Raw genomic sequence first — 138,455 nt, forward strand, 5'->3', positions numbered from 1 at the left:
GGAGATTGAAAACATTGGACATGGCCACATGGCTGGTAAGTAGGAGAGCTGGAATTCTATCTGGCTTTGAAGTCTCTATTCTTTTAAATAAAGAGTACTGTGTAATGAGGGGTGCCTGGGTGGCTCAGTCAGTTAAGCATCCAACTTTGGCTCAGGTCATGATCTCACAGTTTGTGAGTTTGAGCCCTGCATCAGGCTCAGTGCTGGCAGTTCAGAGCCTGGACATTGCTTTGGATTCTGTGTTTCCCTCTCTCTCTCTGCCCCTCCCCCCAACCTCTCTCTCTTTCCCTCTCTCTCTCTCTCTCAAAAACAAATAAAATATGGGGCGCCTGGGTGGCTCAGTCGGTTAAACGTCTGACTTTGGCTCAGGTCATGATCTCTCGGTTTGTGGGTTTGAGCCCCCCCCATTGGTTTGTGTGCTGACAGCTCAGAGCCTGGAGCCTGCTTCGGCTTCTGTGTCTCCCTCTCTCTCTGTTCCTCCCCTGCTCGCTCTCTCTCTCTCTCTCTCTCTCTCTCAAAAATAAATATTTTTTAAAAATTTTTAAATAAATATATAAAATATTTAATAAAATAAAATAAGCAATAAATAAATAAATAAATAAATAAATAAATAAATAAATAAATAAAATTGTGTATTGAAAAGAACAGAATTATAGAACTGGAAGGATCCCAGAGTATCTTGGAAATACAATTGTCATAACCATATATGTTACACCTTATGATAGTGACTACCATTTATCAAATGCTTACTAGCACCGGGCATTGGGTCAAATGCTTGACCTGCATTATCTTTACTGCTAGGTGAGATACACAATGGTAACTCTATTTTGCAGATAAGAAAACACGCCCAGAGGAGTTAAGTAATTGCAGAGGGTCACATACAGCTACATAAGTGATGGAGATGGCTCCAAACTCAAGTCTACTTGACTCCAAAATGTGTTCTCTTAACCACTAAGGTAATAGAAATAATAATAATAATAATAATAATAATAATAATATATAATATGTAATTAAATATCATTATAATTATATAATAATTGATTATAATATATAATTATATAGCATTATATAATTATATATTATAATTATAATTATATATTGTAATTGATTATAATTATATGATAATAATAATATTATATACTGCTCTAAGTGCTTTAAATCTTACAACTTATAGGTATTATTACTATTCCCATTTTACAGGTGAAGAAAATCTTGCCTTTTGTAGTATTAAGCTCACATCACAGATACCACAAGTGTTCAACACAACATATGTGGATGTTAAGATCTAGAAAATGTTTTTTGTGTGTGTGTTTGTTTTTTTTTAATGTTTATTTATTTTTGAGAGAGAGAGAGAACGTGAGAAGGGGAAGGCAGTGAGAGCAGCTGTCAGCACAGAGCCTGATGTGGGGCTCAAACTCATGAACCACGAGATCGTGACCTGGGCCAATAGCAAGAGCCAGTTGCTCAACCAACTGAGCCACCCAGGTGCCCCAAAAATGTTTTATTTCATAATATCATGAGTTTTTTTCATTGTCCATCTAATGCATTAAGGTGTTGGGGGAAAGGATGTGAAAAGATGCTGTCTGTAAGTGAAACAAGCATAGTCAGGAGAGGGATCATACAGAGGGAGGAAAGTCCTCTGGCATGAGGAATCCTGTCTGGTTACCCTTCCGGCCTGTCTTTTGCATCCCTTTCTATTTGGTTCTTTCTAGCAGGCTGGCTAACGGGTTCTATCAGGTATTGTGGAGCAGAGGTTAAGTACTCTGGCTTCAGCATTAAGAAGACCTGGATATCTGCCAATATTAGTTGCATGAGCTTGGATAAATTACTTAACTTTTCAGTTTCCTCATCTGGAAAGTGGATTGCTATGGTACCTGATTTAATAGAGTTGTGAATTTTTATCTATCTATCTATCGATCGATCGGTCGATCTATCTATACTTAGGCTTCACACCCAGCATGGAGCCCAACTTGAGGCTTGAACTCATAACCCTGAGATCAAGACCTGAGCTGAGATAGAATCGAACACTTAACCAACTGAGCCACGGTGCCCTAAGTCATGAGTTTTAAATGAAACAATCTGTATGAAGTACCAAGGATACTGGTGGGCATCATCAGGGCATCTTCATGTTACTTAACATCTAAACTCTTGGGGTGCTGGGAGCAGGTAGAAGCGTTCCTGCGGATGGTTTCATAGGACAGTCCTGAGGAACGGAGGAAGAGTGAAAGCAACCCTGGCGTCTGGCAGTGGGTCCTGAGAGCAACCATGAGTCAGCCCCAGGTGCCGAGGGACCAGCAGTGTTCTCAGCACTGCTGGGCGTGGGCTATGGTCACTTGGCCATGGTCCTCTTCAGTCATGCTGTCTGAATGTCCTTCTTATAAATCTGGTCTGGTGGTTTTTTTTTTCCCTTTCAGAAAAACAGCCTCCACCATATGATGTCATGGTCCAGCCTGGATCTGGGAAGGAAGGGAGGAGGAGGTTGTATGTATGTAGTTGGGTAAAGCAGCATCTTCTTATTTCTGGAGGGGTCTATCTGGCCCTGGAAGAAACTCTCTATCCTTTTCTCCTCTTTTCAAACTCATTTTCAAGACCCAGTAAGAAATCAATATTCAGATGTAGATTGAGAGGGAGGTGATACATCACAATGGTTAAGACATGAAGCTTAGCATCAAGCAGTCCCAGGTTTAAATCCTGACTGTCAGTTGCTACCTTTGAGGCCTTGGGCACATCATTCCTGTTTCCCCATTTTACCCACAAACAAGATAATTCTAATGTTACGGTGGTAAGGTTTTAAGACATATTTGCAAATCTCAGCACATGTGTCAGAGAACACACTATGCATCACATAGTAATTGTTCAATAAATGGTAGCTACATTAAGAACCAACATTGAATGAGGAATATGGCCTAATCATTTTCTCTGCTTCTTCTAACTTGAGAGCCAAAGTTTTCTCCAATAACCATTCTTCCCTCTGTGGGATGGCCATACTCACACTGAGTGTTCCATCATTCTGGAGATGAGGAGATGGGGAGAGATGGAGCTGTGTCCCTACATCTTTGTCTTCCCTCCCTTAGCTAGCTGGCTCCCCAGCTGCAGCTCTTCTGGTTCTCTCTGCTACCTCCCTGCCCTCTAAAGAAATCTGTTTCCTCTCTCCAGCTTGGAAGGATCAGCCCCTCCCAGCCAGGACTTCTGGCTCCCCTGACCCTGACTCTCCCCCACATCCTCTCCTGAGCTCTGGTCTTTATTTTGCAGACAGCTGGAGAAGAGGCCAGCATATGTGAATGTCTCTACATGGTAGAGATGCTGATTCCAGGATGCTCTGCATGCAATTTCATTGTGTAGGAGGCCCCCAGTGCTTTTTACTCCACAGTATGTTGTTCTGGATTTGGGTGTAGGGGGAAGGGTGAAGATTAAAAATGGCACTTCTTTTAAGGATCAACTCACCTCTCTTCTTGTTTCAGGCAGGATGTCCCTTCCCCTGTAACAAGAAGGGGAATTTACCTGGCAGTAGGATCCCTATCAAGGAAAAGTCAGTCTAGGTTGGGGCCATAAATCTCAGGTTAATGTCCAGCTGGACCAGAACTAGATCCCTCTCTTCCTAAGCAGTAGGAGTGGGTGTGGAATATGGACAGAGGACTAAGGAAGTGTGTAGGAAACAAAGACCAGACTCCACTGGATATGAGACAAAAAGACTACAGATAATATTATACTACAGTTAAAAGAGGCACATCTGTATGTGCTATTGTGAAAAGAAGCCCAAAACATGTTATTAAAGTAAAAAAAAAAGTCATCAAACAACAGAGATATTATATCCCATTTATGTTTTTTTTTAAGTCCAAAATATATAGGGAAGTGAGAAAGGAATAAAGGTATAGTTTTCTGTGTTTAAATATTTTGCAATGAGTATATACTTGTGTATTACCTGCAATTAGAAAGTATATTTTTGGGGTGCCAGGGTGGCTTAGTGAAGTGTAAGATTTTGGCTCAGGTACTAACAGCTCAGAGCCTGGAGCCTGCTTCAGATTCTGTGTCTTCCTTTCTGTGTACCCCTTCCCTGCTCACACTCTGTCTCTCTCTCTGTCTCTCTCAAAACAAATAAACATTAAAAAAAATTAAGTATATTTTTATAGCAGAAAGTATGTTTTTAAGGCAGCAGTAGGGTTTAAAAGGGAAGGGAAGAGGGCGTCCATGGGTGGAATACAGGATTTGCATAAAAGAACTAGCTTCTGTCCTTAATGAAGCCCTTCTCTGTCCCCTCCTTGCAGAACATGGGACTGTCTTCTATGGCAAAGCGAAGTCTCTGGTCCTCTTTCAGCCCCATAGTACCCCAATACCAGACCCCCAGTTACCAGGATGCCCTCAGGAGTCAATGAAACAGCCAAATGTCCAACTGGTAAGGAAAAGTAGGAAGAGGAAAATCAGGAGGAGGGAAAATTCCCAGATTCTCCAATGGGAAGGTTAGACTCCCAAATTCAGGAATGACTACATCAAACTTCCCTTTGGAGGTCTCCATGTCACGCTCCAGGCTAAAGATAACATTTTCTACTGAGTCACCTATATTTTCCCTTTTGATTCTAAGGTCATTTTATATATGAAAATGTTGACCTCCAGAGATATGAAATGACCTGCCCAAGATTACACAGCAACACAGAAGCAGAACTTGCCTTTAGAATCCCAACCAATGCTCGTTTGTGTTTGTTTGTTTGTTTGTTTTTATCAAACGATACTATACTGCCCTATTTAAAACCCAGCATTTATTTCTGTCAACTTTAATCTTGATCCCCAACCCCATTCCTAATTCACGGTGGGCTCAGGTGTTTCTGGCCCCAGCCCAGTGGAAATGGTTTGTTTTGTTTTCTGTCCCTCCATGCTTTCCCTTCCCATCTTATCACCCAGAAATCTCCCTCTTGACCATGTTTCCTTCTTGAAAAGGGCAGTCATGGGTGGGAGGAAACGAATGGATTCGGTCCCTGGCCTGATGTGGCTCTGAGGCTGTCTGGCTCTTTCCTGCACATCGCAGAAGATGACAATCACCAGGAGGGCTTTGGGGTTCCTGCCAACTGGGCCACCTCCTTTCTTCTTTGGGATGCCTTATCAAGGCAACCTCTTGACCCTAGTGATGGAGGAGGACAACAGGCTTTTAGTGGCCATAATTCAAGAGCCTAAGACCCTGAGATGAAGATTTGAAGAGAGATCATGAAAGATAATTTATGGTGGGCAGAAATCAGTAAACTGGGACAAGAGCAGCAGCTGAGTCCAGGGGTCAGTGTCTGGGAGTAATTTAGGAAAGTTCAGTGCTGACAGCTGTGTCTGGAGTTGAACGCCAGGGCCAAACCAGCTCCTGGGCTGCTCGGCTGCTTCAGGCTAATGACGCTCTGGCTCAGGACACAGAGACAGCTGTGGTATGGCAGAAGTCAGGGCCCCTGGGGCCCCAGGCCCAGCCTGGCTGCTTCGTAGCAGTGTAACCTTAGGCAAGTCCTTAGGAAAGAAGGAAAGGAAACGTCCACGGAGTGAGTCCAATGCCCTTTCACATACATTGTCCTCAGTACAGTTTATCCAGGAAGATGATGTATGTCCTTATCTTACAGGAGAGTAAGCGGAGATCATCAAGGTAACCGAGTTCATTCTGGGCTATCTGGCTAGGGAGTGGGAAGACAGAAATACCAGTCAGAGCTTCTGAACTCAAGTTCTGGGCTCTTTTCCCTGAGCTTTCGCTTTTTTCCCTGTAAAACAGGGACAATAATGTACCCACCTTGTGAATGAAGTCACCCATAGTGGTTTTAAATAAACCCTTCCCTTTTCACAACCTTGGTCTTGAAGAGTAGTGGCCACTTTCTTCCTAGGAATGGAGTAATCTTTTACTTTTGCCCCTCCCCCCCCATCCGGTTTATGGCACCTTTTTCCTAGGAATGAAATAATCTTACTTTTGCCCTTCCCCCCAATCAGATGTGTGGATCGAGGCCCCAGGAGGTGCCTCCGAAGGGAGGGTATTTGGATTTTGGTTTCCCCTCTGCCCGGATCCCCAGGCCTTCTCCTGACTCTGGAGGGCTGGCTCCCTCATCTCCTCCTCCCCAGTTTTGGCGGGTGAGTTGACATCAGTGGGTGTTCCCGGGGAAGGGGAACTCTGAGCCCAGCTCCAGGAGCCCCTTCCCCCACGGCCCAAGACAGCCCCAACCTCCTTCCTTAGATACTGCGGCGTGGAGAGGCCCTCTGAACTCCCAGCCCCTTTCTTCTGCAGGTCCGCGATAGCAACACGCTAACCCCCTTCCTCAGCCCCCGCATCGAAAGAGAAGGGGACGACTAGGGTCCCGGGAGCGGATGCTCAGAGACCCGGGAGAGTCCTTGGGCGCCACGCGGCTCAGCCCAGGAAATGCGTCCCGGTTCTGGGGTTACGAGGGGAGCTGTCCAGCCCCGCAGGGTGAACTAGAAGAAAGAGTGGGCCAACGCCGACCCGCCGGAGGGAGCGGCGGGCGCCGGGGCGGGGTGGGGCATCGACTCCCCCTCCGGCCCGCGGGCCCCGGGCGTCGCCCCCGCCCCCACGTGGCCGCAGCCGTCCCAGCCCCTGCGAGGAAGCGGCGCGGCTTCCTGGGGCTTGGGCCGGGGATATAGGCGCCCCCGCCCGGGCCCGGCTCAGCGCCACCGCCCCTCCTCGCCTGCTAGCCGCGCGATGGCCTCGCTCCGGGCAGAGCGCGCCGCCGGCGGCCCGCGGTTCTCTACGACCCTCGCGGGGCGACCGGCAGCGCTCCGCCTCCTCCTCCTGCTGGGCGGTGAGCGCTGCGCCCCGGGGCTCGGGCGGGAGGCGCGGGAGGCCCGGAGGGGAGGGGGGGCTGGACCGCCGAGGCCGAAACGGGCCCCGGGGTGAGGGCGGAACAGCGCTGTCCTCCGACAGTCCCCGGCTCCACCTCGGTGAAGGCGCAGCGCGAACTGCTTCCCACTTGGAGGAACGTGGGGTGCCGGGGGCCCGGCGGAGAGGTCTTGGGAGGTCTGGGGCTGGCCTGGAGGAAGAAGGTTTGGGGTCTGGATGTGAGTGGGAGGGAGCTGGTATCAGCCCTCTCTTCCAGTCACTGAAGCACCCCCTGGGAGCCTGGATTATTCTTCTTTCTCTTCTGCGAGTAGCTCTGACTTCCAAGGGTCTCAGACCCCTCCTCCAGGCTCCACCGCCTAGATCCCCGCCATCCTCCTTCCCTCCCCCATTTCTGCTCACAGCTGTCCTGAAGCCCCAGGAGTCCCTGGCTCAGCTTCTTCCCACTGAAGGCAGCTTGAAGTCAGAAGGTGTGTACCGCGCGACTCTGGGAAGGTGGCCGAGGGCAACGAGGAGAGCTAGGTCAGTGGGGAGGGTCCCTTTCCCACAAGGCAGGCCCCAACCCCAAATGAAATCGCACTAAACTCCCTTCCGTTCTCTCCTGGGGTTCCTTGTAGTCTTTCTCCCTCTCAGCCCACAACCCACCCTCCCCGCCCCCCCCCCCCCCCCCCCCCCCCAGCTCTGAGCTGGCTCACCTCAGGTGGGTTAGAAGACCCCAGAAAAAAACGTATATGGATGTTCCCGTCAGGCTAGGAAGTGCTGAGCACATGGAAGGCATTAACATTTTTCTGAGCTGAGACTGTCTCCTTGGGAAACTTTCTGAGGCTGTTCCTGGTGGCTGCCATGTCTGAAGACAGGAACAGTGGAAGTACCTGGACCTGAGGGCTTGGAGGGAGGGCCAGGGGTGTGGTCAGTGTGCAGCATCTGTGCCCACAGAGAACAAGATGGAGGACTATAAGGCGAATGCCCGGTTTTGCTGGCAATCTTATAAGGAGCAGATGGACTCTATCCCCAAGGACTGGTGCGACTGGACCATGATTAGCAGGTAGGGGCAGTGCTAGGGCAGCTTGGACCAGGGGTGGGGCCTGCTCCTTGTGTGTGGGCCTTGAGTGTGGGGTATTCCTCTCTCTGGGCCCAACCCCATATTCACTCTAGTCTTCCCTTGCTTCCAGGCCCTATAGCGACCTGCAATATTGCTTGGAGCATTTTGCAGAAGCATTTGGCCTGGGTTTCCCCAATCCCTTGGCAGAAGAGATCATCTTTGAGACTCACCAGATCCACTTTGCCAACTGCTCCTTGATGCAGCCCACCTTATCAGACCCTCCAGAGGATGTGCTTCTGGCCATGATCATAGCCCCCATCTGCCTCATCCCCTTCCTTGTCACCCTTGTGGTGTGGAGGAGTAAAGACAGCGAGGCCCAGGCCTAGGGTGGTGGTATCAGCTATTAGCAGTCATCTTACTCCTTTCCCCTGCCACCACCAGGTCTCTCTCTTCCCCTCCCTGCCTCCTTCTCTCACTTTCACCCCCACCACAGACACTTGAATTGCTGGAAATGGAAGCCCAGTGGTGGCACAAGTTTTGTAATCTTCAAAATAAAACTTTTTTTTTTTTTTTTTTTTTGGTACTATCCCCTCCCCATCCCAGAGTCTCTACCATTTCCCACAGCTCTGGGCAGCAGAGCTGGAAAATCTGGATACGAGCACTGTTTTGTTCACTTGCCTGCTCCTCACTATTCCTCTCCCCCCACTTGAAAGCCACCCCCTACACTGCTTCCTCCCAGGGCTGGGCCTTTCCTGTCCTTATCCAAAACCAACACCAGGAAACCTGCAGGAAGAGACTCCCTTCCGGCTTGGATGGCAGCTGGGAGGTGTGGGGGAAGGGGCAAGGGTGGAATCTCTGCTGTGACTCCTGTGAGAAGGAAGGGGGACTGCCTAGGGGCTCTGAATTTTCCTCTTTTTCATGCCTCAGTTTACTCCCAGGCCTAGGAATAGAAAACCTTGATATACCAAAAAGAGTTCATTCCTAAAGAGCTCAGGATTGAAGGGAAAGGCAGTGGGACTTATTCTACTAACTCCACCACAGAACTCCCTGTCCAGGTCCCCCTGGCCCTCATCCTACATTGTCCTGGACCCTGGGGGTGTGGCCTACAGCCTGTTAGCACAACTGCCCCCTGGTGTCCACTGGAGCTAATAGCCAGAAGATGGATATGACCTGGAAGAAGCTCAAAGCTGAGGAGACTGGACCCTGGAATCAAACATCTGTCATCCTCATAGCAACCATTATTCTTAGCAAACCCTTCTATCAGCTTCCTAGCCATACTGATACTCCTCTAAGACACCTTCCCACTTTCTAGGGACATACCTAGCCTCTGAACTCACCATTTCTGTATATGAATACTCTTACATGTTCCCTGGACAGTGAGGCCCAGTTTTCCCAGAGGACCTTCATCTTCAGTTCTTCCAGATCATCAAAAATACTAGAGACAAGGACAGCTGGATGGCTCAGTCAATTAAGTGTCTGACTTTGGCTCAGGTCATGATGTCATGGTTTGTGGGCTCGAGCCCCACATCAGGCTGTGTGCTGACAGCTCAGACAGAGCCTGGAGCCTGCTTTGGAGTGTGTGTCCTCTCTCTGCCCCTGCCCTGCTTGTGCTCTGTTTGTCTCTCTCTCCCCAAAACAAATAAACATTAAAAAAATACTAGAGAACAACTTTGTTCTCCATAAAGACACCTGTTTATTTTCTGTGGCACGTGGAGCCTTGTCAGGGACTTTCCTTCCCTCCTTGCTGAAATATTTGCCTCCTGAGTACATGCATATCCATTCCTTGGGACACTGCCTGTCTATTCCACAGATAGATATCTGTATGCTTCCTAGAATGTATCTACTCATCCTCTGAGATAGACTTCTCTCAGGGCATATCTGTCTCTCTAGGGGCATACCTGTTCCCTAGGACATTTTGGGTTTTCACCTGAGATAAGTCTCTGCTCTGTTCCCATGAATGCATTGGTCTTCCCCAGGGATATATCTATCCTCCTTTTGGCCCATATTTGCCTTCATGTGTTTTACTAATGTACATCAAGGGCATACTGGTATAAAATACTGTGTATGGTATATTGTGTTGGAAAGATAAGTTAGGACTTGGTTTCTGCTCTCAATGACTTTCCATCTAGTACGGGAGCTGACATGTGTACCAATCAACAAAAGCAATGGAGTGTGTGATTAGAGTCATGAAAGGGATACAAACCAAATGTTATCTAAGTGCAAAAAAAGGAGGGGTCACACCTAGCTGAGGTGTGATCACAGGAGGGTGATTGCAGAGTTTGTACACGACTAGGCCTTAGGATGGAGTGCATTTCCCCTAGGGAAGAGAATAGGAAAACAGGTGAATTAGCAAAATATTGTGATAATCCAGGCTTGAGAAAAAGAGGACATGGGTCAAAGGAGTGATGAATGGGAAATAGAAAATAAAAAGTAGAAGAAATGATTAAAAACAGGGGAGGGACTTTGGATATGAAGGAGATGAAAGAGAGGAGAGGTTAGAGCTGATTGAGGCTTTGCATCTGAGTTACTAGGACAATGATGGAAGTAATGGTATAAAATGGCCATTAGGGAGAGAAGCTGGCATGAAGAAAGGGATTTACAATATGAGCTAAAATGGAACAAGCTTTATGTCCCACAGAGAGTTAGAAATGGGAGGGGTGTTGGTGGTGGAAAGAGATTGGAGCTGGAAATACAGATTTAGGAATCTTTTGCACAGAAATGTCAAGTGAAACCATGAGAAGGATGAAAGTTCTCAAGACAGAAGATGTATTGAAAAGAAAGCTAAAAGGGGCACCTGGGTGGCTCAGTCGGTTAAGCTTCCAACTTTGGCTCAGGCTATGAGCTCGAGGTCCATGAGTTCAGGGCCCCATGAGTTCAGGCCTCTATGCTGACAGCCTCAGAGCCTAGAGCCTGCTTCAGATTCTGTGTCTCCCTCTCTCTCTGCCCTCCCTCACTCACACTTTGTCTCTCTCTCTGTCTCAAAAATGAATATAAACATTAAAAAAAGAAAGAAAAGAAAGCTGAGAGGGCACCTGGGTGGCTCAGTCGGTTGAATGTAGCTCAGGTCATGATCTCATGGCTCATGAGTTTTGAGCTCCAAGTTGGGCTCTGCACTGACAGTGCAGAGCCTGCTTGGGATTCTCTCTCTCCATCTCTGTACCTCCCCTGCTCGCATGGTTCTCTCTCTCTCAAAATAAATAAAAGAAAAAAAGAAAAGGAAAGGAAAGAAAGCTGAGGTTAGGTTCTTAGGAAATGTGCACATTTATTTTATTTTTTTAATGTTTATATTTGAGAGAGAGAGAGAGAGAGAGGGCGAGTGCAAGTGGGGGAGGGGCAGAGAGAGAGAGGGACACAGAATCAGAAGCGGGCTCCAGGCCCTGAGCCGTCAGCACAGAGCCTGACACAGGGCTCAAACCTACAAACCGCAAGATCATGACCTGAGCCAAAGTTGGATGCTTAGCTAACTGAGCCACCCAGGTGCCCCATGGAAAATTACACATTTAAAGAATGAGGGGGAAATGAGACAGAAAGATCAGAGAGACAGTAGCAGAACAAGGATAAAGCAGTGCCATGGAAGCAAAGGAGATAGTGCCTTTTGAAAGAACATTGTCAACAGAATGGTCCATCCATTCATACAACAAATATTTGCTGGGTACTACTGTGGATCAGGAACTGTGCACAATGAAGGGTGAACTTGGGTGGGGAAAGGTTAAAGATCGGATAGGAAATTGAGAGGGTGACAGAGTCAAGGAAACTGTACATATTTTCAAGTAGGGATGGTCTATGCATATTTGTCAACTAGGGGAGAGGAGCCAGAGGAAAGGAAAAGAGGGTAGATGACACCCAGAGAAGTCCTGGAGGCACTGGAAAGAGAGGCAAGAAGATATGCCAAAGGTTTGGCCTTGTAAAGGAAGAGTGACACTTCTTCCTTTGAATCCAAAATGAAGGGGTACAAGTGGAGAGAAATTCTTGTGGGATGCATTAAGTGTGGTGACAAAGAGGGACAAAAGGGAAAGATTAAGAAGTTCACACGTTCGGTGCCTCAAGTTCACAAAATAGAGAAAGGCATTCTGCAGAAAGGAGGAAGACGGAGACAGGTGGAACGACTTGACGACTGGAAAAAATGTGAAGAGTTACCTGGAGGGATGTGACAGGGAGTCAATAAAAGTGTTGGGCTGCACCGAGAGCCCCGCAGTGAGGTTAGTCAGGGAATCTGGGGGTTCAGCCAGCATGTTCAGACAGAATTGGGTAGTTTAGGCTGGGTAAGGAGTCAATACGACCACAATGGGTCCGGAGTCTTGAGACTAGGAAGGTGAGGATGTGAGAGACAGATGGCTGTGGTCCAAAACGGCAGCAGTGAATCATGGAAGCTGACCCATTTTCAGCAATAAAAGCTACAAATATGCTCCCATGGGTGCTGCAGGAGACCAGGGAATGGTGGAGCGAAGGACACAGTAATTGAGGAGGCTGGGAATTGTGAGTGAGGTTAAATGCAACTAACACGTGTTAACATAAAAGAAGCCTTAGCGGAGTGATAACAAACTATCAAGCTATGCCGCTTTGGGGGAAGTCACTGCCCATTTCTAGAGCTGGAATGAGACTTCTCTGGGCTCTAAACGGTACGGATTTTTAGGTTCATAGCAAGAGACTGGCAGAGAAGCAAGATACCTTCCGTTGGGCGGGCCCTTCTCGGGAAGGCCTCCGGAACCTTTTCTGCTGTGCTTTTGCCCGGACGTGCAGAAGCGGAGGCCGGAAGTCCCTCTGCCCGGAGGTTCCGGGTTTCCTGGGCTACTACGATGGCGATGAGTTTCGAGTGGCCGTGGCAGTATCGCTTCCCGCCCTTCTTTACGTGAGGCTCAGACCCCGAGAAGCCCCGCTGTGCCTCCCTCCCCTGCCCCGGACCCCGGGCTCAGCCTGATGCTTCAAATGGGGAGGGGGAGAAAGGACCCGGTCGCCACCACCCCTTAGTCCCTCACTTGTCCCCCAGACGCGCCTGCGTCTGTGCGGCCTCTCGCCCTCTCACGCCCTCTAATTCTGCGCCCACCCCCTTCACCCGGCAGGTTGCAGCCGAATGTGGACACTCGGCAGAAGAGCTGGCCGCCTGGTGCTCGCTGGTCCCTGTCCTTCTGCCGCCTGCACAAACAGTCCAGCATGACGGTGATGGAAGCTCAGGAGAGCCCGCTTCTTCAACAACGTGAAGCTACAGCGTATCCCCCTCAGGCTCTTCCACAGCCCACACACACGCACTTCTGCACTTGCACACATGCCCAGACTTCCACACCCCTTCACCCCAGTAGGCAGGTTCCCCACCCAGACTGACTTGGAAGAAGCCACATGTGTAGCTGACTTCCATTTTAGCCCCAACCCCCAATGCAAATTGCAGCATCAGACCCTCCAGTCCTAGGTAGTGATGAATACCAGGTGTCATTCCGGGGCTTAGAATCTCTGACCCAAAGCCAAGTCCCCGGTTTTCCAACCTGAGCCCTTTGACTCTGAATCTCCTGTCCCTCTCTGAGTGAAGCTCAAACTCTGGTATTACCTTAAGTAATTTTCTCCACCCACTCTCCTCCCAGGAAGTAAGGGTCATTTGTTTTTGCTTCCCTGATTCATAGCTAAAATATCTGTGGAGAAAGTCTGAAGGAAGAAGAGGAGACAGATGGTGACAAAAGGGAGTGCCTTTCATTTCTAAAGCTCTTCCTTTTTTTTTTTTTTTTTTAATGTTTATTTATTTTTGAGAGTGAGAGGGCACAAGTGGGATAGGGACAGAGAGAGAAAGAGAGACAGAATCCAAAGCAGGCTCCAGGCTCTGAGCTGTCAGCACAGAACCTAACTCGGGGCTTGAACTCAGGAACTGTGAGATCATGACCTGAGTTGAAGTCCCACCCTTAACCGACTGAGCCACCCAGGTGCCCCCATAAAGCTCTTCCTTTTAATTGAACTAGTATCTCTTTACCTTCCTCCCCCCTTCATCCAGGAAGTGCCAACTTACAGCCTTTTGGGGAATTGCACATATATGTGTGTGGGAGGGAGAGGAAGGGGACAGGTGGTTCTTCGCATGAGACTGGCCTCAAGAGTTTTTATCCCACCTAATTCATTCCATCAATGCTGTTCCCTTAACTTTAAACCAGGGAAGCTTCCTGTGGAATCAATCCAGGTTGTATTAGAGGAACTGAGGAAGAAAGGTGGGTTCAGGTCCTCAGATTTCCTTATTTTTCCTCCTCGTTGGGTTTTCCTGAGGGCAGCTTGGCACAAGTCTTTGCGCTTTTTTTTTTTTATTATTTTATTTCTTTTAACTTTTATTTATTAAGTAATCTCTGTACCCAACATGGGGCTCGAACTCACAACCCCTGAGATCAAGAGTCCCAAGCTCTACCAACTGAGCCAGCCACGTTTCTCTGAGATTTTAGTTTTAAGTAATCTCTCTCACCCAGCATGGGGCTCGAACCCACAACCTCAAGATCAGAGTCACCCACTCCACTGACTGAGCCAGCCAGGTGCCCCATGAGTCTTTGCTTTTAACAACTTTCTTTTTCTCTCCCCTGGCTTGGAGCCCATAGTGTTCTATATAGAAGATAGTTCAATTCCCTGGGTCCTTTTCCCTATTGGTATTCATTACTGAAATCTCTCCATCTGTGTTCTGAGACCTGGAGAAAGGTGGAAGGAGAATTGGTGCCTTGCAGATAATAATAGTAAAACAATTCTTGGATTTCACTTCCTGAAAGCTGAATCTCTTCCACTCTTTATACATTGGTTTTGCCTTTTGTCCCTTCTTAGCGTAAGATACTTTCATAAGTATCTTTTTTGTAGGAAACCTGGAGTGGTTGGATAAGAACAAATCTAGCTTCCTGATCATGTGGCGAAGGCCAGAAGAATGGGGGAAACTCATCTATCAGTGGGTGAGACTGTTCTGCCACAGTGACCCATGGCAAAGGAGAATTATATCTGTGTTCAGCAGATACCTGGTGTTCCTAGGTCTGGACTGAGCAAAGTGGGAAGGGAAAGAAAGAGGAAGTATAGGTCTTCCAGGCAAACCTCTTTCAATGACTCAATTTCCTAGGCTGCATAGAACTTCCCTACCTTTGTAGGAGGCCAGAGGCTACGTGAGGCCATGTTTGGAGAATGCAGTGCTGGGAACCATGAGTACTATTGTTGGCTGGCGTCTCTGGCCACAGAAGATAAATGGGGAAAGGAAGGGCAAAAAAAAAAAAACAAAAAAAAAAACCCTGGGGCCCCTCCCCCACTAGGCGCTTTGGGGCTGTCCACAATATGAATGAGACATTCTGAACCAGTATGGGTGTGGGGACAAACTGTCTTCCCCAAATTCCTAGCCACCACCAGCCCTAAACTTTCCCAAGGGAGAGAAGAGGGGAAGAAGCATCAACAACCTAAATATAACAAACACATGCCACCTATTCCTGAACAGGAAAACAAAATGAGAGGTCACTCCTCAGACATGTGAAGGCCTGTGGTTTAGTGGTTCCGTATATGTGTGTACACATATAAATATAGCACCTGTAGGGGTTGTGGTTTTTAGGCCACTCCTGCCGAGGTGACAGTGAGCCCTGGTTTGGGAACAGGTATCATTCGTGGGTCAGATAGGTGGAGTCAGTGAGCTCACCTTCCAGGAGATCCCTGGTCCTTATTCAGTCACTGTTTTCTGTGTCTATAGGTTTCCAGGAGTGGCCAGAACAACTCCGTGTTCACTCTCTATGAGCTGACCAATGGGGAAGACACAGAGGATGAGGGTAATGCTTCTCCCTTTCCCTCCAGTTTTGTCATCTGAATCCTCCAGTCCTTGTTCAGCTGACATTCAGACTTCCCATCCCTGCCTTTGAATTCCAAATACTACATGATAGAAGGGCTCTTAACCCATGTCCAAGGTTTCCCTAAGCCACCTGAATTTACATGCAAAATACCCCCAAATTTTGTCAGTGGGATATGTGCATTTTTCTAGGGATAGAGTCCATATTAAAAGATTGTCAAGGGCATCTGTGATCCATGAAAAGTTAAGAATTCCTGGTGTAGATAATGAATGAGGAACCGGCGCAGAAGATTAAGCCTGAAATCTCATTCTTTGCTGACGCTGGCTTTCTTTCACCCTTTATACTTACAGAGGGCTCAAGATTTGTGGGTGTCAGCTGAAGGGATTGGGCCAACACCACCATCCCCACCCCTAGGCCTTTTAAATACTTTAGTTTCTAGCCAGGTGAGGATTTATATACTGTTTGATTTTTACATAGTGTAAATATACTCTTAGCTTTTTTATCTCTGACTTCATATTCTGATCCCAGGATCACCAAAAGTTCCAATCTCAGCTGGGGAGGAAAGGGCAGCTCCCCTTTCTGCCAGGCCCTGGCTGCCGTAACAGAGTTTACAGCTCTTGGCTGTTCCCCCCTGCCCTACAGGCCTCTGCTTGCTACTCCCACCATTGCCCCATGACTTCAGTGCCGCAACCATGCCCAGCCCACCACTCATGCTGGGCAAAACTGGAGGCTTCCTCAGAAAGCAAGCTCCCTGACTCAAGCCGTAGGCCTCCGCAGGGAGTGAGGTGTGCGAGCCTGTTAGGGCTTGCCACCTGCTTCTCACATCTCCCTGCAATATCTTGCCATATCTCCAGATATTCAGCTGGCCCTTGGCTCCCAGCCTCATTCCTTTTAACTAGGAAAGGGCAGATATCTGTGCTGGCCCTTAACAGTCTCCTGGTCAGAGGTATGGCTATACTTTGTGTTAGGACAGGTGCTCCTAATGGGTACAGGTGTGCAAACTAGGGTCAGTGTCCAGTGTCAAGGACCTTGACGTTCCTAGGTTTAATTGTCCCCCACTTTGTGGCCCAAAAGTAGATGGTGTCACTCTCATACATCAGATACTAATGGCACATGGGTGGGGGATACACATGAGGGTTGAGTCCAACAGAAGAACCCAGAAGGGGAAAATAAGTGTGAACTCACATTTTGTGCAGACTCTGGCTTTCTCTCACCCCTTACTCTTAAGGCGTACCCAGGAAGGATTGGTGGCAGCGGCAGCAGTATAGGTGGTACATGTCTACCCTGGCCTCAAGGGGTCCCAGCTTCCAGCTAGACTTCTCCTCAGGGGCCTTGAGCCCCCAGAAGCCAAGTGTCCCTGACTACCCATCTCTCCCTTCCAGAGTTCCATGGGCTGGATGAAGCAACCCTACTCCGGGCTCTGCAGGCCCTACAGCAGGAGCACAAGGCTGAGATCATCACTGTCAGCGATGGCCGAGGCGTCAAGTTCTTCTAGCAGAGACCTGTCTCCTTTTACTTCTTACCTCCCACCCTTCCAGGGCTTTCAAAAGGAGACAGACCCAGTGACCCCACAGACTGGATCTGTGACTCCACCAGACTCAAAAGGGCTCCAGTCCAGGGATGGGTTTCCCACTTACCCCACGTTTCTGTCCCTGGGGAAGGGCGAGGCTGAGGCGCCTGGGAGAAAAGATGTGCTTCTCCTTGCCCTACCTCCTCTCCCATCCTAGACTGTCCCTGAGCCAGGGTCTGTAAACCTATAACTCCACATGTGTTCACACACGTAAGTACATACACACGCCTGCACAAGCTTCTGTCTCTTCCCCTTCCCACCCCCTTAGCTGCTATTGCCTCCCCTCTCAGGCTGGTGCTGGATCCTTCTTAGGGGATGGGAGAAGCCCTGGCTGCAGGCAGCCTTCCAGGCAACATGAAGATAGGAGGCCCAGGAAGGGGCCTGGCAGTGAGAGGCCAGGCCCGACACTGATTTTATGATATTAAAAAGCTCATCCCCACTGCCTCCTGTTGGAAGTTACTACTGGAATGGGCATAGGGAGGGCTGTGAAGTGTTGCCCCCTGAGTGAATCCCAGCCTAGGAGAGAGTAGAGGAGGCCTATGGCCTTTGTAAATGAAAAGGTGCCCCCGTGCTGGCAGGCTCCAGGGGGCCTGTGGTTTTACATCTGCTGGGTGGGCTGTGTGGGGGAGTGCTGATGGAACACAGCTTAGGGACAGACTGCTTTCTGAATTGGAGTAACTTCATGGCTTCCCCTTCTCCCCCATGAAAGTCCTGAACTGCTCTGAAGCCCCTCCCTCCATCCCACTGGTCCGGGGTGGGGTAGTTGAGGCCAAGGGGAGCTGAAGGGGTGTAACCGGATATGGACTTTGGTTATTGGGAACTTGGGCAAACAGAAGGAGGAGGAAGGAGAGCCCACAGAGCAAAAACAGCTACTGTGGCCAGGGCTAGGCTGCGGCCAAGGTAGGAAGGCGGAGGGGATGGGTGACCGGGTCCTTGGCTTGGGGGAGGGACTTGTCCTGGGGTGCACACACCCATCCCTGTGCAGCCCAGAGGGTCAGCGGCTTGGGAGAAAACCAGACCTTTCCATTGACCTCTGATTGTCGGCCTGGGGCTACTCCGGACGAACAGGAGGGGGTGCGCTACCTTATCGGGGGCGTGCAGGCGGGTGGTAACCTTCCCTTAACCACCCCTCTCTCCCCCCACGATTCTAGGGCCGGAGGTGCCGCCGTCACGTTTCCTCTCCCAACCCCAGCATCGTGCCTCCCCAGCTACCCCGCCCCCCGACAGTTTTGCTCACTCTTAGTTGCTGGAGGACAGCACGGCCGCCTCGCACCCCGGTCGACTTCGGAATGAGCCTCCGGGCGGTGTAACCGGGAGGCGAGGGAGAGGAGTGCCTGCGGCCGTGGGCGGGGCTGCCGGGTGAGGGGCTGCGCACCCGATTCCGCGCGGCTGGCCGCTCCGAGGGGGCCGCCCTGGGGGATTAAGCGGGGGCCGGGGGCGGGGCTGCAGGACGGTCGAGCCGGACTGGGGCCCCCTGTAGTCATCCCGAGCGCTGCGCACCCAGCAGTCCGCCTGTCAGACCGCCCTCCTCTCCAGCCGCCCGGCTTGCTGCCCTGCGGCGCCGGCCCTTCCTCATGCTGGCACCCCCGGCCTCCGAGACTGCGGTCCCCATGTCCCAGGCGGAGGCCGACCTGGCCCTGCGGCCCCCGCCGCCTCTCGCTGCCGCGGGGCCGCCCCGCCTCGGGCCCCTCCTCGCCGGCGCGCCGCTTCTCCGGGAAGGCTGAGACCCGGTCCGCGCTCTTCCCGTCTCAGCCGCCGCAGCTCAGTCGACTTGGGGCTGCTGAGCTCTTGGTCCCGGCCAGCCTCACCCGCTCCGGAGCCCCCTGAGCCTCCGGACTCCGCTGAACCCGACCCCGCGAAAAGCCCACCGCCTAGCTGCCCAGAACCCCCCGAGGGCACGTGGACCGGGGGAGCCTCCGCGAAGGCTGCAGACTCAGCGCGTCCAGAGCTAGCAGTCTCGGCAGGAGGCCCGGGGTCCCGGGAACCGCCGAGGGTCCCCGAAGCCGCGGCTCGGGAGCGGCAGAGGGAGCAGGAGGAAAAGGAAGACACGGAGACCCAGGCAGTGGCAACGTCCCCGGACGGCCGATACCTCAAGTTTGACATCGAGATCGGACGTGGCTCGTTCAAGACGGTGTATCGAGGGCTGGACACCGACACCACGGTGGAGGTGGCCTGGTGTGAGCTGCAGGTGCGGCCGGGCACCCCCTCTGTGGCACCTGGGATGGGACCCTTTGGAGGTCTGGGGATGAGAAACCTAGGGGACAGCAGCAAGGGAGAGAACTATTTTTCCAGTCAAATGTCTGGACACTCCTGCCCCACCTTGCTCTGATGATTAATGGATCTGACTGATTCTGGGCTGCAGAAGGAAAAACTGAGGCAGGGGGTACATGGAAGCTCCCCTATGGGTTGTGGACATTTTAATTTTGAAGTCTCTGTACTCAACCCTGAGAGGTGGAAGATAGGATGCTAAATCGGGGAGGGAGCCAGTTTGGATCTGAGGGGGACCAATTTCCCTCAGTAGTAACAATCTCTTCCTTTCCCGTTCCCCTTAGTACTGAGACACTCAGTGTGACCCTGGTCCTCCTCCTTCACCCTGGATCTTTGCAGATTAGGAGGCTGGGATGATGGAAGCTAGAAGCTGGGGCAGGGTCCTCTCCATTTCCAAAAGATTTAGAGTGGTGGTAGCAGGATGGGGCCCCCCCAGGCCCCTTCTGGAACAGTCAGACTTCTAGACTTCTCCACAACTGGGGGAGGGGGAGACAGACAGCTCCAGCCCTGGCCTGAATCCAGTCCTTCCTCCTCATCCCACTGTCTACCTGGGCTCTCCCTTCCCAGACCCAAAGGCACTGAACCCAATGGGCTTTAGGGGGATGTTGGTGTGAAGGATTTCTTCTCATGGAGGGAAGAACCCAGTTAAATCTGGGCCAGCAGCAGCTTTGGGCAGAGCCTGGGTAAGGGTCCTCCCCTCCAGCCCTGGCACTGGGCTCGCCCCTTGCGCCTGCCAGTGGCGCGCCCTAGGCTGTAGGCCAGGCAAGGAGAGGCAGCCAAACCAATGGGGTGGGGGGGCGGGTGGCGAGGGATACGAGAGGGGGGCGGGACGGCCAGGGGCAGGGGGCGGTCTCCTGGTCCTGGATCTTTCTCTCTCTCTCTGTAACTCCCTCTGCAGCCCTCCGGCCTCCTGTCTGGATCTAGCAGTTCCCAGTTTCTGGGGCCAACCCCGTTGAGGGCCCCAATTCTCTGCCCGCTTGTCAGCCTGCTGCCCGCCTGCTGCCTGCCCGCTGCCAGCCCCTGGGGCGTCCCCTCCCGCCCCACGGCTGGCCAGGGAGGCCACAAAGGCGCTATTGAGCTCAGGGCTCCTGGACGGGGCTGCATAAAGGCCCTTGTGTCCAGCGGGGGGTCCAGGGGCGGCCCCAGGCCCAGGATGGGCGTGTCCTTGCAGCAGCCGGAGGGGGCGGACCGAGAATTCGGGGTATACAGCTCCTTGGGCGAGCGATGACCTAGCCCCCTTCCTCGTTTCTGGGGGGGGGGGTCCTGGGCCTGATGTGATCTTGACTCCCACCCATCCCCTACCCCCACAGACTCGGAAACTCTCTCGAACGGAGCGGCAGCGATTCTCTGAGGAAGTGGAGATGCTCAAGGGGCTGCAACATCCCAACATCGTCCGCTTCTACGATTCGTGGAAGTCGGTGCTGAAGGGCCAGGTTTGCATCGTACTGGTCACCGAACTCATGACCTCCGGCACGCTCAAGACGTGAGCTCTGCGCCTGGTGATAGTGTTGGTTGGTGGGTGAACTGGTGGTGGGAGGTCCCCACTCCTTCTGGAACTTCTCCCAGACTCCCCAAACTCCAGAGTTAGGTCCAAAATCAGGCTCTCACCCACCCCTACTGCATCCCTGCCTTGGTGAGTGGCAGTGTCTACCCAGCACTCCAGCTGAAACTTGGGCGTCTCCCCAGATGCCTCCTTTGTCTCCGCTCTGTACATCCACCTTCTCCACCAGTCTGTCTCCAAGGCCCTTCTTAAAATGCCCCACTCTGCTTTCCCTGTTCCATGCGCTGCCACCTCAGTGGTCTGGAGCCCTGCAGCAGCCCCCTAAAGGGCCTTCCCCCACTCTGCCCTCACCTTTCGGAGTAGTCCTGTCTTCCCGCAGTCTGGTCACCCTCTCTCCATTCCTTAAAACCCCTTAAAGGTTTCCCACCACCCTCAGGAAAAAGTCCACACTCCCTAACCTACTCACAAAGTCCTTAGGATTTAGCCTCCTCTTGAGCCTAAATTCTACAAAAACTGAATTCCCAGCACCTCCTCCCACCCTGCCCTATCACCGCCTGCGTGCCTTGGAGCACAGTGTCCTCTCGGCCTGGAAAGTCTCCATCCCTTCCCCTTTTCACCCTTGAACCCCTACTCATCCTTCAAGATGCAACATAAAAGTTATTTCCTTTCCGAAGCCCTCCCCCACGCCCAAGGCAGTTAGTCATCCCTTCCGGCACCCCCACAGCCCCTTGGCGCAGCCTTATCTGTGAATTGGTCTACTACCACACCGCCGACTCAGTTTCTCTGTGGGGCGCACCGCGGACTGAGCTAGAATAATGCTGGGAGAAAATGTGTACCTGGCGGTGCCGGTGGAACTAGGGTAACTTCCCAGTGGGGGTCTCCTCCCCCCCCCCCCCCCCCCCCGCCGTGTCTCCGCCCCGACCCTGGCTCTGCGCTCCTCCCCCAGATACCTGAGGCGGTTCCGTGAGATGAAGCCCAGAGTTCTTCAGCGCTGGAGCCGCCAGATCCTTCGGGGGCTTCATTTCCTACACACCCGGGTACCCCCCATTCTGCACCGGGATCTCAAGTGCGACAACGTCTTTATCACTGGCCCTTCAGGGTCGGTCAAGATCGGGGACCTGGGCCTGGCCACGCTCAAGCGCGCCTCCTTTGCCAAGAGCGTGATAGGTGCGTTCCTCCAGGAGGTCCTCGCTATTCCTACCTCCCCCGCGTTAGAAGAGACCCTGGGGGCCCACTCTCCCCAGCAGTGTCCTTGGAGTTGCACGGAGTTACAAGAGCATGGGGAAAGTGGGGAGACTTATGGCATCCTCTCTGCCCCGCACCCCTCCCACACACACGGTGGGGGTGGGGAAGGGTCCGTTACTAGCACTCCAGAACTTGTGAGGTTGCTTTCCCTCCCCGTCCTCCCCCCTCCCTCCCACCTAGCCTGTGGTACGCCCAAGAGGAAAGAGGAAGCCAGAGGGAGGCTCTGCAGCCTAATGCCTGCTGTGGATCCTACAGGGACCCCGGAGTTCATGGCCCCGGAGATGTACGAGGAAAAGTACGATGAGGCGGTGGACGTGTACGCGTTTGGCATGTGCATGCTGGAGATGGCTACCTCAGAGTACCCTTACTCCGAGTGCCAGAATGCCGCACAAATCTACCGCAAAGTCACTTCGGTGAGAGGGGACGGGGAGGGGAGACAATTCCAGATCTCCTCCCATTTTCCGACCCTTACCAGCCAGCGTCAATGCCCTTTCCCTTAAAGAAAGCAGGCTAGACGCAAAGATGCTCTGGTAAACACTGAAGGATATTGGATGCACACATGCCCTATCCCCTTACTAGCTGTTTAGAATAATGATGTGTGTAGCACTCTCTAGAGTTTGCAAACGATTTCACATCTGATCTTTCACCCGCAGCGTGAGCAGGGCGTCTCGTCCTGCCCTGCGCTTTACAAATGGGAAAACTGGCACACTGGGAGACTTGTTCAAGGTCATACTGTCAATACTTGGGCTGGGATTTGAAATCAAACCGTCCAGTAGCTGTCGCGGTGCCTTTGCGATTGCATGCTCTGCTGCCCTAGACAGGGTGAGGGGCAAGCAGAGAGCTGGGGCGCAGAGGCCTGGAGGCCTCATGCGCCCCCTTTCCTCTAGGGCACAAAGCCGAACAGCTTCTATAAGGTGAAGATGCCTGAGGTGAAGGAGATCATTGAAGGCTGCATCCGCACAGATAAGAACGAGAGGTGGGGTGGAGGGGGCAGGATGGGGGTGGGTTCAGGGGCCGGGGCAGGGGTGGGGGGACGGCGGCAAGGCTCGTCTGGCTCACCGCAGCACTCCCCCCAGGTTCACCATCCAGGACCTCCTGGCTCACGCCTTCTTCCGCGAGGAGCGCGGCGTGCACGTGGAGCTGGCGGAGGAGGACGACGGCGAGAAGCCCGGCCTCAAGCTCTGGCTGCGCATGGAGGACGCGCGGCGCGGGGGGCGCCCGCGGGACAACCAGGCCATAGAGTTCCTGTTCCAACTGGGCCGGGACGCGGCAGAGGAGGTGGCGCAGGAGATGGTGAGCAGAGGACAGACTGCCCTGCGGCTGGGCTTGTGCGCAGCCGGTCAGTGCCATGCGGGTGGGGCGCCAGGGTGGTGGGAGGGGCACCCAACCTGCCCCTCTCAGAGCGTCTGGTAAGTGTCCCCCTGGCCGGCGCGCCTAAACACACGCACGCCCCAAGTGCGGCTCACTGCACATTTCCTTTTCCAGAGCAAGCCCTGGGTCCTCCAGCCTGCCTTGCTCTGCTTCCTGCTGCTCTGATTTCCCTGGAATGCTCTTCTCTCCAATTTATTTATTTTTCTCTTTTCCACCCCCCGCCTTGGTCTTTTTTTTTCCCTCCCCTCTTTCTTCCTCCGTGCTCAGAACCAGGAATTTCAGGAAACCTGTCCCCTCTAGGGTCAAAATTAAATGCTTCGTTCCAATTCAACAGGTCCTCCATTACAGGACCCACCACCATTGGTCCTGTTTTATACCAGGATACACTCCTGTCTCTCTCCTCCACTGGACTATAAATTCCTTGAGGGCAGAGACTGTGTTCTATTGATTTTTCTATCTCTGACAGTGCTCGGCACATGGTTGGAGCTCATTAATAATCCCACATTTGTACATGGCTTAGAGCACTTTCACATGCATTCGATTGTTGTTACCAACCCTGCCGGGAGTGATTTTATCCTGATGTATTGATGAGGAAATGGAAGGTTCAGAGAGGTTGAATATCTTGTCCAAGGTCCTGAGCAAGTAAGTGGCAGAGCTGGATTTAAACTCAGGCTGTTCAGATCTTAAGTCAGATCACCCTGCCCCACCTCCCTTACATGTGCTGCAAAGTTTGAGATGAATAAGGAGTTGATGAACAGAAGCTGCCAGCGCAGGAGAGGCATGCATGGGAGAGAGAAGATGCAGGACTGTTTAGGAAGGCCTGAGAAGGGGAGAGAGTATGAGGTTCTTGATAGAAGAATGGCAGTTGAAAGTGTGGGGATCCTCTGTGGTAGGTCTGGATAGGGAACCTGAGAATGTGTTTTTAAATGTAGCAGAACAGGTGTCCTTAGCACAGCTCAAACCTGACCTAGGATCAAATCTTGATCCATTATGTACAGGGATTCTTTTCTTTTCTTTTTTTTTTTTTAATGTTTATTTATGTATTTATTTTTGAGAGAGAGAGGAAGAGAGAATGCATGTATGTTGGCACACAAGCTGGGGAGGGGCAGAGAGCGAGGGAGAGAAAGAATCCCAAGCAGGTTCCATACTGTCAGCGCAGAGCCTGACAAGGGGGCTTGAACTCATGAATCATGAGATCATTACCTGAGCTGAAATCAAGAGTCAGATGCTTAACTGACTGAGCCACCTAGGTGCCCCCCACTTTTTATTTGAGAGAGAGAGGGAACAGAAGGAAAGGGGCAAAGAGAGAGGAGGAGAGAGAGAATCTTCAGCACGTTAGGCTTGATCCCATGACCCTGAGATCATGACCTGAACTGAAATCAAGAGTCAGCTGCTCAACCAGCTGAGCCCACCCAGGTGCCCCAAACGGGGGATTCTTGATGATGACACACTATTGATACCTTTAGTTGGGAGACTGTCCTGCGTATTGTAGGATGTTGAGAAGAATTCCTGGCTTCCACTCACTAGATGCCAGTAACACTGAGGTGTGACAACTACAGGTGTCTCCTCCAAATATTGCCAAACGTTCCCCCTTACCCCTGAGAGCAGTTGATCTACTAGATAACCATGAACTAGTCACGGCTTTACTTATTTCTTTTTTTTTTTAATTTTTTTTCAACGTTTATTTATTTTTGGGACAGAGAGAGACAGAGCATGAACGGGGGAGGGGCAGAGAGAGGGAGACACAGAATCGGAAACAGGCTCCAGGCTCTGAGCCATCAGCCCAGAGCCCGACGCGGGGCTCGAACTCACGGAGCGCGAGATCGTGACCTGGCTGAAGTCGGACGCTTAACCGACTGCGCCACCCAGGCACCCCAGGCTTTACTTATTTCTAAAACAGGGCTAAGCCCACTTCAGAAGGTTGTTGGGAGGATTTAACGATGATAATGTAAAGAGTTGCCAGTTAATGGACACAGTGCATGATCAATAAATATTAGTGTCCTTTCTCCAGGAGAACTATACCGAGGCCTCAAGAAGGTGTCCTGATGGGTCTTTGAGTGGAGTCCTCACCTCAAACCGTGCTCCTCGCCCTCTTAACTCCAGGTGGCCCTGGGTCTAGTCTGTGAAGCTGACTACCAGCCAGTGGCCCGCGCAGTACGTGAACGAGTTGCTGCCATCCAGCGGAAGCGTGAGAAGCTGCGCAAAGCTAGGGAGTTGGAAGCCCTCCCCCCTGCACCAGGACCCCCACCAGCAGCTGTCCCCAAGACTCCTGGTCCCCCCAGTGTCTTCCCCCCTGAGCCTGAGGAGCCAGAGGCAGACCAGCACCAGTCTTTCCTCTTCCGCCATGCCAGCTACTCATCTACCACCTGTAAGCCACCCCTGACCTTGGGATATGGGATGTGACCTAGGTCCCAGAACCCTTGGCCTCTGCCCCCGCCCCACCCAGAAGTCCAATCCAGCAGCACTGTCACTTACCCTGCCTTCCACAACTAGCCACGAAGCTCCTTCTGGGAAAGAACTCCCACAGCTCCAGGCCCCTTCTTGCTCAGGCAGCCCCCCCCCCCCTGCTCTGCCACCCTTTATTTCCCCTTTTTTGATCCCCTCCCTCCCCCACCAGCGGATTGCGAGACTGATGGCTACCTCAGCTCCTCCGGCTTCCTGGATGCCTCAGACCCTGCCTTTCAGCCCCCTGGGGGGGTGCCATCCAGCCCCGCTGAGTCCCATCTCTGCCTGCCCTCGGTGAGAGGGGGTCACGTGGGGGGCTCCCAGACATTCCAAGCCTGTGACCTATCTTTCTCCTTGTAAAACCCAACCCCATGACCTAGCCCCATGTCCCTGGAAATCCACCACTCTGTCCTCATCTTCCTTAATTCCCTCTGCCTAGTACCCCCAGCATCCTTGACACCATCTCCCTGAACCCCTACAATTGTCTTCCTCTGACCTCGTGAACCTATTTCCCATTTCAGGCTTTTGCCCTGTCCATTCCACGTTCTGGCCCTGGCAGTGACTTTTCCCCAGGAGACAGGTAGGTTCTGGTAGGGGTTGGGGGGCAAGGGTGAGACATATGGCGGGTCCCAGTGTCCATTCTGACACTCCTACCTCCTTTTTCTTTTCTAGCTATGCCTCAGATGCAGCATCAGGTCTTAGTGATGTGGGTGAAGGGATGGGACGCATGAGGAGACCCCCAGGGAGAAATCTCCGGCGTAGACCCCGATCCCGGCTTCGGGTCACTAGTGTAAGGAAGGGGCATAGGAGATGGGGAGTAACCTATGGGACCGGGAGGGAACTGTCAGGGGCGGGTGAGGGAGGTCAGCCAAAAAAGGGGAGAACAGTGTGTGACTGGTACCATAGAGGCAGCCAGTCTGGTTTCTAATCTCAGACTTTGGGGGCAGAGTCTGCTTCTGTCCAGTTCCAATCTGGCCACTGTCACTTGGTTGGAGTGGGGTGGGGGCACGTGATGAGGACAGAGGGCTTGACCTCCTCTCCTCTGCTGACTTTGAATCTGAAGGTCTCAGACCAGAATGACAGAGTGGTTGAGTGCCAGCTACAGACGCACAACAGCAAGATGGTGACCTTCCGATTTGATCTGGATGGCGACAGCCCGGAAGAGATTGCGGCTGCCATGGTGAGGGGGGAGGGAGAGGAGGACAGAGTCTTTGGGTCTAGGATAAAAGTCTCCCTCCGGATGTCCCCTGGTACTGAACTATCCCTTCCTCCCACCCAACAGCAAGGGTTTTTAAAGCATGATGACACTGAAGACATCTGCTCTTGTTTTGAGGGCAATTTTTATTTATTCAGTGAGGTTTGGATCCTCAGCTAGAGCAATTTCAGACTAACATAGGGTACACACAGATGCTGTGGTGAGGTACACGCTAGACACATGATACTGTGGCCATGAGTAAAGGGTGGTCTGGGGGCAACAGGGAGAAGAAGTAGAACTTATTCAAAGTCATGACAGATGGTTAAGAACAGCAGTGAAGACTGAAAAGGGCAGGTCTAGAGGAAGTACAGCATCAGGACAGGCATGGAAGCAGGGAGTGATTTGGAATATGGGGTGGGGGAGGGGGGCTTCATGAGGAGACCACTGTCACTAGAACTAAGAGTTCCTCTAGGAGACTTGTGGAAGCGAGGTTGGGCATGTGGAGTAGGCTCAGATTATAGACAGTCTTAAGAGTTAGATGGAGTGTAACATGGTGAGAATAGGCTTTAAGAAGACCATTCTGCCATGGGAAGTGGGAGAGGGTCGGGGGTAGGGAATCCAGTTGGCAGATGGATACACGAAGCCACAAATGGTCCAAGGAGAAGATGGATTATGGGGGAAGAAAAGAAGAAAAGGGGAGCATCTGAGGGTTGTTTCAGGAAAATAAGTTACTCTGTAATCCAGTTTTTTATTCTATTTTTTTAAGTTTATTTATTTATTTATTTTGAGAGAGAGAACGAGCATGAGTAGGGGAAGGGCAGCGAGAGAAGGAGAGAGAATCCCTTGAGGGCTCTGCACTGTCAGCACAGAACCCAATGCGGGGCTCGATCCCACGAACGTGAGATCATGACCTGAGCTGAGATCAAGAGTTGGACGCTTAACTGACTGAGCCACCCTGGCACCCTTCCAGACATTTATTGATGTAATACAATACAAATAATAGATGCTCAGGAAACATTTGCTGAGTTGAAATGATAGGGAGTTAGGGAGAGAGGATATCATGGGCAACTTGGAGCGTGGAGAAGCTAGTGGGAGTAGACCGTTAAAGGAGAGAGGAAGTTGGAAAATGAAAGTAGATGTTCTTAGGGGTCATGATGAGCTTGAATGACAGAGAGGCAGGCAAGATCCTCCCTGGGAGCACAACATGGTCAGGCAGGCCTGGAGGCAGAAGTGGATCGAGGAGTTGTCAGCATGGAAGGGAGAGTGAAGGGAGACGAGCTTGAGAAGCCAGAGGCAGAGAGGGTCTGAGAGTGGGTCTCGGTGGATACCCTGATTTCTGGGATGGGTGAAATAGGTCATCAAAGGACACAGAGATGGAGCCTGAGAGGTAGGAGGAGCCCCAGAAAATGTTAGGGAAAACTGAGGGAAAAGAGAGTTTCAAGGAGGTGATGTGGGGTAAAGCCTGAGGCGAGCCCACACTGACTTTTGTCAGGAGAAGGTCTTTGTGCGAAACCAGCTTCCCTGGAGTGGGGGAAATGGATGCCAGCCTCTGTGGTGAAGGAGTGAGGGGAATGCGAGAAGCATCAGGCTTCGGGAACTCTCTTTAAAGCTTCCCCTCCATCATGTCACTCACCTTGTATCCAGGACAAAGACAAAATATCACTCGGCACACCGGCTTATCATCTTCCATCAAGCCACTTGACCCTTCAAGAATCTTTCCTCCGGCCACACTGGTGTCTGAATGGTCCCCTGACGAGGCTGGCTGCCTTTCCGCTTCTGCCTCCATCTCCTCAGGGGTCTCTTGCCTTGAAAGGCTTCTCCACTAGGCTTTCAAGCACACTCAGATCCCACACAGCCAAAGGGACTCCTCCCCCTGACCACAGGGGTCACCCTCCACGAGTCTATAGCAGACTTGGGTCTGCTCTTCCTGCTGTTTGTCCCTACATTTTTTTTTAAGCTTATTTATTTTGAGCAAGAGAGAGAGAGAGAGAGAGAGAAAATCCCAAGCAGGCTCCATGCTGCCAGCACAGAATCCAATGCAGGGCTTGAACTCATGAAACCCTGAGTTCATGACCTGAGTCAAAACCAAGAGTTGGATGCTTAACTGACTGAGCCACCCAGGTGCCCCCTTGCCCCTACATTGTTAATGGCTGCCTGTGGCTACAGAGTAAGGTCCCAATTCTGGAGCATGCCCTTTTTTTTTTTTTTTTTTTTTTTTAAGTTCTTTTCTTTTAATGTTTATTCTTGAGAGAGAGACAGAGACAGAGCATGAGTGGGGGAGGGGCAGAGCCAAAGAGGGACACAGAATCTGAAGCAGGCTCCAGGCTCTGATGTGTCAGCACAGAGCCTGACACAGGGCTTGAACTCACGAACTGGGAGATGATGACCTGAGCCGAAGTCGGATGCTTAACCGACTGAGCCACCCAGGCACCCCTGGAGCATGGCCTTTAAAACTCCCAGCACTCCCAGCTCTGCTCTGGTCTTGACTGTTTTGTGAATGTGCTATGTCCTCTCATACCTCACAGCTGTTAATTCATGCCATTCTCTCTGCCCTTCTCTTCCCGACGAACAGCATGGAGCAGAGGAAAGGGTGGGCTTTCACTTAAGACCCGAGTTCAAATTTCAGCTCTGTGATTTACTGATTTGGTGAATTGGGGCAAATTTCTCAAGCTCTCTGAACCTCAGTTGCTCATCAGTAAAATGATAGTACTCATTTGGCAAAGGTGTTCTGATATGATATGTAATTTATGAGAAGTGAGATCACATATGAGATACGAAATTATACGAGAAGTGTCTGTACATGGTAGGTCCTCGATGAAGGGTTGCTTCGAGGCTCAGCTCTGTGTGGCCATCCCAGCTTCCCTTATTCCCCCTGAGTGGCATGACCTGCTCTCTCTTTGGAATGGCATTTTAAAAAAATTGTGGCAGAAAACACATACCATAAAATTTACCATGTTAACCATTTTTAAGTATACAGTTCAGTGGGGTCAAGTATATTCACTTTGTCGTGAAACAGATCTCCAGAACTTCTTCATCTTGCAAATCTGAAACTGTACCCATTAGACACCTCTCCCTTTCTGCTGGTATTGCATTTGATCTGTACCTTGACCACAGTGCCTTTCCTACCACGGACTGACTTGCAGTAAATCGAGTTGTGTAGATATGTGTCTCTTCTACTAGATCTTGGACTTCTTCGGGACTAGGACTTTGTTACATGCTTTTCTGCATTCCTCACCTAGAACAATGTGCCCGTACCCACAACAATGCCTGGCACATATATGTGCTCCAGTGTTTGTGAAATTGAATGTTACATTTACCGTTTATTGCCTTATTTTCACTTAGTGTGTGTGTGTGTGTGTGTGTGTGTGTGTGTGTGAGAGAGAGAGTAAGCCTGCATGGTTTATGAGCCCTATGAGAGCAGGAGTTATGTCCAAAAGCATATGATGCAACCATGGGAAGAACTCAGGCTCTGGCTTTAGACAAGTCTGGGGGCAAATCCTGTGATGTTAGGCAGACTGAACTTAACCTTTTTGAGCATTGGTTATCTTAACTCTAAAATGGGGTTGTTGGGGCACCTGGCTGGCTCAGTCAGTAGAGCATGCAACTCTTGATCTTGGGGTTGTGAGTTCGAGCCCCATGTTGGGTGTAGAGGTTACTTAAAATTAAATCTTTTTTTAAAAATCAATAAAATAAAATGGGGTTGTTAACACAGACCCGAGAGAGCTGTTGTTGGTGTTAGATGAGCTCAGACATGTAAAGCATCTGGGCCATGATGCATCCTAGGGATGTTAGCTCCTGTCCTCTAAGGTGTATTTCTCCTCGCACCACATGGTGCCTGGCATACAGTAGATACTTACTGAATACTTATTTTAGGTGGGTGGTTGGCAGAGCAGTGGGGTAAAGGGTTGGTTTTTAAAAACTTTTTTTTAATGTTTATTTATTTTTGAGACAGAGAAATACAGAGCCTGAACGGGGGAGGGTCAGAGAGAGGGAGACACAGAATCTGAAGCAGGCTCCAAGCTGTGAGCACAGAGCCAGATGCAGGGCTCGAACTCACAGACTGTGAGATCATGACCTGAGCTGAAGTCTGATGCTTAACTGACTGAGCCACCCAGGCGCCCCGAAGGGTTGGTTTTTAAAGATCAGTGCAGGGGAGAGAGATGAGTGAGATAACAGCCCTCTGTCCCCTTCCTGCTGACCCTTGCCAGGTGTATAATGAGTTCATTCTGCCCTCGGAGCGAGCCGGATTCCTGAGCCGCATTCGGGAGATCATCCAGCGAGTGGAGACCCTGTTGAAGAGAGATACTGGCCCTGTGGAGGCTGCTGAGGACCCCCTGGGCCCCCAGGTCAGACCTCTTAGATCATCTTCGGGGGGGGGGGGCAGACTCTCTGCTCCAGACTTCATGACTCTCTGCCAACACCAGCCCCCGTGACTCTAACTCCTTCATCTGTGTGACCCTAACACAATGGTTCTTACCCCATTTGAGTATCTGATGAAAGCCATGGGCCCCTGTTCTAGAAAAATGTGTTCAATGCATACTTTTCTTTTTAACTCATTATTCTGGTAGAATTTCAGACTTACAGAGAGAAGTTGCAAGAATTGTACAAAGAACTCCTACTCTTTGCCCAGATTTGCCAACTATGACTGTTTTGTCATGTTAGCTTTATCATTCTCTTCTTCTCTCCCGTCTCTGTATGTATGTGCACATATTATTTTTTTCTGAACCATTTGGGAGTGAATTGCAGATATCATACCCCTCTACCTGTAAATATTTTAGCACATGCACTTTTGAGTCCCTTGAAACTCCTCTTTAGGCTCCTAGAAGTTCATGGGCCCTAGATTAAGCCCTGCCTGAACGGCCATCTAAGACTCAGCTCTTCCCCACTGTGACCATGGGCCCCTTCCTCTCCCTCAGGTGGAGCCAGCACCATTGCCTGCCCTCTCTGACCCCCTCCCAGACCCATCCCGTGGTATGTACTGCGTTCTGTCCCTACTCATCACAGCCTTTGCAGCTGCTCCTGGGAAGGGCTTAGGGATTGGGGGACAGGGAACTCAGCACACCTTTCTCGCCAGCAGAGCTCCAGAGCAGCACCTCCCTGGAGCAGAGTTGCTGGGCAGCCTTCTCCACCTCGCCGTCTTCTCCTGGAACCCCCTTGTCTCCTGGAAACCTGTTTTCCCCCGGAACTCCTGTCTCCCCAAGTCCCATTTTCCCCATCACTTCTCCCCCATGTTGCCCCAGTCCTGTCCCATTCTCCCAAGTCTCTTCAAATCTCTCTCCACAGACCCTCGGCTCCCCACTGGCATTCTCCCCCAGTGCTGCCCAGCTCCCTGGCCCTCCCTCTCAGTCTCCGCCGAGTTGCCTTCTCCCTTCTCCACCTGCCTTCTCTCCCAGTTGTTCTCAGGTCACCATTACTCCTCCTTCCTTTCCCCACTGCCCCTCTGCTTCCTCCCTTCCCTCCACCACAGCAGCCCCTCTCCTCTCTCTGGCTAGTGCCTTCTCACTGGCTGTGATGACCGTGGCCCAGTCCCTGCTGTCTCCCTCACCTGGGCTCCTGTCCCAGGCTCCTCCAGCCACTCCTGCTCCCCTCCCTAGCTTGCCCCTGCCCCCTCCCCCTGCTCCTTGTGGCCAGGATAGGCCTTCACCCCCAACAGCTGAGACCGAGAGTGAGGTGAGTAGGAAACCAAGAGGGATGGTTAGGGGAGCTCCACTCTGGATCATTTCCCTTCTCATGGACCCACACTTTGCAGGTCCCACCGAATCCTGCTCGGCCACTCCTGGGCGAAGCCAGACTAGCGCCCATCTCTGAAGGTGAGGCCTCTGACCACTGACCTTCCCCTGCCACCTTCCACTTCATACCCTGCCAATTTCTCTCCCTTCTTTCATGACTCTTTCCTTCTCTCTCGACAGAGGGAAAGCCACAGCTTGTGGGGCGTTTCCAAGTGACTTCATCCAAGGAACCAGCTGAGCCTCTACCCCTGCAACCAACATTCCCAACTGTCTCCAGTTCCCTGAAGCCTCCAACCCCTCAGCTGACCTCGGAGAGCTCAGACACAGAGGATAGTGCTGGAGGCGGGCCAGAGGCCAGGGAGGCTCTAGCCGAAAGTGACCGTGCAGCTGAAGGCCTAGTGGCTGGAGCTGAGGAGGAAGGGGACGATGGGAAGGAAACCCGAGGTGGGGGCAGCCCCCCACCCCAGAGCCATCCCAGCCCAGTGTGGATGAACTACTCCTACAGCAGCCTGTGTCTGAGCAGTGAGGAGTCAGAGAGCAGCGGGGAGGATGAGGAATTCTGGGCTCAGCTTCAGAGTCTTCGGCAGAAGTGAGTCTGGGGAGGAAGGATAAGAGGTGGACTTGGGAGAGCAAAGCATGTGGCTAGCCCTCATGGTCCGGGTGCTTCCTCAGGCACTTGTCGGAGGTGGAGGCACTACAGACACTACAGAAAAAGGAAATTGAGGACTTGTACAGCCGGCTTGGGAAGCAGCCCCCGCCGGGTATCGTGGCCCCAGCTGCTATGCTGTCCAGCCGCCAGCGCCGCCTCTCCAAGGGCAGTTTCCCCACCTCCCGCCGCAACAGCCTGCAACGCTCTGAGCCCCCGGGCCCTGGTGAGACCGCAGTAGCCAGGCTCCCTTCTTTCCCAGGTCCCCTTCCCTACTGATCTGGCTTTCTTCCAGGCCCTGGGGGTCTGCCCCTTGGTTTGGGGGCATTAGCCCCCCTCTCCCCGTGGCCCCTTCCTTCACTCAGTGCTCTCCCTCCCCATCCTGCACCCAGGCATCATGCGAAGGAACTCCCTGAGTGGCAGCAGCACCGGCTCCCAGGAGCAGCGGGCAAGCAAGGGGGTGACATTCGCCGGGGATGTTGGCAGGATGGTGAGGGCGGGCCCAAGGGAGGGCGAGCCCAGGGAATGGTAACTGGCTGCAGCTTCACCCTTCTCCCATCCTGAAGGTTTCGTCAGTGTTTTTTCTTTTCCCTCCAGTGAATTCAGAACAGAAGCCATGTGTCTCTCCCATACCAGGGCCCATGATGGAGTTCGTGCTCTCAGAATCTGCTGACCAACACAGCTCCGCAAGAAGACCCCAGTACTGAGGAAGTAGAAGGCCAAAGGGGCATGGAGAGTGCTGCTCCATTAGAGGGAAGAGCCAAACACAGGGAATGATTTACTGTGTAGAAGGTGTCAATTCTGCAGCCTACCATCCTCATTCCTCCACCTCCCCAGCCAAAGGTCAACCACTAAGCAATTCCACTCAAGCCCTAATGCTTCTAGAGAGCACACTCCCAGCTGAACAAGTGTAGGGCGTGTACTCACATAGAATTGGCAACAATTAAAATGGCGAAAACTAGGAATCTGTGATTCTGACTCTGTTGTGTCTTAAGAACTGGGAGTAAAGGCTTGTGGGGTAAGGCAGGGGAAAATTTAGAAGGGACTCTCCTCACAATGGGAGCAAGGCTAGAAGCTGCCCCGCTTTCTGGCTTCCTGCCAGCAGTTCATGAGGAAACTGCAAGATCAACCAATGATGCACTTGACCAAGCTAAGATCTCATCTAGACCCCACCTTAGGCCTACAAAGCAAGGTCCAAGTGGAAATTAAAAGAATTTTAATTCCCTCATCTTTCATCTACACCTCTCAGAATGGGTAAAGGCAGGAAAGTTGGGAGTAGGGGTGTATTGTTTTTAAGGGTAGAGGACAAAAGAGTGACCTTCCCTCCCTGGAGACATAGTTTGGTCTCACACAGCCCAGTGACCTACCATGATCTCTCCCTTAAATCAGATGGAAACATCTCATGGAAAAAAGTAATTCTAGTTAAACATTTACAGCTCCCTGGGGCAATGCCACTGCTGCAGCTACTGCTTGTGGAGCTTTCCAGCATGGTCATGCCATCCCTCAGCCTCAACACACTCATCTTGGCTCCAAGAGAGGTGACTCAGTTTATTATTCTCAACCTAACCCCATCTTTTCCACTTTAGGTTCCAACACCACACAGAGCTGCCACCCCACCCCTATAACAGCTAAGCCCCTGGGAGGTGGAGAAGGTAAACCACAAAGTTAGAAAGACCGAGAAAAGCCAAGGTCAAGGTTGTACAACTCTCAAATAAGGAAACATACTATAAGAAGGGCTCAGCGACTGGACACAGTGAGCATGAAGTGGCCAATATTCCCTTGACCAGGCCAAACGCAATAAATCCCTGGCTTCTTGGGCTCATTCATCGTCCAAGGTTGAGGCCAGCAATGCTGTGTGCAGGCTTTGATTTCCACAGGGTCATGGGGCATCATCCACCATGTGAAGGGGCTCCAGCAGGTTGGAGATGCATAGTGCCCATCTGGTTCAGGGTCCCGATGCCCTCTCCATGGCTCGGGCTCGGGCAGCTTTGGCCTCGTCCTCCAGCTCATCTAGGAAACGCTCCTGGGACACGGAGTAGAAGGTGTAACCATCTGGGGAAGTGGGTTCAGGAAACCACTTGGAGTATGCACATTGCCTTTTCCTAGCCTTGTTCCACCACCCTTGTTATTCTCTCACCCTCCCAAATCAGTGATTGGATCTTCTGCCCTCTGCTTTTCTGAGCCTTGATTATTCCGTTATTATTGACAAAGCATATTAAAAGAGCATCTTACAGTGACAAAGTAAGGTACATTAAACGCTTGGCTCAGCATCAGGAATGGCCAAGACTTTCACGGCTCTGGCTGTTTTTACCACCCCCACACTACCTAGTACTCGCCACTGTTCCCGTCTCTGCCCCCATATGCCGTCTCCTGAGCCTACAGTTTGAACGGATACAAATAGCTAACACCAGGGCCCCGATGCCCAGGCCGGTCACGATGTTCCGGGTCCGCCGCTGTGGTAGAGTCTTCTGCCACTGGGCGAGCTGCACCTGCCGCATGAACTGCAGCTGCGCGGGAGTCAGCTTCTCTCGAGTTGGGTCGATGCGCTGAGCCACTGGGGCCTTTCCACTCTTAGCATCGAGAGAATCACCAGCTCCTGGCGCCGCCATGTTGCCGCTCCGCCCTTCGTAGGCCCCAAGGCGCGGGGCTTGCTGGGAATAGCCGTCCTTGGCCGCAGCAGCGGACTCTGGGAATTGTAGTCCGCGTTTTCTTTCGCGAGGGGAGGGCGGCTCTTGGCCTTAGGGGAAGGGGGTGGGGGGGGGGGTGGCAAACCAGCCGGGCTTTCTGATTGGCTGAGGGGTCCGTGGCCGTTAGGGCGAGAAAGGGCTGTAGAAGGCTCGAGGCAGTGGGGGAAACTGGGTTTTCCTCAGACTTGAGGTGAAGACAAGCACACAGAAGGGGACGAGGAGTCCCACACAGAGTGTGGCGGAAGACTGGGGTGAAGCTAAGGGGGTCGGTTTATGGATCCCGTGAGCCGTCCGGGTGCCCCCAAAGCCTTCTGAAAATGCAGGAACCTGTGAGGTCAAGATTGGCCTCCCTCAGTGACTTTCAATTTGGAGCTGTTGCCACAGAGACGATCGAAGACGCTCTGCTTCACCTGGCGCAGCAGAACGAGCGAGCCGTGCAGGGGGCTGCCGGCCGGATGGGCAGCTTCAGGGAGACCCGGATCGTGGGTGTGGACCCAGGGCCCGGGAGATGGTTTTGTGGGAGACTGGGGCACCTGTCTGGGAGGCACCCCAGCCTGGAGGTTCTGTTTGCCTTCTTCATTCAAATAAGTGTCGTTAGTAACCACTATATGCGAGGTACAGGGGATACAGTGATGAACAAGATAACACCAGCACCCTACCCTTGATTTCAACCCATGTAGAGTGCTTCTCCACACCGCTTGGCACAGAAGGACAAAATAGAGATTCAGCCCCTGCTTTCAAACCATGCCTAATCTTTAGAGGATATTAGAACAAATCTGTAAATGACCAGGTACAGGTACTGTTAGTTAAGTGACATAGCAGATAAAAGAAGCTTTCTGGGGATGGAAAGGAGCGATAGTGTGAGGTGAGGTTAGGAAGATTTAAGAGTGTTCTCCAGGCATGGTAGACCTCAAAGCAGGATGAGGTTTTGGTTGATGAAGGTGGAGGAGGGGGGCAGCATTTCTACCAAAAGGGGCTAACCTGAGTAAAGCCATGGAAACAGGGAAGCTTAGGGTGAGTGGGGGTACAGTGGTTAAGTCCAGGTTGTCCAGAGCAGGTGGAAGAGGAGTTGAAATTAAGACCAGAAAAGTAGTTTGGAGACATTCCATACGGGACTTTGAATGCCAAGGGCCGGGGTGGGGGACTGTTTATACTTGGCTTAGTAGGAAAACAAGAAGGCATTGAAGGTTTTCAAATAGGGGAGTGATATGACTGTAACCTTCCCCCTAGAAAAAATTATTTTGGCTGCGATATATAGAATGGAGTGGAGTAGGGAGGGATAGGGGAGAGGTAGACCAGTAGGAATCTTCTGTCACTAGTTTAGGCAATAGGGCAGAGGGAATGACAGGGGAGGATGGATTAAAAACATTTCAGAGACAAAATCTTGGGTTCTGCCGTGGGTGAATTTAAGAGGTGGAGAAGGCAAAGAAGACCATGCCAAAGGGTTGAGTCTAAGAGAATGGGAATATAGTGGTGCCATTAAGAGAAATACATACATCTAGTAAAAAAATAATAAAACAGGGCATGACTTTTGTTTGTGAAAGAGAACAGCTTTGGTTTCAGATCCACTGGGTTTCAGGTGCTTGTAGAACCTCTAAAGGAAGGTTTCTAGTAAGATATTTAAAAAAAAAGTCAGAAGAGAGGTCAGAACTAAAGATAACGGTTTTGGAGTTATCTCCATAGTGATACTGTTGAAACTGGTAGAGAATGAGTCTGAGAGGGAGAAAAGAGAAGCAGGTCAAAGACATTTCCTCCCTTGGGAAACATTTTGTGTTCAGGCAACTGGAGTAGGGAGAAGAGTCATGAAGGAAATTCTTAAAAATAGGGAGATAGGAACAGAACCAAGGCACCTCTGGAAGCCAAGAGGAGAGTTTCAAGAAGGATGATGGTCAGCAATTTCAGCTGCCTCAGGGATATGAACGACGGGATTGAAAGTTGCAAAAAGGTGATGATGTTTAACAGTTTGGACCTGTTTTCTGGCCTTTGAGACCATCATTTCGGCAAGTTGATAAAAGTAGAAGCCAAACCACAGAACGTCAGGGAATTCACGAGGAAGTGGAAGCAGCAGGTTTGAGCAAAGGCTCTCAAGAAAGTTACAGTGATGCAAAACTAGCTTAAGAGGATAGAAGGGGAGGGTCTTTCAGGTAAATGATGTATGTTTTTAAGTGCTGGAGGGAGAGCCAGCAGGAAGGGAAAGCGTAACCATCACCTATTGCATCTAACCCTAGCTCAGCTTGCTTGGCAAATTAAACTAGAAAATAGAAACAACTGCCCAGATAATTCAGTCCCAAACCAAACCCAAACAACTACACACACACACACACACACACACACACACACCCCGAAGAAGTAAGGCCTAACCTCCAGCAAACAAAAGGACTAATAACACACAGTTACGTGTGCAAGGGTATTTTCTTAATTGCTTAAACTAATTATCTTCTGCATTGAGCACTGCTAGCAGGGCTTTAGTTTCTATAACACCCAGGTTTGTACATATGTGTAACATGTGTTGGGCAGACTGTTCAACTGTCTTGCGCCAGCTTAACTTTTATGTGCCTAAGAAAGGCAAATTTTCTCTGAAGACACATGGTCATTTGACTATGCATAATTCTTTGCTAACCGGTGCTAAAAGTCCCAAGTTCTGTGGGAGTTTTCTTTGTTGAGAACTAACATTTACCCTTGTTTCCACCCTCTAATGATAATGCAAACTAAATAGAATTCTATCTGGGGCTGTTCTTTCAAAGAGAAACAGAGGCGGCCTAAGATTTTGCCAAGGTATCTTGCCCTTCCCATCTTCCCAATGCCCTCGCCCCCCTCACAAAGTGGGCTGTGGTCCCTGACGTAGGGGATATTTCTTCAAAACAAGCCACTCCCCAGTAACAAACTTGCTCCTGCGGACAGGCTCAGCCACTGCAGATTTACCCAACAAACGGGTGGTGGAGAGATGGTGTCCAGCTGTAAGGTGAATCCTGTTTGTAAAGCAATGGGAGTTCTCCAGAGGGTGGTTACTAAACAAACACTGTTACGAAGAGTATTGAAGCTCCAGGAGGGACTTTTCTGTTCCTGTCAACATTCCACTGAAAACAGAATATAGGGGTTAGGGTTTTTATCCATCCAAGACTCTCTCTTGAAGCTGGAGGTTCCCAGCATGGTGTAGAGGCCAACTGGACCAGCTGGTATGTTTGTGTGTAGCTGGCCAAGCCTTTTATCAGCTGAGACCCACAGGAAGGCTCAAGGGTCACCAAGGGGGCTCTGTCCGCTTGGATCTGCCTGTTGGCAGGAAAGGGAACTAAGCTCAGCTTGTGTTGTTCCAGTCTCCCCCTTCTCAGCCCCTGACCCTCTTCCCTCGGCCCCCTCGTGGCTTTTACACACTGCCAGGAGTTCACGGAGTGGTTTTGGTTGCACCTTGTGAATTAGGCTCTTCTTTTCTGTTTTGGCAGAGTTTGTTTTTCTCCTGTCTGAACAATGGTGTCTGGAGAAATCCGTGAGCTACCAGGCTGTAGAAATCCTAGAAAGGTAAAGCCCTGAGCATAGGTCTTTGTGAGTGGTACCTCTCAGAATAGCTAATGTCTCCAAGTCTTAAAAAAGTACAGTTGTCCCTTACCATGAGGCCTGGTTTTACACCCTCTGTTACTTACAAATGCACATGTCTCACCAAGGGACTGATATCGGAGAGGAGGAGATATAGCATAGTTCGATAGCACAAACTCCCTTTAGTTTGAGTGAGTGCGGATGGTTTACTCTCCCCTGCCCTTCCTTACAGGTTTATGGTTAAGCAGGCAGAGAATATCTGTAGGCAAGCCACGACCCAGCTGAGAGAGAAGACGGAGACTCAGAATTGGAAAGCTCTGAAAGAACAGCTTTTCAACAAGTTCATCCTGCGTCTTGTGTCATGTGTTCAACTGGCGAGCAAACTTTCCTTCCACTACAAAGTAAGGAACTGGGGTCTCTCATGGACACCTGAATGTTAGGAGAAACCAGCTCGTCCAAAGGTGACTGTGAGAAACCTGCTCCTAAGCTAGGTGTTACTACTCCTGTGGAAATTCCAGAGTGTGATTATGCTTCCTAGGCATACCTCCTACACATGCGCACACACACACACACACACACACACAGTCACACAGAGGCAGTTATTAAATAGCCTGAAGTTCTGTTCCCAAAGTATAATTGCTGGACAGATGCCACCATTCATACAGGTCACCTTTCCTCCCCTTGGACTCAAGGACAGTTTACATAAGGTGCCTGAATTACCAACAGACCTATCAGTATTAAAGACAAATGGTCACATTTATAGGGGATAAAATGTTTCCATACCCCTACCCAATGCCTGTATAGTAAAATACCATTCACTCAACAAATGTTCACTGTCTTCTATGGTCAGATGCTGCACTAGGTGCCATGGGTACAACATTAAACATATGCCTGCGATCTCAAGGAATTTATTATCCAATGAGAGAAGACATGCAGGCAAATAATGTGGGAGAGTGCTCTGATTAGTGTAAATACAGATGGCTATGAATGTACACCCACAGCCTTGGAGAGTCAAGGAAGTATATTTAGAGACCATGACTTTTTGAAGGGGGTATGGGCAGGAGATGGGAAGGTCCTTAAAAAAGATGGAGAGGAGTTAAGGAAAGTGGGGAGGGAGGAGGGGGAGGAAAGGGAGATCCAGACATAGGAAACAGCATGCATACAGGCCTGGAGAGCTGGACGGGCTCAGAAACTGCAAGTAATCCTATATGACGGCGTGGGGGCGTAAGGCGCAATTACTAAGAGAGAAGACGCGATGAAGGCATGGGCTGGATTGTGAAAAGCTTTGTATACTGTGCCAAGATGTATGACCTTTATTCTGACACCCTTCTCTCCCTCTCACTGTTTTGTTTTTCTTTGCTCAGATTATCAGCAATGTTACAGTCCTGAATTTCCTCCAGTCTCTGGGGTATGTGCACACTAAGGAGGAACTGCTGGAGTCAGAGCTTGATGTTTTGAAGTCCCTGAACTTCCAAATCAATCTGCCTACTCCCCTGGCATATGTAGAGATGCTTCTGGAGGTTTTAGGTACTTTATTACGTGTGTCAGAGAATATGGGTTGGAGTCGTCCATAGAAGGCAACAAGAATGTGCCCAGAGGTCTGGAAGCCGTGGAAAGAACCTGCCAATGAGAAACAGCAGGAAGTCGGGGGTGGGGGGGAGCAGGAAGACTGTGTCCCCAAGTGTCCCCTCTGGTACTTGTCAGGGAAGGAAACTCAGGTCTCAGCACCTGGCTTCTATTTGGACTCACTAGGCACTCTTGCTGTAGGATCAAAGAGGTGATTTTCTAGAGAGGTATGAGATAAGATGGGAACAAACAAATATACTCTTATCTGTATGTATACTGTAGATGGAGATTTCTCTACCTCTCCCTTTATCCTTTTTTTCTTTAACGTTTATTTTTGAGAGAGAGAAAGAGAGGGGGGGGGAGGGGCAGAGAGAGAGGGAGACACAGAATCTGAAGCAGGCTCCAGGCTCTGAGCTGTCAGCATAGAGCCTGACATGGGGCTCAAATGCGTGAACCGCAAGATCATGACCTGAACCAAAGTTGGATGCTTGATGGACTGAGTCACCAGGCACCCCTCCCTTTATCCTTTAAAATTGACCTCCTGGGGCACCTTGGTTTAGGCTCAGGTTATGATCTCATGGTTTGTGAGATCAAGCCCCATGTCAGGCTCTACACTGGCAGCACGGTGCCTTCTTGGGATTCTCTCTCTCTGCCCCTCCCCTGCTCGAACGCACACACTCTCTCTCAAAATAAACATTTTAAAATTGACCTCCAAAAAAATAAAAATAAAATAAAATTGACCTCCCAACTAAAGAGATTTCCTACAGAACTCATTATCATTAGCTCAAGAGCTTTATGTCACATGACAACGGTGATTACGGTCAGAGAAGATGCACTTAATGTTCTTTACCATGCCCACACTCCATCTAGGATACAATGGCTGTTTGGTCCCAGCCACACAGCTGCATGCAACCTGCCTGACCCTGCTCGACCTTGTGTATCTCCTGCACGAACCCGTATATGAGAGCCTGCTCAGGGCTTCAATTGAAAACTCCATACCCAGTCAGCTGCAAGGGTAAGGGAACTCCTTTAGGGTAGGCCTCTTCCAGAAATAGCGAGTTAGGAACATACCTCGAGAACATACCATGGGAATGGAATTTCCCCAGTAAGGCATCCAGGCCACAGATAACCTGCACAGGTTACCTGTTTTTAATTAACTTCCAGTATTGCTTGGATGCAGATGACTAAGCCCAATCAGCAAAACTCTGAAGTATTTCGTTTTAAATTTAAATGACTTCAGGTAATTAACATACTTTCTTTCTTAGTTCTTCCTTTATGGCTGCTTAAATTTGAGATTACTGGACGGCCCTTATAGTCACAGGGCTGCAACTTGGACAAAAGTGTTTGATTACTGTAAAGTCAGACTGGTAAAAAGACTCACAGTTACATTTGTTAGGAAGACCGATGGGACAACAAAAGGCCCATAAATGAGTCAGAAGGCTCAGGTTTTAATCCCAGTTGGGCTGGGGAGGGGGTCAATTAGCTATTATTTGGCCATTTCCTTCCATATCTCAAAAAGTCCAAGATGATCAACATAAACAACTCTTAGTTGAAGTTCCATGACCCTCGGGTTTGGAAGATCAAATTTCATTCTAGCTCCAAAATTAATATGGTTTTAATCACTCAGGGAAAAGTTTGCTTCAGTGAAGGAAGACTTCATGCTGTTGGGAGTAGGAATCATTGCGGCAAGTGCTTTCATCCAAAACCATGAGTGCTGGAGCCAGGTACGCACCACTGAGCAGGACCAGCACGGTCAGAATTCACTTAATAGAAAGCATTCTCCCATCAGTTAAAGGAAAAGAAAAGACAACTTCTAAATAAGTCAAGACCCAGGATTAGGATGAATAAGCAGGATTTGGGAGAGGAAATGCTAGAGTAGGTCTGAAAAGCGCTCTCCAGTTTTTCCCTTATGGAGCTGGAAATGGAGGTCCGTGTTCAGCTCGTTCATTTCCCTTTCTGACAATATCCACTATCATGTTCAAGTCCAATAAGTATATCGTCCCAAATAGAAGACAATGTCAAGGCCCAAGTGTCCCATTTATATTTCACAGACCTTATCTCCAGCACAATGAGATGTCTAGCAGAAACTTTCCAGGCTAACACTATCAGGGTAAAGGTATCCATCCTAATGTAATTTGGCCATTGGCAAACACTGGGATCTGGATTTAATCATCTCGGTAAACTCAGAGAAATGAAAAAATTTACATCTGGCTTGAGAGAACAGCATGAGCGATGTGTCTGTGCACTAAAACACGTGGAGATTATTTAGTAATAAAAAAAATCCGTCTATTTCTGAAGGTTGTGGAGCATTTGCAGAGCATCACTGGCATTGCCCTGGAAAGCATCGCTGAGTTCTCTTACGCAATCCTGACTCACAGCGTGGGCGCCAACACTCCAGGGCGACAGCCTGTCCCCCCCCACCTGGAGGCCAGAGCTCTGCGGGCTGCCACTTCCTCCAACACGTGAGGCGGGCTCCACCTGCCAAGTATTCAACAGCCTTCACCACTGCGCTTATCCCTCCTTTTGTTTACTCTTCAACTCAGGGTACAAAAGTTCCAAGTATCTTTTGGACTATGTTTTGTGTTCCAACTTCATGTGCACTTTTCTGCATCGGACAAAGAGTTAAAGTTGACAAGCATGTCCTTTTTGTTGTATCAGACTGAAAATGTCAAGGAGCTGGGAGGAGATAGAACATTAGTGAAGTTGGTTCGTTTTTGTTTAACAAGGTATTTATAGCTTTTCCTTAACTGTTCATTTCACTGAAAGAGAACATAGGATGTGGAAATTAGTGTTAACCAAGGGCTTGAAAACCGAGACTGTTTGGGTGACCTTGACTGAGCATCAAGGAGGCAGCCTTTATTTCCCCTTAAAGTTGTTTAACATCTCTGTTCTGTCATTGACATGTACACAAATAGGGCTTCCTCCACAGCTGTCTATTGCCATTAGTCTTTTTTAAAACTAACACCAATCCATCTCTAAACATGTTTCAACAGAGCTTTCACATACCTGCACTTGAACTCAATACTCCCAGGATACAAAGTGCTCTATTTTAGTCAACAAAAAAACCAGCAGTGCACTTCTGGGCAGTTATCAGACTGCAGTAAATCTTTTATTACAAATAATTAAATCTCTCCATAATGTCTCAAACAATATCAAACACCATTTCATATCTCTAACAGAGAGCAGAATAGGCATTCAGCACTGGAAGCAAGTGAGGACAAGTGTTAAATTTCAAGCTTCTGATCACATCATCTGGTGACCAAAGCTTATGTGTCATTTTCTCACGTTATCCAGCTGTACGTCTCACACATCTCGTCGTCTCAGTGGAGACAAAAGTTTCTATTTCATATTGTAAGTGCAGGAAGTTGAGAGAGATAAAACCCAGTGAAAACACATTGATCTCAATTCAACTCAGTTAACAAAACAAAAACAAAAACAAAAACAATTTTAAATTAGTTGTTTTGAGGGGAGAGAGGGAAAGGAAGGTTTGGGGTTAAGAGTCAAACCTATGACAAAGGCTGATAGCTGTACATGACACATTGTAGCCCTGGAAACTGTCACATGATATCCTGAAATAAAGTGGCTTTTGTAGATTTTTTCTGTTTTGGTATTGTAAACATGTGCTGTTAATAGTACCCGAATTTAATTTAAAACATTTTTTTTTTTTTTTTTTTGCAAACAAAACAAAATTTAAAGCCTTTAAGGCAAACATCTCCCTAAGAAAAAAAGTCATTTGTTATAAAACTGTGAGGATACCCAAGCAAGACCCCACTTAAGATTCGTCAGCATGAACTTGAGAGCTTTTGTCCACTGTTCCTCGGAGTTAAACTGGGTTTTGATGGAATAGGAGCCGCCACTGCCTCCCGTGTCTTCAATCTTGCCTTTCTCCACATCCATCCTGCAGATGCACACAGCAGAGCTCATTAGTAACTGAGATCCGAGTTAAGTCAGTTCAGGCAAACGGGCAGGGACTTGATCATGGGACCATTCACGTCATTTTATCTATTAAAGAACTCTTGGCGAGGAATGGTAGTGTATTTTGGATTTGCTTAAAAGCCAAACATCAAGAAGGCTGTCACAAGAGCCTCATTGTCATTGCAGAGTACAGGGACAGGACACACACCCAAACAAATGAGAAGCCTGGAGCAGAGGGTAAGTGAGGGTTACAGTACCCCTGACTGTTTTCCTAGGCATCCCTGAACTCATGGGGAGAGAAGGGAGGCAGGAGAAAAGAAATGCTTTGTTTTGGGGTGACAGAAGCAGCTCAGCCTTGTTCTCTTGAACTAAGGTCTGCATCTATCACCGGGCTCCTACAACATTTGACCAAAGGAAGCATTCCTATGTATTTCCAAGGGCTTAAGAGGAAAGCTTCCTGAAATTAGAGAGCCAGCTTGAGCTCTGTGCTAAGAAAATCCCCCAGAGCACCGAAGAGAATATGTGACCAGATGGTCATATTCTGTCCTGCCTATAATGTTGAATCACTCTTTGCCCATCAGTGTCATGATTTTGCTTTCCTACCACTTAGACTATGTTTTGCCTCCATTCTTACTGTCCCTTTGGTTATGCTCTATTTGGTCCTACTCTAGGTTCATGGAGCATTAGGGAATACTGACCTGTAAGGAAGACAAAAACGTGTCTCGCCTTTCTCAACCTCTTCTTTGAACTGCTGCACACAGTCCAGGAAAGCCACCATGGCATGGTCAAACTTGTTGTCCCAGAAAAACCGCAACCCCCCGGAACAATATAATGGCAGCTCCTGCCCAAGAAGAGAGAACTGGCTGAGGGTGTGGCACCAAGACAGGCTACCAGAGAGTGTTCCCAAGACTCTCCATTTCTCAAGTCCTGTTTGTCTGTATTTCACTGGAAGCAGTAATCCTGGGCAAATGCAATGCCCAGGAACTGTTTTATCACCAGAGATGTATTAAATACCTCACAGTGACTCCCTTCCTAGCCTACCATACACATCCCCCTCTGATCTGCCCTTAGCCCTTTTCGACAGACTGTAAAAACCTACTTTTTGTCTGTAGGCCCCAAAGAGCTAATCCTGAACTAGACAAGGCATTGAACAAGACATAGGATCATGAGACACCTCCACCTAAGGAACAAACTAAGAAATGCTATTATCAAAAGCAAAGCATTTTGTCAGGAGGTACCAGGATTCTGCATCCCACTGAAGATGGGGCTTCCCAGAGTACCTTAGATTTGTCTGTCAGAGACTCCAGATATGAATGGTTTCCGTAGGGAACAAGTCGATACCTAAAATGGAGACGCATACAGAGGTGGATACAGGGCTCCTCCTGAAGTGATTATTGAAATGTTATGACCCAGTGATTTTCATGCTTCATCCTATCCAAGGACTACTTTTACTATTTCCACCTCTGTCTCTCATCTCCCCATAGACTCCCATGTTTAAAAGATTCTGTTTACTGAACTACATTTATTACATTAATTGTCTGGGGGTCTTTCACAGGTAAATGTAGGTTTTGGTTTAGGCTGAAAAAAAAAAAAAACCAAAAGCTAAAAACAGCCTGAGGAACCCCCAAGGTTCTGGAGACGATGGGTTGGGGACCACAGCTACGGTCATGCAGCTCAAGGACTGCTTGATGAGTGGAAAGCGACTTTTCTGGGAGTCTCTACCAGAAGCCGACCAGAAGCCGACGGGAGTCTCCACAGGCAGAAAACTCTCGGTGTGTTGTGAACAAGGGTTCTTGCCGCAGCAGAGGAGAGTACCAGGCTGGAAATACAAATTACATCAAAGACATGCCACACCCGGGGGGCGTCTGGGTGGCTCAGTCGGTTGGGCGTCCGACTTCGGCTCAGGTCACGATCTCGCGGACCGTGAGTTCGAGCCCCATGTCAGGCTCTGTGCTGACAGCTCAGAGCCTGGAGCCTGCTTCAGATTCTGTGTCTCCCTCTCTCTCTCTGTCCCTCCCCCACTCATGCTCTATTTCTGTCTCTCAAAAATAAAAATAAACGTTTAAAAAAAAAAACCAAAGACATGCCACACCCCAAGAAAGGGGTGCACTTCTTACCTCTGGAATTTCAGACCCATCTTATTGGCCAGGGCATGGAGTAGCAGCACTGTTTGGCCCCACGCAGCATTGATCTCATTCCACTCCACAGGAACACTGGGCAGGCGACCCAGTCGGAAGTTATTGATTGTGCCAAACTGTCCACTGTGCCTAAGGCAGGAGGGCAGGAGAAAATACAGGGAGAACTCAACACTCGGCAACTTTGAGACTTCCTGTTTGCACCTAAACGCTGGTATAGATCTCCCTCATCTCCAGATTCATGGTAAGCTTTATCTGGCACTTTATTTTTTCTTAGGTAAGCTCTACACCCAACGTGGGACTTGAACTCACAACCGTGAGATCAGGAGTCATATGCTCTACTGACGGAACCAGCCAGGCGCCCCTCTACTAGGCACTTTATTTATTTTAATTTTTTTTTTTAACATTAATTTATTTTTGAGAGACAGAGAGAGACAGAGCATGAGCAGGGGAGGGGCAGAGAGAGAGGGAGACACAGAATCTGAAGCAGGCTCCAAGCTGTCAGCACAGAGCCTGATATGCGGGGCTCGAACTCACAAACCGCAAGTTCATGACCTGAGCCGGTCGGACACTTAACCGACTGCGCCACCCAGGCGCCCCTCTACTTGGCACTTTAAATACACATCTGGGGCGCATGAGTTGGCTCAGTCGGTTAAGCATCCAACTCTTCATTTTGGCTCAGGTCATGATCTCCCAGTTTGTGAGTTCAAGCCCTGCACTATCAGTGCAGGGCCTGTGTGGGATTCTCTTTCTCTCTGCCCCTCCCCTACTCGCACTCTCTCTCCCAAAATAAATGAACTCAACATGTTAAACAAATACAAACATAGATAGGTAGGTAAGTAAATAAATAAATATATGTCCAAATGTGAGCTGTCATCTTTACCCCTGGTGCTCAGATGCCAAAGTAGAAACAGGGGCATCACCCTTGAATGCTCTCTCCCTGCTCCCTCCCCTCAAAAACCACCAAGCTCTCGGGGTGCCTGGGTGGCTCAGTGGGTTGGGCGTCCAACTTCGGCTCAGGTCATGATCTCGCGGTCCGTAAGTTCGAGCCCTGTGTCGGGCTCTGTGCTGACAGCTCCGAGCCTGGAGCCTGTTTCAGATTCTGTGTCTCCCTCTCTCTCTGACCTTCCCCCATTCATGCTCTGTCTCTGTCTCAAAAATGAATAAACATTAGGGGCGCCTGGGTGGCGCAGTCGGTTAAGCGTCCGACTTCAGCCAGGTCACGATCTCGCGGTCCGTGAGTTCGAGCCCCGCGTCAGGCTCTGGGCTGATGGCTCAGAGCCTGGAGCCTGTTTCCGATTCTGTGTCTCCCTCTCTCTCTCTGCCCCTCCCCCGTTCATGCTCTATCTCTCTCTGTCCCAAAAATAAATAAACGTTGAAAAAAAAATTTAAAAAAAAAAATGAATAAACATTAAAAAAAAATTAAAAAAAAAAAAAAAACCCACCAAGCTCTCTTGATTGGACTTCCTAAATCTCTTCCATTTGTCCATTTTTTCCCAAACTCCAGGCCACTGCTCTATCTTTTCCTGCATAGAGTCCTACTGACAAGTCTCCTTACCAGAGGCACTGTCCTCTCCCCGCCCCGCCCCCATCATCTCCCACATTGCAGGTGAAACTATCATTTACAAATGCAAAAGTAATTATGTCACTTCCCTGCCTAAAATGCTTCAGTGGTTTCCAGTGCCTTTTGGATGAAGTCCAAATCCCTTAATGAGGCCTACAAGGTCCTTGGGGGAACTGGTCACTCTCCAGTTTCATATCCTGTCACTCTCCCCTTCACACTCCATCTCCAGTCACAATAAGCTCCTTTCAGTTCTTCGGATGCCCCACTCCCACGTTCCTCCGTGTCTTTGCACATGATGTTCCTCTGCCAGGAACAAGCCCCCTCCCTCTGCAAACTTCCACTTCATGCCTCAGCTTAAGCATCAACCTCCCCTGGGGAAAACTCTGCATGCGGCCTTCCCAAATTGGGCAAAGTGTCTTTAGGTGGCCCCAGAGCACCCGAGGGTTACAGCTATCATACCGCATAACAACAGTCTGTCACGTATCCGTCTCTTCCACGAGGCTGTAAGCAACCAGAAGGCAGAACGCATGTTGTTTGCTGTTGCCCTTCTGGCACTTAGCATAGTGCCTACCACGTGGAGATACTCAACAGATACTAGTTAAATGGATGAAACGTCGAATAAATACATCAATGACCCTAGGGGTTAAGAAATCAGCACCAGGCAGATGACAAAGTTTTCACGGGGCTGGAGGGCTCAGATCTTTCCCTTTCCTTGGGAGACTGAATGTCACCAAGCTCTAGAATTCCAACCCCCTGAGATGTCTATCCCATCACAAGGAATGAAAGCAACCTGGATGGGGAGACGACGCACAGCCCTATTTCATGGAGGCGGGCACCCCGGCTTGGCGGTCACCAGCAAAGGCGCAGGCGTGCAGTGCTTTCCGGGCACTCCTCACCCTCCAACCCGCATTACCAGATGTGGAAGGTTGCATTAAAGACGTTGGTTTTCTTCAGCTTGTCCAGCTGCATCTGGGCGTAACGCATCTGGTTTTCCACACTCTTCAGCTCATCGTCCAGCTCCAGCTGCTGTCGCTTAAATTCACTGTATTCCCTCTGATACCTGTGAGCAGCAAGGTGGCCATTGAAGGCTGTAGGTTCAGGGCTAGAATTTCTCTCTCACCACCCCCCAGAACGATGTATTCTAGTGGTTATGGTTAGACCTAGTTACAGCATCCTTTCCATTTGGCACAGATCCCATTCAAAGGAACATACAGATCCTAGCTGTTTTGCCTGCGAGGGACAGAAATGTCTCAAATTCCAGCTGCCCACGTGCAAAAGATAGAGGCAAACAGGACTCTTCCTAAACCAGGACCAAATGCCTCTTGTATTTCTAATTTTTTTCCAGAAGTGGGGTCAGGGCGTTAAGAGTGGCTTCTTCCAGGAACTGACCACAGGTGAACTTCCAAAACTTCGCTTCTGTGCACTTACTGTCCTTCTGTATAGTTGGCATACACCATTTCCGATGTAACTTGTTCACTCCTTTGAAAACATTAACTTTTTTCTCTGTCCATCACTCCCCCAACTTTAGTTAATGTGGATACTGTGTCTCCTCCACTACACAGGGGGTTCTCTCAGGTCAAGATCACCAGTGACATTTCCGGGCTGGGAAAGAACGAATGTAGGCCAACACGTCCATCTTTCCAGAGGAGGATGCCAGCTTCGGTGGCTGACTTACCCAAACGAGCTCAGCTCCCCCCAGGGCAGCAGTGCAACTTAGAACCCTTCTTTCTCTGCTCTCTATTCAACCAACATGCTTTTTTCACTTAATCATGCTGACCCTTCACACATAACCCTCCCAACAGACCTTGAGAAGCAGGGCCCGCAAACAGTATGTGGGATCTGGAGCAGACATGCTACCAAACGACAGGCGACTGCAGCTGACAAACTGCTCAGACACATTCAGTCAGAAGCCGCTGCTTCTCCTGGAGCCTCGTGGGAAGGGAGACAGAGGAACAGGGTGACCACTCACTGAGCTTCCTCCTGATCCAGTCTCTCGGCCTCAGCCTGGACCTTCTCGAGATTTTCTGCCACTATCTTGCGGTTCTTTTCCACGTCTTCCAGCTCCTGGATCAGCCTCTCCTCCTCTAACGCCAGCTCCTTCAGCTCCATCTGTAGCTGTCCACTGTCATCCTCGTTCATTTGCTCTAAGATCTCTAAACAGCGTCTGCCAAAGACACGGGCAGAATACACTCACCGCGGGGAACCTGTCATTCTGTTTACCTGAGCGGAGCACGGCGCCTGGGTAAGAGCCAAGCAGTCTCCGAGCAGTGACAGCTGCACGGTCCAGATCTCCGTTTCCGGGCACTGGCTCTAGAGGCACTCACTTGTAGTTCTGACACTCGTTTTCAGTGACGTTGAGCTGAGTGTCCAGCTGGTCTAAAAGGGTATCTGTGCATTCCTCACACAGTGGGTGATCCACATCTGTCTGGCCTGACATGATGTCAAAAAGGTCCCCAGTGACCTGGAAGCGTGGGGTGTGGGAGAGTCAGGGGAGGGCCTGCCCCAGGCTACCTGCCCGGCCACCCCCTCTCCCGGCCAGGCCCGCCGCCTGATGCTGCTACAGTGCTGACTTGCCTTCAGTCTTCGGCTGAGGTTCTCCATGGTGCCGCCATCAGATGCCTCCCCGATCAGAGTGAAGCTGTTGGCACTTTCTGTGGACATCATCCTGCAGACAGCCCCCCGCCCACGGGCCACATGAGGGAGCAGAGAGGCCTCCTCCACTCCACCTACTGCAGTGGCAGTGGCAGAGACTCTCAAGCACTGGCTGAGGGGCCTCAAGGCGCATACCCACTCCTAGCCCGACTGACCTCCCAAGGGTACCTCTCTCCCAAGGGAAGGCCATGCTGGTCTTCCACAGGGGCACTCAGCACGAAGGTTGGCCTGGATGGACTAAGGAGGGAGAGGGGGCATCAAAAACTGACATGTGTGTGTGTCTATAGTAGAAAAGGAAGGAGAATCAGGAAAGACCATTTTTAAATATCATACCCCTCACCAGCAGCCTTCACATGCATCAACGATTAAGAACTTGAACATCTAACAACATCTGCTATTTTAAAACTTTTCAAGAGCCCCTCTCTCTTATTAGTCATTCACTCCCTCAACTTTTCTCGATTCTTCGTCATGAGAGCTACCGTCCCTTCCCACTGTGTGAATGGCTACAGGAAAAAATCAATACTGGAAGGTGACGGGCCAGGTATAAGAGAATACGTCCTTTCTGGAAGAGCCAAAAGGCTAGATGAGGATTTATTTCCATCACCTGGCTCCAGGTCTCAATTCTGGGTTCCATTAAAATTCTACTGGCCTTTGGCAAGGAACAGGGGGCTGAGGAGTAGTAGGCACCTGGCTGGGGGGATGAATCTGCGAGAGACACCATCCTGGCGAGTTTCAATAAATGGCTCCTGGGAAGGAAATAAGAGGGCATTAGAATTCTGGCAGCTTACAGGGGGAGTCTATTTCCCAAAGAGCCTCAGAACCATTTGGCTTTACCTTTGATTGATAACCACAGGGCCTGATAAACCAGAGATGTAAGAAATGGGTATGATCTAGCCAATCCTTGGTATATGTGCACTAAGAAAGGACCCCTCGGGGCGCCTGGGTGGCGCAGTCGGTTAAGCGTCCGACTTCAGCCAGGTCACGATCTCGCGGTCCGTGAGTTCGAGCCCCGCGTCAGGTTCTGGGCTGATGGCTCGGAGCCTGGAGCCTGTTTCCGATTCTGTGTCTCCCTCTCTCTCTGCCCCTCCCCCGTTCATGCTCTGTCTCTCTCTGTCCCAAAAATAAATAAACGTTGAAAAAAAAAATTAAAAAAAAAAATAATAAAAAAAAAGAAAGGACCCCTCATACAGACAAACCCCAAGTCCCATGTGATTTTTTGTGGCAAACCATGTGATATCTATGTGATAGTAGTTATTGTGTGGTTAAATCTGCATTTTCTTTTTTTTTTTTTTTTAATTTTTTTTTTTTCCACGTTTATTCATTTTTGGGACAGAGAGAGACAGAGCATGAACGGGGGAGGGGCAGAGAGAGAGGGAGACACAGAATCGGAAACAGGCTCCAGGCTCTGAGCCATCAGCCCAGAGCCCGACGCGGGGCTCGAACTCACGGACCGTGAGATCGTGACCTGGCTGAAGTCGGACGCTTAACCGACTGCGCCACCCAGGCGCCCCAAATCTGCATTTTCTCAATACTGACCAGTCAGGGGTAGGGGAGAGAAGGCCCTAAATCATGGCACAAGGAAAAAGGCAGATCAGACTGCAATGAAGTTTGCCATGGCATACGACAAGGTAGATGATTTATATGTTTTTGATACTTTGACATAATTGATATGTCATCAAACTCTTATGACATCTACCTTCAGCAAAGAAAATTATTACTAACGTTACCGCAGCTTAAAAATGACATGGTTCTCTGATACTGACAATCCCTTCTGGCTAGCGTAATCATACTCTAGTCCAAACTGAGACACTTTTGAGAATGGGGAGCAGTAGATATTAATAATTAGCTAGGACAATAGACATAAACCAGGCATGCCCTGGGATGACCTGGACACATAGGTCATCTCACCTCCTACCTCTAATGGCTTGTAATTCTGCTTCAAATAAAAAACCCCTCCCCACATTTTTAAACTGATGCCTCAGTCAGTAATCCTGTAACCTCAGGTGTACTTCTGTACCTCCCCAACGACCCACAGTGGCCTGATCATGTAGAATGTCTCTTGTTAACCAGAGTTTCCAAAAGTCTGGGCACTCTAGAAGCACCAAGTACCCTGCAGAAACCCAGTTTGCATTCCAGTGTTTCATACTTCTCCTGAGTTAGCCTCTTCCTCTTGGGTCTCTCCTGGTTTCACCTGGGCTGTGGCAAGTAATGGAGCTAAGGACAAGGAAAATATTGAGTTAGAGTCTTAACAAAGCCAGACTGTGTATGAAAATACGGGAAATAATAAAAACAAATTCTCATCACCACTCCCACCTCCACCTTTTTAATTTTTAAAATTTATTTAAAAAATTTTTTTAATGTTTATTATTTATTTTTGATAGAGAGAGAGAGAGAGAGAGAGAGAGAGAGAGAAACAGAGACACAGCACAAGTGGGGGTGGAAGGGTTGGGGAGAGAGGAAGACACAGAATCCAAGTAGGCTCCAAGCTCTGAGCTGTCAGCAAAGAACCCGATGAGGGGCTCGAACCCAGGAACCGTGAGATCATGACTTGAGCTGAAGTAGGACGCTTAACTGACTGAGGCACCCATGCGCTGCCTTCCACCTTGTCCTTAACGTTTATTTTTGAGAGACAGACAGAGTGTGAGTGGGGGAGGGGCAGAGAGGGAGCACAGAATCTGAAGCAGGTTCCAGGCTCTGAGCTCAGCACAAACTGCGAGAGCACGATCTGAGACAAAGTCAGAAGCTTAACTGACTGAGCCACCCAGGCGACCCACCACCCTTTTCTTAAAGTACCATTTGCACATAGATGAAATCTCTTATCTTCTTCCCCTTGCCCCCATTAAAATCAGACTAAGGAACTGTTAAACTTTTTCCACTATATGGTGTCATGATTGTGTTTTGAATTTTTTTTAATGTTTATTTATTTTTGAGAGAGAGAGACAGTGTGTGTGTGTGAGAGAGGGGAAGGGGCAGAGAGAGAGGGAGACACGGAATCCAAAGCAGGCTCCAGGCTCCGAGCTGTCAGCACAGAGCCCGATGAGGGGCTTGAACCCACAAACCGTGAGATCATGACCTGAGCCAAAGTCCTATGCTTAACCGACTGAGCCACCCAGGAGCCTCTAATGGCTGTGTTTTTAAAAAGACACCTTATTGAGGCGCCTGGGTGGCTCAGTCGGTTAAGCGTCCGACTTCAGCTCAGGTCATGATCTCATAGTTCGTGGGTTCGAGCCCCGCATCGGGCTCTGTGCTGACAGCTCAGAGCCTGGAGCCTGCTTCGACTTTTGTGTCTCCTTCTCTCTCCGCCCTTCCCCTGCTCACACTCTCTCTCTCTCAAAAATAAACAAACATTAAAAAAATTAAAAACAAAAAGACACCTTGTCTTTCAAAAATATTTACCAAAACATTTACAGTATTTTTATGTTTGGGATTTGCTCCACGGTGGGAGGGGAATAGATGGGGCTGTAGATGAAACATGATTAAATAGGCACTGATAATTGTGGAGGTGATGGGTATGTGAGGGCTCATTATATACTTTGAGGTTTTCCACAACAAATGTCAACATCCCCTTTCCTCCAGAATAACTAGGAAGGAAAGTGAGGGAACATGAGGAAACTTTCTACATCACCATGATCTGAGTTATACTGAGTTATTCATTTTGTCAAAAATGCACAGCTAAAGACGACTGGCTGGCTTGGTCAGGAGAGCATGCGACTTAATCTCAGGATTGTGAGTTTGCGCCCCATGTGGGGTGTCGAGATTAAATAAATAAACCTTAAAAAATTTTTTTAGGGGTGTCTGGGTGGCTCAGTCAGTTGAGCGTCCAAATTCAGCTCAGGTCATAATCTCATGGTCCATGAGTTCAAGCCCCGCATCAGGCTCTCCGCTGTCTGTGAAAAGCTTGCTTCAGATCCTCTGTACCTTCCTCTCTCTGCACTTCCCCCCCCTCTCAAAAATAAAGATTAAAAAAAAATTGTTTTAAAGCACAGCTAACACTTGTGCATTTAAAGACATGCCAATTCACATGAAAAGACGCTCAACGTCGCTCCTCATCAGGGAAATACAAATCAAAACCACATTCATATACCACCTCACACCAGTCAGAGTGGCAAAAAGGAACAAATCAGGAGACTACAGATGCTGGAGAGGATGTGAAGAAACGGGAACCCTCCTGCACTGTTGGTGGGAATGCAAACTGGTGCAGCCTCTCTGGAAAACAGTGTGGAGGTTCCTCAAAAAACTAAAAATAGATCTACCCTGTGACCCAGCAATAGCACTGCTGGGAATTTACCCAAGGGATACAGGAGTGCTGATGCACAGGGGCACTTGTACCCCAATGTTTATAGCAGCACTTTCAACAATAGCCAAATTGTGGAAAGAGCCTAAATGTCCATCAACTGATGAAAGGATAAAGAAATTATGGTTTATATACACAATGGAATACTACGTGGCAATGAGAAAAAATGAAATATGGCCTTTTGTAGCAATGCGGGTGGAACTGGAGAGTGTTATGCTAAGTGAAATAAGCCATACAGAGAAAGACAGATACCGTATGTTTTCACTCTTATGTGGATCCTGAGAAACTTACCAGAAGACCATGGGGGAGGGGAAGGAAAAAAAAAAAGAGGTTAGAGAGGGAGGGAGCCAAAACATAAGAGACTCTTAAAAACTGAGAACTGAAGGTTGATGGGGGGTGGGAGGGAGGGGAAGGTGGGTGATGGGCATCGAGGAGGGCACCTGTTGGGATGAGCACTGGGTGTTGTATGGAAACCAATTTGACGATAAATTTCATATTAAGAAATAAATAAATAAATAAATAAAGACATGCCAATTTATTTTTTAAAAAGAATAAAAAGCAAAATAATTGAGCGGGGATGGGAGATGAGTGAAGATATAGAGAACACAAGAATGGCAGAATGTGGCTAATTGTTGAAGCTGGGTCACGGATACAAGGGAGTTCATTACGCTGTTCTCTTGACCATACGATGGAAATTTTCCATAATAAAAGGCTAAAAATGTATTAGAGTTAATTCTACTCAAAAAAGAGAAATTGGTAGTAATGATAATAGCTAACATTTATTGAGTACTATTTGCCCAGTATATTCCTAAGTACTTATGTTCATCATATTTGATCCTTACAACTATCCTGAGGTCATTTTACATTTTACAGATAAACCAAGAAACCAGGGCTTAGAAAGTACAGTAACTTGCAAAAAGTCAGTCAGCTAGTAATTGAGTTATGATTTAAATCCAAGCAGGCTGACTCTGGACCCTTGAGCTTATTTAAACTACCTATTCAGCCTTTTTGTTCCTTTTCTAACTTTATCTTACTGTGGGACTTTAAGACTCTGTTCCTCCATTTACCAGCTGTTGGCCACTGATAAGTCACTTAAGCTCTCTGAGCCTCAATTCCTCATGTGTAAAATGATGATTGTACTCTCCCGTAGGGGCTGTTGCACAGACGAAGTAATGCACGCACTGCACTTGGTATATGGTAAGCCCTCAACAAATGGTGCTTATTATTATACACACACATTCCTTTACTCTGAAACAGCAGGAGCAGAACACTAAGGACCTCTCCTTAGAATAGGAAGCTCTCAGAAGGATACAGTGTCAGAACTTCTTCACGTTCCCAAAGAGAAAATAGGGAGCCCGAGAGATGAAATGACTTTCCTAGGTTCATACAGCGAGAGTCTATGGCCGACTACAAAGATAGCTACCTTAAGACCTACATCTCTAAAGCTGCCCATTTTCCACGATCTTGACCACCCTCTTTTCAAGGGTCTCGCTGACCTGTGAGCTCCTGGATAGTGACACGGTCCAGGATCTTGAAGCTAGTGTCCAGTTTCAGGGGCTGGCTGCAACGCTGGCACACGAAGCTCACCTGCATGGTGCTGCTGGACGTTTTAGACCCCTCCATCCCTGCGGCGGTGGAGAGGAGGCGATGTTAGGGAGAATCAGCGCCCTCGAGCCCCTGGTCCGAGGCTACCACCTGCCTTGCTGGTGTAGTCAAGGGGGCAAATCCTCGCCCGCGCCGTTCCCTGTAGGAACGGTCTGATACCAGGCAGACCCGTTTCCGGGGCAGCGCTGGCAAAGGCAATTTACCAGCCCAGAGTCAGGGAGGGGCTGCAACAGGGGCCGTCAGGGTTCCCAGGCTCCCTTCTAAGGCCCCGGCTCAGCCCCCGACGCCCGTCACCTTGGAACCCGGTGCCCGCCACCGTGGTCCGGTCTACCGCGGGGGCACCGTGGCGTCGGGTCTGCCCCGGAGGGAGGCCTCCAGAACTGCCATCGCCCAGTCTTCAGCTACTTCCCGGTCGGCCAGGGGAGGACTTCCGCCCGGACCGGACGTGACGCCACGACCGCCCTGCCGGCTCTCCAGAGGTCAGAAAGGGTCCACTCGCCTACGGGCCCCGTCGCGCCCCCTACAGGCTAAGCTGGGAAGCGCGGCAGGCGTCGGCGGGTGGGCAAAGGTAGCGAGGGGAGGTGAAGGACGAGTTTAGAATGAGGAGACTGCCGGTTTGTAATTCTGTGACTTTTCTTTAGATTTGTCACTTCCGAGCGGAACCACTTTAATTCTTCTTGCAGTATCAGTTTTAAAAGTTTCTCCTTGGGAGAACCCGGCTTTCTTTTAAACACCCCTGAAAGTGGTAGACACACTTGGAGGGGAAGGTGAGAAGGTAAATTTTATTGTTTTATTTTATATTTTAAATTTTCAGTTATTAATCAGGAAAAACCGAGCCCTTCTGATACTAAATATTCAGATATTAAAATTATAAAACGAAAACCTTTTTGTCTTGGTGCAGGAATAGACCGATCAATGGAAATAATATAGTTCAAAAATAGACCAAGTGTACAGGGTATTTAGTAGGTGGTAAAGCTAGTATTCCATTTCAGTGGGGAAATGAACTACTTAATAAGCGATGAATGGAGCCAAAGAGCCTGAAGATAGTAGATAGTACGTAGTAGTGAGCTGAATCTCTGCCTCCCTGGTTACACCAAAGAAGCTCCAAGTTTGGTCACAAATTTAAGCATCAAAAATACAATGATTGGGACGCCTGGGTGGCTCAGTCCTTAAGCCTTTGACTTTGGCTCAGGTCGTGATCACATGATTCACGAGTTCCAGCGCCCCCATCCGGCTCTCTGCTGTCAGCACAGAGCTTGCTTTGGATCTTCTGTTCCCCTCTTTTTATCCTTCCCCTGCTTGCTCTCTCTCTCTCAAAAATAAATAAACATTAAAAATATTTTTTAAAAAAATACAATAACTAAAGGCACTCGATGAAAGCATTTGGTGAATATTTTTTATAATCTTGGAGTAGAGAAGGTCTGTCTAAGCAGGACATGAAAATCAAAACCCGAAAAAAGGAAAATATTGAATTTTACTCGTTAGAAATTAAAACTTTCTGCACCATCAATGACACTGTAAAAAAATTTACAAAAGAAAAATGTAGAAAATGGTTGCAGCTCAAGATAGAAGGGAATTTCCTCAATATACAGAAGTCTATTCAATCCATAAAAATACCAATGGGCCTGGAATGAAATGGGCAAAAAATATGAAAACGCAGCTCACAGAAAAACAAATGATTGATAAAGAAATAGATGTTTCATTTAATTTGTAACGAAGTCAATGGAAATTAAACTTAAGTGAGGCAGCATTTCTCACTTATGAGATTGATAAAAGCTGAACCGGTTGATAACATCCACTGTTAACATCCGCACAACTATAGAATACCATTGGCTGGGAGTGTACATTAGTATAATCTTTTCAGAGGTCAAATTGGAAATGTCTATCAAAATTTTCAATGTTCATATTCTTTGACTTATAAAATCTCTAGGAATTTTCCTAGTAGATATTCAGGTGCACAAATGTATATGTACAAGAATGTTCACTGCTAAATGTCTTTCAGCAATAGGGGATTGTTTAAATAAATTATGGTGTTATTCATTCAGCCGAATACCATGCAATCATTAAAAGAAAATAAAGTAAACTTGCTTTTTTATTTGGTTCATTTGGCCACTTTGAGGATAGTCTGAAGCAGGGCAAGGGTGGAAGCAGGGAGACCAGCTAAGAGGTTTTCCATGAATTGAGGCAAGAGATGATTGTCAATTGAAATAAAAATTATAGGCAGTATACATGGTATGATTTTATTTGTACAAAAAAACCATGGTATATGATATGATGTTACATGTTACAGGAAGTGATGCACAACAAGCTGTGACTGTAACTGAACAATAGGACAGAGACTTTTTCTTCTACTTAATGCAAGTTTGTATTGCTGGGTTTTGTTTTGTTTTGTTTTCCACAATAAGCCTATAATTCATTTACAACAAAATCAAACCTTTGTAGAAAGATAATATAACAAATACAAGAAGCTATTATTTTTATATTTTCCATTAAGGTGTGTTTTTCTATGGATTTTAACACAGTTGTATTTGTACTTATAACCTATCTGCAATTTTTGTATCCTGCTTTGAAAATTTAACATTACGGGGGCATCTGGGTGGCTCAGTCAGCTAAGTGTCGACTCTTGATTTCAGCTCAGGTCATGATCTCAGGGTTCATGGGTTCGAGCCCTGCATTGGGCTCTGTGCTGACATCGTAGAACCTGCATGGGATTCTCTCTCTCCCTCTCTCTCTGCCCCTCCCCTGCTCTCTCTCTCTCTGTTCCTCTCTCTCTCAAAAAAAAAAAACAAAAAAACAAACTTTAGGGGTACCTGGGTGGCTCAGTCAGTTAAGCGTCCAGCTTTGGCTCAGGTCATGATCTCACAGTTTGTGAGTTCGAGCCCCACATCGGGCTCTGTGCTGACAGCTCAGAGCCTGGAGCCTGCTTTGGATTCTGTATCTCCCTCACTTTATGCCCCTCCCCCACTCATACTCTGTCTCTCTCTCTCTGTCTCTCTCTCAAAAATAAATAAAAAAAATTTTTAAACCTTAAAATTTAACATTATATATTATTTTTCATTTTGCTACATAATTTTCATAATTGTCATTCTCATGGCTGCATTACATCCAATGAGTGACCTTAATGTATTTTTTTTAATTTTAATGTTTATTTATTTTTGACAGAGAGAGAGAGAGAGAGAGAGAGAGAGACAGAGCATGAGCGGGGGAGGGGCAGAGAGAGAGGGAGACACAGAATTTGAAACAGGCTCCAGGCTCCGAGCTGTCAGCACAGAGCCCGACGCGGGGCTCGAACTCACAGACCCCGAGATCACGACCTGAGCCGAAGTCAGACGCTCAACTGACTGAGCCACCCAGGCACCCCAATGTGTTTCTTTTTTGCTGGAAATTTCCATCGCTTCCAGTTTTGGTGGTTACATTCATGCTGCCACGAAGAGCTGACTGATGCCTTGTGATAGGGTCTCACAATTGGGATTTCTGAATTAAAAGAGCATGGCTATTCCATGTCTACTGATTAACATTAGCAATTGCTTTCTTTTTTTTTTTTTTTAATTTTTTTTTTCAACGTTTATTTACTTTTGAGACAGAGAGAGACAGAGCATGGACGGGGGAGGGGCAGAGAGAGAGGGAGACACAGAATCGGAAACAGGCTCCAGGCTCTGAGCCACCAGCCCAGAGCCCGACGCGGGGCTCGAACTCACAGACCGCAAGATCGTGACCTGGCTGAAGTCGGACGCTTAACCGACTGCGCCACCCAGGCGCCCCGCAATTGCTTTCAAAAAAGGTTGCACATAATTACATTCTGCCTCCAGAATGAGAGAGCCTGTTTCACGATGTGTTGGCCAGTATTAGGTATCATATATCTGAGGAACATGGGCTAAAAAATGGCACTTGCCTGTCATTTTAATTTGCATCATTTGTTACTTGTATATACTGGCTTGCTGTAGGAGTTCCTCTTTTGTGAATTTTCTGTTTCCATCCTTTGCTCATTTATCTGCTAGGCCCTTAATATTTTTCTCAATATTTTTCATCAATTTGTGTGAATGGTCTACTAAGGTGTTTTCCAGATGTGGAAAAGTTTTAAAGTTTTATGAAACCAAATCTTTCCTTTTTTTTTTTTCTTGGTGACTTATATTGCTTAGAAGGTTGTACTAAATAAATAAATAAATAAATAAATAAATAAATAAATGTTAAAATTAAATTCTATTTAAAAAAAAAAAAAGACAGTTGTTCCCACTTCCAGAAATAACTTTCCTATTTTTTAAGTGTATGTGACCTTTCTATAACTGGTATTAGATGCAGTGTGTGGGACTAGATTGCTCTTCTCCTGGTATTGCTAACTAATTAGAGATTACAACCTTTTTCCTCTTGGGTCTTTCAGCATGACACCCCCTCCCCTCCAACACATACACAACCTGGAGGAGGTGAATGGAATCATCCCCAAAGAATTCTCACCTTGGCCTGGTTTGGCCGGTTCATAGTTCTACATTTCTTCCTGCTTGGCTGCCACCAACACCATCTCAGAAAGGTCCAGAGATGTAATGAGCTTTTAAAGCAAAGAGCATAGGGGCACCTGGGTGGCTCAGTCGGTTGGGCGTCCGACTCCAGCTCAGGTCATGATCTCCCAGTTAGTGGGTTCTGGCCCCACGTCGGGCTCTGTGCTGACAGCTCAGAGCCTGGAGCCTGCTTCCGGTTCTGTGTCTCCTCCTCTGTCCGCCCTTCCCATGCTCATGTCTTGCTCTGTCTCTCAATAATAAATATTTTTTTAAAAAACTAAAAAAAAAAAAACAAAGAGAAGAGCATATAGAGATTACAACTAGGGATTTAGAAGTCTAGACTGCCTGGGTTCAAAACCTATCTTTGTCATTCCCCAGCTCTGACCTTGAACAAGTTGTTCAACTGCTCTGGGCCTTGTTTTCTTATTTATAAAATGAGAATAATAGTATAGGTCACATAGAGTGATGTGATGATTAAATAAACTACTCATATTAAACACAAAGAGCAATGCCTGGCACTTAGTAAAGTGCCTGTGCCCTGCTGCTTGGGGAATATGTGACAGTCAGCATGCATAATGCTTGAGGGATTGTCAATAATGGACAAAATACCGTAAGTCATTGGGGTGCCTGGGTGGCTCATGTGGTTGAACATCAGTCTTGATTTTGGCTCGGGTCATGATCTCACAGTTGTGAGATCAAGCTCCACGTTGGGCTCTGCACTGGGCCTGGGGCCTGATTAAGATTCTCTCTCCCTCTACCACTTATGTACTGTCTCTCAAAAAACAGTACCCTAAGTCATCAATTCAATAAATATTTATTGAGGACCTACTATGTGCTAGTTACTCTTCTACCTCTGTAAGGATACACTAATGAACTGTTCTAGTAGTTTATATTCTGGAGGAGAGAATTTGACAATAAACTTATAAACAAATAAGATGATCGATAATGGTAGGTATTAAGGGTGGAATTGTGTCCCCACAAAATATGTTCAAGTCCTAACCCCCTAGTACCTGTGAATGTGGCCCGATTTGGAAATAGGGTCTTTGCTGATGATCAAGTCAATCAGGTCATTAGGTTGGGCCCTAATCCAATTTGACTGATGTCCTTTAAAAAGGGACAATCTGGATACAAAGATGGATGTGGGGGTGCCTGGGTGGCTCAGTCGGTTAAGCATCCATCTTCGGCTCGGGTCATGATCTCACGGTTCATGAGTTCAAGCCCCGCGTCAGGCTCCGTGCTGACAGCTTGGAGTCTGGAGCCTGCTTCGGATTCTGTGTCTCCCTCTCTGTCCCTCCCCTGCTCACACTCTGTCTCTGTCTCTGTCTCTCTCTCAAAATAAATAAACATTAAAAAAAAAAAAAAAAAAGACGAGACTAGCCTACGGTCCTCCAACCCCACCACCATCTTCCTTGTCTTCTCCATCTGGCGTACTTAAAACAAACAAAACTGTGAAGTATAAAACACATATAGAAAAGGACAAAAATCCTAAATGTACAACTCAATGAATTTTCACAAATGAACACACCCATGTAACCGTCCCTCGACTCCCCTCCCCCATGTCCCCTTCCAGTTGCTACTCACCCCAAGGGTAAACAATACCCTCAGTTCTAAAACACCATAGATTAGTTCTGTTTTGAACGTCATGTAAATGGAATCATACATTATGTACTCAGTGGAGATGGGGGAGGGAGGGGTGATAAATGATTAGGGAAATGACTTTGCAGTGTGGGAGAGTAAACTTGTCAAGAGCATGTAGTAGGCTCTCAGGCAGTGTTGTGCACCCATTTGAGATCTGTGAACATGAATTTAAAGTGAGACCAGTCATCGGTGATCACGTTTGATTCACAAGCACCAAGAACGAACAGAGTTTGTTAAATATAGTGGTGCCCTCGACAACTGTTCGCTGAATAAATAAATAAAAAATGAGTGGAGTATTACATAAAACATTTGGATAGGAGAGGAAGGGAAATAAAGAAGGAATGTGTACCCTGTATCCGTCTTCTTACAACCTATCTGAAGACAAAATACAATTATTTGAGAACAAAGTCATATTTCAACAAGCACAAACATATTAAGTTTTCAACTTAAAGTTACTGATTCTGAAAGAAATGCAGGGTAATGGCATACTTAACATAGGATGAAGTTGATTTGGGAAAGGATTCCCGAGGTTCCAGATCAGAGTTCAAAAGTTACCAGGTGCAAAGTGTTAACAAAAAGCAGAGGTAAAAGAGAGAAAACTAGCAGACGTTAATAAGCAAGATCGGCAGTATGGGCTATGTTGTATGTAGTCTTGAAGAAATGGAAAAGGACTTTGAGTTTGGAAGCAGGGATGATAATAATTATATAGTTTAAGGAGTAACCTCTTCATGCTAAGCACTAGCAGGTAGCATATCTGACCGGTGGCTATTTATCTGCTGCCTGCCTTGTGTTCAGACACTGTGCTAGTTCTTTCACATAGTCATAATTTCCAATATTCACAAACACAAGAGTTACATATTATTTATTTGTTACCAAAATTCCATTCTACAGATGGGGGATTTGAGACTCAGCGTTTCAGTCATCTTCCCCAAAATATCAGTTAGTAAGGAGTTGAGGTGGGATCTGCAGCTAGGTCTGATTCCGAAGCCCCAGTCAGTGGCACTTCATTTAACCGCGTATTCCCACCATCTCTCTTGTGCTTCCCACATTATTCCTGGCCTGCCCAGGAATAATGCTGAACGGCCAGAATGACCCCAAAATGTAAATCAGACGACCTGCCTTTGCACTTAATCCAAAGTGTTTTCCTAACAATCCTGCCACCCCACTCCCACCCACAGTTCACTAAGGAGTCTTTCAATTTCTTCAGCAGAACAACCTCTTCCCCTCCCCAGGGCATTTGCCTGTGCTGCATCTCTAAGTACCTTGTACCTTCGGAGCCTCTTCCCCTCACTCTTCCCCAGTTAGACCCTTTACATCCTCTAGATCCTCGCTTGTCACACCATCTGAGAGGCTGTCCTTGGCCATTCTACGTAAAATAGACCCCTGGTGTTCTCTATGTCAGTCACTTGTTTCCTAATATTTACCATATTTTGCAATTATGTTGTCAGGTTATTTTCTAATGTCTTTCCCCAGTATTAAGACCCAGGAGGCCAGAGAACTTGAGGCTTGTTTACCTTTGATGTCCCAGAGATGTGCTTTTCAATACAGGAGTGTGGCACCTCTGAACTGAGATGTACAGTATGTATAAAACTCACACTGGATTTCGAAGACTTAGCATGAGAAAAGAGTGTACAAGATCTCATTCATATTTTTATATTGATGACATGTTAAAATGATAATGTTTGGATAAACTGGGTTGAAGCACTGATCAAAACTATTTTCACCTGTTTTACTTCTTAATGTGGCTACTATCTAATTTTAATTATATAAATAACATTATTTCTAGGCTCCGGGACAATGCTGTCCCACGGCCCAGTGCAGTGTCTTCTACTTTATTGAGTGAAAGCACCAATGTTAAGAGACAGACCGAATGAATGGATGAGTGAAGAGATACGGTCTCTGCCTTTTATTAGGAGAATGGATATGGCGTTTGTCGTGGAAGTCAGGAGATCTGGGTTCTGGTCCAGGATTTACTGGAAACACTGTGTAGCCTTGGACAAGCACTGCCCAACTCTGGGCGCCAACTTGCCCATCAGGCAGGCAGCTGTTCTCTGAGGTCTGGAAGTGTATGAGAGTAAGTGGCGGAGAAAGGCGGGGAAGCCTGGTACAACAGAACTTGTCTTCAGTTGGCTCTAGCCTAACACTAGAGCTTGGGCCGACGGGAGGAGGCAGCAAGAGTCACAGACTAGAACCCCCGAGCCAGCGCCGGGACCGCCGGCTTCCTCGGTCCCACGTCACTGGGGCGCGACGGCGTTGTCTTCGAGGCGGCTGCGGTTCAGAAGGTCCCTTCGGTGAAGGCGAGTGCCGAGCCGACAGAGGGTCAAACAGTACTCGAGTCTCTCTAATGTTCAGTTTTCAGCAAACTACCTTCTGCCGCCCTCCCCACTTCTTCACCCTTACCCGCTCAGGAAGCCGGGAGATAAGACTCCAGCCCGCCGCGTCCAGAGCTAGACCTCAGCGCGGCTGCGCAGGGCACGTGCTCATCCTCGCCGGAGTCCCGGCGATTGGCTGTGACGTAACTTCCGGCGTGAGCGGCGAAAGCCGGGAGGGCGAGCGAGAGAGCGAGCAGGCAGCAGGCAGCAGGCGGGCGGGCGGACGGCACGGAGGGAGGGTGCAAGCGAGCAGTGAGTGAGCCAGCGAGGGCGGCCGAGTCCCTAGAACAGCCGAGATTCCTCCCGTCCCTCTGACCCCCTCCCCGGAGCCCACAGCGCCTCCGGTCTCCAGTGGAGCGGACACGGCCCGGCCCGGCCATGGCCTCGTTGCTGAAGGTGGATCAGGAAGTGAAGCTCAAGGTAGCGGCACCGGTCCGGGCCTCCTTACCCCTCGCTTCGATCTCCGAGCAGTCTGACCGGCTCCCCACTCCCCATGGCGTCTTTGTCTCCCTGGGGACACCAGCTCTGAGCTTCCGCTCGGCTCAGCCCAGCCCCCCACTCCCAGAGATGGCATCGGGGGAGAGGATATTATAGGGTGGCCTTCTAAACCGCGTCTGGTGGTGGAGAGCCCCTGGGAGACCTCCGCGGACACGTGGTGGACTCAGCACTGTAGGCCAGTGACAGCTGGAAGTCCCCCAGCCCAGAAACGTCCCCCCCCTCCGGATGCTACCGCTGCTCTCCCCCTACCCTTGGCGTCAGGCCTGCCTGGTATCAAAGGCTGGGTCTGGATGGGGGTTGGCACGTTTGTGAGCTCACACCTCCCCTCTCTACCTGTCTTTTGTTTGCTCTCAAATTCAGACAGCTTCAGACACTGGAGGGAGGGTGGGAGGGAAGACAGGTGGGTGCTGCTCTTAAGCCCCGCTTCCCTCTCCCGAGATGGAGAAATGGATCCTCAAAAAAATAAAGTATTTACAGTCTGGGGGCCTCTCGGCTTCTCATTACAATTACAAGGTGAGGGGAAGACAGCTGGATTTGGGTTTTCCCATCCTGCCCTTACCTCTATTGGCCAGGTACTGACTTGGCTGTTACTGAATTGCTCTCTTTGTTAATTTTAGGTTGATTCTTTCAGGGAGCGGATCACAAGTGAGGTGAGTACAATAAACAGAAACATAAGTGTTGGTTGGTAGTTGGGAGTTTCCAAAGAAGAGATCTGTAGAGAGAGACCATCCCACAATTATTAATTGAGCTGTATTTTCCTTCATCTGTAGGCAGAAGACTTGGTGGCAAATTTTTTCCCAAAGAAGTTGTTAGAACTTGATAGTTTTTTGAAGGTGAGAGACCCTTTTCTTTTCTTCTGATTCCCCAATTTTTTTGGCACTGGTCTTTCTGTCAAATGGGACAAATCATGTGTTGATTCTATTTTGTTTTGTACTGTAAAACACTCTCATTTCTTGCCCTTCAAATGAAATACTTCTTTGTTCATTTTGAAAAGACTAATGTTGTTTTGGGGGTGGGTGTCTCTCTTTCAGGAACCAATCCTAAACATCCATGACCTAACTCAGATCCACTCAGACATGAATCTCCCAGTCCCTGACCCCATTCTTCTCACCAATAGCCACGATGGACTGGACGGTGTGAGTGTCCTGTGTTTTTCTTTGTATTCTGAAGCAATAGGTTCTCTATTCTCTGTTCTCTATTTCCTGGTCAGTTTGAACATGTACGAGGAGACAGCGGGATTCAGATCTAGGAACAAGGGCTCTTACAGACATGATGATTCCAGTACACCCCTTTTCAACCCTAATTTTCATTTGTAGCATGAAGTGTATAACCTAATGCTCCACTGTCCTGGGAGTGAGTTCCAAATAGGACTAATAGCTACAGGTTCCCTCAAGTTATCTGGTCTGTCCCTCTGGCTCTAAGCAAGATTTTTCTTACCCATCCGAATGTCTTGAGCATTGTTTACAGGATGAGTAGTTCTTGCTATAGAATTGTAGTCCCTGTCTTTGCCCCTGCATCTTTAGCACCTAGCGCTTGTCAAGATGTTCGTTCACATTTTTAAATAACACGGATAACACTGTATTGTTGTTTGAATTACCGTCTCATCGATAGAGCTTGCAATTCTGGAAAGCAGAAACTGTCTTAATCATCTGTATCCCCAACACTTAGTACTGTACCTGCTACATGTATTAAGTGCTACATACATGTTTGTTGGTTGAATATTGTGCTTCTTTGTGGAACCAGAAGATTTGTACATATTCCCTTAATTATCCTCATCTTGCATTTAATGGTTCATTTTCCCTGTTGTGTATAGTATCCACCCCCTCCCCTAATTGCTTAATGTGTTATTTGAAAGGAAAAAGTGTAAGTTGTTTTGTGGCAAGAATGTTTTCTTAAAGCCTTGTGTGTGCTTAGTAAATTGTGCATAAATTAATGAAACAACTTATGGGGCCAAAGAAGGGATTGGACTTGCTTGAAGGGTGACTTGTGATGGGGGTATGTCAAGAGCAGGCTAATTCCTGTCTCTATGTCCTTAGCCCACTTACAAGAAGCGAAGGCTGGATGAGTGTGAAGAGGCCTTCCAAGGTAAGAGCCTGCCCCACCTTACCCACTCCCTGGCTAGCAACCTGAGCAGGAGGATTGGGTCTGGTGGTCTCCTGGTCAGGAGATAGAATCAGATTTTATTTTTCAGAGTTAGCATTCTCAGATTCTCCAAACATAATCATTATTTAGCACCCAAAACCTAATTTCCCGATAAACAGAGAGGGTTTAACGTAGTGTGGACTGCCAAGGGAGAGAGATTAGAAGTGGCTACACATCTCAGATTTTTCACAGAAGTCCCAGTTTTGTGTTATTTTCTCTTCCTTAGTAATATTGGTACATTAAAACTTTAGAGCATATTTTAATTTCTTTATTCTCCAGACTTTGGTTATACTTTAGATCCTCCTTTGCTAATACGTACATTTTCTCTTTTTGATTCTCTTGGTGGTGTCATGGTTTGCAGATAGGGTTGTGATAGATAAAAGGCAGAGGTCATAGCATCTCATGGGTTTGGGCAGAAGAGAGAAAGGTGGGGGGTGTTAATGTCCTCCCTACCCCAAGCATTTGACCTTCGTGTCCCTGCCAGGAACCAAGGTGTTTGTGATGCCCAATGGGATGCTAAAAAGCAACCAGCAGCTGGTGGACATTATTGAGAAAGTGAAACCTGAGATCCGGCTGCTGATTGAGAAATGCAACACGGTGAGGCGGGGGCTTGTGACCTATGGGCTGACCCCATAGCCCCAGACCCAGATAGCCTGGCTTGAACTGAAAAATGTTGGATGTGCATTGGGAGGCATGGACGTTATAGGGGGGTTGGCACATTAAGTGTCTTGGTTCTTGTGCTTCTGGCATGTGACCCTAGCGGCATGGATTGTAGACTTTCATGGCTTCAGCAGAAAAGGCAAGGATCCTCATTTATATACTGTATTATTTATCACATGTATTCTGGTCCCCTCACCCTCCAGGTCAAAATGTGGGTACAGCTCCTGATTCCTAGGATAGAAGATGGGAACAACTTTGGGGTGTCCATTCAGGTAACGTGCTCATATTACAAACTGGAGAGGAAGGTTTGGGAGGTTTACTTTCCTTTCCCCTGCTTTGCCTGTTTTCCCTTTCCCTTTGGTCTGCTCTCTGGGTGACTTGGAAGTGACTTGACCCACTTGGTTTTTTTTAGGAGGAGACAGTTGCAGAACTAAGAACTGTTGAGAGTGAAGCTGCATCTTATCTGGACCAGATTTCTAGGTAGGGCTGCTTGGGCCTGGCCCAGGAATCAGGGACTGGTGACGTGGCAAGCACTGTCCAGGGTCTCCTGCAGCTTCCTCCTCTTCTCTCTCCTTCCAGATATTATATTACAAGAGCCAAATTGGTTTCTAAAATAGCTAAATATCCCCATGTGGTAAGTAAGGGTTTGGGGGTCTGAGGGTGGAAGTGGAAGGAGAGGGAGACCATTTCTGGGCAAGAGCTGCCTGTGCGCAGTCTGGCGTCGGGAACTAGCCTGTTCTCTGCCCTCCTTTCAGGAGGACTATCGCCGCACCGTGACAGAGATTGATGAGAAAGAATATATCAGCCTTCGACTCATCATATCAGAGTTAAGGAATCAATATGTAAGTAGCCTGACATATTATCTGACTGCCCACGGTCACCCTGGCCATTAGTTCTGGGGATCATTTTCTTGCTGTGCTCTGGGGGTCAAGACAGGGGATGGAGTACGATAAAATGAGTAGGATAAATTCTCATCAACTGAGTGTTGAGAACCATGAAATCTTTGGGAGCACGTAGCTGGGGACCCCCTTTCTCTTTGGACAGCAGGGAGTGCAATGCAGTGTAGGCATGAAGATACGGGCATTGGAGTCAGAAAGGCTTAGGTTCAGAACCAATTCTTCCTGTAATCTGTGGCCTTGGGCAGGTTGTTGAACCTAAAACTCCAGTCTCTTCATCTCTAAGATGAAACTTAGAGTATCTACGGCACCAAGGTGGTTTTTAAAAGTGAGTGAATGGGGCGCCTGGGTGGCGCAGTCGGTTAAGCGTCCGACTTCAGCCAGGTCACGATCTCGCGGTCCGTGAGTTCGAGCCCCGCGTCAGGCTCCGGGCTGATGGCTCGGAGCCTGGAGCCTGTTTCCGATTCTGTGTCTCCCTCTCACTCTGCCCCTCCCCCGTTCATGCTCTGTCTCTCTCTGTCCCAAAAATAAATAAACATTGAAAAAAAAAAAATTTTAAAAGTGAGTGAAATAGGGGCGCCTGGGTGGCTCATTCGGTTAAGTGTCTTGACTTTGGCTCAGGTTGTGATCTTGCAGTTCATTGGTTTGAGCCCTGCCTCGAGTTCTGTGCTGACAGCTCGGGGCCTGGAGCCTGCTTCGGATTCTGTGTCTCCCACTCTCTCTCTGCCCCTCCGCCTGCTCACACTATGTCTCTCACTCTCTCAAAAATAAACATTTTTTTAAAAATGAGTGAAATAGGGGCGCCTGGGTGGCGCAGTCGGTTAAGCGTCCGACTTCAGCCAGGTCACGATCTCGCGCTCCGTGAGTTCGAGCCCCGCGTCGGGCTCTGGGCTGATGGCTCAGAGCCTGGAGCCTGTTTCCGTTTCTGTGTCTCCCTCTCTCTCTGCCCCTCCCCCGTTCATGCTCTGTCTCTCTCTGTCCCAAAAATAAATAAACGTTGAAAAAAAAAATTAAAAAAAAAAATGAGTGAAATAACACATCCAAACACCCAGTATAATTGTTAGTACATTAGGTGCTCAGTAAATGTTAGTTGTTGCTAGACACTTGGGTCCTGGGAAGTACCCGGGAATCCCGTGTGTGGGTATTAGAGAGGGGAGGTGGCCACCCTGAATTTGCATTCCGGTGAGTGAGATTGGGATTATGCGTATGATTGCTTAGGGATTTGTGGTTGGTATCTTGTTTCCTTGGGAAGTTGGGGTGGAATAAATGTGTGATTTTCTGACCTTTTCTCCCAGGTCACTCTACATGACATGATCCTGAAAAATATCGAGAAGATCAAACGGCCCCGGAGCAGCAATGCAGAGACACTGTACTGAGGCCAGGGCCAGGGCCAGGGGACTCTGTGAGTCTGGCTCAAGACCGACATTGCCTTGGTTTGTTACATGACTATCGTGATGGGGAAACTGGCTGGAAATAGTAATCACACCTCTCTCTGTTTTTAGTTAGAGTCTAATGAAACTCTCATGTAGTTCTGTGACGTGTTTACCTCTTTTTTCAGGCCTCAGGAACTCTTCTATTTCCTTCCCTAATACCCTACACCCGACCTGTCCTAATTTCTGGAGAACTCCAGGTTTGTGTGTGCAGGATATCAGCACAAGAATATCTGTGTTTTCTCTCCCTGCCCTTTCCCTCCTATGTCTTGGGCTTTGTGTTTTTTTCCTTCTTTTGATTAGTTGATTAGAAGCTGAGGGAACTGGAAGGAAAGTGCTAGGTGTTTTTTAGGAACTGGAGTCGGGGGGGACCAGCTCCTCTCCTCTGACATAAGGTTAGTGTCTCTTGCCACTGTGTGGGACATTGGATCCTCCCTCCCACAGTTTCCCTGGTAATGACTTAGGGTTTCCCATTCACATACCTCCCACCTTGAACCTGATCATGACAAGAAACACCTTAGGCCTTCAGCCAAATCCCTAGCTCCTTGAGATGTTTTTATAACTAGGATTTTCACATACACATATGTGTGTGGTATACACAGACAGAGCATATGCCTTCCTACTCTGTTACCTGATTTCCCCATCCCTTCATCTGTGGTGTTGTCCCATACACCCCCCCCCCCCCCCGCCAATCCCATGAACCCTGTCACACATCATTCAGAAAGTGATAGTTGTCTTAGTCCTCACCCCCCCGGGGCCCTTTGTTTTGCTATTATAGCCTCTTGGTGCCCAGAGGCTGGTAAGTTGGAGGAGAGCTAAGAGATGAGAAGCAGAGGATTTGGGGAAGGCCCCTTTCTCTGTGACTCGGGTCCTTTTGGGCGTTATTGCAAAGGATGGTCCTCTGACTCCTGGTTGCCTCTTCCCAGGCCAGTTGTAAATGGGGTGGGGCTGTCTGCAGCTGTGAGGGCCAGATGCTGCTGCTCCTGCTGGGCTTTCCTATGGGAAAAATATTTCTCTTATTTATAGTATTGTGCTTCCAAGGAAAGCAGCACCTGTGTGTGTGTGTGTATGTGTGTGTGCGTGCACACGTGCATGTGCGCATCGTGTGTATGTGAAAATCTGCTGGGCAAGTCAAAACTATAGAAGAGTTGCCTATCTCTCTAATCTTCCAGAGATATCACTTGATACAGCTTTTCTGTTAGCCGTCATCAAACCCCCACTTTTTCATTCTGCCACTACTGGAGAGTCTGTATCTGCAGTCAGCCTGCCAGTGACTCTCAGTATCTGTTTCTGACTTTTATTCTTCCCCTGTCTCCTTGCCTTCAACCCCAATCACATTTCCGCCCAGATGCATCATTTTTACTCCCAGTATGCTGTAGAGAAGGAGTCAGGATGCTGTCTTCCCATGAATAGTACTCAGTAACAAACCAATTGCATTTTAGTTGGGCAGTGCCCCTACCCACCCTCCAGATCCCTTCCAGCTGAAACCCTTCCCTACTGCCACCATGTGTTTCTCAGTTTCCCTTTTTGTTTGTTGGATTATTCTGCCCTTTCTTCTCACCTACCACCCTTGGATCGTAATGTAAAATTCTTTTACCATGTCAAGAAATTATTAAAAATGCAGGTACTTTGACCTCTTTCTAAAGCTGCAGATCCTGGTGCGATACTCTGGTGACTAGGGACATACCCGTACTCAAGTGCGTGCACATGGGCACACCCACCTCCACATACACCGCCAGCCACCCTGTTGGGGATTTTTATACCAATTGAGCTCTTTTCCCTAAAATAATGGGAAGACTGAGATTTCTGCCAACCCAGAGGCCGGGGTCGTCCTTCATTTGTGTTCAGTCTGAATTAACGTGAAAGTTTGCTCTTCCCGAACCTAAGCTGCTTGCCTCTCTCCTTTCAAGATCCCAGCTCCTTCCTCTCTTCCTTGGTGATACCCATGAACTGCCAGTAGAGGCCACTCTAGTTCCACGTGTGGGGAATCACCTGGCTCAAGGCACACCCTACCCTGTCATTTTCTATACCTTATACTAATTTTCCCCACTGAGTAGTGGCTTAAATTTCTTGAGGAGATACCAGGGACTCCTGGTTTTGGTTTTCCAATGACTTGGAGGGCTGTCTAGGACTCTAGCTGAAATAAAGTTTCCTTAACTTCTACCTTGCAAAGTAGCCTTCTGGTATCCAGCGATCCCCTCATTGTCTGCAGAAAGAGATTTGAGATCTTGAACAGCGGAGGGACATTTGCTGTATTTGGTTTCAGAGCTTGGTACCAGTAGCTAACAATTTTTGAATGCCTCCCCTGTGTTGGGCTCTGTTAAGCAGGTTATGTGCATGGCCGTGTTTAATTTTCATGAATCTTAGGTAGTTTACCCCTTCTTGTAGGTGAGGACACTGAAACTCATGATAAGTGACTCCTCTGAGGTCCCACAGCTTAGGGACGGGGTGGGTGGCGGTTGGTGTACAAATCCGACTGCTGAGCCCAGGTGCTCACTGCTTCTGTCCCACTAACTAGGTGAGAGGCCTGATATTACAAAGCAGGGGCTTGGCCTTTGGCAGCTGGCCAAGTGCTTCTTGCTGAACTGGGTCCTGGGACTGTCGGGGGTAGTGCCCGCTAGGAGGTAGGAAAATGGATAGTTCCGTGCCTGCGTGTAGCACACAGCACTTCACTGGGCATCTGAGATCTGCATTCTGCCTCAGACCCATTCTGAGTGAAAGGTAGAGCTTACAGTTAATCCCTTGAGTCTAGTCTAAGTGATAGTGATCAGAACTCTTACCAGTGCTGCCACCAGGAGTTCAGGGGCAGGGGACAGGCTGTGCACGTGGATGTAGTGCCTTGAGCCAAACCACGGAACAGAAAATTGGAACAGAATTATATAAATTAAAGTCAGAAATTTCCTGTCCAGCCCACAGGGTGGAGTTTTCTCCATTCCTATCCATCCTACTGAATATAAACCCTGATTTGATGTCAGTAGGGGGAAGGAGCAGCTGGTAGGACTCACATTTCAGCTTTCTGAGTTCACCATGAATCTCAAGGTAGTCCTTGTGTTCCTGGCACTGTCCCTCATTACCATCTTTGCCCTGGCCTATATTTTGCTGACCAGCCAAGGTGGCTCCAGCCAGCCTCCCCGCTGCCCCTCTGTATCCCCCAGTGCCCAGCCCCGGACACCCCCCAGCCAGAGCCAGCTGTTTGCAGACCTGAGCCCAGAGGAGCTGACGGCTGTGATGAGCTTCCTGACCCAGCAGCTGGGGCCAGGCCTGGTGGACGCAGCCCAGGCCCGCCCCTCGGACAACTGCGTCTTCTCGGTGGAGCTGCAGCTGCCCCCCAAGGCTGCTGCCCTGGCCCACCTGGACAGGGGGAGTCCCCCGCCCGCCCGGGAGGCACTGGCCATCGTCTTCTTTGGCGGACAACCCCGGCCCAACGTGAGTGAGCTGGTGGTGGGGCCGCTGCCGCACCCCTCCTACCTGCGGGATGTGACGGTGGAGCGTCACGGGGGCCCCCTGCCCTATCACCGACGCCCCATGCTGGGAGCGGAGTTTGCCCAGATGTGGAAACATTTGAAGGAGGTGGAGCTACCCAAGGCACCAGTCTTTCTGGCTTCTGTCTTCAACTACAATGGCTCCACTCTGGCGCCTCTGCATGCCACCCCCAGTGGCTTGCGCTCAGGGGACCGTGCTACCTGGATAGCCCTCTACCATAACATCTCAGGTGTTGGGATTTTCCTTCACCCAGTGGGGCTGGAGCTACTGCTGGACCACAGGGCCCTGGACCCTGCCCGCTGGGCTGTCCAGCGGGTCTTCTACCTTGGGCGCTACTATGCAGACTTGGGCCAGCTGGAGTGGGAGTTTAAGGCTGGCCGGCTGGAAGTTGCTAGAATTCCTCTACCCCTGCCGGATGGGGCTTCATCCCTGAAGTCCCGAGCCCCCCCAGGTCCTCTCCCCCCTCTTCAGTTCTCACCTCAGGGCTCCCGATACAGTGTGCAAGGGAACCTGGTGGCGTCCTCCCTCTGGACATTTACGTTTGGTCACGGGGTGTTCAGCGGCATGAGGATTTTTGATATTCGGTTCAAAGGCGAGCGAGTGGCCTACGAAGTCAGTGTCCAGGAGTGTGTGTCTGTCTATGGTGCCGATTCACCCAAGACAATGATGACCCGATACTTGGATAGCAGCTATGGACTTGGCCGTCACAGCCGGGGCTTGGTTCGGGGAGTGGACTGCCCCTATCAATCTACGATGGTGGACATCCACGTATTAGTGGGCACTGGGGCAGTCCAGCTGCTCCCGGGTGCTGTATGCGTGTTTGAGGAGGCCCAAGGACTACCCCTTCGGAGGCACCACAATCACCTTGAGAGTTATTTCTATGGTGGTTTGGCTGGCTCGGCCCTTGTAGTCAGGTCTGTGTCATCCGTAGGCAACTATGACTACATTTGGGACTTTGTATTGCACCCAAATGGGGCTCTGGAAGGGCGGGTCCATGCCACAGGCTATATCAACACGGCTTTCCTGAGTGGGGGTGAGGAGAGCCTCCTCTTTGGGAACCGCGTGGGGGAACGAGTGCTGGGGGCGGTGCACACGCATGCCTTCCACTTCAAGCTGGACCTGGACGTGGCAGGTGAGTGCTTGGGTGAGGATTGAGAGTTGGGGTGGAGGAGAGGGAAGGGAGACCCCCAAATCAAGCCACAAGAAGAGAGTGGCATGCTAGCACCACGATATATTGTGGCAACAGAGAGGGACTGGTGTGTATTCAACTGCAGTCAGCCCGAAACACCGGGCTGACCTGGCACAAGAGGAGGGATGCCCTCACCCGGCTCCCCCGACTTGCTGTGAAACTAGCGATTGTGAAACTAGTTTAAATGCAATGGCTGTGCCTGGCTGCCTTAGTCTCGAGTGACTCCGCGGGTAGTGAATTTGCCCCATCATTTGGGGCTGGAGTTGGGGCTCTGAGATTTTCCTAACGGATCCTGAGGGTCAGTGGTTATGGGGAAAGCAGGAAAAGGAAGCAGTCTAACAAGGTTTTCAGAGTAGAGGTGGTCCTGGGGCATAAGAAGGGTGGGGACACTAGTTGGGGGTTGCCTCACAGGATTTCGTAAAACTAGACAGAGTACAGTGGCCCCACCATCCTCCTGGGGAGGGTCATTTCATCTCTGCCAGCACATGTCATAACCAGCCCTCCAGTGACACAGCAGGCATGTAAGTCGTGCTGCAAGTGTAGAAAGGGATTTCTCAAGTGGGGCTCAAAGCACAGAGAGGACTTACTGTTCCTGGCAGATTTTTATCAAGAACAAAATAACTAACTTAATAAAGACTAGGAGACCCAGAAAGGAAAATAGAAGTCTCCAGCCCTTTGGCCTAAGGAGGGTGGGGGGAGATAGGACAAGAAGGGACTGGCCAAGTATAATGCTCTGTAACTACACATCTTGTGACACATTTTCTTATCCTCTTGATTATAAAGACATGATTTGGGGTGGGAGGAAAACTAAGAACATTCCATGTTTGAAATGAGCATATTAATTAACCATTCTTTGACGTATTTGGAACAGGACTTTCCTGATGTGAAGTTTCTCTTGAGCGTTTCTGGTATTAAAGAGCCTGTCTAGGGGTCCCTATAGTGCGCAGCCCAGGCGCCTGCGTACGGACAGCCTGCAGAGGCACTGGGCTCGGTGCAGCGCTCTGTGCACCATGCCAGGTGCCTTCACAATAGGTCCTGTTTAAAGGAACGGACAGCCTGAGCTTGCAGAAAGAGTATACGCATGTGCCAAGTGGGAAGAGGAGTGTACATTATGAGTGCAATCGAATCCCGGGGAGGTTTCAGCCAATATAAAATCTAAATCTACTCACTTCTGAAAAAGAAAAACCAAAGTGGTCCCCACCTTGTGAAGAAAGGAAGCAAAATATCAGAGCTGGGAGAAATATGCAGAGCACCCTGGGAAGGGGATTGGGTGTTTCCAGCCAGCTTCTCCAAGACAAATCTCTCTTTCATAGTTAACAAGAATGTAACTAGCCACCTGCATATTCTTTTCCACTTACAGAGCTCAGCTACAGAACAGCTCTTACTATGCCCGCTGTAGAGATTCAGAAAGAATCAGAAGAGCCAAGAATTGGCCCAAGATCTACTAGGTAGACCAGTTGCTAATAGAACTTTCTGCAGTGATGGATATTCTCCATCTATGTTGTCGGATACGTTAGCCACTAATCACGTGGCAACTGAGCACTCAAAATGTGGCTAGTGTGACTGAGGAACTGCATTTTTAACTGAAATGGGTCTAGCCATTTCTGATCTTAACCATACTGAACAGGGCAGGTTCAAAGAAGATGGGCCAGCACTCGAATCCAGACCTGGGTCCCAGCACGGAGTGCTCTCTGATGAGCTCTGCTGCCCCTTGTCAGGCCAGTGCAGTGGGCATCGTGGGGGAACCAAGGGACCGTCTCACCTGGTGTGGACCTCCTTTCCCCCCTCCTCCCCCTGGCAGGGCTGAAAAACTGGGTGGTAGCTGAAGACGTGGTGTTTAAACCTGTGGCAGCCCCTTGGAGTCCAGAGCACCAACTGCAGCGCCCACAGCTGACTCGGCAGGTCCTGGGAAGGGAGGACCTGACAGCTTTTTCCTTGGGAAACCCCCTTCCCCGCTACCTTTATCTGGCTAGCGACCAGACTAATGTCTGGGGTCACCAGCGCGGGTACCGAATCCAGATCCACAGCCCCCTCGGCATTCACATGCCCCTGGAGAGCGACATGGAGAGGGCCCTCAGCTGGGGGAGGTGAGGAGGGCTCTGGGCACTGGGTGGTAGGGAAGGACTGGTCCGCTTCCCCATCCCAGCTCTTGGAGACCCCAACTCACTACCCTTAGCTTACCATTCACCCCCCTACCTCTAAGATCCAAGTAGATATGGAATGGGGAGTGGTCTCACACAGAATCTGATCCAAAAGACTTCTAGGCCAGTAACGGACCCTGACATTTTCTGACACCACCTTCCTTCAACATTCCTGGTCAGATACCAGCTCGTGGTGACCCGGAGGAAGGAGGAGGAATCACAGAGCAGCAGCATCTATTACCAGAATGACATCTGGACACCCACCATGGCCTTTGCTGACTTCATCAACAATGAGACCCTCTTAGGAGAGGTTGGTAGCCCCAGAGGCAGAGGAGAGGGTCAATTTATGCTCAATGTCTTGGCTGCCCAGTCCCTGACCGTAGGTTGGAGGGCATGGTAGGTTTCCAGTTCTCAGATTCAGGGGCCAACAAGGGTCATTCCTCTTGGGGTGAGATTAGCTCTGAGACCCTGACCACTCCGACGCTTCTCACAGGATCGCCCCGCCTACAGTGTGGGTCCAGGGCTGGGCGGAGGTGGAAGCAAGGCTGAGGCTAGGGGCTGGGCATCGTGGCTGAGGGGGGTGGTTCTCTGGGTCTTGCCTCCAAAGTCTTTCAGCCTCTTCCTCTTCCTGCAGGACCTGGTGGCTTGGGTTACAGCCAGCTTCCTGCATATCCCCCATGCTGAGGATGTCCCCAACACTGTGACTCTGGGGAACAGAGTTGGCTTCTTGCTCCGACCCTATAACTTCTTTGATGAGGATCCTTCCATCTTCTCCCCTGGCAGTGTCTACTTTGAGAAGGACCAGGATGCTGGGCTCTGCAGTGTCAACCCTGTGGCCTGTGTCCCCCACCTGGCGGCCTGTGTCCCAGACTTGCCCCCTTTCTTTTACCAGGACTTTTAGCCCCAAGGGTGTGGTGGGACATGGAGGGAGGTTGCTGAGATGTTTGTACCTTTCTCTCTGTTCTCTCTTCCTGCTCCCTTGACTCTTACCTATTAATGTTCCTTAGGAAACAGCCTCCCATACTATACCCTTATATATCCCCTCCATTAATTCCTATTTTCAGTTCATTTTAAATGATGAATTTAGACAAATGATATTATTAAAATATTCAAGCAAAAACATCACAATTCTACCACTCAGAAATAGCTAGTGTTCACATTTGGTGAATGTTATGCCAGACATTTCTTTATGCATATGCATTGAAATGGAAGAATAGATGGAATTTTGTAAAAATAGATGGTGTGTGTGATTTATAATAAAAGGTATTACAAGATTTTTATTGCTTGAATTTCTTCTATTTGACTTTTGAAGTATCTAGAATCTGCCTTCCCCCCCCCCCCCCCCCCCAGCCCCCGTGCCCCCTCCAACCCTCCCCCCCCCCCCCCGGGGAATATTAAGGACTCTGGCTAAGGAAATTAGCAATGGAAGAAGAGAGGGCAAGGGGGATAGACCTGGCCAAGGAATGCTGCTTGGGAAGCTGCAGGGCTGGTGGTGGGGGTTTCCTTGGAAGGAGAACAATAGCTCCAAGTTACAGGAAAGGGAACATCTGGCCCTGGGAAGGTGGGGGTTTGGGGAAGAAGCCAGGCTGAAGGGGACGGGGGTCTGCTCTGTGCAGACCCACCCGGCTCCTTACTGGTGGTGCTTTTCCAGGTTCTGGCTGATCAGTTGCATTATTTTGAAATCCCACTCTCCTCTGCCTACCCCAGCTCTCCCCAGTTCCAACCCTGACCCAGAAAGCAGAGTCTGATTTGGAGCCTGGAAGACAAAGCCATGTAAGGTCTGTGGAAATCTCTGCCGCCCTGCTTCTGGCCCGCCCCGCAACCCCAGCCTGCCCCGCCCCCTCCCCAGCCTTCCCATGTCCTTCCCACCCTCCCCACCCTCAGTATCCTGAACCGCTGAATAGCCGGAACCTTAGCCAGAGTCCAGGAGACCCCTGTATAGAAGCTAAGAGAACTTCCTCTGCTGATCTGAGAATACACGTCTCCACTGCAGCTCAATTCTCTGTCCTGCTGTCACTGACAATGAACCAGAAGACCACTCTGGTGCTCCTCGCTCTGGCCGTCATCACAATTTTTGCCTTGGTGTGTGTCCTGCTAGCTGGCAGGGGAGGAGATGGGGGTGAACCCGGCCAGCCTCCCCGCTGCCCCTCTGTCTCCCCCAGTGCCCAGCCCCGGACACCCCCCAGCCAGAGCCAGCTGTTTGCAGACCTGAGCCCAGAGGAGCTGACGGCTGTGATGAGCTTCCTGACCCAGCAGCTGGGGCCAGGCCTGGTGGACGCAGCCCAGGCCCGCCCCTCGGACAACTGCGTCTTCTCGGTGGAGCTGCAGCTGCCCCCCAAGGCTGCTGCCCTGGCCCACCTGGACAGGGGGAGTCCCCCGCCCGCCCGGGAGGCACTGGCCATCGTCTTCTTTGGCGGACAACCCCGGCCCAACGTGAGTGAGCTGGTGGTGGGGCCGCTGCCGCACCCCTCCTACCTGCGGGATGTGACGGTGGAGCGTCACGGGGGCCCCCTGCCCTATCACCGACGCCCCGTGCTGATGCGAGAGTACCGGGACATACACCAGCTGATCTTCGACAGAGAGCTGCCCCAGGCTGCTGGTCTCCTCCACCACTGCTGTTTCTATAAACGCCAAGGACGGAACCTGGTGGCGATGAACGTGGCCCCCCAAGGTTTGCAGTCAGGGGACCGGGCCACCTGGTTTGGCCTCTACTACAACATCTCAGGGGCTGGGTTTTTCCTGCACCCCGTGGGGTTGGAGCTGCTGGTAGACCACAAGGCTCTGGAGCCTGCGCACTGGACCATCCAGAAGGTGTTCTTTCAAGGCCGCTACTATGAGAGTTTGGCCCAGCTGGAAGACCAGTTTGAGGCCGGCCTGGTGAATGTGGTGCTGATCCCAGACAACGGCACAGGTGGGTCCTGGTCCTTGAAGTCCCAGGTGCCTCGGGGTCCGAGTCCTCCTCTGCAGTTCCACCCCCAGGGCCCCCGCTTCAGTGTCCAGGGGAGTCAAGTGGCCTCCTCATTGTGGACTTTCTCCTTTGGCCTTGGAGCTTTCAGTGGCCCAAGGATCTTTGACATCCGCTTCCGGGGAGAACGGCTAGCTTATGAGATCAGTCTCCAGGAGGCCTTGGCCATCTATGGTGGAAATTCCCCCGCAGCATTGCTCACCCGCTATATCGATGGCAACTTTGGCATGGGCAAGTACTCCACTCCCCTGACCCGGGGGGTGGACTGCCCCTACCTGGCCACCTACGTGGACTGGCACTTCCTTCTGGAGTCCCAAGCCCCTAAGACAATGCGTGATGCCATTTGTGTGTTTGAACAGAACCAGGGCCTCCCCCTGAGGCGCCACCACTCAAATTTCTACTCCCGCTATTTTGGGGGCCTTGCAGAGACAGTGCTGGTCCTCAGATCTGTGTCGACCTTGCTCAATTATGACTATCTGTGGGATATGGTCTTCCATTCCAGCGGGGCCATAGAGGTCCGATTCCATGCCACCGGCTACATCAGCTCAGCATTTCTCTTTGGTGCTGCCCGAAGGTACGGGAACCAGGTTGGGGAGCACACGCTGGGCACCGTCCACACCCACAGCGCCCATTTCAAGGTGGATTTGGATGTAGCAGGTAAGATATTCCAGCAGAAACAAGGATTCCAGAAGAGGGGACTGAGAGTTGTCTGTTTGCTTTGGGTTTTCTGGAAGTTATCAGGAAAGGCAGATCTGAGCATGAGTTGTGGTTTCATACTTCCACTTTTGTTGGACGGGAGAAAGTTGGCTGCTGAATTTTATTTGGATCTTAGCTCATTGGCTGAGAGCAATGTCACCCTCCCTCCACATGACCTCATCTGAAAATCTTGAGAAATGGCAAAGCTCAGGGAGGAGGCAGCCTCTGGGCTCACAAGGTCCCCTTTGCCCTCCTCCCTCCCTCCCTCCCTCCCTCCCTCTTATACAGGCCCCACTTCAGGGAGGCAGCCCTTCATTTTTCAGTTCATTTCTCTGTGTCTGGCCTGTGGTGCTGAGGTTTTGGAGGCTCTGTTTGCATGGTGCCAAGTCCCTGGCACATGCAGGCCCGTCATGGAATACCCCAGGTTGTACATTTCCTTGGGAGATGAAGCCCCCCTCCTCCCTGAAATTCCATCTCTCTCTGGGCACAATACACTTTATAGCATAGGTGCTGTGGAGTGTTCAGATAGATCCTGGGGTTAGTGGTCACCGAGAGCGCCAAAGATACGTGAGGTCTTGGAGTCTGTCTTTCCACTTTTCTTCCCCACATTAAGTCAATCACCCATTTTTTTTCTGGTCTGCCTCCAAAATGTGTCAAAGCCTTGCTGAGCCAGCCTTCTCGCTGCTGTTTCCACTCTTCTTCCTCTCAGGTCCAGGGGCCACCTACCAGCCTGTGCCTGCATGCTCCCCTGGGTAGCTCCAAGTTTCCCCATCACCTATAAGATCCGCTCTCAGAGGGTGCAAGGCCCTCCTTCCCCTCAAGAGTGCGGCTCCAGCCCGCCTTTCAGGCTCCTCCCCCGGCTGTCTTAGCCACGCCCACCCCCTCCGAGGCCTGGGACACACGAGTCACCCCAGTCACACACGAGTCAGGCTTCTATGCTTTTGCTCATGTTTCGTCCCTGCCTAGAACGCCCTGCTGTGCTGGTCATATGTCCTGATACAAGGCTGAAAGGCACCCAGGAAGGCCCCCTTTTCCGGCCTGCGCCTGTATTCTGTGACCTTGGACCGTGAATGTGCTCCTCAGGCACAGCAAGCCAGCCAGGGCTTTGCCTGCTGCAGCCTCCGTGAGAGCAGGAGGGAAAGCACAGGATTTCATTCCTCCGTGTGTCCCAGGGCTGAGCACAGTCTCTCCATTAATAAGTGTGAAGGAGTAACGAGTGAAATCCTTGAGGAAACACTTTACAGGTCAACAGCTTTGGCTGAAAGATCAGGGATATCTTGGGGAGAGGGAAGGGGAGCAGGGGGCACACCCAGTTCTGGGTTTCTCTTTGGCCCCACTCTGAAGCAGTGAGTGGAGGGGAGGGGACAGAATCCAGAGGGGACAGGGCAGCTGCGTGACCAGCCCTCCTTCCCGCCCACCTCCACCCCACCCCGGCAGGACTGGAGAACTGGGTCTGGGCTGAGGACATGTCCTATGTCCCCATGGCGGTACCCTGGAGCCCCGAACACCAGATGCAGAGGCTGCAGGTGACCCGGAAGCTGCTGGAGACTGAGGAGCAGGCCGCCTTCCCCCTGGGAGGCACCCCACCCCGCTACGTGTACCTGGCCAGCAACCACAGCAACAAGTGGGGTCACCCGCGGGGCTACCGCATCCAGATGCTCAGCTTTGCTGGGGAGCCGCTGCCCCAGAACAGCTCCATGGAGAGAGCCTTCAGCTGGGGAAGGTGAGCGGCAGGGTGTCAGAGAGGGGCTGGGGGAGGAGTGAGAAGGAGTGGGAACCCAGCTGAAACTGTATTCGAGGGAGAGGTGGGAGCTCCGTTAGGATTTCCCAGTTGCCAAAATGCATGCACCGGGCATATGTTCCCTGCGGAAGGCTAAGGCCCAGGCGGGAGACCCCTTCCTCATTTTGGATGGGGGGAGACGCCATGCTGTGAAATGGCAGGGGGATGATCAGAAAGCAGGATGTGGAAAGAGGTTGGCTGACCCACTGAGGTAGCACCAGAGTCATGGTACGAGTGAGATGGGAAGCCGGAGGTCTGTGCACTCAGCCCCCCTTCCATCATAATCAGGCAGCAGGACAGGGTTAGTGACCATGGAGGCCTGACCAGTGCCTCCCTAGGTACCAGCTGGCAGTGACTCGGCGGAAGGAGGAGGAACCCAGCAGCACCAGCATCTACAATCAGAACGACCCTTGGGCCCCCACTGTGGATTTCACCGACTTCATCAACAATGAGACCATTGCCGGAGAGGTCAGTTGACTGTGGGAGGGTGAGGGGAGGGAGACAGGGGCACAAAGAGGAGCCCCACCTTTTCTTTAGTTCCCTGAAACCCATCTGGTCCCCCAGGGGCGGAGCCGACTCCTGCCTTCCGTGCTTTTGCGGATCCACCATTACCTCATGGGAGTTCATTTGCAGACACTGGCCGAGGCCCCAACCCATCCTGGAGACCCTGTGGCTTTCTGAGTCTTAGCTTCATGGACTTTGTCCTTTGGGGGCCTCAGGATTCAAGGAGGGCTGGAAGACCACACTTCTTGTGTGTAAAGCTTCTCTCATTTCTGGCTTGACCTCTGAAAGATTAATTTCTGAATGTCAGACACTTTTGCCTCCTAAGCCCTGGTCTCCCCACTCCATCCTCCTCTCAATCATAGTTGGGGACACGTGGAGAGCGAGAGAGAGAGGCTAGCTAAAGTAGCCTGTGGGCGTCATTCCTCTGGGGGTGGATAGGCTGATGGTGGCATGATGAAACATGTCCGAAATGGAGAGCACAGGCTGGGACAGGGAGGCAGGGGCTGCTCCCAGTATGAAGCTGACTATGCTCGGACTCCTGGGCCAGTGGGAAAACTGTTTAAAGACTTAAGATCCTTTCAAGGAAAGGTGGGCTGGCAAGGTGGATCTGTACACACAGGGCTACTGGAGGAGGCAGGCATGTCCTTCGCAAAGCCAGGCCTCAGGACCATCTTTCTTCTCCCCTGCCAGGACTTGGTGGCCTGGGTGACAGCTGGCTTCCTGCACATCCCACATGCAGAAGACATTCCCAACACGGTGACTGTGGGGAACGGTGTGGGCTTCTTCCTCCGACCCTACAACTTCTTTGACCAGGACCCTTCCTTCGATTCTCCTGATTCCGTCTATTTCCGGGGGGACCAGGATGCTGGGGCCTGCGAGGTCAATCCCATGGCCTGCCTCCCCCAGGCTGCTGCCTGTGCCCCAGACCTCCCTGCCTTCTCCCACGGGGGCTTCTCTCACAGCTAGGGGGGTCCCTGGGATGGGGAATGTGGCCAGGGGCTCCAGGGCCAGGGTGTGCGGGGAGGGGAACAGTGGGCACTGGGCCAGGCAGCCTGGTACCCTCTTTTCCCCCAAGGCCCCTCTGTATGGCCCTCCCTGACACCCCCTCCCTGCTGGGAGCATCCTGAGCCTGTGATGCCCGACCCTGGGGGAGGGGCAGAGACACAACTCAGCTTTGTTGGCCCCAGACCTGCTGGGTTCCTGTCCCAGAGAGAGTGGCCAGCCGAAGCCTGGACTGATGGCCAAGCTTTTTCCAGAAGACTCCTGTTTTTTGTGGGTTTGTTTTTGTTTTTGGTTTTTATTTCTGGCTTTCCCAAATCTTTTTCATCCATCTCCAGGTTCCTCCTGAGCCTCCTCAGTCCCTCACTTGGGAGGTGAGGGTGGCGTTTCTGCACTGGGGATAGTCCCCTAGAAGCCCCAGGGCAGGGTTCCTGCCAGGCCTACATATCCACGGATGAGCTAGAAGGGGTTCCTTAGCCCATGTTCCTCTTATACGAGGCCTCCTTCTCTCCCTCCTTCTCCCTTTTGCCTACTGTTTCTTCTTCATTTCCCACCTGTTCTTATATCCTGAGATTTCCCTCCCAGCCCTGAGAAGATGTTCCTCTGTCCCGATGCTCCCCTAGCCTTGATTTCTCAACTTAGGTCTCCTCCCCTGACTCTATGCCTGTGGAAGTCTCAAAATGCAAGGGACATCTAGTTTGAGAGGACAATCCCTGTCTGTCCCCTGTGTCTGTCACAAACCGGACTAGGAGTTGTCCCCACCCCTGTCCTGGGGCAGGCTGTAATTCCCCGAGAAAGTTCCCTCCGCGCCTTTGTATTCACCTGCCTCGAAGTCTCCGGCAGAGGATGGTCACACAGACAGCAGCCGCTCAAGTTAGCATTTGAGGTGGATTTGTGGGTGCAGTGGTAATGAGGAGCGGTCATTTTTGCCAGCGGTGTATGTGACCAGTGACCTCTACCCCGCAGCAACAGACATGGAAGGCTGGTGGGCACCAATGGTGAGAAGCAGTGAGACCCAAGAATTCCAGCAACCTAGAGGTGTCCAACACAGGTGGCCATGCAAATGAGCTGGGCGGGGCGGGGGGTGGCTCCCACCACGCTGTCCTTCAAGGGGGTCTGGGCGAGGGATGAGTATACCAATAGTGAGAGATTGGAAACAACAGAAACATCCTTTCCTAGAGGATTGGTTAACTAAATTCTTGTACCGCCTTACTATGCAGCTATAAAAAGAATTCTCTCTCTTTGTATACTAATATGGAATGATCTTCCAATGCGAACAGCAAGGTGTATGTAGTGCCCCTCCCCTCTGGGTTGTAGAAGGGAGGAAACTATAAGTACATATTCACGTGGGGGTGGCTCAGTTGGTTAAGCATCCCACTCTTGATTTCAGCTCAGGTCATGATCTCACAGTTTGTGAGCTCAAGTCCCACATTGGGACTGTCAGTGCAGAGCTTCCTTGGACTCTCTCTCTCCCTCCCTCTCTCTCTCTCTGCCCTTCCCCCATTCTCTCTCTCTCTCTGTCTCTCAAAATAAATAAACTTTAAAAAAATAAATAAATACATATTCACTTGTATATGCATATTCACAAGAGACTAGTGATACTTTTGGGGAGGGGAACCGGGAGGTGGGGACGGGGCAGGGAGGAGACTTAGCACACTATATACCCTTTTGTATATTTTGAATTTTGAGCCATGTGACTGTATTACCTATTCAAAATTAATAAAAAATGGACCCAACCAGTACCTGACTTTTTTTTTTTTTAATTGACAAGTCTTTTAGGAAGGGTTGAGGGTAGGTGGAGGGTTAAGTAAGTGAAGGTATGGACCCAGGGACTCAATTTGGTAAAGTTTATGAGACCCGGAGAATGGATGTGGCCTCTGGTAACTCCTTTGCACTTTCTTGTCTGTCTATCCCCGATAACAATGCGAAACTTCAGCCACCCTCTCTCACTCCCTCTCTGTCTCTCTCTCTTTTTTCCTCCTCTCTGTCTCTCTTCAAAGAGGGGACAATGAGAAACAATGTAGAGAATTGACCTCTGCCTGCTGGAAGCCCAGGCCAGGCCAGGAGGTGAAGTTCAGGAAACCAGTTTGGGCTTCCGCTCAGCCTCTGACCAGAGGGAGACCCTGTCTAGGGAACTCAGGCATCACAGAAGCTTCTGTTACCTTCTGTGCTGCCTCAAGCCCAAGTTCACTTCTAGGTCAATGAGACAGTGGGTGGGGATACATCAGTAAGCTGGAGAGAAACTAGGTTCCAAAGAACAGGGAGGAAGACCTCAGCGAGGACAGCGGGCCAGTGACAGCTGCGTTACTTTGTGGCACTGCCTGCCTGGGGTGAAAGGAGTGACAACACAGAAGGAGACTGAGGACAAGGAGTGACTGAAGACTGAGACACAGGAGAAAAAGGATGTCATGACCAGCTGTGGGCTCTGACACTGACTTTCTACTTCTCTTTCTCCGACCTAAGTAATTTAACTTCTCCGCTACAGGCTGACTCTTCTTATGGTCTGCCGCACAGTGGTCACTGCTGGGGGAAATGGAATAAAGGGATGCTGGCGTCCACCCCTCCCCCCTCCCCATCACACTGACATGAAGCTTATGACCTCGAAACCCATGTCCACACCAAAGAGCGTGAGCGCTTGTGTGCCGTCATATGTGTGAGTGGGTGCAAATGCTCGCCAGCATTTGTCTGAAAATGTAACTGTGTGTGGTTGTGTCTCTGCATGTCACCGTAGGGATGACACCACCTGCCCCAGCCTCAAATAAGAGGAGGTAAGATGGACCTGTGGATCATTAGAACGTCCACCCAGCTGGGGTCAGGAGGGCTACAAGGTGGACCTCCAGCCCCCTACCCCAATCCAATCTCTTCCTTAGACCACTGAGGCCAGCTTAGTGTGTTGGCGTCACATTTGTGATCAAGCGATAGGAGTGAATACTTATCAAGGATGTTAAATTCTGAAGGGACGGGTGCCCCAGTGCTAAAATCTTTAGGACATGGACTCATCGCCCTAAGAGGAGCTGGACAAGGGGAGCCCTGAGGCTTGGGTCAGAGGGCATAACTGGGACTTCTCTGGGAATGTAGACACTAGAACGCCCTGGAAGGAGCACATGTACTCACCTGCCTCTGCTCTCCTGTGGCCCCCAGGAAGGGCCCCAGCTCCAAGTACAAGAAGATTCCTTCATGCTTCCAACGAAGATTTACAGCGTGCCTTCTAAGGGCCAGGCACATGCAAGGCACTAGGATACACCAGTGAATAGGATGCACATTTTTTGTCCTCGGGCAAGTGAGGCCAGTAAAGGACCGTTAAAAGGGAGGTGGGAGGGCGACAGTAGCAGGGGCTCCTGACTTGGGTTTGGGAAGGGCTCCTGTGAGACATGATGTCCAAACTGGGGATAAGGAGGACAGTGGAGAGAATTTTCCAGGCTGAGGAAACAGCATGATCAAAGACCAGGAGGTAACAAGGTGGCACCATCCAAGTACCCAAGTTCAATGAGAGGCATGTGGGCTATAGGGAGAGCCCGGAGGGGCAAGCAGGGAACAGATGAGGGAGGGAGTTCTTGCAAGCCATGGTTACTCTAAGAGAAATGGGGAGCCATGGAAAGACTTGGGGCAAGAGAGTGACAATTGTCATATTTGCCTTTTAGAACATTCCCTCTGGCCCAGATACAAAGCACAGAGTTGACAGAAGACCTGGCCATGGGCAGTGGGTCGGAAGTCAGAAATGATGGTGGCCTGAACTCCTGGCAGGGACTGGGGGAGGACCCCTGTGGGGAGTCTGGCCGATGAGGTGAGGCCGTTTCTGAGCTGCTCCAATCAGAACCCCACATCTGCATGCCTCCCTCCTCCCTTCTCCCTCCCACACTTTCTGCTGAGGTTGCTGGGAAAATGAGGAGGGCTCTCTGGCCACTAACTGGTCTTTTTCCTCCAGAACGGAAGAGCATTTTATTTAACGAGCACTTAACAGATCACTTGGGAAGGTCAGATGCTGATTGAAGAAAAATCCCAACAGTGCGGCTCTTCTATAGTTGGTGCAGTCATGTGATAATTGGTTAACTCATCCTTGTAGACTTTATACAATGCAAAGGTTTGAGAAAACTTAAACCCCTATAAAAGAAAAGGAACTTGGTGCCCCTGTGACAGCTTCTTTGACTGTTCTGTGATGAGGATGGGCTCATTAATTCCACAGCCTTTTTACCTGCTTAAGGGGGACCCCACCCTTCGGGCTCCCCCCAGAAGGTTCTCCTTCAGTTATCCACTCCTCCGTCTGTATCTTTTTATCTCTCCCTCTTTGTTGGCTTTTCTTCTCCACTCTCATCTTGCTAAGCCTTCCTGGGGACCCTGCATCTCCCTGACAGGGTCTTCTCTCTCTCTCTCTCAGTCCGTGCCTTTTCAAAAACCCCTTCTTCCGAGGCATGTTCTATCCTTCCTGGGTCTGCTTCCTCTGCCTCCCCAGTCACTCTCGACCCATTGCCCTCCCTCTGCCGGCCCACAGCCACAGCCATTGCTCTGACAAAGGTCACCAGTCACTTCTAAATGCAGAATCAACGGGCTTTTCCAGGCACCTACTTTCTGGACCTTTTGGTGGCATTTGACAACACCACCTACTCCTGCCTTGACTTCCCCACATTCTGACCCCTCCCTGTCCATGCTGCTTCTCGGTCTCATATGCTGGCTCCTTTACCTCTGCTCCCCCACCAGCCCACATAGGCCCAGACCTTGGCATTTTCCAGGATGCCATCTTGGGCCTCCTCTCTTCTCTTTCCAGAAGTCCTCCCTGGGGTGATCTCAGGCTCTCTTTAACTGCTAATACTGTTGTTGGCTGAAATGTCTATGTCTAGCCTAGAACGTCTCTCCTGTGCTCCAGACCCATAGAGCCAATTGCCCTATTTCTAAGCCTCTGTGCTGGGACTTCCCATGACCACCTCAAACTCAACCTCGTTGGTTCCCCCTTAAACTTGCTGCTCTTCGGGGCGCCTGGGTGGCTCGGTCGGTTGAGCGTCCGACTTCGGCTCAGGTCACGACCTCACGGTTCGTGAGTTTGAGCCCCACGTCGGGCTCTGTGCTGATGGCTCAGAGCCTGGAGCCTGCTTCGGATTCTGTGTGTCCCTCTCTCTCTGCCCCTCCGCTGTTCACGCTCTGTCTCTCTCTGTCTCAAAATAAATAAAAACATCAAAAAAAAAAAACAACTTGCTGCTCTTCATGTATGTCCTTTCTGGTGAAAAGTCCCATCACCCATCCAGTCACAGGAAACCTTTGTGTCACCTAAAACACTGTGTTCTTCTTCGCCTACCCACACCCAGTTGGGCACCCAGTCCTGTCACCTCTGCTCTTCAACATCTTAGACTTATTCCTTTTTCTCTGTCCTTGAGGTCACCGACCTCATCAAGTCCACCCCACACCCCAGCGCTGCTCCACACCTCCACACTGTTGCCACAGCTGTCGCCCTACACTGCAGACCTGCGTGGAGCATGACCTGTGTGCACAGGGTTGACCCCCCTGGGCTTCGGTAGCAACAACCCCGCTGAGACACAGCGTGTTCTGTTCTGGGGCCCAGTCTTCAGCCCGCAGGCAGGGGGTGGCCTCTGGCTCCAGGGAATAAACTCATCCTATTCACAGAGGCCAGGGGTCAAGTTTATTCAAAGGGAAATAAGACCTAATGAGAGGCACGTGGTCCTGTCTCCGGAGTAATGCTTCAAAAGGGACACCTTTTGTGACAATTGCAAAGAGGTATCAGAGGGAACAGTGTGACAGCAAGACACCTAGGGAAGATGGTTGAGGTGGCATCTTTTATATACCTGCTTCCCCACCAGCCAAGGCAAAGGGCTCTCCCCCAGTCATGACCCACCTCCCCACATGAGAGCCCTGTGATACCTTACTGGAGCCAACATTCTTTTATTTATTTTTTTAATGTTTATTTATTTTTGAGAGAGGGAGAGACAGAACATGAGCAGGGGAGGGGCAGAGAGAGAGGGAGACACAGAATCCAAAGCAGGTTCCAGGCTCCGAGCTGTCAGCGCAGAGCCTCGTGCGGGACTTGAACCCACAAGCTGTGGGATTATGACCTGAGCCGAAGTCGGACCCTTAACAGACTGACTATCCAGGCATCCCTAGAGCGAACATTCTTGACTTCTGCTTGGTAGGTCAAGACAAAGAAACGTGAGCCATCATAATGATGTGCTCTTAGCTGGGAGCTGGGACGATAACTTACCAAAGAGCCTGGACCCGAGTTCCCGGGGTTACGCGCTGCCTGTGGCCAGGGCTTAGGCCTTGACATTAGGTTCTGTTTCCTCTTATCCCACACAGGCCCATTCCCAATGACCCCTTCTGCCTTCGTGGTGGTAATCCTGTTGTCTCTGTCTTGACCACGAGTTCTACTCCCAAGTGGATTCTACTCCCAAGCACTCAGGGGTAGGTATGAAATGTCATGTTTCTTTATGCTTCTATATCAGATAACAAGCTCGGTGCCCTTGTACCTGGTTGGCAGGAAATTCATTCACGGGCATGCTTGTGGGGGTTCTCATCTTCAGAGTTAGGGAAGACCCTGTAGTCTGAGATTTGGGTGGGGGTTGGGGGGAATGGTCAACTAGTTTTCAGGTGACAGTGGTCACTGCTCTTATGTTCACTTTCTGCGGCCCTGAGGCCAGCCTTGCTGGGGCAGAGTTGGGAGGCGGCCCTGCCCTGGGATTGATGGCACACCCACTCTCCTGTGCAAAAGCCCTATTCTCTCCTTTTTCTCTCACCGACAATAGCCCTGACTAGAGCCCTGACAATAGCCCAGATGACCCAAGAGGTACTGGTTAAAGCTCTTGTTTTGGGAAGGGGACTGTGGAGGGGACCTGAAGGATGAAAGGGAAGTGGATTTGTCACAGTACATTCCTTTATGCTTTCTACATGTATCTACCAACTGTTGTGTGTGTGTTCATCAAAATGTTTTCAAAACATTTTTTAAATCAAAAATTTTTTAAATACTTTCTTCCACACAGAGCTTCTGCAGAGTATGAAAACCAGATCAGCGAAAGAAAAACCCAGTTCTGGGGCGCCTGGGTGGCTCAGTCGGTTGAGTGTCCGACTTCAGCTCAGGTCATGATCTCGCAGTTTGTGGGTTTGAACCCCGCATCGGGCTCTGCACTGAGAGTTCGGAGCCTGGAGCCTGCTTCGGATTCTGTGTCTCCCTCTCTCTCTGTTCCTTCCGTGCTCAAGCTCTGTCTCTCCCTGTCTCTCAAAAAATAAAATAAAACGTTTAAAAAAAAGTTACAAAAGAAAGAAGAAAACCAGTTCCATTTTCCTTGAGGACCCAACACCAAGGGCTTGCTTCCCTGGGGATGGAGGGCCCCAACTTTTTGGGATGGAGGACCCCAACTTTCTCACCATTTTAGAGAGAGCACCTCTACTCCTACTTCTTTGAAGAACAAGGGAAAGGAAAACCCTTTGAGTTTCCATATCAAAATACAACTGGACGAGGGGCCCCTGTGTGGCTCAGTTGTGGAACGTGCGTCTCTTGATCTCGGGGTTGTGAGTTCAAGCCCCACACTGGGTGTGGAGATTACTTAAAAATAAAATCTTTAAAAACCAAAACCAAAACCAAACTACAGCTGGATGTATAAATATTTCTGGATAAGCTGACCTTTTTGTTATCAATTTACCTGGTTTAACTCTCCCAGGCTCCCAGATACCTCACCGTCTACCCGCAATTACTGCCTTGCTTAAAACATGTACCACACAAAGTGGGTGATGGGCATTGAAGAGGGCACCTGTTGGGATGAGCACTGGATGCTGTATTGAAACCAATTTGACAATAAATTTCACATTAAAAAAAAAAAAACATGTGCCACACAAAACTTCCCTATCTTACCTCTTCTGCCCCCATTTTGTCCCCACCTCATACCAAACTCACCGACCTTTTGGCCATTCTCTGCCCATGCTGAGCTGTTTCGAGTTTCTCTACCTTTGTACCTTCTGTTTCCTTTGACTGACATGTTTTTCCCCTTCTCTGCCCAGAGAACGCATTCTTCCCACAAGGTCAGTCTCATGTCTGTTTCTGGGGAAATCTTCCTGGGCAGGTCCATGCTGGGAAGGATTCTCCTCCAGGTTCATGAGGCAAGCATCTCCCCTCCCTGGAACCTTCGGTCTCTCCTTGTTCCTCTCAGGACCTGACTGCCCAGGTGACGGTGGCCTCTTGCACATCACCTGGCAGAGAATGGAGGTGGCTTTGCTCTCTGCCTCTGCAACATTTTGGAGGAAGGTTTCCTGGAATTGAGGGCTATGGGTTGCCAAGGTAACTCCACAGCCAGTGTTCCAAGTCCCCTGACCTCTGACCTGGCCCGTCAGTCCTGCTCAAAGGGGAGACAGGGGGATCTCTGTTACACTGTGCACCTGCTCCCTGCCCCCACTTCTGACTGGTTGCACACCCTGTGTACCCCACCTCCAGTGATTTAGGGTGCTTGGAGCCTCCACAATGTTGATCTGGTTCAGCCCTTCACCACCCCCAGCTCCTCCCAGGTGTTTTATGTTCTCAGCATTACTCCCATGCCTGCCCATAGGGTTCTGGTTGATAGCTGGTGGGGAGCAGGAGAGAGTGATGAGAAGCAGAGCCTGGAGGGAAGAGGGGAATCTGGCTGGAGCGGTCTGGGCAGGTGAATTTCCATTGCAGCCTTATAGCCAGGAGAAGGGTTCCATCTGGAGGGTGGAGGGAGAGCCCAAGGACAGTCCCTTTCTGTCCCCTTTACTTCCTCTTGCTTCTACCTGTGTTATCTCCAAAACCTACCCTTCCCCCCACTTGGTTCTCCAGCCTTGACCCTAAGTGTTTGATTTGGAACAAGGGGACAGAGGCTTACATGGGCCACTTAAAGTCCAGGTTCCTACCTCAGCCCCACCTCCCAAGCTTGGCCTGACCTCTGGCCCCCTCCAGCTTCACCCCCACCCCCACCCACCCATCTGCCCTTGGCTGCTTATCTTCAATGTGTCCATCATGCCTCTTGCCCAACAGCTCTGCTCAGAGACCAGGAACCTCCAGAGACTCAAAGAGGCATCCTGCTCCCAAGTCCTGTCTGTCTTTTATCTTTCTATTTCCCATTTTGCATTCTGATTCAGGAGCCTAAGGACAGTCCAGGAGATTTACCTATGGCTATCTTCATTATTTTGTCCCTGTGTAGTGTTCTGGTGACTGGCATGGGTAATGGCGGGAGTGAAAAGGGATTGGAGAGGGAATATGAACCCGGCCAGCCTCCCCGCTGCCCCTCTGTCTCCCCCAGTGCCCAGCCCCGGACACCCCCCAGCCAGAGCCAGCTGTTTGCAGACCTGAGCCCAGAGGAGCTGACGGCTGTGATGAGCTTCCTGACCCAGCAGCTGGGGCCAGGCCTGGTGGACGCAGCCCAGGCCCGCCCCTCGGACAACTGCGTCTTCTCGGTGGAGCTGCAGCTGCCCCCCAAGGCTGCTGCCCTGGCCCACCTGGACAGGGGGAGTCCCCCGCCCGCCCGGGAGGCACTGGCCATCGTCTTCTTTGGCGGACAACCCCGGCCCAACGTGAGTGAGCTGGTGGTGGGGCCGCTGCCGCACCCCTCCTACCTGCGGGATGTGACGGTGGAGCGTCACGGGGGCCCCCTGCCCTATCACCGACGCCCCGTGCTGATGCGAGAGTACCGGGACATACACCAGCTGATCTTCGACAGAGAGCTGCCCCAGGCTGCTGGTCTCCTCCACCACTGCTGTTTCTATAAACGCCAAGGACGGAACCTGGTGGCGATGAACACGGCCCCCCGTGGTATGCAGTCAGGGGACCGGGCCACCTGGTTTGGCCTCTACTACAACATCTCAGGGGCTGGGTTTTTCCTGCACCCCGTGGGGTTGGAGCTGCTGGTAGACCACAAGGCTCTGGAGCCTGCGCACTGGACCATCCAGAAGGTGTTCTTTCAAGGCCGCTACTATGAGAGTTTGGCCCAGCTGGAAGACCAGTTTGAGGCCGGCCTGGTGAATGTGGTGCTGATCCCAGACAACGGCACAGGTGGGTCCTGGTCCTTGAAGTCCCAGGTGCCTCGGGGTCCGAGTCCTCCTCTGCAGTTCCACCCCCAGGGCCCCCGCTTCAGTGTCCAGGGGAGTCAAGTGGCCTCCTCATTGTGGACTTTCTCCTTTGGCCTTGGAGCTTTCAGTGGCCCAAGGATCTTTGACATCCGCTTCCGGGGAGAACGGCTAGCTTATGAGATCAGTCTCCAGGAGGCCTCGGCCATCTATGGTGGAAATTCTCCCTCTGCTCTTCGAAGCCGGTACACAGATGGTGGATTTGGCTTGGGTCACTTCTCTTCAACCCTGACCCGGGGGGTGGACTGCCCCTACCTGGCCACCTACGTGGACTGGCACTTCCTTCTGGAGTCCCAAGCCCCTAAGACAATACGTGATGCCATTTGTGTGTTTGAACAGAACCAGGGTCTCCCCTTGAGGCGCCACCACTCAGATATCTACTCCCAGTATTTTGGGGGCCTTGCAGAGACAGTGCTGGTCCTCAGATCTGTCTCGACCATGCTCAACTATGACTATGTGTGGGATATGGTCTTCCACGCCAATGGGGCCATAGAGGTCCGACTCCATGCCACCGGCTACATCAGCTCAGCATTTCTCTTTGGTGCTGCCCGAAGTTACGGGAACCGGGTTGGGGAGCACACGCTGGGCACCGTCCACACCCACAGCGCCCACTTCAAGGTGGATCTGGATGTAGCAGGTAAGATATTCCAGCAGAAACAAGGATTCCAGAAGAGGGGGCTGAGGTCTCCATGCCTAGCTTTAAAAATTGTCACTGAAACATGAAAAATATAAAAGTGTATGAAATAAACGTGAAAGTCATTGGATTCCTGAGAGATTTTCACCCTTAGCAGATCATTCTTCCATACTTAAAAAAAAAATTGGGGCTCCTGGGTGGCTCAGTCGGTTAAGCGTCCGACTTCAGCTCAGGTCACGATCTCGCGGTCTGTGAGTTCGAGCCCCGCGTCGGGCTCTGGGCTGATGGCTCGGAGCCTGGAGCCTGCTTCCGATTCTGTGTCTCCCTCTCTCTCTGCCCCTCCCCCATTCATGCTCTGTCTCTCTCTGTCTCAAAAATAAATAAGTGTTAAAAAAAATTTTTTTTAAATTATTCCATATTTTAAAATGTTGCATCTGCAATATTTAATAAATTATAACATTTATGATATTGTATACTATCTACAAATAGGATATAGTGATATAAATATTTAAGGTTTTTATTACCAAATTTGGGTCATAATGTACATATATTTTGCCACATCTGTTTTTTCACATAACAGCGTATCACTCATGTAAGCAACAAATATTTACTGAATGCGTATTCGTGCCAAGCACGGCATTAATGCAATTTAACAAAAGAAACAACATCCTTGCTCTTAAGAGGCTTGCATTCTAATGGGGGAGTGGAGAGCGTGTGCAGCACCTTGAAAAATATGTGTGATAGAAACATTTTTATGATTAACTGCTCTATACATCGGTTTACACAAGTGTAAAAATGGTATAACAGTACATTCTTAGTAAGACTGTTTGAGGATTAATGATGAGTACTTTAAAACACTGTCTCTTAAAAAAAAAACTTATCCATGCATTCATTCAAGTAATCCTTATACCCAACATGGGACTCGAACTCACAACCCTGAGATCGAGAGTCACATGCTCTTCTGACAGACCCAGCAAGGCGCCTCCAAAACACTTTATCTTTTGAAATAACTTTAGGGGCGCCTGGGTGGCGCAGTCGGTTAAGCGTCCGACTTCAGCCAGGTCACGATCTCGCGGTCCGTGAGTTCGAGCCCCGCATCAGGCTCTGGGCTGATGGCTCAGAGCCTGGAGCCTGTTTCCCATTCTGTGTCTCCCTCTCTCTCTGCCCCTCCCCCGTTCATGCTCTGTCTCTCTCTGTCCCAAAAATAAATAAAAAACGTTGAAAAAAAAAATTTAAAAAAAAATTAAAAAAAAAAAAAAAAAAAAAAGAAATAACTTTAGACTTGGGGCGCCTGGGTGGCGCAGTCGGTTAAGCGTCCGACTTCAGCCAGGTCACGATCTCGCGGTCCGTGAGTTCGAGCCCCGCGTCAGGCTCTGGGCTGATGGCTCAGAGCCTGGAGCCTGTTTCCCATTCTGTGTCTCCCTCTCTCTCTGCCCCTCCCCCGTTCATGCTCTGTCTCTCTCTGTCCCAAAAATAAATAAAAACATTGAAAAAAAATTAAAAAAAAAATAACTTTAGACTTAAGAAAAGTTGCAAACTTCGTCCAGTTCCCATCTACCCTTCACCCAGCTCCTTACATGTTAACATCTTACATAACCACAGTATGGCCATCAAACCAGGAAATTAACATTATTACAATACTATTAACTAAACTACAGACCTTATTAGGGTTTCATTTGTTCTTCCACTAATTTTCTTTTTCTGTTCCAGGATCTAATGAAGGATGCTGCACTGCATTTACATGACTTATCTCCTTAGTTTCCTCCAACCCGTGACAGTCTCTTAGGCTTTTCTTGTCTTTCATGACCTTCACACTAGGGAAGATATTGGTCATTATTTTGCACCATATCTCTCAAAGTGGGGTTCTCTGTTATTTTCTCATGGTTAGATTGAGACTGTACTTTTTTTTTTTTTGCAAGAAAACAAGAGAAATGACATTATGCCCTTCTCAGTCCATCATATCAAGAGATATAGTGATGTTGGCCTCAAGCACTTAGTTAAGATGGTGTCTTCTAGCTTTCTCCATTGTAAAAGTTAATATTTTTCCATTTCCTGTTAATAAATATCTTGGGGCAATTACTTTGATGCCATGTGAATATCCTATTTTTTTTCTTCTCAAATTCTTGCCCACTAATTTTTAGCATCTATTGGTGGACTTTTTTTTATGCCACAATTATTACTGCAGTGTTACCCTACTGGTCATTTCAAATTTTTTTCCTTATTCTTTATTCATTTATTAATTAGAATTCTTCATAAGGAAGGGCTATCCTCCTTTTACATTTATTTATATGTGTAATTATTCACAACTGCATGGATTCATGGATATTTATTTTACTCTAAGGGTTATAACCCAGTACTATCGTTTATTTTGTTCCTTGAACTGTTCCAGTTTTGGCCATTGGGAGATGCTTCAGGTTGGTTCCTGTGTTCTTTTGATGTGCCTCCAACCTTTTTTGAGTACTTCTTTACTTTCTGGCACAAGATGTTCGAATTTTTTTTTAATGCTTATTTTTTTTATTTTGAGAGAGAGAGATAAAAAGTGAGCAGAAGAGGGACAGAGAGAGAAGGAGAGAATCCCAAGCAGGCTCCGCACTGTGTGGAGCCTGACGCGGGGCTCAAACTCATGAACCGTGAGATCGTGACCTGAGCCGAAAATCAAGAGTCAGATGCTTAACTGACTAAGCCACCCAGGTGCCCCACAAGATGTTTGAATTTGATCTTGTATTTTCCCTGATCCAGCCCTGGAATCAACCACTTCTCCAAGGTGTTCTGGTTCCTTCTAATTGGAAGATACTATTTAGAAACCAAGACCTGGGTACCCAGAGTGCTCATTGTCACTGGGATGTCATTGCTTTTAGGATCGCTCGTTGGACTTAGCTAGAAAATATAGGTATGTATTCTGCCCGACACACACACCTCTCTTTAGCTCTGCTCCTAAGCAATATCTCTTCAAGCACTTTGAACGGTGCCTGACGCATAGTGAGGAGTATTAGCCATTGTTGCTGCTGTTGTCCTCCATATGAGCCCGTGTGGATGTACCAGAAAGAACTCTTGGCCTTTTTATTTATTTTTATTTTTTTTAATGTTTATTTATTATTGAGAGACAGAGAGAGACAGAGCATGAGCATGGGAGGGGCAGAGAGAGGGGGAGACATGGTATCTGAAGCAGGCTCCAGGCTCTGTGCACAGAGCCTGATGCGGGGCTCGAACTCACAAATCATGAGATCATGACCTGAGCTGAAGTCAGATGCTTAACCAACTGAGCCACCCAGGTGCCCCTCTTGGCCTTTAATTATCACCTCTGGGTAGAAACCCTGCGGTGTGGACTAGGGGCAGTGACTCCACAAAAGGAAACCGAGAGTGTGCTTCATCAGTCTCTGCTGTCCTCTGGTCCTTGGAAGGTGTGGAGGGAGTTTCGGCATGTTTTGGTTTACTGCTCTTTGGTCCCAGATCACTTAAGTTGATTCCTAATATGGGACCTAGTTAGATTCTAATAAAATCATTCAAAATTCCCAGAGTTCAGGGAACAGACTGTGCACTTGGCCCTGCTCTTAATTCCTTGCCAAGCCTCAAATGATAAGAAATACCCCCCAAGCTCCAGCAGCATTGGGCCCGGGGTCTGATTTTCCTTCCCTCTGGCCAGCATTTCTGCCGTCCATATGTGGTGGGGCCATTCTATGTTGCTTTCCTCTGTGTGCTGCTGTGTGGACGAAACAGAGCCAGAGTAAGACAGGGGTCCCCGCACTACCATGATACTAACCACATGCCCTTGATGACAAACTAGAGCACATTCTTTAAATCTCTAAGCCTCAGTTGTCCCATCTATACAATGGGGACAATTGTCGTTCCTCCTTCATAAGGTTGTAGTTCAAGTAAAGCACCAGTGCCCTGCCTGTGCAGAGCTCCTCGAGGAGGAGGTACAACTATTTTTATGTTAATGGCAAGGTAGTTCCGGTGGTGCTATAGGGCTTTAGACATGAGGCGTAGACCCTTTCCTTGGGTCAGGAAGAATCTGACTCCTGCACATTGCCAGCCAGGCTGCTCCAACCTCAGGGAAACCATCCTCCCTGGCAGGTCCCCAGCAGGAGAAGGTCAGTGGAGGTCCAGTCACAAGGCATCTGGGATTATTACCAGAGACGACATCAGTCAGGACCTTCTCCAAATCTCTGGATAGGAGATATCTTGGGGAGAGGGAAGGGGAGCAGGGGGCACACCCAGTTCTGGGTTTCTCTTTGGCCCCACTCTGAAGCAGTGAGTGGAGGGGAGGGGACAGAATCCAGAGGGGACAGGGCAGCTGCGTGACCAGCCCTCCTTCCCGCCCACCTCCACCCCACCCCGGCAGGACTGGAGAACTGGGTCTGGGCTGAGGACACGTCCTATGTCCCCACGGCGGTACCCTGGAGCCCCGAGCACCAGATGCAGAGGCTGCAGGTGACCCGGAAGCTGCTGGAGACTGAGGAGCAGGCCGCCTTCCCCCTGGGAGGCACCCCACCCCGCTACGTGTACCTGGCCAGCAACCACAGCAACAAGTGGGGTCACCCGCGGGGCTACCGCATCCAGATGCTCAGCTTTGCTGGGGAGCCGCTGCCCCAGAACAGCTCCATGGAGAGAGCCTTCAGCTGGGGAAGGTGAGCGGCAGGGTGTTGGCGGCTGGAGGAGGTGGACTATAAGAAGGGCCCCAAGTTGCTCAGAAGCCACTTGCCCCCACCTCCCACAGGTGTGCATGCACATACACAATCATGCACACACACACATTCCCGCAGCCACAATCTTAGTGGTATTCAAGTGCTGGACGGAGGGATCAATGGAGAGTTATGTGCCAACTCGAGTATAATAAAATGTTGAAGGTGGGTTCTAGGTCACGGGTATATGGGTGTTCACTATGCCATTCTTTCAACTTTTCTGTATGTTAAAAATGTTCACAATAAAAATTGGAGGAAAAAACAGTACGAGAAGAGCACAGATCTGAGGGAATATGCCCTAAAACCCAGGCAGGTGACACGCTGAAACCGACTTAAGATCAGAATCAGGCCATGTCTGCACACATGCATCCAGGGCGCGGGCTCAGATCTGGACGGATGCACGAGGATGACATTCCTATCTGAGATCTGAACAACGGGTCAGTTGATGTTTGAAATATGAGACACTGGACACACTCAGGAAGTCTCGGGACAGAAAGAAAGAGAACAAGCGGAGACAGAATAATAAAGAGGCTCGATGTTGTGAGACCTTTGCGCTCACTTCCTCTTTGTGCTCCCTCTCCAGTGTCGTTTCGGGCAGTAGGAGAGGCTGATGACCTTGTGCGTCTAATCCAAATCTCCTGTAGGTACCAGCTGGCCGTGACCCGGCGGAAGGAAGAGGAGCCCAGCAGCACCAGCATCTACAATCTGAATGACCCTTGGACTCCCACTGTGGACTTCACTGACTTCATCAACAACGAGACCATTGCAGGGCAGGTCAGCTGAGAGGATGGAGGGGGAAGCTCGATGGGGAGGTGAGGGAAGCAGGGATGAGCTACTTCATCCTCTCCCAAGCCAGATTCCTTGGGGGTCTTTAGAACCCACTAAAGAAAACAGCTTTGTGATTTCACGTTTTTCCTGGGCTAGTGAGCTGAATCCGTACACACAGGGCTACTAGAGGAGGCAGGCATGTCCTTCGCAAAGCCAGGCCTCAGGATCATCTTTCTTCTCCCCTGCCAGGACTTGGTGGCCTGGGTGACAGCTGGCTTCCTGCACATCCCACATGCAGAAGACATTCCCAACACGGTGACTGTGGGGAACGGTGTGGGCTTCTTCCTCCGACCCTACAACTTCTTTGACCAGGACCCTTCCTTCGATTCTCCTGATTCCGTCTATTTCCGGGGGGACCAGGATGCTGGGGCCTGCGAGGTCAATCCCATGGCCTGCCTCCCCCAGGCTGCTGCCTGTGCCCCAGACCTCCCTGCCTTCTCCCACGGGGGCTTCTCTCACAGCTAGGGGGGTCCCTGGGATGGGGAATGTGGCCAGGGGCTCCAGGGCCAGGGTGTGCGGGGAGGGGAACAGTGGGCACTGGGCCAGGCAGCCTGGTACCCTCTTTTCTCCCAAGGCCCCTCTGTATGGCCCTCCCTGACACCCCCTCCCTGCTGGGAGCATCCTGAGCCTGTGATGCCCGACCCTGGGGGAGGGGCAGAGACACAACTCAGCTTTGTTGGCCCCAGACCTGCTGGGTTCCTGTCCCAGAGAGAGTGGCCAGCCGAAGCCTGGACTGATGGCCAAGCTTTTCCCAGAAGATTTCTGTTTCTTCTAACAATTTTTTAATCTTTGTTTTGTTTTGTTTTTTAAGTAGGCTCCACGCCCAATGTGGGGCTCGAACTCACAACCCTAAGATCAAGTCGCATGCTCTACCAACTGAGCCAGCCAGGTGCCCTTCATCTTATTTTTTGTAACAAGATTTTTTTTTAACGATTCACATGTCATTAAATCCACCCTGTCAATATGTAAGATTGAGTGGGTTTTGGTATATTTACAAAGTGTGCAACCGTCACCCCTATCCAATTCCAGAGCATTTTCATCATCCGAAAAAGAAACCTCAGGCCCGTTAGCAGTCGCTCCCTGTTTCCCTCCAACCCCTTCCTGGCTCTAGGCAACCACTAGTGTTTCTGTCACTATAGATTTGTTTATAACCTGGACATTTCATATACAAACAGGTTCACCTTGCTTCTGAGTTACGTCCATTTTGTAGCTTGTGTCATGGCTACATGACACATGGTGTCCATGCGATTCCACTACATGGACAGACCACATTTTGTTCATCCACTCTTCCACTGATGGACATTTGGGTTGTTTCCACTTTATGGGTAAAGCTGCAGTGGGGGCGCCTTGGTGGCTCAGTCGGTTAAGCCTCCGACTTCGGCTCAGGTCATGATCTCGGTGAGTTCGAGCCCCGCATCGGGCTCTGTGCGGACAGCTCAGAGCCTGGAGCCTGTTTCAGATTCTGTGTCTCCCTCTCTCTCTGACCCTCCCCCGTTCATGCTCTGTCTCTCTCTGTCTCAAAAATAAATAAACGTTGAAAAAAATTAAAAAAAAAAACATACAGTTCGGTGTCACTAAGTACATTCAGAAGCTTGCTGGGGCCTCCCCAGCTCCTCCTCTGCCCTTGGGCCTTGAATTTGAAGATGAGGCCTCTATGGACCACCTGTTCTTTCAAGTACCAGGGCAGGGTCCCCACTAGGCCTGTGTCCTAGAAGCCAGGAAGGCGCTTTTCCGTCATCATGTTCCCTTGTTCTTGCACATTCCTTCTCCTCCCTTTGTTCCCCCTCTTCCTCCTTCCCCTCCTCTTGCTACTTCAGCTTCTACTCCCTGCTATTTCCCTCTTCTCACTATCAGAGCAAAAATGCTCCTCCTGTCATCTGTCTACACTGCCAAATGTTCTTCTGAGTTCTTGCCATGTACGTAACCATGTGGAGTGTGCTTTTGAGAGGGGGCAGGATGGTCAGGTGACAGCAGCAGTTCAGGAGGTTTTGTGGGTGGAATGGTGAAAGGCCATCTGTTCCCAGGGCCTATGAGTGACAGTGGCCTCTAATACTGTGCAGCAGCCAACATGAATGACCAAAATGTCACCAAAGGTAGGAACCAAAAAGCATCAGGAGCTTGGCCCCCAGGCCAGGAGCTGTCTGGTCAGGGGAGGGCATGCCAATGAGCCAGGGGTGTCCCAGTGAGGACTGGCCCGGCCTGGTCTGGCAGTAGCCTCCAGAACCTCCCATCCCCACTGGCCTTCCTGACATGTGGACTATGGATGAGCATAAATAAGAACTGGAACATTTTCCAGAAAAGAGTATGGGGGCAGGAGTAAGGTGGGGAAGAGGTAGGGCTCAAAGACCAAGCTTTCTCAGGTGCTCCCAGACCAGAGAAACCATGTGTTATGTGGGTCTACACCTCTGCTTCTACAGCATGCCTACTTCTCTCAGTCTCTTTTCTAGAAAAGGGGGTTGTCGAGTCAGGAGGAGAGGGGGTTCCTTCCCCAGGAGGAAGCCCAAACCACTGACCCAGCCCTCAGGGAGGGCAGGCTGGGGCAAGAGGGCAACTGAGGGCACAGAAATTTGGGTCCAGCTCAGCTTGTGACCAGAGAGAAATGGCAAACCCAGAGCTCAGACACCATGGAAATCTTGTGGTTCCCTCAACAGCTGCCTACACTCTCAGGCTCGACCAGGTGAGCTGGAAAGGAACTAAGTTCTGGAAGAGGGGCCTCCATACAAAGACTAAAAGCCATGGGAGCCAATGAGGGGAACAACAGCAAGAGAAATGTAACATGAATTAAATCTGTCTCTCAGCCCACTGGTAGACACCTGAAACACGCAGAGCGTGACCTTGCTCAGGGAACTCATGGCTGCCTTACTGCCTTAATGTTTTGGTTCTACTAAAGACTAAAAGTAACCTTATCTTAGCAGTAGCTAGCCCCTCAAGGTCCTGAAAGCCTTACTTTCAAATTCGTTAGAGACTTACGCTACCCCTAACCCCCACTAACTTAAAAGTATATAATCAGTCACTCCTCACGAGCCCCATGCAGCTTTTTCTGCCCCAAGGTCCTGTCTCCATGCTTCAATAAAATCCCCTTTTTGCACCAAAGATGTCTCCAGAATTTTCTTAGCCTCTTGCTCAAGAACCCCATTAAGAGCCACACTCTCAGTTCGAGAACAGCAACAGGGTATCGTGAAAGGTGCTCAGATGGGGAAGGGGTTAAAGCAGAGCTGGTTAAGGTAGTTGCCGATGCTTCTTTCCATTTGTTTCTAGGCTCAGTGATTTAGTGTCTCTTTATTCTTTCAGCCCAGATAATATCCTGTTTCGACTTTCTTGTGTTTTCTTATGTGAAGAAATTTGGACCAAGATGGGTATAGATGCTCTCATCTTCCCTTCCCTCATGGCCAAGCAAATGTGGTGGAGGGAGCCAGGGATGTTTCTCTTGGCTGTTCCACCTCTGTTTCTTCACATGCAGGGATGGGGGAGGGGACATGTGTCCCCCAGGCTGAAGTCTGTGTGAGGGGCCCTGCTACTGTGGCTCACCTGCTAACCGGTGAGTGTGTGATGGGGCTCCCCACTGGGGTCAGAGGGGACAATTGGAGCCACTACAAAAGAGTGTGTGCACAGGGAACTCTCAGGAAAAGCCTCGAGGCAGCCCCGTTGCATAGCCCTACTGGGAATACACCCTTCCAGCCACAAGAAAATAAAACAACCAGACACTGAGGAATGTAGCCCACAGAGATCTAAAGGGTGAGAGTAGCAAAGTTATAGGAGGAACCCAGTGAGGGGGAGAGAACTTCGGGAATGTGGGCCCTCTGGTGACCCTTGGGCCTACAGACCCCACTAAAAGGACCTCGAACCACTGTCACACACACAAATACACATTATCCATGTGAGCTGACCTCTTAGTGGCACCTGCTTCATGTCCCCACTCCAACACTTGACCTGTGGCCAATGGCTGGCCATGTGTGCTCCACTCAGGCTCTGCGGGTGGGTATCTGCAGGTTCAGTAGAATTCTTTCTCCCCACATCTAAATCAATTATGAGGCTTATATTCTAGACACCTGTCTTTGGCATGTTTCTCGTACTCTGCAACCTTATGTCTGTGGGCCAGAATATGATGGGGAAACTCCCCCTTTCTTAAGGACCCTCAAGGAAAGTGATATCTCAGTCTTTCCTGCTTCTCCCATTGAAATGAAACCAGTATGGTGGAGACTACCACGGGTGAGCTGATTTCCATCTGTTGCCTCATAACAACCTTGAGAAGCAGATATTATTATTCCCATTTTACAGATGAGAAAACTAATATTCAAAGAGATTAGGTAACTTGCCCCCAAGTCATCTGGCTAGTAAGCTGTGGGGCTGGGATTGAACCCAGGTCTTCATGGAATTATACCTGGCTGTTTTCTCCTGTATCGCTGCTCTTCACTGGCAGGCAGGTGATGCTTGAGAATCATTGTTGAATTTGGCACCTGATGCATGGTAAATGACCCTCTAAGAGCAAAATCAACACTCAATGGACCAGAGCAGAAATATGCACAGTTGCCTTAAAAAGCAAAGTTTCTCGACCTTAACTGTGTGTTAAATCATTGGCGGAACTTGTAAAACTCCACATACCCAGGCTGTACCTCAAACTAATAAAATCAGAATTTCTGAGAATGAGGCTCAGCTATTAGCAGCTTTTAAATCCCCCCTGGTGATTCTAACATATATCCAAAGTTGAGAAAACCCTGAGACAGTAGTTCAGTTCCAAGTCTGCCAGAGGAGCCTTGATATATAAAAATATAGAAAGAATGTATCTAAGATATATAAATAACGTGTTCATTGGAAGGCACAGAAGGCACAGAGTCTGTCCTGGCAGGACAATCTGGCCATGTCTAGAACAGAGGACCCAGCCCGAGGCCAGTCCAACCCTGGAGGCACAGTAGCCACTTGGATGGAGGCACAAGTCCCTGCAAACCCATCTCATGACCAACTGCTGATTCTGATTCACAGCTCCTCGGGCTAGCTTCCCACCACACCTTGGTCATGGGAAGAAAACAGGCAAGTCAATTATACCTCTTGTGTAAATGAACTAATTGGTATTCTGATAAAAATTGCTTTTGCCTTGACAGTTACTATAAATGAAGATTAGCCTGTAGGTGTTACTTTGGTAAAGTTAGATCTTCCTGGAAAGATGAACCGCACCCCTCTTGGTGATCTGGTGAATCCGGTTTCTGATTTAGTTTCCTCCCTTGAAGTGTGGTGAATTCACCAAAGAACCAGGGTGTCCTGGAGACATCAGCCAGACTCTCTCAATACAACCCACCCAGCCTTGCCTGGACTTCACTTCTAACTTCCAGAGCAGAAATTCACTGTAAGCAAATCCCCACCTTCCTTCCCTTCTCCTCCTACAGTTTTCCTTCAGCCAACTGATGCTTATAAATCTTTGGAGCTCCTCACTCTCTGCCAGGTATATCAGTTTCAGCACCTCTTGCCATCATGGTGTCCTGCACTCCAGATGGCCCAACCGTGTGTGCTTCCCCAGTCCATTCCCATCCATTCACACCTCTGCCCATGCACTCCCTCCTGCCTTCCTCTGGTTCCTCCCTCTTCTGCCTTCCTCCCTTCTTCCTCTGGTGATGCTTATTCATCCTCTAAAACCCAACTCAAATACCACCCCCTGAGCAAACCTAGTTGGTTTGTTGTCCCTGGTGTCTCAGTACTTTGGATAGAACCCTATAGAAGAGGTTCATGCACTGGATTCTAGTTCATTATCTACACATATCTTCCCTTCACTCCCCATCCAAGAGACTGAGCTCCCTGGGGCAAGAACCATGTCTTGTTGGCCTCGTTGGCCTGGTGCTCAGCATGGTGTCATGCCCATTATGGGTGCTTAAATACATCTTTGTTGCAATCTGAGCAAACAATAACTGTTGGTATATTCAAGTAATTCTTGGTCTTACAAAAAGCCATTTCGTATCCAATTTTTCCTTTGACTAACTCAGAAAGAAAGGTCTAAGGAAGCCCAAAGATTCTGAGTCTTTGGAGAAAATCATCCTGGCCGTACAGGTTAAGCCAGGACATGGGGCCAAAGGGCGACACTGACCCGCTGAGCCTGAGCATTCCCTCTCCAGATGAGACCTTCACCACAGGAATCAACAACCCAACAAAGGTCGCAGGAACAGAGGAGATGGGACAGAAGGGTTTCTGCGTAGGTGTACATTGGCAGGTCTGGAAATCAATTCCCCATCCTGGGATTTCCCTGAAACAGACAGGAGAGGCTCAGAGCCTGGAATAGACCCAAAGGAGCATGGGGTGAGAGGGTTAGAGGCAGACACTGAGCATTGGACCCCAAAACGCCATAGAATTTGGCATGCATGTGGGGAAGGGTGTTTCTGAGGCAGCAACTCCATGAGTTCATGTTTTCCTCATTCTGCAACACGGTATAATGGTTTTATAGTGTGGCTTCTGGCGCCAGATTGCTGGGGTTTAGATCTGGTAATTTTGACACCTTGGGCAACTTATTTGACATCTCTGTACCTCACTTTCCTCACCTGTAAGATGGGGACAGTAATAAAATCTACCTCAGAATTTTTATGAGGAGTAAATGAATTAATCCATGTAATTTTCCAAAACTAGTTCTTGACGTATAGTAAATGCTCAATGAATACTAGCTAGTATTTAATAGTTTATTAACGAGCACCTGCTGGGTGTTTCTGTTACTGCATAACAAACCACCCTGAAACTTAATGGCTTAAAACAACAAACCATTTTATTTGCTCAGTTTTCCATAGGTCGGCCATCAGGGCTGGGCTCATTTGGGAAGTTCTTTTGCTGGAGTCACCTGGGATCACTCACAGGGCTGCAGATATCCAGCAGATGGACTGGTGCTGGATGGTCTAAGACGGCCTCACTCACATGTCTGATGGCTGGGGCTGGCTTTCAGGTCACTCACAGCAATGAGTCTCCACAGACCAGCCTTGACTTCTCCCCTCTGTGGTCCAGGGTTCCAACTGCAACCCAAAAAGGACAAATCCTAGTGAACGAATACTTTTCAAGCCTCTGCTTGCATTACATTTGCTAAGGTCCCATTGGCCAAGGCACAAGATCAAGCTCAGATTCAAAGGTTGGAGATAAAAAGTTCACATCTTGATAGGAAGAGAGGCAAAGTCACAACACAAAAAGGCATATGTCAATGATGGGAAAAACCATCACAGCCACCTACACAGGCTACCATACTGATATCAGATCTACAAGTAGAGCTCAGTTCTGAAGGCTGGAAGAGATGTTTTCTTGGTCCTCAGGGCTCAAGATAGCAGGAAAAATGTTGAGACATATGCGAAACAACTGTAATGCAAGGTTTGAACAAGATTAGTGCCCCAAGATAGAACAGTAAAGTGCTAAGGGAGTTCAGTCAGTGTGATCCTTTATATCTGAGGAAGGGTGCACATCAGTGGGTTGAGAAGGCCTTATTAGCTTGGCCTTGAACATGGTTAGAATCTGGACACCTGGAGATGGGGAAAATTGTACTCCAGGTAGAGGGAAGTGCAAATTTAGGAAACCCAAGGTTCCTCTGGGGAATCCAAACCATTTGATATATAACTGGAACAAGGGATCCATGAAGGAGAGATTGGAGATATAAGGCTAGAAAGATAACCTGGGTCTGATTGTGAGTCAGCTTGAATTTGAACTTCACTCTGGAGGCAATGGGGAGCCACTGGAGATTTTTCAGGTGACAGGTGAGAAGAATTGTGTTGTAAGAAAGCTCTTTTACCAGTAGTGTATCAGATGGCTTGGGCTGGGAGTGGGAAAGGGAGTAGGAGATCATTAGGTAAGGGAGGGGCTAACAGGTCTAGGCAGGGAGATTGACAAGGAGCAGCAAGAGTGGAAAATATATGGTCAGAACCCGATGAGGCAGCATCAAGGATGACCCAAAGGTCGCCAGGCTCAGTGGCTGGAGGATGGCAGGAGAAGAGGAGGTACACAAGCAAAGCAAGAAAGTCTGGAGGAGGAACAGGTCTGGAAGGAACCCATGGATTTGGGGAACGTATGGGACATCCAGGTGGTGTCCAAGAGGGGCCCAACATCATGCTATGGCAGGAGGAAGAGGAGAAAGGAAAGAAGAGCTTGCTGGAGTCGCACTGAACACAGAGCAGGTGAATGTTTCAAGGTGGCCGTCAGAAGTGTCAGTGAGACGGTCATGGTGACTTCCCAGTAGAGCAGAGGAGACTGACATTGCACGGGGTTGAGGAGTGAGCAACAGGCTTCCTGCTCTCCGGAATTCAAGGTTGGAGAGATCCCCTGGACTTACGTGACCCCAGTGCCACCCTCCTTCAAACCTTCTAAAGTGAAGGAAATCTTTAAAATCCTAAAAATAAAACAAACAGTGTCTTTCCCTTTCATCCTAGAGGAGGGAGGCACGCAAGAGTCTCCCTGCCTTTCTCCCTGTCTCCTGCCTGCTGGCCAGAGATCGGGTGCTGTCAGGACTCGTGTCCAGGGAGACAGGCGTTGGCGGGACAGACGGCTGTTTATTTCCTAGCAGAGCCCTGCTGTGTTTTCATAGCTCAGAATAGTTCCTTGGCCCTCTCCAGGCCTGGGGGGCGGGGAAACCTCACTGTTTATTTTCAGGACAATTCTGGGCCTCACCTCTTCCTCTTTCTCTGCACTGTGGTCCTCATTTGGGAATTCTCAGAGGGGGGTAAGGTGTGGGTTAAGAAGGTCCAAGACTACTGATTTCCTAATTATCTCCCCCCGGCTAGGCTCCGGAAGAGGGAAGGCCTAATAACTGACTTACAACATGGTGTTTTTGTTGGGATAAAAATTCTGCAGCCATTAAGAAAGAGTTGATTAGAGGACTAGTGGGTGGAGCTGGGGGAGAAAAAGAAGGGGGGGAGGGAACAGGGGGAGGGGATGGCCTCCTCCTCCAACCTACATCTGGGCTGGATGCCAGCATCCGTGCAGGGAGCTCGCTGCCACTGGAGATCCCCTGGGGTTTCTCAGTGCTCAAGTCTCGGCTGGGCTTCGGCAGCCCTGGTGTCTGGAAGGTGCCCAGAGGTGGGTGGAAGAACTGCCTTCACTGAATATTCCTTCAAACTCTGAAATTCTAAAAACTATGTGACTACATTACTTTTTTTTTTTTTTAAGTCATCTCTACACCCAGTGTGGGACTTGAACTCACTACCCGGAGATCAAGAGTCACACGCTCCACCGACCAAGCGTGCCAGGCGCCCCGTGACTACATTACTTTTGAAAATATTTTAATTAAAAAGATATGAATACATTTATCTTTTCCTTCTGACACTAATGAATCATTTACTTCTGTTAGATTATTAAAAGTCAGGCACCGCCTCACTGGAGTCCCTTTCGAAGGAGCACCTAAGACTCAGAATGTTAACGCTGAGTGTTATTACTTAATTGTTGACAAAAGTAAAACCCAGGCAACTCTAGTGACTCAGTCAAGGTCACACAGCCCTTTAATCTTCCTTTGTAATCTTTTCTTTTCCTTTTAAATCTTAGTGGTAGCGGTGGGGGGGGGGGGGAGGGACAGTCTCCTGGGCTGCCTGCTGGAGGCCTGAGGGTGTTTCTGAAAATCTTCTAAGGAAAACCAAGACCCTCCTTCTGCCCTGCACCCCCTCACCTCACTCCACTTCCCACCAGGCTGAGAGCCCTGGCTGCGACCTGACTTGGTTTCCCTCCCCTCCTTCTTTCCTTGGTCCCCTGGATTCTTTGAAAGAATCCAGTGAGTGGAAGCAAGGAGGGACAGCTGTTTGAGGCTGGATTCTCAGCTTGAGTCACATTTCCCGTCTCTCCTCAGACAGCCCCTCTTTGCTTCTGAGCTACGGACCAGAACAAAGGGGAAGATGAGCTTTTTGCAAAAAGTTCTGACCAGTGTTTTGGAGGCTTACTTCCCTTGCCTCTGGTGTGCACCGTCAACAAAGTTTAACCCCTGGTGGGGGAGGATTGCATTTGACAGCAGGAACTGTCCTGAACGGTCACGTGATCTGGCAGGGCCAAAGGGTTGAAGAAGAGTGGGAGAAATGTCTACCACCCGGCGGTGAGGGGGCTGGTTGGCCATTCGTGGAAACAGGATATTCTCTGGAAGAAGCAACAGCTCCTTTGGGGAGGACGGTTGAGCAAGATGGGGGCAGGCAAAAGATAGGAATCTGTGATTCCTGCAAAAGTTCTGATGATTCATCATGTGTTAGTAGAAGACAGACCTTAGGGTGGCAGGAGAAAGGTAGTGAGAGGGGAGTTCTTAACTGTTTACAAAGAAGCAAATGCCCTCCAGTGTTTTTCTGTGGACAAAATGTCCAGCCCATCCTGAGACATGAACCATGCTCCCCCAGCCTGGTCAATCGATGCACAGTTCAAGGTCCTGAAGCTGAACTTTCTCACCAAGCCAGAGATAAGTCAGCCATTTTCACTGGTTGACAATGATTAATCCATATCTCCCTTTACCTGTTTTTCCCAACATGTTTTTGTAAAAAATGAACTGGGTCACTCGCTTAAAAGGTGACAGCAGTCAATCCAGCCAGTGTCTACTGTCTACCCATAAACACCTACCCCCAGTGATCACTTGGTAGGGGGGGAAAACCCACCCAAAAAAACAAATAAAGAAATTAGAAAAAAATAATAAAGCTCTATCTTGTACCGTTTGGGCCATTACCCTTCAGAGAAGTCTACCCCGCTCAAAGCTCCAGATCAAAGCTGGGTTTTGCATCCCTGCTACAGTGTGTAGACAAGACCCTCGCTAGTGATACGAGGTAAAGGCATCTCCTTCCTCAACAGAGCCCGGAGCCCCGACCAGAATACAGGACTTGGCTGGAAGTGAAGTCAGAATTTCTTCTTGGTAAGAAATGCAGTTTTTGGATGAGGTGTGTGGTGAATTCTGGCTCCTTTTCCTCTTTACTTTCCTGTCGGCTAATAAACTTGTTTGAGTGAATGAGTCAACCTTGTTCTTGGAGAAGAAGGTGCCAGGACACTGGAAGCAGCTGTGCTTTTTTAGTAGCAGACCAGACTGTACTTTCTGGCCCCTTTCCTTCATGTTCTTCCCAAACCAAGATCTCCAAGCCTCTGAGTTTCTGTTTGTGGAGAAAGTGCCTGAGGAGTGCCCGGCTAGTATACCTGTCAAAAAAGGGCCTCTATAATTTTCCATTTTCATTGCTTCCCAGACTCAGCTGGTCATTTCCCCAGAAGGCTTAGTAAGTCTTGAGTCATCTCCACTGAGGACAAAATAAGGACTCTGAATCCACTGAGGACTCAGCTTTGGTTTAAGGATCCCTCAACTGACATAGCTGTTGAATACCTGACCTCTCTGCCCCACTACATTGTCAAGGTCTCCCGAGAACACAGGGGATTTGACTCTGGATCCTCAGAGAGCCAGGCAAGTTGCTTTACTCAGGAAACGTTTGTTTAGTTAAACTGGGAAGCTTCTTGAAGAAGCTGACAGGAGGTAGGGGAAATGATGGAACCCTGCCTCTGAGAGACAGGTCTTCAAATGAGTGGATCCTCACCCAAATCTCTAGCAACTCAAATGCTTTCTCCACAGTATTCACCTCAAATATCCACAAGTCCTTTGAGGATCTGAGAACTCTACAATGTCTCTCTTCAGTCAGCTTTCTAGCTGACAGATTTCTAGCTCAGGTCTTTTGGGGCCTCATTTTTTCCTGCACATGATACAAATTTGCCAGAGGCAGCAGGAAGGAGCTGGAGGGTGGAAAGATAAACACTAGCAAACGGTCTTATGATGTACACAATTGCTCTGACCAAGAGGGTCCCCCTCCCTGGCAGGCAGCCTGCCAGAAGGCTGCCCCGTGTACCCAGAAGGGGGTATCAGCTCCATCTTGACTCTTTATCAGCACGAACATTCTCTCTGTGGTTCCTCCAGAAGGTAAGGCTGTCCACTGGCTCCCCATCTGCTGAACACATGGTGGAACTCCACTCGACTCAGAGTCTCTGGCTCCTAGCAACCCTGTGTAGACCCAGACAGTGGCCTTTGAGTGTTTGGTCAGAGGAGCTGCCCTATTCACCCTCGAATCACCTCAGATCATAAAAACTCCAGGGATCACCACAATAGTTACTCAATACTTTTGAGGAAGGCTTATCTGAGTAGAAAGAAGGGGCCATCTCTTCTGATGGGGCCTACTGTCTGTGGCCTCACAGTCCTGACAATGCAGAATGCTCTCCTCCACAATACTTCCAAGTACATGCCCAACTGCATTGCCCCCACAGTCACCACGACCACCATTACCAGCTCTCTAGGCTGGAGGTGGCAGGGTAGGGTTGCTTGGACCAGCAAAGACAATGTGGTCAAGGGCAGTTGGAGTTGGCTTGAGCTGGGTGGGAGACCAGGGGAGGTGGGGATGAAACTCCAGATCATACCTCCTGGATGATGTTTTAATCATTTCCAGCATGGAATGTTGTCAACCTTTGCTACAGACTCATTGGATCTGAGTTTCTTTTCCTTGTCCCCGACCTACCCTTTACAAGGCAATATGTACTTGCTGAAGGGAAATCCAAGCAAGTTTTGAAAAGCTTTATTCCCAGTAGCTCTAATCCTTGAAAATGTCAGTCTGTCACCTGATTCAGCCCCTGCTCCATTCAGAGTTTTAGGTGACCCAAGTGTGTGAGGTTTTGATCTGTGCATTGCTACATAATGATTTCTGCTCGTGCAGGTGAGCAGGTAGCATTGTTTCTCATAACTTGGTACTCGTTACTTTTATTTATTCTTTGTTTATATCCAGGACTATAACAAAATTGTATTGACTTCCTGGTGACTATTTTATACATATATAATATAAATAAAATAAATATATAATATATATAATATATAGATATTTATAATCTCCAACTACAAATGAAAGAAAGCTCAAAATACAGAATCCCCTAAGGAAGATGCAGATTAAAACCATAATAAAATATCACTTTACAGGGGGGCCTGGCTGGCTCAGTCAGAGGAGCATCTGACTCTTGATATTGGGGTTGTGAGTTCAAGCCCCACACTCGGTGTAGAGATGACTTAATAAGTAAATACTTTAAAAAAGATATCAGTGTGGCCAACTAATCTTTGACAAAGCAGGAAAGAATATCCAATGGATTAAAGACAGTCTCTTCAGCAAATGGCGTTGGGAAAACTGGACAGCAACAGGCAGAAGAATGAACCTGGACCACTTTCTTACAGATACATAAAAATAAACTCAAAATGGATGAAAGATCTAAATGTAAGCCATCAAAATCCTAGAGGGGAAAGCAGACAAAAACCTCTTTGACCTCGCCCGCAGCAATTTATTACTAAACTCATCTCCAGAGGCAAGGGAAACAAAAGCAAAAATGAACTCGTCAAGGTAAAAACTTCTGCACAGCGAAGGAAACAATCAGCAAAACTAAAAGGCAACCGACAGGATGGGAGAAGATATTTGCAAACGACGTATCAGATAAAGGGCTAGTATCCAAAATCTATAAAGAACTTATCAAACTCAACACCCAAAAAACAAATAATCCGGTGCAGAAATGGGCAAAAGACATGAATAGACACTTCTCCAAAGAAGACATCCAGATGGCCAACTGACACATGAGAAAATGCTCAACATCACTCATCATCAGAGAAATACAAATCAAAACCACAATGAGATCCCACTTCACATCAGTCAGAATGGCTGAAATTTACAATTCAGGCAATGACAGATGCTGGTGAGGACGTGGAAAAAGAGGAACCCTTTTGCACTGCTGGTGGGAATGCAAGCTGGTGCAGCCACTCTGGAAAACAATATGGAGGTTCCTCAAAAAAATTAAAAGTAGAACTACCCTCCGATCCAGCAATTGCACTACTAGATATTTATCCAAAGGATACACATGTGCTGTTTCTTTTTTTTTTTTTTTTTAATTTTTTTTTTCAACGTTTATTTATTTTTGGGACAGAGAGAGACAGAGCATGAACGGGGAAGGGGCAGAGAGAGAGGGAGACACAGAATCGGAAACAGGCTCCAGGCTCTGAGCCATCAGCCCAGAGCCTGACACGGGGCTCGAACTCACGGACCGCGAGATCGTGACCTGGCTGAAGTCGGACGCTTAACCGACTGCGCCACCCAGGTGCCCCCACATGTGCTGTTTCAAAGGGGCAAATACCATATGACTTCACTCCTATGTGGAATTTAAGATACAAAACAAATGAACAGAAGGGAAAGGAGGCAAAAATAATATAAAAACAGGGAGGGGTACAAAACGTAAGAGACTCTTAAATATAGAGAAAAAACTGAGGGTTGCTGGAGGGGTTGTGGCTGGGGGATGGGCTAAATGGGCAAGGGGTATTAAGGAGGATACTTGTTGGGATGAGCACTGGGTGTTATATGTAGGGGATGAATCACTGGATTCTACTCCTGAAATCATTATTGCACTATACGCTAATTTGGGCGTAAATTTAAAAATATAATAATTAATTAATTAATTAAAAAAATCACCTTGCACCTGTCAGAATGGCTAAAACAACAACAACAACAACAACAACAACAACAGCAAGAAATAACAAGTTTTGGCAAGGATGTGATGAAGAAGGAATTCTCATGCACTGTCGATGAGAATAAATGCAGCCACTGTGGAAAACAGTATGGAGGTTCCTCAAAAAATTAAAAATAGAAATACCATATGACCCAATAATTCCACTACTGAGCATTTACCCAAAGAAAGCAAAAACACTAGTTCAAAAAAGACATACACATCCCTATGCTTATTGCAGCATTATTTACAATAGCCAAGATATGGAAGCAAACCAACTATCTATCAACAGATAAATGGATAAAGAAGACACACATGCACACACACACACACACACACACACACACAGAAATATTACTCAGCCATAAAAAAGGATGAGATCTTGTCGATGACAATGCAGATGGACCTAGAGGGTGTTAGGCTAAGTGAAATAAGTCAGACTGTGAAAGACAAATCTCATATGATTTCACTCATACATGGTGGAATCTAAAACACAAAACAAATGAATAAACGGACACAAAAAGCAGAATCAGGCAGAAAAATACAGACAACAAATTGATGGTTGCCAGAGGGGACAGTAGGGAGGGACATGGGTAAACTGATTGAAGAGGAATAGGAGATACAGACTTCCAGTTATGGAATGAATAAGTTACAGGGATGAAAGGTGCAACATAAGGAATATAGTCATTGACATTGTAATAGCATTGCGTGGAGACAGATAACAGCCACACTTGTGAGCACAGTGTAACGTCTAGAGATGTTGAATCACCACATCGTACACCTGAAACTAATGTAACATTGCATGTCAACTATATCCAAATACATTTTTTCAAAAAATAAGCCCTTTCCCTAGTCCCCATTGACCAATTTGCTGGTGGTTTTATTTAGAACCATATATTCATCACATTGTTTTTGCAGAAGCACACATTCATTCTACTGTTTAAATTTATGTGTTAAAACCCCAAAGGTCCTAACTTGAAGGACATTAAATGAATTAATCAGTGCATTCGAAGATGATTCTTTTCCTGCCCTAAGAGATACAGAGCCAATGCTGGGAAGAGGGTTTGATCTCCCAAATCAGAGGCACTTCATAGACTCTATGCCGTTAAGAAAGGCCCAGCAAGGTGAGGGCTCCCAGTACAATAGAATTTACTGTATTTTAAAAGTGATACTCTTAAAATATGATAGCTAGAGTACCAAGACTTTTCTTTGTCCTCAGGTAAGTGCACTTGCAGACAGGGAATCAGGATCTTTGCAAGAACCATGGCAGATTTAGACTCTGTCCTGTGTCTCTGGCTGGGTTTCGGAGCCAGGAAGGCAGCCCCTGAACTATCAAGCAGCATGCCAAAGTTAATCATTGGCCCTGCCGAGTACATGGCAGATCAGGCTGTTTTTGTGTGCCCGTTTTTCTATTTTACGTAAATCACCCCGAACATGTTTGCATCAACCTACTGGTGATGCACCTTTGATCAATAGATTTTAGACAAAAGTGGTTTTTGAGTCCAAAGAGCAGGGCTGGGTTGACCTGCAGACTGGATACAGGGTGTATAAAAACAGGGGCAAGGCACAGGCTGATAGCAGAGCAATCACCACCAAGACTGTAATAACTGCAAGGGCTCAGCTGAAGGGTGCCCGAGGGGCCACGGAGTGAGGATGGAGAAAGGAATGAATGTTCTTCATGACTTTGGGATCCAGTCAACGCACTACCTCCAGGTGAATTACCAGGACTCCCAGGATTGGTTCATCTTGGTGTCCGTGATTGCAGACCTCAGGAATGCCTTCTATGTCCTCTTCCCCATCTGGTTCCATCTTCGCGAAGCTGTGGGCATTAAACTCCTCTGGGTAGCTGTGATTGGAGACTGGCTCAACCTCGTCTTTAAGTGGTGAGTAAGAGCCAGACAGAGAGGAGATCGGCAAGGGAAGAGGCTGGCATTCTCTCTGGAAATGTCTGTCCATCGGAAGTTGCCTTCTCCATGCTATTCGGGGAGCTACAGCTTACTCCCCTCTTGACTTTGGATCATCTACATAAAGAGGGAAGACAGAGAAAACCCTGTCAATGAGTTGAAGATACAGGCAAGGCTATTTCATATGGATGGAAGGCCAGCTGGACTTAGTGAAAAGTCTGAAATTCTAGCTTATAAGCAAAGAAGTACAGTTTTATTACTTTGAAGCAGAATAGGTAATGTAAAGATAGATGCAGGAAAGAAGAAAGATGATGTAGGAAATCAGGAAGCATGTAGATAATTTAAAAACCTATTGCATGGACAAATGAGAAGTAACCCAGAGAACTGGGCTCCAACCCTTGTTCAGCCACCTACCAACTCTATGTCCTGGGCAAGTCAAAGCAACTCTCTGAGTTTCTGTTTTATAATCTGTAAACTTAGGTTATCTCTGGGACCTTAATAATAATTCTAGTTAACATTTATTGAACATTTAGTAGGTACTAGGTCATGTGCCAAGTGCTTTTCTATGGGATGGTTACTACTATATTACAGATGAAGAGACAGAGGCACTGAGTTAAGTGACCACAACTAGATCAACATAGACAGTCAATGTCAGAGGCAGCATTTAAGCCCAGACAAGCTGGTTTCAGAGGACAGCCTCTTAAGAACTACGTTATGTTCAGTGCTGATGAATTGACTCTCTCAGGGAGCAGGAGGAAGCCCTAATTTTAGTGTTTGTCTATTTCTGCTGTATGTATATGTGTGTGTGTGTGTAGTGTGTGTGTGTATACACACACACACACATACACACACACACCCATATATATATATATATATATATATATATATATATATTCCCATTGGGGCCACTTTCAATCTACTCATCAGTCAAGCTTGCAAAAATCCTAAATATTTCTCAATTGTTAGCCAGTACCATCGGACTCTAGAACATCACTGGTTTGGCTTCTATTTCCTCATCTAGACAATAAAGAGATTGGGCCATCTAAGACCTTTAACATCCTTAAAACTGCCTATGTCTACTGTCAGGTAATTCTGAGACCTTTTTAGCTCTAATATTCTTTAGTCATAAACAATAAAAGTCCTTTAAAAGTAGGGTAAAAAGTTGTCATGGGGCTCAGAGGCCCAAGGCATATTGATGTGGTTCTGAAACTTCTGTTGAAAAATCGACTAAGTTTTGTCTGTAATGTCCCCTTATTCAATAGCATGATCCTAAAAAGTAAACAGCTAAAGAGTTACTTCAAATATCTGATCTCGGTTGAAGAACCATAGATTTTCTCTGAGGTCAGAGTTAGTGACTGTCTTTGATTTCGGTGAAAAATCACTATTCCACCTCTGGAGTGGCTGACCTTTGACACCTGTTTCCACAAAGAAAAACGTGTCTAGTACTTTTAAAGGCAAAGTGGTTTGTGTGAGATGCCCTGTTCCAAAGCAGAGAGGATACAAAGCAAGCACTTGAAGCTATATATGTCTTTACAGACAACAATTCTTATAACAAGGAGGCCAAGTCTCCTGAGGGTGCTTCTCCCTAGAATGCTAGGGCACATTCTCTGATGTTAGAGGAAACCTAAGACTCCTGGAGGCCTGACGAAAGAGAATAGGGACCTAGAAAGATATGCAAGTCCAAGCTGCAAACTGTAATGTATGCATCCTTCCAGACAGATTCTTGCTGGGGTTTTTAAAAAGTCACATAGCTGGGGCACCTGGGTGGCTCAGTCGGTTGGGCGTCTGACTTCGGCTCAGGTCATGATCTCACAAGTCTGTGAGTTCGAGCCCCGCGTCAGGCTCTGTGCTGACAGCTCAGAGCCTGGAGCCTGCTTCCGATTCTGTGTCTCCCTCTCTTTCTGCCCCTCCCCTGCTCAGGCTCTGTCTCTCTGTCTCAAAAATAAATAAAAACATTAAAAAAAATTTTTTAAGTCACATAGCTTCCATTACTATGGATTTTTCGGATCTTGGGTTTATTTATTTCTGTTTGAATAAATAATACATTCAAATATTCAAAATTCAAAAGTTATATAAAGAATGTACCAGAAAAAGTCTCCCTCCACTACTGCTCTCCAGCCACTCGGTTCTCCTTCTTGGAGGCAACCAAAGCTAACAGGGTTTTGTTTAGGATCGCATGAATCTTCTCCCCAAGCTACTCTCTCTTCTCAAAGGTGTGGGCTTTGGGCAAAAAAAGGGTTCTTTCAGTCACTCCAGACGCCGGGTCTGCTTTTTTACAGGATTCTCTTTGGACAGCGTCCATACTGGTGGGTCATGGACACCGACTACTACGGCAACACCTCCGTGCCACTGATAAAGCAGTTCCCAGTCACCTGCGAGACTGGACCAGGTGAGAGTCCCAGCCCCTGTAGAGACAGAAGCTGGGTGCATCTTGCTCACTGTGGACACCTATCAGTATTCATTGTAGATGAAGCTGTCTTTGAGGGGACATGAGGAGAGCCACTCCTTCAAGCTTTTGTCACAGTCTTCAATTGGGTACAACTCCATTCTAATTCAATTCAAGAAGGCCTTCTGAATAACATATTGCTGCTACATTAGAAAACGCCTAAGAGGGGCGCCTGGGTGGCTCAGTCAGTTAAGTGGCTGACTTTGGCTCCAGTCATGATCTCATGGTTCATGGGTTCAAGCCCTGTGTCGGGCTCCGTGCTGACAGCTCAGAGCCTGGAGCCTGCTTCAGATTCTCTGTCTTTCTCTCTCTGCCCCTCCCCCACTCGTGCTCTGTCTCTGTCTCCCAAAAATAAATAAACATTAAAAAAATTAAAAAAAAAAAGAAAAGAAATCACCTAATATTTCCAGAACATAAATTGTTAGTCCGGAGAGGCAAGGGCACTCTCCAAGCACTCTCATGAGAGTAACTGCATTATGGTCCTTGGTCCAGGGAAGGGAAAGCAGTAGAAGTCTGTGCCCCTGGCTATCCTTCCCCAAGGCCTGGTCAAGTAGATCTATCTTCCTGAGCTGACTGTACAACCCCCCACTGTGCTTGTACTTTACTAGTGACAACCAGACAGTTACTGTAAAATCGAATGATAGATTTCCTTTTTCAGTAGGTGGTGGAATATCCAACCCCTTTGCTCACCCTTAAGTCTTGGCTCTAGCCTCCCTTCCTCAGGGACCCTATCCCTGACTCCCAAACTAGGGCATGGACCTTAGTTATTTGTTCTCATAAGCCCTTTTTTCACTTCAGAGCATATTCATTCATTCAGATGTTATTCATTGAATACCTCCTCTGTGCCAGACACTGTTCCAGAAAGTTGGAGTACCTCAGTGAATACAGCAGACAAAGATTCCTGCCCTGGTGTAACTAAAATTTGAGTGGTGTGCCATGGGTGTAGGCATGCAAGTACAATATACAAAATCATAATACATAAGTAAAATATATAGGATGTTAGAAGATGATAATGAAGAAGAAGGAGGAGAAGGAGGAGAAGGGTGGGTGGATGGATAGACGACATCCCCTAGCAGTCTCCCAGATGGAGACTTTTCACCTTTAGTTCATCCATTCATCTCTTCCCTATCCTTTAGGAAGTCCCTCTGGTCATGCCATGGGTACAGCAGGTGTATACTATGTGATGGTCACATCCACCCTCTCTATGTTTCGGGGAAAGAAAAAGCCAACCTACAGATTTCGGTAAGAACCCCCCAGCACTGGGGTGTGGGTGGTGGAGGGCAGGAGGTGACTCTGTAACTGACACACCCCTTACTCTTCCTCACATTCCCCACCCCTAGCCCACCCTGTCTTGGGTTGGTCCTGAGCAGAGTTGTGGTATTTCTGCGGAGAGCAAACATTAGAGTCACAGAATGTCAGGGTTGGAAGGGACCGATAAGGAAACAAAGCCTAATATGGTAAAGGAGCTTCTCAGGGTCAGGTAGTGCAGTAGTGGCAGGTTTAAAACAAAAAAAAAACAAAAACAAAAACAAACAAACAAACAAAAAAACCATTTCTGTACGAACCAAAGAGTCACCTTGTTCAGGTTAAAATAGAAAGAGAAACATAAGACATTCCTGTTACAGGGAATTCCGAGAATACAGCACTGTGCAAACGCTTAATTATCAAACATAAAATATTTAACACTCACACATGTAAGAGCTCACCACGTGACACCAGTATCTCTGAGCTTTTGAGTACGGGCTTCAACTTACAAAAATTCCACTGACTGTACCTAAGTCTGCCAAGCGTCAGCATTCCTGCCAGAGCTGTTCTTTTTGCTGAAGGATCTGTATCTGGGCTCTGTTATGACTGCCTCTTCCGTTGCAGGTGCTTGAACGTCATTTTGTGGTTGGGATTCTGGGCAGTGCAGCTGAACGTCTGTTTGTCCCGAATCTACCTTGCTGCTCATTTTCCCCATCAGGTTGTCGCTGGAGTTCTATCAGGTATCGGCTGCTCTTGCTGTCTCCCTTCCTCCCCTCCTGTACCATGTCTCCCAAACCAGGACAAAATCCCAGCATTCCAGCCATGTTCTGGGCATAACCAATGCTGTTAGCATTTCAGTGGGTTGAAAGTCAAGGGTGAGCAACTTGAAACTATTCATTTCTATAGGAGTGCCCAGATCTACATAATTAAATATGCTTCAGAAACGCTGCAATACATCAAGTTAACTTACCCACTTGAATTAACATGAAATTTTCTTACTTAAAAAAAAAAAAAAAAAAAGGTTTTCATGTGTATTTATTCCTGAGAGAGAGAGGAACAGAGAGGGGCAGAGAAAGGGAGAGACACATAATCCGAAGCAGGCTCCAGGCTCTGAGCTGTCAGCACAGAGCCCCACATGGGGCTCGAACACACAAACCATGAGATCATGTCTTGAGCTGAAGTTGGACGCTTAATCTACTGAGCCACCCAGGTGCCCCTAAATTTCCTTACTTTGTATATTCTTTATTTCTTACTGGTCTTTGAATGGAAATGGCCCCTAGTTTAGTTTTAAGGGAGTCTACCAAATTAGCAGTGTCCTAGAAAAGCTCTTTATTTGGGTAAATTAATTTGCAAACCCACTGTTGGGTTTTCTTATAAGGTCAGAGTTCTTAATACAGTTGATACTTGAATGATGCAGGCATTAGGGGCATTCACTCACACACACACACACACACACACACACACACCGAAAATCCACATATAACTTTGATTCCCCCAAATTTAACTACTAATAGCTTATTGTTGACTGAAAGCCCTACCGATAACATAAATGGTCGACTAACACATATTTTGTATGTTATATGTATTATATCCACATTCTTACAATAAAGTAAGCTAGAGAAAAGAAAATGTTACTAAGAAAATCAGCAGGAAAAGAAAATACATTTATATTACTATACTGTATTTATTTTTAAAAATCTGCATATGGGGGTGCCTGGGTGGCTCAGTCGGTTAAGCATCCGACTTAGCTCAAGTCATGATCTCATGGTTTATGGGTTCGAGCCCTGTGTCAGGCTCTGTGCTGACAGCTCAGAGCCTGCTTCAGATTCTGTGTCTCCCTCTCTCTCTCTCTCCTCCTCCGCTCATGCTCTGTCTCTCTCTCTCTCTCTCAAAAATAAATATTTTTTTGAATCTGCATGTAAGTGGACCCACCTAGATCAAACCCAAGGTCAACTATACTTCTGTTTTCTTAGATCCCATTAATAAGGGGCAGAAAAGACTTAGGTTAAGTGTAAGAAAGAATTTCTTTACTTTGTGGGAGGTACTGGAATATAAGACCTTAGGGAAATTGTAGAATGTCCCCCCTGGAGATGGGTAAGAGCAGAATACAGTAACATTACAAGAAGAGTGTTGAGTACAAGGGAGATAACAATTTCATGACAGCCATAATTGTAATGTAGCATTGAGTACTGGGTGCCATATTTGAGGAAGAGCCCAGAAGCCATGTTATATGAAAGACCTGAGAATGTTTAGGTTAGAGAGGAGAAGAACTGTCTTCACATGTGTTAACAAGGCTCTAGATTTACTTAACTCCTATGGAAAGAACTGAGATCAACAGATGGCATTAGAGGGGCCACATTTCAGTTTAGCACAAGGAAGAACTTTTAAAATAATCAAATCCATTCAGGGTTACCTGGGTGGCTCAGTTGGTTGAGCTCTGGCTTTTGACTTCAGCTCAGGTCATGATCTCATGGTTCCTGGGATCGAGCCCCAAGTCAGGCTCTGCATTGTTAGTGCAGAACCTGCTTTGGATTCTCTCCCTCCTCTCTCTCTGCTCCTCCTCCACTCATGCTGTCTCTCTCTCTCTCTCTCTCTCTCTCTCTGTCTCAAGATAAACATTTTTTAAAAATTGAATCCATTCAAAGATGAAATGGGCTGCCCAAATGGGAGTGAGCTCTCCATACCTGTGGACATTCAAGTAGAAATATGAGAACTCCCAACAGGAAATATGCATGAAGTAGGAGAATGTATGTGACATGACTCTTCCATTTGAAAGAGTCTATGGCTGAGGACAGACTGGAGTTACATACGGGAATAAACCAGGTGACCCTCTGTTCTAGCGTCTGTGATTTAATGCCACAATGGCAGGATGGATGATATGTCACCCATTGCTCCAAACCCACCCATAGCTGAAGGTTCAGAGTCTTCCCCAATTTTTCACTGTCTTTCTTTCTTCCACTCAGGCATTGCTGTTGCTGAAACTTTCCGCCACATCCAGAGCATCTACAATGCCAGCCTCAAGAAATATTTTCTCATTACCTTCTTCCTGCTCAGCTTTGCCATTGGATTTTACCTGCTGCTAAAGGGGTTGGGTGTAGACCTCCTGTGGACACTAGAAAAAGCCAGGAGATGGTGTGAGCGGCCAGAATGGGTCCACATTGACACCACACCCTTTGCCAGCCTCCTCAAGAATGTGGGCACCCTCTTCGGCTTGGGGCTGGCTCTCAACTCCAGCATGTATCGGGAGAGCTGCAAGGGCACACTTAGCAAGTGGTTCCCATTCCGCCTCAGCTGTATTGTGGTCTCTCTCATTCTCCTGCACCTCTTTGACTCTTTGAAACCCCCATCCCAAATTGAGCTGATCTTCTACATCCTGTCCTTCTGCAAGAGTGCAGCGGTGCCCCTGGCATCTGTCAGCCTCATACCCTACTGCCTTGCCCGGGTCCTGGGCCAGCCAGACAAGAAGTCTTTGTAAAGGATGTGGAGTCTTCAGTATTCAAAGTCAATGACTGTGCCAACGATTGAGGATGGCTAGGATCTTCTGCCAGCCTGTTTTGTGGCCAGAGGTGCTAGAGTCAGCTGAGAAAGCCTTGTCTGTTAAAAGTTCGGTCATTCTGGATTTTTCCCTGAAGACTTGCTTGTTCTTTTAGACATACAAAAGCAAGACTTCCAGGAAGGGTCAGCTCATCCCAGGTGGGAGATCCCCACTGAAAATTTTCTACCTGTCCCCATCCTTACCCAGACAAGGGAAAGGAGCAGTGAATTTGATAGGGAAAGCAGGACCATTAAGGAAGACTTTTTAGGATCTTGCGTATCATGCAATTTATGTTAAACAATACCTAAATGGCTTTGTTCATATTTGAATCTTTAGGTAGGGACTCTCAATAGTGGGGGACCAACTTAAAGTCTAATTATAGGTAGTTAGTGGGGTAATTCTGCTTCTTGTATTTTTCTATTATATATCTGTGGTCATTGTATTTACGAGGCTTTCTGAATGGCCACAGAGACCTAGATTTGTACTAGGTCGGAGCATTCAGGTACAGTCAGCTTCTCTTCTATCACACTAGATCTTCCTCCTTGTTAGCTCGGCTTTCCCTAGAATTTTCCACCAGCCCCACATCCTGTCGGATGCTCAAATGCCTAAAGGCAACTCTGGGTAGTGCTTTGTATGGTTTAGTTAAGTTCTGAAATCTTGGGCAAAAAGGCGAGGAGAGGGCAGGGAGAGACAAGGATTCCTCTCTCCAAAAGGTCACTCCAATGTTACTTTTGATTCCTAGAGGGTAAATATGACTCCTTTCTCTATCCCAAGCCAACCAAGAGCACATTCTTGGAGGAAAAGTCAGCTCTTCCTTGTCTGTTCTTCAGTCTCAGTTGATTTGTAGAATATGCCTTAAAAAAATGTTAAAGTCTATTTATTTGAGAGTCCTTGTTTTTGCTACTAATTATAGAGTTCGCCATATATTACCATTCACACCAATCATCCTGGTCATAGCATCTTTGAAAAGAAAAATATATATGTGCAGTATTTTATTAAAACAACATTTTATTTAAGAATGAAGTCTTACTGATTACTATATTTTAGATGCCATGTGATCTGAAGGTTCTAATTCTGGCTCAGCTAAATTTCTAGCTCTTTCTCTATTTCCCTAAACAAATAATTTAGTTTCTGTGTACCTATGTTTTCCCTTTGGAGAAAGAAAATCTTGGGCTGGCCAGGAGTCCCAGTAGAGCTGGGGGACATACAAGGTGTCCACGGGGGCACAGATAGGGTTGAGTATATCAACATAGGCACAATATCATTGGCCAAGATTGAGCATTAGTTGCCAGACCACAGGTCAGCATGAGCTGTTCTAAGGGATCAAATTGCAACTCAAAGGCAAACAGACAGGATCATTACCAAGCGAAGCAATCAGGGAATGTAAGTCATAGCAACAGAAAAAGACTGGGTAGACTCTGGAATCCAGTAACCCAGCATCAGCAAGCAGCAAGGTTGGGGGTTATAGTTAAAGAAAGTCTAAACAGAGCAAGTCAAAGCAGCAGAGAATGCTCACGGGAGCTACTTCAGTTTCCCCTCCTATTCCCTACGATCCCCTATGATCAATTTCATCCTAGGTCCATGGTGCCTCTTCCAAAGGCCTGGACTCATCAGCATAACCCTGGATCTACTGGGGATGAAATGCTCACTCACTTCGGAACTTTGGAACGTGTATGTTTAGGAAAGTTTAGTCTTCCTACTGGATTTGGTTTCTTCAAGGGCACGAGGCCCCTCAGAGACTCTGTCTTACCAAGGGAGACTCTGTCTTACCAAATGGCCTTTTTCTCTCTAAATTGAACCCCAGTGCTCAGGCATGACCCCGATCCTTGATGATTTATTCATTCCCAGGGACCAAGTCCAGATCCCTTGTAATAGGATTCTGGCAGAGAGTAAATAATGTCCCTGCCCCTGACGGTTGGTGAGGTTGATAAGGACACATAACCGATAAAATTTATTTTATCTATTTACTTACTATTTGCCAGGCTCTGTTCTATGCATTTTATTTATTTCTACAATTAATTCACTTAATTCTCCCAACATCTCTGTGAGGTGGGTGCTATAATTTACCCCCACATTAGGTGTGAATAGCGCAGAGATGGTAGGTATCTTGCCCAGAATAATGAAGCAAACCAAGTCGTCTCAGGACACCTGGGTGGTTCAGTTGGTTAAGCATCTGACTTCGGCTCAGGTCATGATCTTGTGGTTCACAAGTTGGAGCCCTGCATTGGGCTCTGTGCTGACAACACAGGGATTCTGTGTCTCCCTCTCTCTCTCTCTGCCCCTTCCCCACTTGCACCCTGTCTCTCTCTCACTCAAAAATAAACAACAAAAATATTAAAAGAAAAAAGAACCAAGGACCAGGCCGTCTCACTACAGAGTCCACGCTCCATCCTGTAGCCCCCTCACGCTCGTGGATGCCAGTAAGCCTGGCAGCTGTTTCAAGCCATCCTTCGGATGCCAGATACAACTTTTAATTCAGACCAAGGAATATTTGTTTTCTTATGGTCAAAGGAATTCCAAAACTTAGAGTGATCCTCCCAGTGAGTTAGAAATAGTTTTCAATGCCAATTTCAAAGCAATTGAATTGGCAAAGCAATGCCAATTTCAATGCAATTTCAATTGCCAATGTCAAAGGCAATTTCATAAAATAACTATTGAAATAGGCATAACCATATTAGTTTAACTAGCTCTTTCTTTCAAAAAAAAAAAAAAAAAGACTTGGGGCGCCTGGTGGCTCAGTCGGTTAAGCGGCCGACTTCGGCTCAGGTCATGATCTCGGAGTTTGTGGACTTAAGCCCCACATTGGGCTCTGTGCTGACAGCTCAGAGCCTGGAACCTGCTTTGGATTCTGTGTCTCTCCCTCTCTCCCTGCCCCTCCCCCACTCCTGCTCCAACTCTTTCTTTCAAAAGTAAATAAACATTTAAAAAAATAACAATAATAAAAGAGTTTAAAAGTCACGCTCAGACTATCTGGGTCAGACAGTAAGTGACTTACTATTTCTACAACTGAGATAGAACAAGAAGACAATTACCACAAAGAACTTTCGGTATAGAGCCCTGTACAAGGGTAGAAAACAAAGAGATGTTGTGAGGACCATTTAGGTCAGAGAATCCCCAGATATGTGATTGCTACCTTTCTTTGGGAAGGGCAAAGTCTGAATTTGTGATGGGTGAGCAGAAAGATTGTCCATGATCAATTCATAACAGCCAATAGCCAATGTGTTAGCACATTCTGATCACGGACCGTCTGCCCAAGTTACAGAGGTATGTTTGCTTTAGAAATGACTTTGTGAAGGGATGCCTAGGTGGCTCAGTTAAGCGTCCGACTTCAGCTCAGATCACTATCTCATGGTTCATGAGTTCGAGCCCCGCATCAGGCTCTGTGCTGACAGCTCAGAGCCTGGAGCCTGCTTCAGCTTCTGTGTCTCCCTCTTTCTCTGCCCTTCTCCCACTCCCACTCTGTCTCTATCTCAAAAAATAAATAAACATTAAAAAAATAAGAAAGAAAGAAATGACTTGTGAGTGCTCAGGATGGAAGTCAATGTAAGTGATCAATGACAGATTTGAACCAAGATCTATGTCATGTTATAGCATAATTTGATAGATTGTTCTAGCAGTCTATCAGTTTTGAAGAGGTACATTTAAGGATCACACACACAAACACACACACACACACACACACACTATACGATTGTATTATTGGCCTAGGAAAATAGACCCATTAAGAAAGTGCAGCTTCTGCTGCTGTGGTCAGTGCTGCTGCACCACAGAGAGATTACAGGCTGAGGGCTTTGGTTTTTAATAAAATTTATAGTAGTTTTTTTTTAATTTATAACATCTTTATTGAGATATAATTCACATATCATACAAACCCCCCCCCTTTTTTTAGAGATAGTGCCTGAGAGAGCAAAGGAGGGGCAGAGAGAGAGGGAGAGAAAGAATCCCAAACAATCTTCATGCTGTTATCGCAGAGCTCGATGTGGGGCCCCATCCCATGAACTGTGAGATCATAACCTAAGCTGAAGTCAAGAGTCAGACCCCACCACTCAGCCCCCCTAATTCACCCATCTGAAGCATACAATTCAATGGGTTTTAGCATCTTCAGAGAATCGTACAACCCTCACCACAAATCAATTTTAGAACATTCTTGGTCACTCTGTAGAGAAACCTCGTACCCATTAGGAGTCACTTCCATTTACCCCCACTCACCCAGCCCTACGCTACCGCTGATCGACTTCCTGTTTCACAGATTTGCCTGTTGCAGACGTTCGATATCAAAGGAATCATACAATATGTGACCTTTGTGTCTGACTTCTTTCACTGAACATGATGTTTTCAGGCTTCATCGGTGTTATAACACGTATTAGTACTACATTGTACGGATATACTAAATTTTGTTGATATGTTCATTAGTTGATGATATTTGGGTGGCTTCCACTTTGAGGCTATTATGCATGATACTGCTGTGAGCATTTGGGCACAAATTTTCGTGTGGATGCATGATTTCTTTTCTCTCGGGTACATACCCAGGCGTGGAATTGCTGGATCATACGGTAACTCTGTTTAACCTTTCAAGGAACTGCCAGACTGTTTTCTCAAAAGGCTTAGCAAAGGAAAGTTTTACAGTGTTTTTGTTTCTGCCATCTCTTTGGATTTATGACTCTGAGAAGCATACCTTGTGTGATAGCTTTGTCTAATTCTTTGCTCTAGAAGAGTTTCACAGAAGGATTGACGAGGGGCTCAGATTTTACATGATGAAATGTCCGTGGGCTCTTGCTGTTTTTGTTGGCAATGGCTTTATTGTGCCAGCGTGCATTCCAGGATCATTTCTTTCGAAGGCATGTCTGGATATTTGAAGTTCCAATCAACTGGCTGGTTGGTTGTAACTGGTTGTTTGTCAAAGTTTGCCGACTTGTTTCCTGAACACCGTGACTTTAGCTGCTGAATTATTAATATCTATTGATTGCGTTCTATAGTAATCACTGAACTAGGACAGATGACTTTAAGGCCTCTATGTAAATAAAACAGGACAACATCATGTGTAACCAAGGGTTTTTCAAGAGCCTCTTAAGAATGGAAAGCACTCTGGCCAAATAGCCTTCAGATAATGTTGTTAAGGAAAGAATTGACTAGAAATGGTAAGAAGGAGCAGCCGACAGAAGTCACTTCCATTAGCGAACCAAGAACCTAATTAATCTGGAAGAGAAACTAGCAATTGCCTAGTCCGGTGATGGGCAGCCCAAAACCCAAAATCTAACTTCAGAGTGAAAGATTAAAAAGCTGCCTCTGGAGCAAACAGAAAAAGCAGAAACCCATAAATACAGAGAACAAGCTGGTGGTTGGCAGAGGGGAGGCCGTGGAGGGGTGGGTAAAATGGGTGAAGGGGAGGTGGGAGGTACACTCTTCCAGTTATAGACCGAATAAGTCAGGGGATGAAAGGTATAGCATAAGAAATATCGTCAGTGTTATTATAATAGTGTTCTATGGTGGGGCGCCTGGGTGGCTCAGTCAGTTAAGCAGCCGACTGTTGATTTCAGCTCAGGTCATGACCTCACAGTCATGGGATCGAGCCCAGGGTGGGGCTGGGCTCTGTGCTGACAGTGCAGAGCCTGTTTGAGATTCTCCCTCTCCCTCTGCCCTTCTGCCCCTTCAAAATAAATAAATAAACTTAAAAAAAATAGTGTTATATGTTGACAGATGGCAGCTACACTTGTGGTGAGCATAGCGTAACATAGAGACTTGTGGACTCACTCTGCTGTGTCAACTATACCTCAATAAAAAATCGAGGTTCCTGGGTGGCTCAGTGGGTTAAACATCCAACTCCCGTTCAGGTCATGATCTCGTGGTTGGTGAGTTCGAGCCCCGTGTGGGGCTCTGTGCTGACAGCTCAGAGCCTGGAGCCTGCTTCAGATTCTGTCTCTCTCTCTCTCTCTCTCTCTCTCTGCCCCTCCCCCAAACTGTCTCTCTCTCTCTCTAAAAAACAAATGTTAAAATAATAATAATATAGATTTAAAAAATAAAAGAAAGAAAGAAAAAGAAAAGAAAAAGCTGCCTCTGGGCTGCTGCTTCTTCATAAAAAAGAAAAATGTCTAGGGGCACCTGGGTGGCTCAGTCAGTTAAGTGTCCGACTTCAGTTCAGGTCATGATCTCACTGTTCATGCGTTCAAGTCCCACATCTGGCTGCCCTACTGTCAGCCCAGAGCCTGCCTTGGATCCTCTGTCCCCCCCTCTCTCTGCCCCATCCCCATTCTTTCTTTTTACCTCTCTCTCTCAAAAATAAACATTAAAAATTAAAAACAAAAAAAAAGAAAATAGTCTATAAATATTTTTGTTTTTCCTGAATGGGGCCTTTTTTTTTTTAATTGCTCGCTATTAATCCTTTTCAAAAATTTTTTTCATTCCCTAGATCCAGAAATGAAGGCCAAGAGAGGTAAAATAGCTCCTCTAAGTTATATAAGTAACCTGTCCTCAGGTCTCCTGATTCTTAGCAGACAGCAGTCTCCCCTTCGCCTGCCTCCTGCCTTTCCTTGGGCTGCTGTGTCAAATGCAGCTGTTGAAACAAAAGTGAACAGCATAAATAAACAGCAGAGCCAGCTCACTGGAACCTGAACCAGGGTTGTCAAGCAAATGAAAGCCACAGCTACAATAACTGTGCTCAACGTGGCCTGTTCTTAATTACGTTATGCACGCCTCTCTGCCTTTGCTCTCAAACATCTTTCCAGGGCAGAAGTGTAACTACGGCAAGAACTATGAAGATTTAGGTTTTTGTTTTGTTTTGTCTCGTCTTGTTTTTTTGTTTGTTTGGTTTTGTTTTTTTTTTTTTTTGTAGCACATTTTTGATATTTTTCTTTCTTCTCGCCTCCATCTTTTGCTTTCCGCATCGCACGGTCATTGCCTTCAGACCAGCTGGTAGGACTCCTCTGGTTTCGGCTCCAACACAGGACTGGGAATTCAAATCCTTTGTTAGCTGCGTTACTTTCTACCCAGAAGCAAAAAGAAGAAAATCTAACTCCTTCCCCTCCATGCTGCACTGCTTGGACTCCTTGACTGGGGCATGCTGTCAGAATTCCATCTTCCCCACACTAACCTCCTCTTTAACCTCAGCCTATTGGCAATGCTGTCACTGACCCCTGCCTGATCACTCTTGTGACAAACGCAAATGAGCCTTTTGAGAGAGGTAATTTGGCCTAATTGATTTAATAGCCCAAGTAGCATAAATCAATTTTATTTATTTTGGTTATGTCTTTAGACTGCCAGGGCTCCCCTTACCCATCCACATCCCCCTCCCCCCCAATACAATGACTGCGAGGGAACGACAATGGCATCATCACTCCCTAAAAACTGCACCGAAACCACCATGGACACCAAACCTCCAAAGGGTTTCCTTGTCTTGGGAGCTTTGGGTGAGGCTCCCTCTCTCCTGACAGGTATCAGCGTTGATTCAGAAAAAGCTGACTCGAGCGGCCCATCTTTGATCTCGGTCTCCAAGCTTTGCCAACGGACCCACTCTGTACAGTGGCCGCCAAACTATTTTCTCCAGAACTATGCTCTCTCTCCTTTTCTACCTACAGTGCCCTGCACAGGCACAAAATATGCTTCCAAGAACTTCCAAAGGGTAAATGACCCCAAACATTATGATTGTCAGACTGGTGAGTTAATTCCTCAAGGTGGGGGATGGCTGAACTTAACCCATTTTAAGAAAAATGAAAGACCTTGGGGCACCTGGGTGGCTCAGTTGGTTGAGCATCCAACTTCAGCTCAGGGCATGATCTCACAGTTTGTGGGTTCGAGCCCCGCGTGGGCTCTGTGCTGACAGCTCGGAGCCTGGAGCCTGCTTCGGATTATGTGTCTCCTCTCTCTCTGCCCCATCCCCCCTCATGCTCTGTCTCTCTCTGTCTTAGAAATAAATAAAACATTTAAAATTTTTTTTTAAAAAAAGAAAGAAGGTGCTGGAGAAGAGTTCAACGAGGGGAAGAGCTTCCCTCAAATTTTACTTGGGGCTAAGCCTCCTGGGAAATGACGGGCAGAGAACATGAAGCTGGAATATTCCATTGCTTCATAAATAGTTGATAATCCTCTGCTATTGCCCCAATACCATTATTTCCACACAAAATATCTCATAAACCAAAACCGATGGTTCTCAACGAGGAGGGATTTTGCCTCCCAGATGATATTTGCCATATCTGGAGACATTTTTTGGTCGTCATAATTGGAAGAATTGCTAGTGATATCTAACAGGCAGAGCCCAGGCAGGATGCTAATCATCCTACAAGACACAGCCCCCCACAACAAAGAATTATTCTCCCCCAAAAGTTCACAGTGCCAGCACTGAGAATCCCTATAACAGACCAAAGAGAGGAGGAGAATCAATCACGGTTTACTTGAAAGAATTTTCTCCAGCGAACGGTTTTCAACTCAGCACCAGAGTACTGCTTTGCGAAGGGGCTGTTGGGCCAAGCAGCCCCTCCTCCAGTCCTGTCTCAAGTGGGAGATTTCTCGTACTCAATTCTTTTTTTTTTTTTAACATTTATTTATTTTTGAAAGAGGGAGAGAGAGAAGACAGAGTGCAAGCAGGGGAGGGTCGGAGAGAGAGGGAGAGACAGAATCCGAAGCAGGCTCCAGGCTCGGAGCTGTCAGCACAGAGCCTGATGTGGGGGCCGACGTGGGGCTCAAACTCACATGACATGAGACTGTGACCTGAGCTGAAGTCAGACGCTTAACCCAGTGAGCCACCCAGGCGCCCCTATCGTACTCAATTCTAACATCTTTCCCTCCGACAAGGTCAACTTGTTAAAGTAACTAGAGTCGTTGTATCTGGGTGCCTGGAAGTAAAAACATTCTTGACTCCAGGCTTTTTGCAGAGACCCTGAAGCTGAACGTGTTCTACGTATCCACAAACGTGGCCATCATTAAATACAGGATGAAGGTATAGATGGGTTGGGAGTTTTAGCCAAAGAGGGTGAGATGAGTGAGGTCTGACAGGGAGCCACCTAATATAAGACTTTAGTAGACAAACCGCACTCACCCGAAAAGGCTCTGGATGTATTTAACATTGTTGTCAAATCACCAGGGAGAGGAATGAGTAAAACAAAACACATTCTTAGATGGGCAAACAAAGAACGTAGTTAAGACAAACTGCATAACTCTGGTGCTTAATTCCTCAGAGTTTGGGCTTGATTTATTTAAAGAAGGCCGAAGAGATGCTTCTTTGATGTCTCATTGCTACAAAACTCAGTGTCCGTTACTATTGCTACAACCTCCTGTTGTGTTTTTTTTTTTTAATTTAAAAAAATTGTTTAATGTTTATTTAGTTTTGAGAGAGAGAGACAGAGCACGAGCAGCGGAGGGGCAGAGAGAGAGGGAGACACAGAATCCAAAGCAGGCTCCAGGCTCCGAGCTGTCAGCACAGAGCCTGACACGGAACTCGAACTCACAGGCTGTGAGATCATGACCTGAGCCGAAGTCAGATGCTTCACCCAGGCGCCCCTTAAATTTTGTTAATTGCTGATGAAAACAATCCTAATTGGATTGTGTCTCGCTGCACAAATTCAGATTGAGAAAGGAAAAAATTCAATCCCAGGCCAAATAGCCTTCTGAGGATGATGTTAAGAATCCACTAGAGGGGCACCTGGGTGGCGCAGTCGGTTAAGCGTCCGACTTCAGCCAGGTCACGATCTCGCGGTCCGTGAGTTCGAGCCCCGCGTCAGGCTCTGGGCTGATGGCTCAGAGCCTGGAGCCTGTTTCCGATTCTGTGTCTCCCTCTCTCTCTGCCCCTCCCCGGTTCATGCTCTGTCTCTCTCTGTCCCAAAAATAAATAAACATTGAAAAAAAAAATTAAAAAAAAAGAATCCACTAGAAAAACTGATTTTAAATGATATGTAAACTTTAAGAATAGTCCATTACAGTGAATATGCTTCCTTGCTTTCTAGCGGTTAAATATTAACTCATATTCAAGATAAATTATTTGAAAAAAAAAAAACACACTGAACCTGCCACAAATACTTATTCATCTCCTTCATGTTTTGTACAGATCCTTGATTTCATGTCCTCTTAGCTTCTTGATGTGATTGTCCAATTTCCTACTCTGAATTCTCTGCATTCCCAGGTTTTTTTAAAGAGAAGTGTCAGAGACACCAGGTGGCTCAGTCGGTTAAGCGTCTGACTTCAGTTCAGGTCATGACCTCACTGTTCACGAGTTTGAACCCCCGATGTGGGCTCTCTGCTGTGTCCGCACAGCCTGCTTCAGACCCTCTGTCTCCCTCTCTCTCCTCCCCTCCCCCTCACACTCTCTCTCTCAAAATGAATAAACATTAAAAAAAAAAAAAAGTGCTAGTCTGCAGTAGACCTGACACTGTAATAGGAACTAAAGAATCGGTGTTATTTTTTTGTAAGTGTTCCTTTGGCCTCTCTGATTTATTCTGGCTTCTGAAATCGAATTTCTTCCTCTCTCCCCACGAAAAAAATCGGTCCTTGCCACTGGCTGTTTACTGGTGAGCCCTCGGCATGATCTGAGGACTGATCTACCAGGGGACAGTGGACAGATTCCAAACAGGATTTTATACCCAGCATGTCTTTTTCATACACACAGCTCTCCAGTCCTTCTTAGGTGTCTCTAGATTGTAGAGCAAAGAGCCGTGATGCCAGAGCGTGGCATGCCTTTGCACATAACGATGCAGACTTTTTGCTACCAGACAAAACCTATTGCCTGATTTAGATTATAACCGTCTACTCTACATGCTCACATAACTGTTGAAGGCTCAAAACGGTCAGCCCCCAGCATGTCCCGCAATAGATATTGCGATTCACACGCAACTTTAGAGAAGAGGTATCCAACTCACCTCTAAACTACATTCTTCCTTCCTCAAAACTCACGTCTGGATTTTTTTGGCACAACACTCGTTTTACATAGTTATAAACTTTCCATTTGGTGTTCTTTGTCACTGAAAATAATTAAATCTACACATTCCCTAGAGCCAGCAGAGACCGCATTCCTGTCATTTAAAATCATTCACTGGCGTCCCCTTATGTCACTATACCATACTTTGCTCAGCCATTTCCTTATTTGGCATTTGGGTTATTTGGATTATAAATAGCACAGGAACATCTTTGCACAAATTACATTTTTTCCCTTTTGGGTTATTTCCTTGGGGTATATTCCCAAAACTGGTATTACTGGGTCAAAGGTTTGAAAAGTTTCGTAGCTCTTGTTACCCACTGCCAGAATATTCTCTAGACAGATTGTGGTATATTGGAGCACTTCAACTGTTTCACTAGGTTTCCCACGATATACGATAAGAGTAACTCGCATTGAACTTCTCATAATCTTCAGTGAAGGAGAGTTCTAAATTCCAAAACTAAACAGCCAAGACAGCAGCATCTTTCTGTAGCCAGAGATGAGCTCTTTTAGGCTACCTTGGTAAAATGCACGCCACGAGGGCTGGGCGACATATCTGTATTCCAGGCAGAATAAAAAAGGAGCCCCAGGTTCTTCTGTGAAGTCCCGTCAGCTCCTATCTGAAACTGAGTAGTTTTCCGGAGAATTTAAAGCCGGCATGTGACAGGTGATGAAGAAGATTTGGTGAGGAGGGTGGGGAGAGAGGTAGAAAATAAAAAGAAGGGACGTGCTCTCCTGTCATCGTTGCCTTTGTGGTGATGGCACCAGCACTGAGAGAAATAAGCTGGTTCTGAGCCTTGGAAACTCAGATTATTTACCCACTGAAAGTGACTTCTAAGAATTGTGATGCTTCGGGACCGTGGTAGCCTCCATTTTAGAATCAAAACCAAACAAACAAAAAATAACCCACTGAGTCATTCTTGCCATCTGGTTCCTTGAGCTAATAATAGCGACGATAATGATGGTGACCATGCACCAAGTACTTACTACGCGCCTATCACTTTTCTAAAGGCTTTGCATATATCACCCATTTCATCCCCCCAACTGCCACTACTATTCCCACTTTACAGATGAGAAAACGGAATCAGAAAGCTAAGAAACTTCCCCGAAGTCACAGAGCTAGTGAATGTCTGAGCCAGACTCAAACCCTGACAATTGACCACCATACCTTGTGCTCTGACCACTGCACCGCACTGCCTCCGGTGTGGCAATAGAAAGATGGCTCAGAGATGATTAAATGATGCACTAGGAGGGGCGCCTGGGTGGCTCAGTCATTTGGGCATCCAACTCTAGGTTTCGCCTCAGGTCATGATCTGGCGGTTTTGTGAGTTCGAGCCCCGCATCAGGCTCATGCTGGCGGTGCAGCGTCTGCTTGGGATTCTCTCTCTCTCCCTCCCCTTCAAAATAAATAAATAAACTTAAAAAAATTTTTAGGGGAGCCTGAGTGGCTCAGTCGGTTAAGCATCCGACTTTGGCTCAGGTCATGATCTCTCGGTTTGTGGGTTCGAGCCTCTTGTCAGGCCCCGTGCTGAGAGCTCAGAACCTGGAGCCTGCTCCAGATTCTGTGTCTCCCTCTCTCTCTCTCTCTCTCTCTCTCTCTCAACCCCTCCCCAGCTCACGCTGTCTCTCTCTCTCAAAAATAAGAAAACATTAATAAAAAAAATTTTTTTTAATCTAATGATGAACTAGGATATTCAATTTTATGTTCTTTTAAAAACCTCTGAATATGTAGGGGCACCTGGCTAGCTCAGTCAGTAGAACATGTGACTCTTAATTTCAGGGTTGTGAGTTCAAGCCCCATGTTGGGCTTAGAGTCTGCTTTAAAAAAATAAAGTAATAATTAAAAAACACTTCTGAATATTTAAAATTATTTCTGCTTCCTGTCTACTCATCTAAATTGAAACAATTCAAACATGTCTTCTTTCAATTTAAACTATATGTGTCTATAATGATCAAATATGATTTTTAAATGCCTAAGAAAGACTGAATGGAAATGTACCAAAATGTCTACAGTGACTATCTTTAGGTGGTGGAATCCTGGGTATTTTTTTCTTCTTTCCACATTTCTATTTTTTCTTAATTCTTCTATAATAAGCATGGGGTATCTTTTTTCTTATTCTGTATTTTTTTTTTAAATCCAAATCAAAATGAAGTGCAATGAACCTCTATATACTTCATCTGAATCATCAACTATTCACATTTTGCCATATTTGCCTTATCACTCTCTCTCACTGCATATATGTACATATTCTTATTTTTTGATAAGTCATTTAAAGATAATTTGCAAACATTGTGACTCCTTTACTGCTTCATGTATATCCCAAGAACAAGGCCCTTCTCTTACATA

At 48.4% G+C, this 138,455-nt stretch overlaps 10 protein-coding genes across 13 annotated transcripts; 8 read left to right on the forward strand and 2 right to left on the reverse strand.

Moving 5' to 3' along the window:
- The first annotated feature begins 6,652 nt into the window (after positions 1-6,652).
- Positions 6,653-9,533, forward strand: RAMP2 (receptor activity modifying protein 2). Its single transcript, XM_030296655.2, has 4 exons — positions 6,653-6,767; positions 7,207-7,272; positions 7,739-7,847; positions 7,975-9,533. The coding sequence occupies exons 1-4, from the start codon at positions 6,668-6,670 to the stop codon at positions 8,228-8,230; spliced, it is 531 nt and encodes a 176-aa protein (XP_030152515.1). The 5' UTR covers positions 6,653-6,667; the 3' UTR covers positions 8,231-9,533.
- A 3,059-nt stretch (positions 9,534-12,592) lies between these two features.
- Positions 12,593-17,617, forward strand: VPS25 (vacuolar protein sorting 25 homolog). The gene is given in 7 exon segments (XM_030296953.2): positions 12,593-12,693; positions 12,905-13,028; positions 13,030-13,051; positions 13,973-14,026; positions 14,652-14,740; positions 15,514-15,589; positions 16,990-17,617. Coding segments are annotated over 7 exon segments (531 nt in total). The 5' UTR covers positions 12,593-12,640; the 3' UTR covers positions 17,103-17,617.
- Positions 17,618-17,707: 90 nt separating this feature from the next.
- WNK4 (WNK lysine deficient protein kinase 4) lies at positions 17,708-34,542 on the forward strand. The gene is given in 21 exon segments (XM_030296949.2): positions 17,708-18,861; positions 18,863-18,908; positions 18,910-19,365; positions 20,756-20,928; positions 21,893-22,113; positions 22,447-22,604; positions 23,079-23,167; positions 23,268-23,484; positions 25,666-25,930; positions 26,180-26,301; positions 26,529-26,587; positions 26,680-26,797; positions 27,071-27,187; positions 31,411-31,548; positions 32,119-32,173; positions 32,277-32,872; positions 32,952-33,012; positions 33,112-33,520; positions 33,604-33,803; positions 33,970-34,067; positions 34,214-34,542. Coding segments are annotated over 21 exon segments (3,717 nt in total). The 5' UTR covers positions 17,708-18,751; the 3' UTR covers positions 34,223-34,542.
- A 558-nt stretch (positions 34,543-35,100) lies between these two features.
- Positions 35,101-36,207, reverse strand: LOC115501774 (cytochrome c oxidase assembly factor 3 homolog, mitochondrial). The gene is made up of 2 exons (XM_030296954.1): positions 35,973-36,207; positions 35,101-35,629 (listed from the first exon to the last, which is right to left on the reverse strand). The coding sequence occupies exons 1-2, from the start codon at positions 36,184-36,186 to the stop codon at positions 35,523-35,525; spliced, it is 321 nt and encodes a 106-aa protein (XP_030152814.1). The 5' UTR covers positions 36,187-36,207; the 3' UTR covers positions 35,101-35,522.
- Positions 36,208-36,581: 374 nt separating this feature from the next.
- Positions 36,582-43,827, forward strand: CNTD1 (cyclin N-terminal domain containing 1). The gene is made up of 7 exons (XM_030296952.1): positions 36,582-36,750; positions 39,705-39,780; positions 40,028-40,196; positions 41,160-41,322; positions 42,232-42,376; positions 42,989-43,085; positions 43,660-43,827. Exons 1-7 carry the CDS (start codon positions 36,582-36,584, stop codon positions 43,825-43,827), a joined length of 987 nt encoding a protein of 328 aa, XP_030152812.1.
- Positions 43,828-44,433: 606 nt separating this feature from the next.
- On the reverse strand, positions 44,434-57,953 carry BECN1 (beclin 1). Of its 2 annotated transcripts, XM_030296950.1 has the most exons (13): positions 57,821-57,953; positions 57,418-57,546; positions 53,774-53,841; positions 52,315-52,373; positions 51,796-51,864; positions 51,550-51,640; positions 51,300-51,436; positions 50,945-51,139; positions 49,889-50,035; positions 47,394-47,543; positions 46,557-46,617; positions 45,975-46,117; positions 44,434-45,259 (listed from the first exon to the last, which is right to left on the reverse strand). In XM_030296950.1, exons 2-13 carry the CDS (start codon positions 57,542-57,544, stop codon positions 45,091-45,093), a joined length of 1,416 nt encoding a protein of 471 aa, XP_030152810.1. In that variant the 5' UTR covers positions 57,545-57,546; positions 57,821-57,953; the 3' UTR covers positions 44,434-45,090. The 2 variants fall into 2 exon arrangements, with proteins under 2 accessions (XP_030152810.1, XP_030152811.1); XM_030296951.1 differs by lacking the exon at positions 51,796-51,864.
- Positions 57,954-66,175: 8,222 nt separating this feature from the next.
- Positions 66,176-73,818, forward strand: PSME3 (proteasome activator subunit 3). Its single transcript, XM_030295646.2, has 11 exons — positions 66,176-66,449; positions 67,145-67,177; positions 67,298-67,360; positions 67,559-67,663; positions 68,564-68,612; positions 69,154-69,266; positions 69,533-69,601; positions 69,742-69,809; positions 69,909-69,963; positions 70,085-70,171; positions 71,521-73,818. The coding sequence occupies exons 1-11, from the start codon at positions 66,408-66,410 to the stop codon at positions 71,599-71,601; spliced, it is 765 nt and encodes a 254-aa protein (XP_030151506.1). The 5' UTR covers positions 66,176-66,407; the 3' UTR covers positions 71,602-73,818.
- A 74-nt stretch (positions 73,819-73,892) lies between these two features.
- Positions 73,893-79,735, forward strand: AOC2 (amine oxidase copper containing 2). The gene is made up of 4 exons (XM_030295642.1): positions 73,893-76,270; positions 78,129-78,414; positions 78,649-78,778; positions 79,103-79,735. The coding sequence occupies exons 1-4, from the start codon at positions 74,683-74,685 to the stop codon at positions 79,367-79,369; spliced, it is 2,271 nt and encodes a 756-aa protein (XP_030151502.1). The 5' UTR covers positions 73,893-74,682; the 3' UTR covers positions 79,370-79,735.
- Positions 79,736-80,342: 607 nt separating this feature from the next.
- On the forward strand, positions 80,343-102,435 carry AOC3 (amine oxidase copper containing 3). Of its 2 annotated transcripts, none has more exons than XM_030296439.2 (4): positions 80,343-82,090; positions 83,567-83,852; positions 84,248-84,377; positions 85,104-87,148. In XM_030296439.2, the coding sequence occupies exons 1-4, from the start codon at positions 80,491-80,493 to the stop codon at positions 85,377-85,379; spliced, it is 2,292 nt and encodes a 763-aa protein (XP_030152299.1). In that variant the 5' UTR covers positions 80,343-80,490; the 3' UTR covers positions 85,380-87,148. The 2 variants fall into 2 exon arrangements, with proteins under 2 accessions (XP_030152299.1, XP_032447053.1); XM_032591162.1 differs by lacking the exons at positions 80,343-82,090; positions 83,567-83,852; positions 84,248-84,377; positions 85,104-87,148 and adding exons at positions 94,399-95,409; positions 100,460-100,745; positions 101,444-101,573; positions 101,817-102,435.
- A 15,207-nt stretch (positions 102,436-117,642) lies between these two features.
- Positions 117,643-126,233, forward strand: G6PC (glucose-6-phosphatase catalytic subunit). Of its 2 annotated transcripts, none has more exons than XM_030296561.2 (5): positions 117,643-117,967; positions 120,268-120,377; positions 121,571-121,676; positions 122,304-122,419; positions 124,643-126,233. In XM_030296561.2, exons 1-5 carry the CDS (start codon positions 117,738-117,740, stop codon positions 125,152-125,154), a joined length of 1,074 nt encoding a protein of 357 aa, XP_030152421.1. In that variant the 5' UTR covers positions 117,643-117,737; the 3' UTR covers positions 125,155-126,233. The 2 variants fall into 2 exon arrangements, with proteins under 2 accessions (XP_030152421.1, XP_030152422.1); XM_030296562.1 differs by having other exon boundaries at positions 117,735-117,797; positions 124,643-126,090.
- Positions 126,234-138,455: the final 12,222 nt, after the last annotated feature.

Source organism: Lynx canadensis, chromosome E1, assembly GCF_007474595.2.
Source record: "Lynx canadensis isolate LIC74 chromosome E1, mLynCan4.pri.v2, whole genome shotgun sequence".
In the NCBI taxonomy this organism is placed as follows: domain Eukaryota; kingdom Metazoa; phylum Chordata; class Mammalia; order Carnivora; family Felidae; genus Lynx; species Lynx canadensis.

Bases quoted from the DNA above. Each gene is read 5' to 3' on its own strand.
- RAMP2 (XM_030296655.2), top strand. From the start codon at position 6,668: ATGGCCTCGCTCCGGGCAGAGCGCGCCGCCGGCGGCCCGCGGTTCTCT. The intron at 6,768-7,206 runs GTGAGCGCTGCG...TTCTGCTCACAG, and splicing joins CCTCCTCCTCCTGCTGGGCG to CTGTCCTGAAGCCCCAGGAG. The intron at 7,848-7,974 runs GTAGGGGCAGTG...CCTTGCTTCCAG, and splicing joins GACTGGACCATGATTAGCAG to GCCCTATAGCGACCTGCAAT.
- LOC115501774 (XM_030296954.1), bottom strand. From the start codon at position 36,186: ATGGCGGCGCCAGGAGCTGGTGATTCTCTCGATGCTAAGAGTGGAAAG. The intron at 35,630-35,972 runs GTATCCGTTCAA...CCACTTCCCCAG, and splicing joins GGCCCTGGTGTTAGCTATTT to ATGGTTACACCTTCTACTCC.
- CNTD1 (XM_030296952.1), top strand. From the start codon at position 36,582: ATGCAGGAACCTGTGAGGTCAAGATTGGCCTCCCTCAGTGACTTTCAA. The intron at 42,377-42,988 runs GTAAGGGAACTC...TTAATCACTCAG, and splicing joins ATACCCAGTCAGCTGCAAGG to GGAAAAGTTTGCTTCAGTGA. The intron at 43,086-43,659 runs GTACGCACCACT...CTATTTCTGAAG, and splicing joins ACCATGAGTGCTGGAGCCAG to GTTGTGGAGCATTTGCAGAG.
- BECN1 (XM_030296950.1), bottom strand. From the start codon at position 57,544: ATGGAGGGGTCTAAAACGTCCAGCAGCACCATGCAGGTGAGCTTCGTG. The intron at 51,865-52,314 runs GTGCCTACTACT...CTCCCTCCTTAG, and splicing joins AGATTCATCCCCCCAGCCAG to TCCATCCAGGCCAACCTTCG. The intron at 50,036-50,944 runs GTGAGTGGTCAC...TGCTGCTCACAG, and splicing joins CTGGATCAGGAGGAAGCTCA to GTATCAGAGGGAATACAGTG.
- PSME3 (XM_030295646.2), top strand. From the start codon at position 66,408: ATGGCCTCGTTGCTGAAGGTGGATCAGGAAGTGAAGCTCAAG. The intron at 67,361-67,558 runs GTGAGAGACCCT...TCTCTCTTTCAG, and splicing joins AACTTGATAGTTTTTTGAAG to GAACCAATCCTAAACATCCA. The intron at 69,810-69,908 runs GTAGGGCTGCTT...CTCTCCTTCCAG, and splicing joins TATCTGGACCAGATTTCTAG to ATATTATATTACAAGAGCCA.
- AOC2 (XM_030295642.1), top strand. From the start codon at position 74,683: ATGAATCTCAAGGTAGTCCTTGTGTTCCTGGCACTGTCCCTCATTACC. The intron at 76,271-78,128 runs GTGAGTGCTTGG...TCCCCCTGGCAG, and splicing joins GCTGGACCTGGACGTGGCAG to GGCTGAAAAACTGGGTGGTA. The intron at 78,779-79,102 runs GTTGGTAGCCCC...CTCTTCCTGCAG, and splicing joins ATGAGACCCTCTTAGGAGAG to GACCTGGTGGCTTGGGTTAC.
- AOC3 (XM_030296439.2), top strand. From the start codon at position 80,491: ATGAACCAGAAGACCACTCTGGTGCTCCTCGCTCTGGCCGTCATCACA. The intron at 82,091-83,566 runs GTAAGATATTCC...CCACCCCGGCAG, and splicing joins GGTGGATTTGGATGTAGCAG to GACTGGAGAACTGGGTCTGG. The intron at 84,378-85,103 runs GTCAGTTGACTG...CTCCCCTGCCAG, and splicing joins ATGAGACCATTGCCGGAGAG to GACTTGGTGGCCTGGGTGAC.
- G6PC (XM_030296561.2), top strand. From the start codon at position 117,738: ATGGAGAAAGGAATGAATGTTCTTCATGACTTTGGGATCCAGTCAACG. The intron at 117,968-120,267 runs GTGAGTAAGAGC...GCTTTTTTACAG, and splicing joins CTCAACCTCGTCTTTAAGTG to GATTCTCTTTGGACAGCGTC. The intron at 120,378-121,570 runs GTGAGAGTCCCA...CCTATCCTTTAG, and splicing joins CACCTGCGAGACTGGACCAG to GAAGTCCCTCTGGTCATGCC.